The sequence below is a fragment of the Oncorhynchus keta genome, unplaced genomic scaffold (genome assembly GCF_023373465.1).
Source record: "Oncorhynchus keta strain PuntledgeMale-10-30-2019 unplaced genomic scaffold, Oket_V2 Un_scaffold_18035_pilon_pilon, whole genome shotgun sequence".
NCBI classification, from domain to species: Eukaryota; Metazoa; Chordata; class Actinopteri; order Salmoniformes; family Salmonidae; genus Oncorhynchus; species Oncorhynchus keta.
In genome coordinates this window covers 136,864-262,863 of record NW_026290832.1, presented here as the reverse complement: position 1 = coordinate 262,863, position 126,000 = coordinate 136,864, and the positions used below count along the sequence as shown (strand labels likewise).

Below are 126,000 nucleotides of genomic sequence, written 5' to 3'. Positions count from 1 at the left end.
TATACATCTATATGTGATATACATCTATATGTGATATACATCTATATGTGATATACATCTATATATGATATACATCTATATATGATATACATCTATATGTGATATACATCTATATGTGTGTAATATGTGATATACATCTATATGTGTGTAATATGTGATATACATCTATATGTGTGTAATATGTGATATACATCTATATGTGTGTAATATGTGATATACATCTATATGTGATATACATCTATATGTGATATACATCTATATGTGTGTAATATGTGATATACATCTATATGTGTGTAATATGTGATATACATCTATATGTGATATACATCTATATGTGATATACATCTATATATGATATACATCTATATATGATATACATCTATATGTGATATACATCTATATGTGTGTAATATGTGATATACATCTATATGTGATATACATCTATATATGATATACATCTATATATGATATACATCTATATGTGTGTAATATGTGATATACATCTATATGTGATATACATCTATATGTGATATACATCTATATGTGTGTAATATGTGATATACATCTATATGTGTGTAATATGTGATATACATCTATATATGATATACATCTATATATGATATACATCTATATGTGTGTAATATGTGATATACATCTATATGTGATATACATCTATATGTGTGTAATATGTGATATACATCTATATGTGTGTAATATGTGATATACATCTATATGTGATATACATCTATATGTGATATACATCTATATGTGTGTAATATGTGATATACATCTATATGTGATATACATCTATATGTGTAATATATGTGATATACATCTATATGTGATATAATATATGATATACATCTATATGTGATATACATCTATATATGATATACATCTATATGTGATATACATCTATATGTGATATATATACATCTATATGTGATATACATCTATATGTGATATACATCTATATGTGATATACATCTATATACATCTAATATGTGATATACATCTATATGTGTGTAATATGTGATATACATCTATATGTGATATACATCTATATGTGATATACATCTATATGTGTGTAATATGTGATATACATCTATATGTGATATACATCTATATCTATATGTGTATAATATAGTGATATACATCTATATGTGTGTAATATGTGATATACATCTATAGGTGATATACATCTATATGTGTATACATCTATATGTAATATGTGATATACATCTATATGTGTATACATCTATATGATATACATCTATATGTGTGTAATATGTGATATACATCTATATGTGATATACATCTATATGTGTGTAATATGTGATATACATCTATATGTGATATACATCTATATGTGATATACATCTATATGTGATATACATCTATATGTGATATACATCTATATGTGATATACATCTATATGTGATATAATCTATATGTGATATACATCTATATGTGATATACATATGTGATATACATCTATATGTGTATAATATATGTGATATACATCTATATGTGATATACATCTATATGTGTATACATCTATAGTGATATACATCTATATGTGATATACATCTATATGTGTGTAATATGTGATATACATCTATATGTGATATACATCTATATGTGATATACATCTATATGTGATATACATATGTGATATACATCTATATGTGATATACATCTATATGTGTGTAATATGTGATATACATCTATATGTGATATACATCTATATGTGTGTAATATGTGATATACATCTATATGTGTGTAATATGTGATATACATCTATATGTGATATACATCTATATGTGTGTAATATGTGATATACATCTATATGTGATATACATCTATATGTGATATACATCTATATGTGTGTAATATGTGATATACATCTATATGTGATATACATCTATATATGATATACATCTATATGTGATATACATCTATATATGATATACATCTATATATGATATACATCTATATGTGATATACATCTATATATGATATACATCTATATATGATATACATCTATATGTGTGTAATATGTGATATACATCTATATGTGATATACATCTATATGTGTGTAATATGTGATATACATCTATATGTGTGTAATATGTGATATACATCTATATATGATATACATCTATATGTGTGTAATATGTGATATACATCTATATGTGTGTAATATATGATATACATCTATATGTGTGTAATATATGATATACATCTATATGTGTGTAATATATGATATACATCTATATGTGTGTAATATATGATATACATCTATATGTGTGTAATATATGATATACATCTATATATGATATACATCTATATGTGTGTAATATATGATATACATCTATATATGATATACATCTATATATGATATACATCTATATATGATATACATCTATATATGATATACATCTATATATGATATACATCTATATATGATATACATCTATATATGATATACATCTATATATGATATACATCTATATATGATATACATCTATATGTGTGTAATATATGATATACATCTATATATGATATACATCTATATATGATATACATCTATATATGATATACATCTATATATGATATACATCTATATATGATATACATCTATATATGATATACATCTATATATGATATACATCTATATATGATATACATCTATATGTGTGTAATATATGATATACATCTATATATGATATACATCTATATGTGTGTAATATATGATATACATCTATATATGATATACATCTATATGTGTGTAATATGTGATATACATCTATATGTGATATACATCTATATATGATATACATCTATATATGATATACATCTATATGTGTGTAATATGTGATATACATCTATATGTGTGTAATATGTGATATACATCTATATGTGATATACATCTATATGTGATATACATCTATATGTGATATACATCTATATGTGATATACATCTATATGTGATATACATCTATATGTGATATACATCTATATGTGATATACATCTATATGTGTGTAATATGTGATATACATCTATATGTGTGTAATATGTGATATACATCTATATGTGTGTAATATGTGATATACATCTATATGTGTATAATATATGTGATATACATCTATAGGTGATATACATCTATATGTGATATACATCTATATGTGATATAATATGTGATATACATCTATATGTGATATAATCTATGTGATATACATCTATATGTGTATAATATGTGATATACATCTATATGTGATATACATCTATATGTGTGTAATATGTGATATACATCTATATGTGTGTACATCTATATGTGATATACATCTATATGTGATATACATCTATATGTGTGTAATATGTGATATACATCTATATGTGTGTAATATGTGATATACATCTATATGTGATATACATCTATATGTGATATACATCTATATGTGTGTAATATGTGATATACATCTATATGTGTGTAATATGTGATATACATCTATATGTGATATACATCTATATGTGTGTAATATGTGATATACATCTATATGTGATATACATCTATATGTGATATACATCTATATGTGTGTAATATGTGATATACATCTATATGTGTGTAATATGTGATATACATCTATATGTGATATACATCTATATGTGATATACATCTATATGTGATATACATCTATATGTGATATACATCTATATGATATACATCTATATGTGTGTAATCTATGTGATATACATCTATATGTGATATACATCTATATGTGTATAATATGTGATATACATCTATATGTGATATACATCTATATGTGATATACATCTATATGTGATATACATCTATATGTGATATACATCTATATGTGTGTAATATGTGATATACATCTATATGTGATATACATCTATATGTGTGTAATATGTGATATACATCTATATGTGTGTAATATGTGATATACATCTATATGTGATATACATCTATATGTGTGTAATATGTGATATACATCTATATGTGTGTAATATGTGATATACATCTATATGTGATATACATCTATATGTGTGTAATATGTGATATACATCTATATGTGATATACATCTATATGTGATATACATCTATATGTGATATACATCTATATGTGATATACATCTATATGTGTGTAATATGTGATATACATCTATATGTGATATACATCTATATGTGTGTAATATGTGATATACATCTATATGTGTGTAATATGTGATATACATCTATATGTGATATACATCTATATGTGATATACATCTATATGTGTGTAATATGTGATATACATCTATATGTGATATACATCTATATGTGTGTAATATGTGATATACATCTATATGTGTGTAATATGTGATATACATCTATATGTGATATACATCTATATGTGATATACATCTATATGTGATATACATCTATATGTGATATACATCTATATGTGTGTAATATGTGATATACATCTATATGTGTGTAATATGTGATATACATCTATATGTGATATACATCTATATGTGTGTAATATGTGATATACATCTATATGTGATATACATCTATATGTGTGTAATATGTGATATACATCTATATGTGTGTAATATGTGATATACATCTATATGTGATATACATCTATATGTGTGTAATATGTGATATACATCTATATGTGTGTAATATGTGATATACATCTATATGTGATATACATCTATATGTGTGTATATGTGATATACATCTATATGTGATATACATCTATATGTGATGTAATATGTGATATACATCTATATGTGATATACATCTATATGTGATATGTGATATACATCTATATGTGATATACATCTATATGTGATATACATCTATATGTGTGTAATATGTGATATACATCTATATGTGATATACATCTATATGTGTGTAATATGTGATATACATCTATATGTGTGTAATATGTGATATACATCTATATGTGATATACATCTATATGTGATATACATCTATATGTGTGTAATATGTGATATACATCTATATGTGTGTAATATGTGATATACATCTATATGTGATATACATCTATATGTGATATACATCTATATGTGTGTAATATGTGATATACATCTATATGTGTGTAATATGTGATATACATCTATATGTGTGTAATATGTGATATACATCTATATGTGTGTAATATGTGATATACATCTATATGTGATATACATCTATATGTGATATACATCTATATGTGATATACATCTATATGTGATATACATCTATATGTGATATAATATAGTGATATACATCTATATGTGATATACATCTATATGTGATATACATATGTGATATACATCTATATGTGATATAATATATGTGATATACATCTATATGTGTATACATCTATATGTGATATACATCTATATGTGATATACATCTATATGTGTAATATGTGATATACATCTATATGTGATATAATCTATATGTGATATACATCTATATGTGATATACATCTATATGTGATATACATCTATATGTGATATACATCTATATGTGATATACATCTATATGTGTGTAATATATATATGATATACATCTATATGTGTGTAATATGTGATATACATCTATATGTGATATACATCTATATGTGTATAATATATGATATACATCTATATGTGATATACATCTATATGTGATATAATATATGATATACATCTATATGTGATATACATCTATATGTGATATACATCTATATGTGATATACATCTATATGTGATATACATCTATATGTGATATACATCTATATGTGATATACATCTATATGTGTGTAATATGTGATATACATCTATATGTGATATACATCTATATGTGATATACATCTATATGTGATATACATCTATATGTGATATACATCTATATGTGATATACATCTATATGTGATATACATCTATATGTGATATACATCTATATGTGATATACATCTATATGTGATATACATCTATATGTGTGTAATATGTGATATACATCTATATGTGTGTAATATGTGATATACATCTATATGTGATATACATCTATATGTGATATACATCTATATGTGTGTAATATGTGATATACATCTATATGTGTGTAATATGTGATATACATCTATATGTGATATACATCTATATGTGATATACATCTATATGTGTGTAATATGTGATATACATCTATATGTGTGTAATATGTGATATACATCTATATGTGATATACATCTATATGTGATATACATCTATATGTGTGTAATATGTAATATACATCTATATGTGATACACATCTATATATGATATACATCTATATGTGATATACATCTATATGTGATATACATCTATATGTGATATACATCTATATGTGTGTAATATGTGATATACATCTATATGTGTGTAATATGTGATATACATCTATATGTGTGTAATATGTGATATACATCTATATGTGTGTAATATGTGATATACATCTATATGTGTGTAATATGTGATATACATCTATATGTGATACACATCTATATATGATATACATCTATATGTGATATACATCTATATGTGATACACATCTATATATGATATACATCTATATGTGATATACATCTATATGTGTGTAATATGTGATATACATCTATATGTGTGTAATATGTGATATACATCTATATGTGATATACATCTATATGTGATATACATCTATATGTGTGTAATATGTGATATACATCTATATGTGTGTAATATGTGATATACATCTATATGTGTGTAATATGTGATATACATCTATATGTGATATACATCTATATGTGATATACATCTATATGTGTGTAATATGTGATATACATCTATATGTGTGTAATATGTGATATACATCTATATGTGATATACATCTATATGTGTGTAATATGTGATATACATCTATATGTGTGTAATATGTGATATACATCTATATGTGATATACATCTATATGTGATATACATCTATATGTGTGTAATATGTGATATACATCTATATGTGTGTAATATGTGATATACATCTATATATGATATACATCTATATATGATATACATCTATATGTGATATACATCTATATGTGATATACATCTATATATGATATACATCTATATGTGATATACATCTATATATGATATACATCTATATGTGATATACATCTATATGTGATATACATCTATATGTGATATACATCTATATGTGTGTAATATGTGATATACATCTATATGTGTGTAATATGTGATATACATCTATATGTGATATACATCTATATGTGATATACATCTATATGTGATATACATCTATATGTGTGTAATATGTGATATACATCTATATGTGATATACATCTATATGTGATATACATCTATAGGTGATATACATCTATATGTGATATACATCTATATATGATATACATCTATATGTGATATACATCTATATGTGATATACATCTATATGTGTGTAATATGTGATATACATCTATATGTGTGTAATATGTGATATACATCTATATGTGTGTAATATGTGATATACATCTATATGTGATATACATCTATATGTGATATACATCTATATGTGATATACATCTATATGTGATATACATCTATATGTGTGTAATATGTGATATACATCTATATGTGTGTAATATGTGATATACATCTATATGTGTGTAATATGTGATATACATCTATATGTGATATACATCTATATGTGTGTACGTATGTGATATACATCTATATGTGTGATATACATCTATATGTGATATACATCTATATGTGATATACATATATGTGATATACATCTATATGTGATATACATCTATATGTGATATACATCTATATGTGATATACATCTATATGTGATATACATCTATATGTGATATACATCTATATGTGTGTAATATGTGATATACATCTATATGTGATATACATCTATATGTGTGTAATATGTGATATACATCTATATGTGATATACATCTATATGTGATATACATCTATATGTGATATAATATATGTGATATACATCTATATGTGATATACATCTATAGGTGATATACATCTATATGTGATATACATCTATATGTGTGTAATATGTGATATACATCTATATGTGTGTAATATGTGATATACATCTATATGTGATATACATCTATATGTGTGTAATATGTGATATACATCTATATGTGATATACATCTATATGTGTGTAATATGTGATATACATCTATATGTGATATACGTATGTATATGTGTGTAAACATGTCTTCACTATTATTCTACAATGTCGAAAACTGTCAAAAAAAAAAAAAAAAAACAGAAATGAGTAGGTGTATTCAAACTTAAGACAGGTACTGTATATATGTTTAAATGTATATATGTTTCAATGTATATATGTATATAGGTTTAAATGTATATATGTATATAGGTTTAAATGTATATATGTATATAGGTTTAAATGTATATATGTATATAGGTTTAAATGTATATATGTTTAAATGTATATATGTTTAAATGTATATATGTTTAAATGTATATATGTTTAAATGTTTATATGTTTAAATGTTTATATGTTTAAATATATATATGTTTAAATGTATATATGTATGTATGTATGTATGTATGTATGTATGTATGTATGTATGTGTATGTATGTATGTATGTGTGTGTGTGTGTGTGTGTGTGTGTGTGTGTGTGTGTGTGTGTGTGTGTGTGTGCATGCATGCATGCATGCATGCATGTGTGTGTGTGTGTGTATGTATGTATGTATGTATGTATGTATGTATGTATGTATGTATGTATGTATGTATGTATGTATGCAATGTATGTATGTATGCAATGTATGTATGTATGTATGTATGTATGTATGTATGTATGTATGTATGTATGTATGTATGTATGTATGTATGTATGTATGTATGTATGTATGTAAACATGTTTTATTGAAAACAAGTGAACAGCTTCATATAACCCTAAACTGGATCATTAAGAGGCCTGGCTTGGGCTGATATTTTATTAATTACTTTCTCAACTAGCTGTTAGATACAAATGGAAAATACACATCAACAATCCTTCCTCCAAAGGACCATTCGATGGATTAAGTTTTGTGAAAATCCCCCAAATAATATTTCATATGGAATCACTAAAGACTATTAGGTTACTGTGTAACAGCAGATACGAGTCTCTCAGAAAGGACAGAACAAATACATCCAGGTTGCTCCCTCAGACAGACAGACAGACAGACAGACAGACAGACAGACAGACAGACAGACAGACAGACAGACAGACAGACAGAATGAGCTGTCAATGACAGACAGACAGACAGACAGACAGGCAGGCAGACAGACAGACAGACAGACAGACAGACAGACAGACAGACAGACAGACAGACAGACAGACAGACAGACAGACAGGCAGGCAGGCAGACAGACAGACAGACAGACAGACAGACAGACAGAATGACAGACAGACAGACAGACAGACAGACAGACAGACAGACAGACAGACAGACAGACAGACAGACAGAATGAGCTGTCAATGACAGACAGACAGACAGACAGACAGACAGACAGACAGACAGACAGACAGAATGAGCTGTCAATGACAGACAGACAGACAGACAGACAGACAGACATACAGACAGACAGACAGACAGACAGACAGACAGAATGAGCTGTCAATGACAGAGACAGACAGACAGACAGACAGACAGACAGACAGACAGACAGACAGACAGAATGAGCCGTCAATGACAGACAGACAGACAGACAGACAGACAGACAGACAGAATGAGCTGTCAATGACAGACAGACAGACAGACAGACAGACAGACAGACAGAATGAGCTGTCAATGACAGACAGACAGACAGACAGACAGACAGACAGACAGACAGACAGACAGACAGACAGAATGAGCCGTCAATGACAGACAGACAGACAGACAGACAGACAGACAGACAGACAGACAGACAGAATGAGCTGTCAATGACAGACAGACAGACAGACAGACAGATAGACAGACAGACAGACAGAATGAGCCGTCAATGACAGACAGACAGACAGACAGACAGACAGACAGACAGACAGACAGACAGACAGACAGACAGACAGACAGACAGACAGACAGACAGAGAGTTGTATGGTGCCAAGTTATTAGTGGAATGTCTAGAGCCAGACAAAATGAATACCAGTATTCAGCAGTGTGTGATGCTCATCCATCATTCAGACCCAGAGTACATTTCCCAAATCTTTAATCCAACTAAAATAAGGATTTGAAACTGGGAAATCTCCTTAACCTGCCACAGAGAAAGAGACTGACATCTAGCGTGTCAATGGCACCCTACCTCTGTAGTGCACTACTACACCAGGGACATATAATGTAGACTACTACTGACCAGGGACAGAGTGCACTACTATTGACCAGGGACATATAATGTAGTACACTACTACTGACCAGGGACAGATAATGAGTACAGACTACTGACCAGGGACATACAATGAGTACACTACTACTGACCAGGGACATATAATGAGTGCACTACAGACCAGGGACATATAATGTAGTGCACTACTGGTGACCAGGGACATATAATTAGTGGACTGTACTGACCAGGGACATATAATGAGTACACTACTACTGACCAGGGACATATAATGTAGTACACTACTATTGCCCAGGGCCATGATGCACTACTATCCAGGGACATATAATGTAGTACAGACCAGGGACATATAATGAGTACATACTTGACCAGGGACATATATGTTTACTACTGACCAGGGACATATAATGTAGTGCACTACTATTGACCAGGGACATATAATGTAGTACACTACTATTGACCAGGGACATATAATGTAGTACACTACTATTGCCCAGGGCCATATAATGTAGTACACTACTATTGACCAGGGACATATAATGTAGTACACTACTATTGACCAGGGACATATAATGTAGTAAAGATTGACTGGGACATATAATGTAGTACACTACTATTGCCCAGGGCCATGTAGCACACTACTACTGACCAGGGACATATAATGTAGTGCACTACTACTGACCAGGGACATATAATGTAGTGCACTACTATTGACCAGGGACATATAATGTAGTACACTACTACTGACCAGGGACATATAATGTAGTGCACTACTATTGCCCAGGGCCATATAATGTAGTACACTACTATTGACCAGGGACATATAATGTAGTACACTACTACTGACCAGGGACATATAATGTAGTGCACTACTACTGACCAGGGCCACACGGCAGCGTAGCCTAGTGGTTAGAGCGTTGGACTAACAACCAGAAGGTTGCGAGTTCAAACCCCTGAGCTGACAAGGTACAAATCTGTCGTTCTGCCCCTGAACAGGCAGTTAACCCATTGTTCCTAGGCCGTCATTGAAAATAAGAATGTGTTCTTAACTGACTTGCCTGGTTAAATAAAGGTAAAAATAAATAAATAAATATATAATGTAATACACTACTACTCACCTGAGAATTATCTACCAATGTGGATGACAGGGAGGAGTGGAGAACAGGCACCATTTTAATCACGGAAAACAGTGTTGAAAAGACCATAGTATGCATTCATTTCAAAACTTCTAATAACCTATGTGGTTGTTAAGTTGATAAAGCTCACATCTGTTCTCCGGTATTCAGAATTAATCAGATACATTTTGAACAGACTGCCATGCAGAACGTGAGTGACAGTCAGATCTCATGTTGAACAGACTGCCATGCAGAACGTGGAGTGACAGTCAGATCTCATTTTGAACACTGCATTTTCAGATCTCATGTTGAACAGACTGCCATGCAAACGTGGAGTGACAGTCAGATCTCATTTTGAACAGACTGCCATGCAGAACGTGGAGTGACAGTCAGATCACATTTTGAACAGACTGCCATGCAGAACGTGGAGTGACAGTCAGATCAATTTTGAACAGACTGCCATGCAGAACTGGAGTGACAGTCAGATCACATTTTGAACAGACTGCCATGCAGAATGGAGTGACAGTCAGATCTCATTTTGAACAGACTGCCATGCAGAACGTGGAGTGATCATTTTTGAACAGACTGCTCATGTTCTCATTTTGAACAGACTGCCATGCAGAACGTGGAGTGACAGTCAGATCACATTTTGAACAGACTGCCATGCAGAACGTGGAGTGACAGTCAGATCTCATGTTGAACAGACTGCCATGCAGAACGTGGAGTGACAGTCAGATCTCATTTTGAACAGACTGCCATGCAGAACGTGGAGTGACAGTCAGATCTCATTTTGAACAGACTGCCATGCAGAACGTGGAGTGACAGTCAGATCTCATTTTGAACAGACTGCCATGCAGAACGTGGAGTGACAGTCAGATCACATTTTGAACAGACTGCCATGCAGAACGTGGAGTCAGATCTCATTTTGAACAGACTGCCATGCAGAACGTGGAGTGACAGTCAGATCTCATGTTGAACAGACTGCCATGCATTTCTCATGAACAGACTGCCATGCAGAACGTGGAGTGACAGTCAGATCTCATTTTGAACAGACTGCCATGCAGAACGTGGAGTGACAGTCAGATCACATTTGAACAGACTGCCATGCAGAACGTGGAGTGACAGTCAGATCTCATTTTGAACAGACTGCCATGCAGAACGTGGAGTCAGATCTCATTTTGAACAGACTGCCATGCAGAACGTGGAGTGACAGTCAGATCTCATTTTGAACAGACTGCCATGCAGAACGTGGAGTGACAGTCAGATCCATTTGAACAGACTGCCATGCAGAACGTGGAGTGACAGTCAGATCTCATTTTGAACAGACTGCCATGCAGAACGTGGAGTGACAGTCAGATCTCATTTTGAACAGACTGCCATGCAGAACGTGGAGTGACAGTCAGATCTCATTTTGAACAGACTGCCATGCAGAACGTGGAGTGACAGTCAGATCACATTTTGAACAGACTGCCATGCAGAACGTGGAGTCAGATCTCATTTTGAACAGACTGCCATGCAGAACGTGGAGTGACAGTCAGATCACATTTTGAACAGACTGCCATGCAGAACGTGGAGTGACAGTCAGATCACATTTTGAACAGACTGCCATGCAGAACAGTCAGATCTCATTTTGAACAGACTGCCACAGAACGTCAGTCAGTTTTCACAACTTCTAAGCAATAAATTCTCCCTCCTCCTGTCAAAATGTGACTCTAGGTCTCACTCCCAGCCGACCTGACAATGGTAAGGTAGAAGCTGTTGCTAACAGACAGTCTATTCTCTGATTAGAGGCAAGACAGGCTCCCTCCCTCGTAAACCAAATTGCCCTTAAACATAGTGGAATGTTACAAACCGCAGACTGTTGAAACCTGTAAACAAAGAACGACTCAATGAAAGCTTCACCCTATTCAAATCTAGTCATGCACACTCTGCACGTTTCCTGCAATGCCAATGAGTGGGAATGGGGTCATATTTTGTCTATCTGTGCTCTCTTGCACAGACAGACAACACATTCAGCTGGGGGAGGGGCCTAAAACTAGGTATTCAGATTCAGTTTTGACACAGGCCATCTGATCAGCTCCTCCGAACATCATTCCTCCATCTTTATAGCCGTGTATTTAAGGAGCTGCTGCAGGACTTCTAAGATCATTTCTGACTACGAAGACAAGCAGATCTGTCCTCTCCTGTAACTCACAGTTGTCACCTCAACCTGTAATCCATGTAACTTTTATGAAGACTGTTGAACACAGGAAAGAATGGCAGCTATATGAAATAAAATCACTTTTTATGTTTTTATTGTCAATGGACCAAATCTGTCACCTTCATTTTTTTTATTTTTTTATTTTTTATTTTTTATTTCACCTTTATTTAACCAGGTAGGCTAGTTGAGAACACCTTTATTTAACCAGGTAGGCTAGTTGAGAACACATTTATTTAACCAGGTAGGCTAGTTGAGAACACCTTTATTTAACCAGGTAGGCTAGTTGAGAACACCTTTATTTAACCAGGTAGGCTAGTTGAGAACACCTTTAGGTAGGCTAGTTGAGAACACCTTTATTTAACCAGGTAGGCTAGTTGAGAACACCTTTATTTAACCAGGTAGGCTAGTTGAGAACACCTTTATTTAACCAGGTAGGCTAGTTGAGAACACCTTTATTTAACCAGGTAGGCTAGTTGAGAACACCTTTATTGAACCAGGTAGGCAAGTTGAGAACACCTTTAAACCAGGTAGGCCAGTTGAGAACACCTTTATTTAACCAGGTAGGCAAGTTGAGAACACCTTTATTTAACCAGGTAGGCAAGTTGAGAACACCTTTATTGAACCAGGTAGGCCAGTTGAGAACACCTTTATTTAACCAGGTAGGCCGGTTGAGAACACCTTTATTGAACCAGGTAGGCTAGTTGAGAACACCTTTATTTAACCAGGTAGGCTAGTTGAGAACACCTTTATTTAACCAGGTAGGCCAGTTGAGAACACCTTTATTTAACCAAGTAGGCTAGTTGAGAACACCTTTATTTAACCAGATAGGCTAGTTGAGAACACCTTTATTTAACCAGATAGGCTAGTTGAGAACACCTTTATTTAACCAGATAGGCTAGTTGAGAACACCTTTATTTAACCAGATAGGCTAGTTGAGAACACCTTTATTTAACCAGATAGGCTAGTTGAGAACACCTTTATTTAACCAGGTAGGCTAGTTGAGAACACCTTTATTTAACCAGGTAGGCTAGTTGAGAACACCTTTATTTAACCAGGTAGGCTAGTTGAGAACAAGTTCTCATTTACAACTGCGACCTGGCCAATATAAAGCAAAGCAGTTCGACACAAACAACGACACAGAGTTACACATGGAGTAAAACAAACATACAGTCAATAATACAGTATAAACAAGTCTATATACAATGTGAGCAAATTATCATGAACTAGATTATCAGGAAAAAGCAAATCCAGAACAAAAACAGAAAATAGAGAATTGATTCCATACCGGCAACTTAAAATATTGGATAGCATTTAATACCAGTGGTTCAATTTCCACATTAGTCTGATTGATTTTAATTAAATAAGATGAGAGCAAGATTAGCTAACTGGCAGATGACAACAGTCCTTTATAATAGTCACCAACACAGTCTACCACTACTACCTTATAGTAACCTAGAACACAGTCTACCACTACTACCTTATAGTAACCTAGAACACAGTCTATCACTACTACCTTATAGTAACCCAGAACACAGTCTACCACTACTACCTTATAGTAACCTAGAACACAGTCTACCACTACTACCTTATAGTAACCTAGAACACAGTCTACCACTACTACCTTATAGTAACCCAGAACACAGTCTATCACTACTACCTTATAGTAACCTAGAACACAGTCTATCACTACTACCTTATAGTAACCCAGAACACAGTCTACCACTACTACCTTATAGTAACCTAGAACACAGTCGACCACTACTAACTTATAGTAACCCAGAACACAGTCTATCACTACTACCTTATAGTAACCCAGAACACAGTCTATCACTACTACCTTATAGTAACCTAGAACACAGTCTACCACTACTACCTTATAGTAACCCAGAACACAGTCTATCACTACTACCTTATAGTAACCCAGAACACAGTCTATCACTACTACCTTATAGTAACCCAGAACACAGTCTATCACTACTACCTTATAGTAACCCAGAACACAGTCTATCACTACTACCTTATAGTAACCCAGAACACAGTCTACCACTACTACCTTATAGTAACCTAGAACACAGTCGACCACTACTACCTTATAGTAACCCAGAACACAGTCTATCACTACTACCTTATAGTAACCCAGAACACAGTCTATCACTACTACCTTATAGTAACCTAGAACACAGTCTACCACTACTACCTTATAGTAACCCAGAACACAGTCTACCACTACTACCTTATAGTAACCTAGAACACAGTCTACCACTACTACCTTATAGTAACCTAGAACACAGTCTATCACTACTACCTTATAGTAACCCAGAACACAGTCTACCACTACTACCTTATAGTAACCCAGAACACAGTCTATCACTACTACCTTATAGTAACCCAGAACACAGTCTATCACTACTACCTTATAGTAACCCAGAACACAGTCTATCACTACTACCTTATAGTAACCCAGAACACAGTCTACCACTACTACCTTATAGTAACCCAGAACACAGTCTATCACTACTACCTTATAGTAACCCAGAACACAGTCTATCACTACTACCTTATAGTAACCCAGAACACAGTCTACCACTACTACCTTATAGTAACCCAGAACACAGTCCACTACCTTATAGTAACCCAGAACACAGTCCACTAGAAGAGGACTTCCAAGGTAATGGCATACCTTTGTGTAATCCTTGCAATCCTTTCAATAATATTCCACTCATGGTTTTCATTAGAATGGCTGAATGAGGCCTGCCTGGGGGTAGATTGCATGTGTTGGACCCATTCCCACTTGTGTGTGTTTGTTTGGCCAGGCAGAGCAGTCAGAGTCCGAAGTCAACGTATTCTATATCACTTGTGCTTCAAAGACAACAGGCATTTATGAGGAGAGCCCTTTAACCCTGGGGTGAAAGCCTGTATTCTGGTCTGTGCATGTCAAAAGGCTGCGACCACAGGGGGAACAAAAGGTTTTACAGGCTCTTTGGAGATCCTTTACTTCTGCCAACAGAGTCTTGTCGTGATTCATCAAGAAGCCATTTGGGTAATTCCAAAGAATTCCAGCATTTGGCTTTACATGTGTACAGTATGTTACCTTCTCCTTACAACATGGCATAATGTTACAACATTCTATAACTTAAGATCAATTAGACCTATAGAGCAGAAACAACTCAAACGTTCTCCAACATTCTATAATTTACAGGCTTAAGATCAATTAGACCTATAGAGCAGAAACAACTCCAACCATCTCCAACATTCTATAATTTACAGGCTTAAGATCAATTAGACCTATAGAGCAGAAACAACTCCAACCATCTCCAACATTCTATAATTTACAGGCTTAAGATCAATTAGACCTATAGAGCAGAAACAACTCCAACCATCTCCAACATTCTATAATTTACAGGCTTAAGATCAATTAGACCTATAGAGCAGAAACAACTCTAACGTTCTCCAACATTCTATAATTTACAGGCTTAAGATCAATTAGACCTATAGAGCAGAAACAACTCAACCATCTCCAACATTCTATAATTTACAGGCTTAAGATCAATTAGACCTATAGAGCAGAAACAACTCCAACCATCTCAACATTCTATAATTTACAGGCTTAAGATCAATTAGACCTATAGAGCAGAAACAACTCCAACCATCTCCAACATTCTATAATTTACAGGCTTAAGATCAATTAGACCTATAGAGCAGAAACAACTCCAACCATCTCCAACATTCTATAATTTACAGGCTTAAGATCAATTAGACCTATAGAGCAGAAACAACTCCAACCATCTCCAACATTCTATAATTTACAGGCTTAAGATCAATTAGACCTATAGAGCAGAAACAACTCCAACCATCTCCAACATTCTATAATTTACAGGCTTAAGATCAATTAGACCTATAGAGCAGAAACAACTCTAACGTTCTCCAACATTCTATAATTTACAGGCTTAAGATCAATTAGACCTATAGAGCAGAAACAACTCCAACCATCTCCAACATTCTATAATTTACAGGCTTAAGATCAATTAGACCTATAGAACAGAAACAACTCCAACCATCTCCAACATTCTATAATTTACAGGCTTAAGATCAATTAGACCTATAGAGCAGAAACAACTCCAACCATCTCCAACATTCTATAATTTACAGGCTTAAGATCAATTAGACCTATAGAGCAGAAACAACTCCAACCATCTCCAAGATTCTATAATTTACAGGCTTAAGATCAATTAGACCTATAGAGCAGAAACAACTCAAACGTTCTCCAACATTCTATAATTTACAGGCTTAAGATCAATTAGACCTATAGAGCAGAAACAACTCAGAACACAGTTCTCAACATTCTATAATTTACAGGCTTAAGATCAATTAGACCTATAGAGCAGAAACAACTCCAACCATCTCCAACATTCTATAATTTACAGGCTTAAGATCAATTAGACCTATAGAGCAGAAACAACTCCAACCATCTCCAACATTCTATAATTTACAGGCTTAAGATCAATTAGACCTATAGAGCAGAAACAACTCCAACCATCTCCAACATTCTATAATTTACAGGCTTAAGATCACTACTACCTATATAGTAACCCAATTAGACCTATAGAGCAGAAACAACTCCAACCATCTCCAACATTCTATAATTTACAGGCTTAAGATCAATTAGACCTATAGAGCAGAAACAACTCAAACGTTCTCCAACATTCTATAATTTACAGGCTTAAGATCAATTAGACCTATAGAGCAGAAACAACTCCAACCATCTCAACATTCTATAATTTACAGGCTTAAGATCAATTAGACCTATAGAGCAGAAACAACTCCAACCATCTCCAACATTCTATAATTTACAGGCTTAAGATCAATTAGACCTATAGAGCAGAAACAACTCAAACGTTCTCCAACATTCTATAATTTACAGGCTTAAGATCAATTAGACCTATAGAGCAGAAACAACTCCAACCATCTCCAACATTCTATAATTTACAGGCTTAAGATCAATTAGACCTATAGAGCAGAAACAACTCAAACGTTCTCCAACATTCTATAATTTACAGGCTTAAGATCAATTAGACCTATAGAGCAGAAACAACTCCAACCATCTCCAACATTCTATAATTTACAGGCTTAAGATCAATTAGACCTATAGAGCAGAAACAACTCCAACCATCTCCAACATTCTATAATTTACAGGCTTAAGATCAATTAGACCTATAGAGCAGAAACAACTCCAACCATCTCCAACATTCTATAATTTACAGGCTTAAGATCAATTAGACCTATAGAGCAGAAACAACTCCAACGTTCTCCAACATTCTATAATTTACAGGCTTAAGATCAATTAGACCTATAGAGCAGAAACAACTCCAACCATCTCCAACATTCTATAATTTACAGGCTTAAGATCAATTAGACCTATAGAACCAGAAACAACTCAAACGTTCTCCAACATTCTATAATTTACAGGCTTAAGATCAATTAGACCTATAGAGCAGAAACAACTCCAACCATCTCCAACATTCTATAATTTACAGGCTTAAGATCAATTAGACCTATAGAGCAGAAACAACTCCAACCATCTCCAACATTCTATAATTTACAGGCTTAAGATCAATTAGACCTATAGAGCAGAAACAACTCCAACCATCTCCAACATTCTATAATTTACAGGCTTAAGATCAATTAGACCTATAGAGCAGAAACAACTCTAACGTTCTCCAACATTCTATAATTTACAGGCTTAAGATCAATTAGACCTATAGAGCAGAAACAACTCAAACGTTCTCCAACATTCTATAATTTACAGGCTTAAGATCAATTAGACCTATAGAGCAGAAACAACTCCAACCATCTCCAACATTCTATAATTTACAGGCTTAAGATCAATTAGACCTATAGAGCAGAAACAACTCCAACCATCTCCAACATTCTATAATTTACAGGCTTAAGATCAATTAGACCTATAGAGCAGAAACAACTCCAACCATCTCCAACATTCTATAATTTACAGGCTTAAGATCAATTAGACCTATAGAGCAGAAACAACTCCAACCATCTCCAACATTCTATAATTTACAGGCTTAAGATCAAGAAGCCATTAGACCTATAGAGCAGAAACAACTCCAACCATCTCCAACATTCTATAATTTACAGGCTTAAGATCAATTAGACCTATAGAGCAAAAACAACTCAACCATCTCCAACATTCTATAATTTACAGGCTTAAGATCAATTAGACCTATAGAGCAGAAACAACTCCAACCATCTCCAACATTCTATAATTTACAGGCTTAAGATCAATTAGACCTATAGAGCAGAAACAACTCCAACCATCTCCAACATTCTATAATTTACAGGCTTAAGATCAATTAGACCTATAGAGCAAAAAGAACTCCAACGTTCTCCAACATTCCTTCATACAATAAAAAGAACAAGGACCCTTGATGTGCAATTTAGTGATTTTTTTTCAATTTTTCACTCCCCTTCATTGAGCAGCTTGAAACGCTGTCTCCGGCAGAGTGAATCCCTCGCTCCCCAGAGAACCATTTAATCCCGATCTTCTCTACAAGCACAGGGATCATCTCAATGTACATCAGACAGGGCCGCTTGATCAAAGTAGTAAATCAGTCAGTCTCACACGTCACAAGGCCCAGCCTACACAGGCAGAGATCTGAAGAGATGAACATGGGTATGATATTAGGACCCTGGGCCTGCATCCCACAACCTACTGTCTTCCTGTCCTGCCAAGATGGCTGGGGTTCAGATCAGAAACATCATCTAATTCTGAAACAAATATACACAACTACATGTATACTACAACAGCATGAATACTACTACAACAACATGTATACTACAACAGCATGAATACTACTACATGAATACTACAACATGAATACTACAACATGAATACTACAACAACATGAATACTACAACAACATGTATACTACAACAGCATGAATACTAAAACATGAATACAACAACATGAATACTACAACATGAATACAACAACATGAATACAACAACAACAGCATGAATACTACAACAACATGAATACTACAACAACATGAATACTACAACAACATGAATATAACAACATGAATACAACAACAACAGCATGAATACTACAACAACATGAATACAACAACATGAATACAACAACAACAGCATGTATACTACAACAACATGAATACTACAACAGCATGAATACTACAACAACATGAATACTACAACAACATGAATACAACAACATGAATACAACAACAACAACATGAATACTACAACAACATGAATACAACAACATGAATACTACAACAACATGAATACTACAACATGAATACTACAACAACATGTATACTACAACAGCATGAATACTACAACAACATGAATACTACAACAGCATGAATACTACAACAGCATGAATACTACAACAACATGAATACAACAACAACATGAATACTACAACATGAATACAACAACAACATGAATACTACAACATGAATACTACAACAACATGAATACTACAACATGAATACTACAACAACATGAATACTACAACATGAATACTACAACATGAATACTACAACAACATGAATACTACAACATGAATACTACAACAACATGAATACTACAACATGAATACTACAACAACATGAATACTACAACAACATGAATACTACAACAACATGAATACTACAACATGAATACTACAACATGAATACTACAACAACATGAATACTACAACAACATGAATACTACAACAACATGAATACTACAACAACATGAATACTACAACAACATGAATACTACAACAACATGAATACTACAACATGAATACTACAACAACATGAATACTACAACAACATGAATACAACAACATGAATACTACAACAACAATGAATACTACAACAACATGAATACTACAACATGAATACTACAACAACATGAATACTACAACAACATGTATACTACAACAACATGAATACTACAACATGAATACTACAACAACATGAATACTACAACATGAATACTACAACAACATGAATACTACAACATGAATACTACAACAACATGAATACTACAACATGAATACTACAACAACATGAATACTACAACATGAATACTACAACATGAATACTACAACATGAATACTACAACATGAATACTACAACAACATGAATACTACAACAGCATGTATACTACAACAACATGAATACTACAACAACATGAATACTACAACATGAATACTACAACATGAATACTACAACAACATGAATACTACAACAACATGAATACAACAACAACATGAATACTACAACAACATGAATACTACAACATGAATACTACTACAACAGCATGAATACTACTACAACAGCATGAATACTACTACAACAGCATGAATACTACTACAACAACATGAATACTACAACAACATGAATACTACAACATGAATACTACAACAACAACATGAATACTACAACAACAACATGAATACTACAACAACAACATGAATACTACAACAACAACATGAATACTACAACAACATGAATACTACAACAACATGAATACTACAACAACATGAATACTACAACAACATGAATACTACAACAGCATGAATACTACAACAACATGAATACTACAACAACATGAATACTACAACAACATGAATACTACAACAACATGAATACTACAACAACATGAATACTACAACAACATGAATACTACAACAACATGAATACTACAACAACATGAATACTACAACAACATGAATACTACAACATGAATACTACAACAACATGAATACTACAACATGAATACTACAACATGAATACTACAACAACATGAATACTACAACAACATGAATACTACAACAACATGAATACTACAACATGAATACTACAACAACATGAATACTACAACAACATGAATACTACAACATGAATACTACAACAACATGAATACTACAACATGAATACTACAACATGAATACTACAACATGAATACTACAACAACATGAATACTACAACAACATGAATACTACAACATGAATACTACAACATGAATACTACAACATGAATACTACAACAACATGAATACTACAACAACATGAATACTACAACAACATGAATACTACAACATGAATACTACAACATGAATACTACAACATGAATACTACAACAACATGAATACTACAACAACATGAATACAACAACAACATGAATACTACAACAACATGAATACTACAACATGAATACTACAACATGAATACTACAACATGAATACTACAACAACATGAATACTACAACAACATGAATACAACAACAACATGAATACTACAACAGCATGAATACTACAACAACATGAATACTACAACATGAATACTACAACATGAATACAACATGAATACTACAACATGAATACTACTACAACATGAATACAACAACATGAATACTACAACAACATGAATACTACTACAACATGAATACAACAACATGAATACTACAACAACATGTATACTACAACATGTATACTACAACATGAATACTACAACATGAATACTACAACAACATGTATACTACAACATGAATACTACAACATGAATACTACAACAACATGAATACTACAACAACATGAATACTACAACATGAATACTACAACAACATGAATACTACAACAACATGAATACTACAACAACATGAATACTACAACATGAATACTACAACAACATGAATACTACAACATGAATACTACAACATGAATACTACAACAACATGAATACTACAACAACATGAATACTACAACATGAATACTACAACATGAATACTACAACAACATGAATACTACTACAACAACATGAATACTACTACAACAACATGAATACTACAACATGAATACTACAACTACATGTATACTACAACAGCATGAATACTACAACAGCATGAATACTACAACAACAACATGTATACTACAACAGCATGAATACTACTACAACAACATGAATACTACAACATGAATACTACAACACGAATACTACAACATGAATATTACAACATGACTACAACAACATGTATACTACAACAACATGAATACTACAACAACACGAATACTACAACATGAATACTACAACATGAATACTACAACATGAATACTACAACAACATGAATACTACAACAACACGAATACTACAACATGAATACTACAACATGACTACAACAACATGTATACTACAACAACATGAATACTACAACATGAATACTACAACATGAATACTACAAACATGAATACTAAACAACATGAATACTACAACAACATGAATACTACAACATGAATACAACAACAACATGAATACAACTACAACATGAATACTACAACATGAATACTACAACAACATGAATACTACAACATGAATACTACAACATGAATACTACAACAACATGAATACTACAACATGAATACTACAACATGAATACTACAACATGAATACTACAACATGAATACTACAACAACATGAATACTACAACATGAATACTACAACATGAATACTACAACATGAATACTACAACATGAATACTACAACAACATGAATACTACAACAACATGAATACTACAACATGAATACTACAACATGAATACTACAACATGAATACTACAACATGTATACTACAACAACATGAATACTACAACATGAATACTACAACAACATGAATACTACAACATGAATACTACAACACGGAATACTACAACAACATGAATACTACAACATCAATACTACAACAACATGAATACTACAACAACATGAATACTACAACAACATGAATACTACAACAACATGAATACTACAACAACATGAATACTACAACAACATGAATACTACAACATGAATACTACAACAACTACAACATGTGTACCATAGTTCAAATGAAGGACACTGAGGACACTATACCATAGTTCTGCTAAAGGACACTGAGGACACTATGAATAGTTCTACTAAAGGACACTGAGGACACTATACCATAGTTCTACTAAAGGACACTGAGGACACTATACCATAGTTCAACTAAAGGACACTGAGAACACTGTATCATAGTTCTACTAAATGACACTGAGGAAACTATACCATAGTTCTACTAAAGGACACTGAGGACACTTTACCATAGTTCTACTAAAGGACACTGTACCATAGATCTACTAAATGACACTGAGGACACTATACCATAGTTCTACTAAAGGACACTGAGGACACTTTACCATAGTTCTACTAAAGGACACTGAGGACACTCACTATACCATAGTTCTACTAAAGGACACTGTACCATAGATCTACTAAATGACACTGAGGACACTATACCATAGTTCTACTAAAGGACACTGAGGACACTATACCATAGTTCTACTAAAGGACACTGAGGACACTTTACCATAGTTCTACTAAAGGACACTGAGGACACTTTACCATAGTTCTACAGAAGGACACTGTACCATTGTTCTACTAAAGGACACTGAGGACACTATACCATAGTTCTACAGAAGGACACCGAGGACACTGTACCATAGTTCTACTAAAAGACACTGTACCATAGTTCTACTAAAGGACACTACCATAGTTCTACTGAAGGACACTGAGGACACTGTACCACAGTTATATTAAAGGACACTAAGGACACTATACCATAGTTCTACTAAAGGACAATGTACCATAGTTCTACTAAAGTCAACCATTTTAGCTCTGTTCTTTCCCCCACAGAAAACACCCACCATCCATCGCTAAATGGAATTTTTCGATCCATAATGTAAACGTACAGGGCATTACAGTTTCAGTTAGCAGGAAGAGAGCAGTGCCCCTGACTGTAGCTGGAAGCCCTTTGCATAATGGATCAATGTCTTGGGCTCTGAGCCACATACACAAACAGGATTAGCTTCATACCAACACAACGCTACACCCACACACACAAATGCAGGCATGCACACACACACACGCACACACACATGCACACGTCATTAACATGTTACGGCAATGTTCTTAAACTTGACCCATGCTCCTTGCCATTGATTTGCAAAGCAGTGGTGTGATGTCATAGGTTTATTCATACTAGCTTTAACATTAAATATGTACATCTGAACAAGCAGTGAAAGCCTCATAGAAGACTAGTCACACACAGTCAAACAACACTGCTCACTGCTTTACATTGACTTCTATCCATCCATCCACCATACATCCATCCACCATACATCCATCCATCCATCCATCCCCACATCCATCCATCCCCACATCCATCCACCATACATCCATCCATCCCCACATCCATCCATCCATCCCCACATCCATCCATCCACCATACATCCATCCATCCCCACATCCATCCATCCATCCCCACATCCATCCATCCACCATACATCCATCCATCCATCCACCATACATCCATCCATCCATCCCCACATCCATCCATCCACCATACATCCATCCATCCATCCCCACATCCATCCATCCCCACATCCATCCACCATACATCCATCCATCCCCACATCCATCCATCCATCCCCACATCCATCCATCCACCATACATCCATCCATCCCCACATCCATCCATCCATCCCCACATCCATCCATCCACCATACATCCATCCATCCATCCACCATACATCCATCCATCCATCCCCACATCCATCCATCCACCATACATCCATCCACCATACATCCATCCATCCATCCCCACATCCATCCATCCCCACATCCATCCATCCACCATACATCCATCCACCATACATCCATCCATCCATCCATCCATCCATCCCCACATCCATCCATCCATCCCCACATCCATCCATCCATCCATCCATCCATCCATCCATCCCCACATCCATCCATCCATCCCCACATCCATCCATCCATCCCCACATCCATCCATCCAATCATCCCCACATCCATCCATCCCCACAACCATCCATCCATCCATCCATCCATCCATCCCCACATCCATCCATCCATCCATCCATCCCCACATCCATCCATCCATCCATCCATCCATCCCCACATCCATCCATCCACCATACATCCATCCATCCATCCCCACATCCATCCATCCATCCCCACATCCATCCATCCATCCCCACATCCATCCATCCATCCCCACATCCATCCATCCATCCCCACATCCATCCATCCCCACATCCATCCATCCGTCCATCCATCCCCACATCCATCCATCCCCACATCCATCCATCCGTCCCCACATCCATCCATCCATCCCCACATCCATCCATCCACCATACATCCATCCATCCATCCCCACATCCATCCATCCCCACATCCATCCATCCATCCCCACATCCATCCATCCCCACATCCATCCATCCCCACATCCATCCATCCCCACATCCATCCATCCATCCCCACATCCATCCATCCATCCCCACATCCATCCATCCATCCCCACATCCATCCATCCCCACATCCATCCATCCCCACATCCATCCATCCACCATTGATCCATCCCCACATCCATCCATCCATCCGTCCCATTTCCCACCATCCACCCATCCATCCATATCCCACCCATCCACCCATCCATCCATCCATCCCCACATCCATCCATCCCCACATCCATCCATCCCCACATCCATCCATCCCCACATCCATCCATCCCCACATCCATCCATCCATCCCCACATCCATCCATCCCCACATCCATCCATCCCCACATCCATCCATCCCCACATCCATCCATCCCCACATCCATCCATCCACCATTGATCCATCCCCACATCCATCCATCCATCCGTCCCATTTCCCACCATCCACCCATCCATCCATATCCGACCCATCCACCCATCCATCCATATCCCATCCATCCACCCATCCATCCATCCATTTCCCACCATCCAACCATCCACCCATCCACCCATATCCCACCCATTTCCCACCATCCACCCATCCATCCATCCATCCACCCATCCATATCCCGCCCATTTCCCACCATCCACCCATCCATCCATCCACCCATCCATCCATCCATCCATCCATCCACCCATCCATATCCCACCCATTTCCATCCATCCACCCATCCACCCATCCATCCATCCATATCCCACCCATTTCCCACCATCCACCATCCACCCATCCACCCATCCATCCATCCATCCATCCACCCATCCATCCATATCCCACCCATCCACCCATCCATCCATATCCCACCATCCACCCATCCACCCATCCATCCATATCCCATCCATCCATCCATCCATATCCCACCATCCACCCATCCACCCATCCATCCATATACCATCCATCCATTTCCCACCGTCCACCCATCCATCCATCCATCCCACCATCCACCCATCCATCCATATCCCACCCATCCACCCATCCATCCATATCCCACCATCCACCCATCCACCCATCCATCCATATCCCATCCATCCATCCATCCATATCCCACCATCCACCCATCCACCCATCCATCCATATACCATCCATCCATATCCCACCATCCACCCATCCACCCATCCATCCATATCCCACCCATCCACCCATCCATCCATTTCCCACCATCCATCCATATCCCATCCATATCCCACCCATTTCCCACCATCCACCCATCGACCATCCTTCCATATCCCACCCATCCACCCATCCATCCATTTCCCACCATCCATCCATATCCCATCCATTTCCCACCATCCATCCATATCCCATCCATTTCCCACCATCCATATCCCATCCATTTCCACCCATCCACCCATCCATCCATATCCCACCCATATCCCACCATCCACCCATCCACCCATATGCCACCCATCCACCCATCCATCCATATCCCACCCATATCCCACCATCCACCCATCCACCCATATGCCACCCATCCACCCATCCATCCATATCCCACCATCCATCCATATCCCACCCATTTCCCATCCACCCATCCACCCATTTCCCACCATCCATCCATATCCCACCCATTTCCCACCATCCACCCATCCACCCATCCATCCATCCCCACATCCATCCATCCACCATTGATCCATCCCCACATCCATCCATCCATCCATATCCCACCATCCACCCATCCATCCATATCCCATCCATATCCCACCCATTTCCCACCATCCATCCATCCACCCATCCATCCATATCCCATCCATATCCCACCCATTTCCCACCATCCACCCTTCCACCCATCCATCCATCCACCCATCCATCCATATCCCATCCATATCCCACCCATTTCCCACCATCCATCCATCCACCCATCCATCCATATCCCATCCATATCCCACCCATTTCCCACCATCCACCCTTCCACCCATCCATCCATCCACCCATCCATCCATATCCCATCCATTTCCCACCATCCATCCATCCACCCATCCATCCATATCCCATCCAAATCCCACCCATTTCCCACCATCCATCCATCCACCCATCCATCCATATCCCATCCATATCCCACCCATTTCCCACCATCCACCCTTCCACCCATCCATCCATCCACCCATCCATCCATACCCCATCCATATCCCACCCATTTCCCACCATCCATCCATCCACCCATCCATCCATATCCCATCCATATCCCACCCATTTCCCACCATCCACCCATCCATCCACCCATCCACCCATCCATCCATATCCCACCATCCACCCATCCATCCATATCCCATCCATCCATTTCCCACCATCCACCCATCCATCCATATCCCACCCATCCACCCATCCACCCATCCATCCATCCACCCATCCACCCATCCATCCATCCACCCATCCACCCATCCATCCATATCCCACCCATTTCCCACCATCCACCCATCCATCCATCCATCCATCCACCCATCCATCCATATCCCACCATCCACCCATCCATCCATTTCCCACCATCCACCCATCCATCCATCCACCCATCCACCCATCCACCCATCCACCCATCCACCCATCCATCCATATCCCACCCATTTCCCACCATCCACCCATCCACCCATCCACCCATCCATCCGTCCATCCATCCATCCACCCATCCATCCATATCCCACCCATCCACCCATCCATCCATATCCCATCCACCCATCCATCCATTTCCCACCATCCATCCATATCCCATCCATCCATCCATCCATATCCCACCATCCACCCATCCATCCATCCATTTCCCACCATCCACCCATCCATCCATCCATCCACCCATCCACCCATCCATCCATATCCCACCCATCCACCCATCCATCCATTTCCCACCATCCATCCATATCCCATCCATATCCCACCCATTTCCCACCATCCACCCATCCACCATCCATCCATATCCCACCCATATCCCACCCATCCATCCATCCATTTCCCACCATCCACCCATCCATCCATATCCCACCCATTTCCCACCATCCATCCATATCCCATCCATATCCCACCCATTTCCCACCATCCATCCACCCATCCATCCATATCCCATCCATATCCCACCATCCATCCATATCCCATCCATATCCCACCCATTTCCCACCATCCACCCACCCATCCTTCCATATCCCACCCATTTCCCACCATCCACCCATCCATCCACCCATCCTTCCATATCCCACCCATTTCCCACCATCCACCCATCCATCCACCCATCCATTTCCCACCATCCACCCATCCATCCACCCATCCATTTCCCACCATCCACCCATCCATCCACCCATCCATTTCCCACCCATCCACCCATCCATCCATTTCCCACCATCCACCCATCCATCCATTTCCCATCCATCCACCCATCCATCCATTTCCCACCCATCCACCCATCCATCCATTTCCCACCATCCACCCATCCATCCACCCATCCATCCATTTCCCACCATCCACCCATCCATCCACCCATCCACCCATCCATCCATTTCCCACCCATCCACCCATCCATCCATTTCCCACCATCCACCCATCCATCCACCCATCCACCCATCCACCCATATCCCATCCAGAAATCCCCTTTTTTCAACAGGATAAATCCTGACCTGTAAATACATCACTTCCCAAGAGCATGAGGCGATGGTCATAACGGATCAGTATTGTTTTCAGTAAGTGGTTTCCTCTGGTCGGTAGTTTGACTATGGCAGAGGAGCTCTCAGCCATGCTTTGTATCCCACATTGCACCCTATTCCCTATATAGTTTGACTAGGGCCCTGGAATAGGGCACTTGGGTTTTGACATGACCCATAGGGCTCTGGTCAAAAGTAGTGGACGATGCACAACAGTACATAGGGAATAGGGGCCATTTGAAACAGGAAGAACAGGTTCTAAGGTATGATGCTGAAAACAGTTGTAGGGTTGTGGGCGGGGCATGTTGGCGGCTTAATATCCATATAATTCATCAAATTGCTTGCTTTAATCCAGGGTTTACGGACACAGCAAACTCTGCTTTCGCAAACACACTGCAGCTTTATAGGAGAATACTGCGTAGTGTTTATGACCTCTATATCCACATAGAGAAACAAGTCTATAGGACATGATGGTTTACCCATTGAATGGTCATTTCTTTTCACAATCAAAGTTCCCACAGTCAAAAAAATAAACAGGCACTTAATTGGTTAGACATCTTTCAATGTTCAATCACTCACCAGTGCATTATAATGAAAGAATACTTCAAAATGAGTTGAGAATGATAATGTCTTCACTATGTGTAATTACTGTGTAATCATTCATTTTCTGGTGGATCCTTCAGACCAGATGTGGAAACATCAAGCCAAGTAGAATCTGCTATAGATATTGAGTTCAGATGGTGTCTAAGTAGGAGGCTGACATTCTGTTCAGATGGTGTCTAAGTAGGATCTGCTACAGCTATTCTGTTCAGATGGTATCTAAGTAGGATCTGCAATAGCTATTCCATTCAAATAAGTAGGATTTGCTGCCATTCTATTCAGATGGTGTCTAGGTGGGATCTGCTATAGCTATTCCATTCAGATGGTGTCTAAGTAGGATCTGCTATAGCTATTCCATTCAGATGGTGTCTAAGTAGGATCTGCAATAGCTATTCCATTCAGATGGTGTCTAAGTAGGATCTGCAATAGCTATTCCATTCAGATGGTGTCTAAGTAGGATCTGTAATAGCTATTCCATTCAGATGGTGTCTAAGTAGGATCTGCTATAGATATTGAATTCAGATGGTGTCTAAGTAGGATCTGCAATAGCTATTCCATTCAGATGGTGTCTAAGTAGGATCTGCAATAGCTATTCCATTCAAATAAGTAGGATTTGCTGCCATTCTATTCAGATGGTGTCTAGGTGGGATCTGCTATAGCTATTCCATTCAGATGGTGTCTAAGTAGGATCTGCAATAGCTATTCCATTCAGATGGTGTCTAAGTAGGATCTGCAATAGCTATTCCATTCAAATAAGTAGGATTTGCTGCCATTCTATTCAGATGGTGTCTAGGTGGGATCTGCTATAGCTATTCCATTCAGATGGTGTCTAAGTAGGATCTGCAATAGCTATTCCATTCAAATAAGTAGGATTTGCTGCCATTCTATTCAGATGGTGTCTAGGTGGGATCTGCTATAGCTATTCCATTCAGATGGTATCTAAGTAGGATCTGCTATAGCTATTCCATTCAAATAAGTAGGATTTGCTGCCATTCTATTCAGATGGTGTCTAGGTGGGATCTGCTATAGCTATTCCATTCAGATGGTGTCTAAGTAGGATCTGCTATAGCTATTCTGTTCAGAGGGTGTCTAAGTAGATTATGCTGCCATTTCATTCAGATGGTGTCTAAGTAGGAACTGCTGCTATTCCATTCAGATGGTGTCTAAGTAGGATCTGCTATAGCTACTCCGTTCAGATAAGTAGGATTTGCTGCTATTCCATTCAGATGGTGTCTAAGTAGGATCTGCTGCTATTCCATTCAGATGGTGTCTAAGTAGGATCTGCTGCTATTCCATTCAGATGGTGTCTAAGTAGGATCTGCTGCTATTCCATTCAGATGGTGTCTAAGTAGGATCTGCTGCTATTCCATGCAGATGGTGTCTAAGTAGAAGTAGGTTCATGTTGATAACCCAACGGTTATTGAACACAACACACAAAGAAACCTCCCGTTGTGTTTGGTAGGCTATGTAACTACCTGGGAGGGTTCGTGCTGTGTGATCACCTGAGATAATAAGAACTGCGTGTCGTCATGATGTTGTATGGACATGTTTATGACGGTCGGAGCCTTTAACAGCGCTATCGCCATCTGCCTGTTATCACCGTCACTTCACTTCATGTAGCCAACTGACACGGAATTATTCAACAACCAAATCCATCCGACATCTATTTGGAAAATAACCTTTTCTTTGGATTGCAAATATGTGAACGGATTTTTTTCTAGGCTACTAACAATAATATGTATTTGTTGGCATGCTGATTTAAACCCCCTTTATGCTAAATATTCATTGAAAAGAATACAACTATCCATCGAGAAAACATTATACCGTTAAAATCAAGAATGTTAATTGTATTTCAAGTGCTTACCTTGTATATTGACAGCCAGAAGGACTATCCAAACAGTCGCCAACATCGCCATGGCGCTTCCAACTCTCCGGACCTCTGATAGCTTCCCCTGAGTGGATAGAATACGTTCAGTCCAGATGATTTAGACCAGGCATGCAACTCGAGCGCAAATTCCAGTCCGTCCGTTGGTTGGGAATACGCCGTTACACTGAGACCCGAAGTCGTTGTGGAACTACTTTCAAACTAATGAATTAATGCGAGCCGACTTGACTGACTAGTTATCCCTACGTTCAGTAGCTCTGAACTACGCTGCTCGAAACGGCGAACCGTAGACTGATGATGAGTAGATCTCCCGCGAGCTGGAAAGATATCCACCGCGCAATTTACGCACAACCGAACAACCGAGACGATACGTTCTTATCGGAGTTAGGTGACTGAACGGGGGAAAATAAATCGTCCAAATAGAGGTTTATATTGTGGTGAAATCAGGCAGCAGGCTATGCTCAGTCTACCTTGAATCCCGTGTTTCACCCAGTGCTGCAGTTCGCCACTGCCTACCCCCCCTCTAGTATTTTGGAATAGAGGCGAGGGGGCGGGAGGTGCTCGACGTCTCAATGACAAGTTCCAGAAAATACAACGGATAGTTGTTCTGAATTATTTGCGTCCTTAGCTGCAGATGATATCCAATAGAGGGCAGTTCTGCAACGATCTTCTTTACTTGTTTTGAACGAAACAATAGCCGAAGTTCCCTCTTTCTCCCGGCAATGGAATCAGGAGATATAGTTCTTTTTTTCTCCCTCAGTTGACTCAGTAGAAAGAGCTGACTTTTATCCGGTAGTTCATTCGATCAATACTTGTCATTAAATAACCAAAGCTCTTTTCATGAAATAGCCTGCAATCCCGGTATGCGGATTTTCCCACAAAGACGCCACAACCTGAACTGGCACAATGTATCTGACAAGCTCTGAGCACAGATCCAAATCGGTGACGTTAGACGAGGAGGGGCTAGGACTGTCATGAAAACGTTTCAGGCAGCAACAGTCAGAAGTAGACTACTTTAGCACCAAACTAAAAAAGTTAACCTATTAGCACGTATATGTAGGCCTATTTCTATATCTCAGTATCTTATTTCCTATTTCTATATCTCAGTATCTTATTTCCTATTTCTATATCTCAGTATCTTATTTCCTATTTCTATATCTCAGTATCTAATTTCCTATTTCTATATCTCAGTATCTTATTTCCTATTTCTATATCTCAGTATCTTATTTCCTATTTCTATATCTCAGTATCTTATTTCCTATTTCTATATCTCAGTATCTTATTTCCTATTTCTATATCTCAGTATCTAATTTCCTATTTCTATATCTCAGTATCTAATTTCCTATTTCTATATCTCAGTATCTTATTTCCTATTTCTATATCTCAGTATCTAATTTCCTATTTCTATATCTCAGTATCTTATTTCCTATTTCTATATCTCAGTATCTTATTTCCTATTTCTATATCTCAGTATCTTATTTCCTATTTCTATATCTCAGTATCTTATTTCCTATTTCTATATCTCAGTATCTAATTTCCTATTTCTATATCTTGGTATCCTATTTCCTTTATCTCAGTATCTAATTTCCTATTTCTATATCCGGGTATCTTATTTCCCATTTCTATATCTTGGTATCCTATTTCCTTTATCTCAGTATCTAATTTCCTATTTCTATATCCGGGTATCTTATTTCCTATTTCTATATCTCAGTATATTATTTAATATTTCTATATCTCAGTATACTATTTAATATTTCTATATCTCAGTATCTCATTTCCTATTTTTATATCTCAGTATCTTATTTCCTATTTTTATATCTCAGTATATTATTTAATATTTCTATATCTCAGTATCTAATTTCCTATTTCTATATCCAGGTATCTTATTTCCTATTTCTATATCTCAGTATATTATTTAATATTTCTATATCTCAGTATACTATTTAATATTTCTATATCTCAGTATCTTATTTCCTATTTCTATATCTCAGTATCTTATTTCCTATTTCTATATCTCAGTATCTTATTTCCTATTTCTATATCTCAGTATCTTATTTCCTATTTCTATATCTCAGTATCTAATTTCCTATTTCTATATCTCAGTATCTAATTTCCTATTTCTATATCTCAGTATCTTATTTCCTATTTCTATATCTCAGTATCTAATTTCCTATTTCTATATCTCAGTATCTTATTTCCTATTTCTATATCTCAGTATCTTATTTCCTATTTCTATATCTCAGTATCTTATTTCCTATTTCTATATCTCAGTATATTATTTAATATTTCTATATCTCAGTATCTAATTTCCTATTTCTATATCCAGGTATCTTATTTCCTATTTCTATATCTCAGTATCTTATTTCCTATTTCTATATCTCAGTATCTAATTTCCTATTTCTATATCTTGGTATCCTATTTCCTTTATCTCAGTATCTAATTTCCTATTTCTATATCCGGGTATCTTATTTCCTATTTCTATATCTCAGTATATTATTTAATATTTCTATATCTCAGTATACTATTTAATATTTCTATATCTCAGTATCTCATTTCCTATTTTTATATCTCAGTATCTTATTTCCTATTTTTATATCTCAGTATATTATTTAATATTTCTATATCTCAGTAGCTAATTTCCTATTTCTATATCCAGGTATCTTATTTCCTATTTCTATATCCAGGTATATTATTTAATATTTCTATATCTCAGTATCTCATTTCCAAATTTTTATATCTCAGTATCTTATTTCCTATTTCTATATCTCAGTATATTATTTAATATTTCTATATCTCAGTATCTAATTTCCTATTTCTATATCCAGGTATCTTATTTCCTATTTCTATATCTCAGTATCTTATTTCCTATTTCTATATCTCAGTATCTAATTTCCTATTTCTATATCTTGGTATCCTATTTCCTTTATCTCAGTATCTAATTTCCTGTTTCTATATCCGGGTATCTTATTTCCCATTTCTATATCTTGGTATCCTATTTCCTTTATCTCAGTATCTAATTTCCTATTTCTATATCCGGGTATCTTATTTCCTATTTCTATATCTCAGTATATTATTTAATATTTCTATATCTCAGTATACTATTTAATATTTCTATATCTCAGTATCTCATTTCCTATTTTTATATCTCAGTATCTTATTTCCTATTTTTATATCTCAGTATATTATTTAATATTTCTATATCTCAGTATCTAATTTCCTATTTCTATATCTCAGGTATCTTATTTCCTATTTCTATATCTCAGTATATTATTTAATATTTCTATATCTCAGTATACTATTTAATATTTCTATATCTCAGTATCTTATTTCCTATTTCTATATCTCAGTATCTTATTTCCTATTTCTATATCTCAGTATCTTATTTCCTATTTCTATATCTCAGTATATTATTTAATATTTCTATATCTCAGTATCTAATTTCCTATTTCTATATCCAGGTATCTTATTTCCTATTTCTATATCCAGGTATATTATTTAATATTTTCTATATCTCAGTATCTCATTTCCTATTTTTATATCTCAGTATCTTATTTCCTATTTTTATATCTCAGTATATTATTTAATATTTCTATATCTCAGTATCTAATTTCCTATTTCTATATCTCAGTATCTTATTTCCTATTTCTATATCTCAGTATATTATTTAATATTTCTATATCTCAGTATACTATTTCCTATTTCTATATCTCAGTATCTTATTTCCTATTTCTATATCTCAGTATCTTATTTCCTATTTCTATATCTCAGTATCTAATTTCCTATTTCTATATCTCAGTATCTTATTTCCTATTTCTATATCTCAGTATCTTATTTCCTATTTCTATATCTCAGTATCTTATTTCCTATTTCTATATCTCAGTATCTTATTTCCTATTTCTATATCTCAGTATCTAATTTCCTATTTCTATATCTCAGTATCTCCTTTATATCTCAGTATCTAATTTCCTATTTCTATATCCGGGTATCTTATTTCCCATTTCTATATCTTGGTATCCTATTTCTATATCTCAGTATCTAATTTCCTATTTCTATATCCAGGTATCTTATTTCCTATTTCTATATCTCAGTATATTATTTAATATTTCTATATCTCAGTATACTATTTAATATTTCTATATCTCAGTATCTCATTTCCTATTTTTATATCTCAGTATCTTATTTCCTATTTTTATATCTCAGTATATTATTTAATATTTCTATATCTCAGTAGCTAATTTCCTATTTCTATATCCAGGTATCTTATTTCCTATTTCTATATCTCAGTATATTATTTAATATTTCTATATCTCAGTATCTCATTTCCAAATTTTTATATCTCAGTATCTTATTTCCTATTTCTATATCTCAGTATATTATTTAATATTTCTATATCTCAGTATCTAATTTCCTATTTCTATATCCAGGTATCTTATTTCCTATTTCTATATCTCAGTATATTATTTAATATTTCTATATCTCAGTATACTATTTAATATTTCTATATCTCAGTATCTCATTTCCTATTTTTATATCTCAGTATCTTATTTCCTATTTCTATATCTCAGTATATTATTTAATATTTCTATATCTCAGTATCTAATTTCCTATTTCTATATCCAGGTATCTTATTTCCTATTTCTATATCCAGGTATATTATTTAATATTTCTATATCTCAGTATCTCATTTCCTATTTTTATATCTCAGTATCTTATTTCCTATTTTTATATCTCAGTATATTATTTAATATTTCTATATCTCAGTATCTAATTTCCTATTTCTATATCCAGGTATCTTATTTCCTATTTCTATATCTCAGTATATTATTTAATATTTCTATATCTCAGTATACTATTTAATATTTCTATATCTCAGTATCTTATTTCCTATTTCTATATCTCAGTATCTTATTTCCTATTTCTATATCTCAGTATCTTATTTCCTATTTCTATATCTCAGTATCTTATTTCCTATTTCTATATCTCAGTATCTAATTTCCTATTTCTATATCTCAGTATCTAATTTCCTATTTCTATATCTCAGTATCTTATTTCCTATTTCTATATCTCAGTATCTAATTTCCTATTTCTATATCTCAGTATCTTATTTCCTATTTCTATATCTCAGTATCTTATTTCCTATTTCTATATCTCAGTATCTTATTTCCTATTTCTATATCTCAGTATCTTATTTCCTATTTCTATATCTCAGTATCTTATTTCCTATTTCTATATCTTGGTATCTAATATTTCCTATTTATTTCCTATTTCTATCTCAGTATCTTATTTCCTATTTCTATATCTCAGTATCTTATTTCCTATTTCTATATCTTGGTATCCTATTTCCTTTTCTATCTCAGTATCTAATTTCCTATTTCTATATCCAGGTATCTTATTTCCTATTTCTATATCTCAGTATATTATTTAATATTTCTATATCTCAGTATACTATTTAATATTTCTATATCTCAGTATCTCATTTCCTATTTTTATATCTCAGTATCTTATTTCCTATTTTTATATCTCAGTATATTATTTAATATTTCTATATCTCAGTAGCTAATTTCCTATTTCTATATCCAGGTATCTTATTTCCTATTTCTATATCCAGGTATATTATTTAATATTTCTATATCTCAGTATCTCATTTCCAAATTTTTATATCTCAGTATCTTATTTCCTATTTCTATATCTCAGTATATTATTTAATATTTCTATATCTCAGTATCTAATTTCCTATTTCTATATCCAGGTATCTTATTTCCTATTTCTATATCTCAGTATATTATTTAATATTTCTATATCTCAGTATACTATTTAATATTTCTATATCTCAGTATCTCATTTCCTATTTTTATATCTCAGTATCTTATTTCCTATTTCTATATCTCAGTATATTATTTAATATTTCTATATCTCAGTATCTAATTTCCTATTTCTATATCCAGGTATCTTATTTCCTATTTCTATATCTCAGTATATTATTTAATATTTCTATATCTCAGTATCTAATTTCCTATTTCTATATCTCAGTATCTATTTCCTATTTCTATATCTCAGTATCTAATTTCCTATTTCTATATCTCAGTATCTATATTTCCTATTTCTATATCATTTCTATTTCTATATCTCAGTATCTTATTTCCTATTTTTATATCTCAGTATCTTATTTCTATTTCTATATCTCAGTATCTATATTTCTAATTTCCTATTTCTATATCCAGGTATCTTATTTCCTATTTCTATATCTATATTATTTAATATTTCTATATCTCAGTATCTCATTTTTAATATTTCTATATCTCAGTATATTATTTAATATTTCTATATCTCAGTATCTCATTTCCTATTTTTATATCTCAGTATCTTATTTCCTATTTCTATATCTCAGTATCTTATTTAATATTTCTATATCTCAGTATCTAATTTCCTATTTCTATATCCAGGTATCTTATTTCCTATTCTATCTCATCTAATTTCATTTCTATATCCAGTATATTATTTAATATTATCTATATCTCAGTATATATCTCTATTTCCTATTTCTATATCTCAGTATCTTATTTCCTATTTCTATATCTCAGTATATTTCCTATTTCTATATCTCAGTATCTTATTTCCTATTTCTATATCTCAGTATATTATTTAATATTTCTATATCTCAGTATCTAATTTCCTATTTCTATATCTCAGGTATCTTATTTCCTATTTCTATATCTCAGTATATTATTTAATATTTCTATATCTCAGTATCTATTTAATATTTCTATATCTCAGTATCTCATTTCCTATTTTATATATCTTATTTCATTTCTATATCTCAGTATCTTATTTCCTATTTCTATATCTCATTTAATTTCAAATGGCATATATTATTTAATATTTCTATATCTCAGTATCTAATTTCCTATTTCTATATCCAGGTATCTTATTTCCTATTTCTATATCCAGGTATATTTCCTATTTAATATTTCCTATATCTCAGTATCTCATTTCCTATTTTTATATCTCAGTATATTATTTAATATTTCTATATCTCAGTATCTCATTTCCTATTTTTATATCTCAGTATCTTATTTCCTATTTCTATATCTATAAACCGTGTCTATATCTTGACTGATGTGATATTTCTATATCTCAAACGCTGATGTGATTGCAAAACATGACATTCTGTCTGAAAATGTATGAATAATAAATAAATAAAAAACACAGTGTGTTTATTATGTGGATAATTGTAGCTACCTCGATACCTTTCAGTTTTGACACAACCACTACCTGAACCTTCCCAGAGCAGGGCAGAGTGGAACAAACAAACTATTTACCTATTCCATGACATGCAGGTACATTCTAAGTAGTTATCAACATAGAAACAATTATCTTATTATTATTATCTTTATTATTATTATTATTATTGATGTGTACTTCCTACTGTAGTTTGAACATTTAATTGTCAAATGGCATAATTAATAAAGTTAACTTACCGGAGCAACAAACAAATGTTTGGCGGACAAACAAAAACATGACTGATGTGACGATGCCTAAAAACATGACTGATGTGATGATGCCTAAAAACATGACTGATGTGACGATGCCTAAAAACATGACTGATGTGACGATGCCTAAAAACATGACTGATGTGACGATGCCTAAAAACAAGACTGATGTGACGATGCCTAAAAACATGACTGATGTGACGATGCCTAAAAACATGACTGATGTGACGATGCCTAAAAACATGACTGATGTGACGATGTCTAAAAACATGACTGATGTGACGATGCCTAAAAACATGACTGATGTGACGATGCCTAAAAACATGACTGATGTGATGATGATGTCTAAAAACATGACTGATGTGATGATGCCTAAAAACATGACTGATGTGATGATGCCTAAAAACATGACTGATGTGATGATGCCTAAAAACATGACTGATGTGATGATGCCTAAAAACATGACTGATGTGATGATGCTGACTGATGTGATGATGCCTAAAAACATGACTGATGTGATGATGCCTAAAAACATGACTGATGTGACGATGCCTAAAAACATGACTGATGTGACGATGCCTAAAAACATGACTGATGTGACGATGCCTAAAAACATGACTGATGTGATGATGCCTAAAAACATGACTGATGTGATGATGCCTAAAAACATGACTGATGTGATGATGCCTAAAAACATGACTGATGTGATGATGCCTAAAAACATGACTGATGTGACGATGCCTAAAAACATGACTGATGTGATGATGCCTAAAAACATGACTGATGTGATGATGCCTAAAAACATGACTGATGTGAAAAACATGATGCCTAAAAACATGACTGATGTGATGATGCCTAAAAACATGACTGATGTGATGATGCCTAAAAACATGACTGATGTGATGATGCCTAAAAACATGACTGATGTGATGATGCCTAAAAACATGACTGATGTGATGATGTCTAAAAACATGACTGATGTGATGATGTCTAAAAACATGACTGATGTGATGATGCCTAAAAACATGACTGATGTGATGATGCCTAAAAACATGACTGATGTGATGATGCCTAAAAACATGACTGATGTGACGATGCCTAAAAACATGACTGATGTGACGATGCCTAAAAACATGACTGATGTGATGATGCCTAAAAACATGACTGATGTGATGATGCCTAAAAACATGACTGATGTGATGATGCCTAAAAACATGACTGATGTGACGATGCCTAAAAACATGACTGATGTGATGATGCCTAAAAACATGACTGACTGATGTGATGATGCCTAAAAACATGACTGATGTGATGATGCCTAAAAATGTGAAGATGCATAAAAACATGACTGATGTGATGATGCCTAAAAACATGACTGATGTGACGATGCCTAAAAACATGACTGATGTGATCGATGCCTAAAAACATGACTGATGTGATGATGCCTAAAAACATGACTGATGTGATGATGCCTAAAAACATGACTGATGTGATGATGTCTAAAAACATGACTGATGTGACGATGCCTAAAAACATGACTGATGTGATGATGCCTAAAAACATGACTGTACTGATGTGACGATGCCTAAAAACATGACTGATGTGACGATGCCTAAAAACATGACTGATGTGATGATGCCTAAAAACATGACTGATGTGATGATGCCTAAAAACATGACTGATGTGAAGATGCCTAAAAACATGACTGATGTGATGATGTCTAAAAACATGACTGATGTGACGATGCCTAAAAACATGACTGATGTGATCGATGCCTAAAAACATGACTGATGTGATGATGCCTAAAAACATGACTGTACTGATGTGATGATGCCTAAAAACATGACTGATGTGATGATGCCTAAAAACATGACTGATGTGATGATGCCTAAAAACATGACTGTACTGATGTGAAGATGCCTAAAAACATGACTGATGTGATGATGTCTAAAAACATGACTGATGTGATGATGCCTAAAAACATGACTGATGTGACGATGCCTAAAAACATGACTGATGTGATGATGCCTAAAAACATGACTGTACTGATGTGAAGATGCCTAAAAACATGACTGATGTGATGATGTCTAAAAACATGACTGATGTGATGATGTCTAAAAACATGACTGATGTGACGATGCCTAAAAACATGACTGATGTGATGATGCCTAAAAACATGACTGATGTGATGATGCCTAAAAACATGACTGATGTGATGATGCCTAAAAACATGACTGATGTGATGATGCCTAAAAACATGACTGATGTGACGATGCCTAAAAACATGACTGATGTGACGATGCCTAAAAAAACATGACTGATGTGATGATGCCTAAAAACATGACTGATGTGATGATGCCTAAAAACATGACTGATGTGACGATGCCTAAAAACATGACTGATGTGATGATGTCTAAAAACATGACTGTACTGATGACTGATGATGTCTAAAAACATGACTGTACTGATGTGACGATGCCTAAAAACATGACTGATGTGATGATGTCTAAAAACATGACTGATGTGACGATGCCTAAAAACATGACTGTATGTGATGATGTCTAAAAACATGACTGATGTGATGATGCCTAAAAACATGACTGATGTGACGATGCCTAAAAACATGACTGATGTGATGATGTCTAAAAACATGACTGATGTGATGATGTCTAAAAACATGACTGATGTGATGATGTCTAAAAACATGACTGATGTGATGATGCCTAAAAACATGACTGATGTGACGATGCCTAAAAACATGACTGTACTGATGTGATGATGCCTAAAAACATGACTGATGTGACGATGCCTAAAAACATGACTGATGTGATGATGCCTAAAAACATGACTGATGTGACGATGCCTAAAAACATGACTGATGTGATGATGTCTAAAAACATGACTGATGTGATGATGCCTAAAAACATGACTGATGTGATGATGCCTAAAAACATGACTGATGTGATGATGCCTAAAAACATGACTGATGTGACGATGCCTAAAAACATGACTGTACTGATGTGATGATGTCTAAAAACATGACTGATGTGATGATGTCTAAAAACATGACTGATGTGATGATGCCTAAAAACATGACTGATGTGATGATGCCTAAAAACATGACTGATGTGATGATGCCTAAAAACATGACTGATGTGACGATGCCTAAAAACATGACTGATGTGATGATGTCTAAAAACATGACTGATGTGACGATGCCTAAAAACATGACTGATGTGATGATGCCTAAAAACATGACTGATGTGACGATGCCTAAAAACATGACTGATGTGATGATGTCTAAAAACATGACTGATGTGATGATGCCTAAAAACATGACTGATGTGTGTATGATGCCTAAAAACATGACTGATGTGATGATGCCTAAAAACATGACTGATGTGATGATGCCTAAAAACATGACTGATGTGACGATGCCTAAAAACATGACTGATGTGATGATGCCTAAAAACATGACTGTACTGATGTGACGATGCCTAAAAACATGACTGATGTGATGATGCCTAAAAACATGACTGATGTGATGATGTCTAAAAACATGACTGATGTGACGATGCCTAAAAACATGACTGTACTGATGATGATGCCTAAAAACATGACTGATGTGACGATGCCTAAAAACATGACTGATGTGACGATGCCTAAAAACATGACTGATGTGACGATGCCTAAAAACATGACTGATGTGATGATGCCTAAAAACATGACTGATGTGATGATGCCTAAAAACATGACTGATGTGACGATGCCTAAAAACATGACTGATGTGACGATGCCTAAAAACATGACTGTACTGATGTGACGATGTCTAAAAACATGACTGATGTGATGATGCCTAAAAACATGACTGATGTGACGATGCCTAAAAACATGACTGTACTGATGTGATGATGCCTAAAAACATGACTGATGTGACGATGCCTAAAAACATGACTGATGTGACGATGCCTAAAAACATGACTGATGTGACGATGCCTAAAAACATGACTGATGTGATGATGCCTAAAAACATGACTGATGTGATGATGCCTAAAAACATGACTGATGTGATGATGCCTAAAAACATGACTGTACTGATGTGATGATGCCTAAAAACATGACTGATGTGACGATGCCTAAAAACATGACTGATGTGATGATGCCTAAAAACATGACTGATGTGACGATGCCTAAAAACATGACTGATGTGATGATGCCTAAAAACATGACTGATGTGATGATGTCTAAAAACATGACTGATGTGATGATGCCTAAAAACATGACTGATGTGATGATGCCTAAAAACATGACTGATGTGATGATGCCTAAAAACATGACTGATGTGATGATGTCTAAAAACATGACTGATGTGACGATGCCTAAAAACATGACTGATGTGATGATGCCTAAAAACATGACTGATGTGATGATGCCTAAAAACATGACTGTACTGATGTGACGATGCCTAAAAACATGACTGATGTGACGATGCCTAAAAACATGACTGATGTGATGATGCCTAAAAACATGACTGATGTGATGATGCCTAAAAACATGACTGATGTGACGATGCCTAAAAACATGACTGATGTGACGATGCCTAAAAACATGACTGATGTGACGATGCCTAAAAACATGACTGATGTGACGATGCCTAAAAACATGACTGATGTGACGATGCCTAAAAACATGACTGATGTGATGATGCCTAAAAACATGACTGATGTGACGATGCCTAAAAACATGACTGATGTGATGATGCCTAAAAACATGACTGATGTGACGATGCCTAAAAACATGACTGATGATGTGATGATGCCTAAAAATGACATGACTGATGTGATGATGCCTAAAAACATGACTGATGTGACGATGCCTAAAAACATGACTGATGTGATGATGCCTAAAAACATGACTGATGTGACGATGCCTAAAAACATGACTGTACTGATGTGACGATGCCTAAAAACATGACTGATGTGACGATGCCTAAAAACATGACTGATGTGATGATGCCTAAAAACATGACTGATGTGATGATGCCTAAAAACATGACTGATGTGATGATGCCTAAAAACATGACTGATGTGATGATGCCTAAAAACATGACTGATGTGACTGCCCTAAAAACATGACTGATGTGATGATGCCTAAAAACATGACTGTATGACTGTGATGTGACGATGCCTAAAAACATGACTGATGTGACGATGCCTAAAAACATGACTGATGTGACGATGCCTAAAAACATGACTGATGTGATGATGTCCTAAAAACATGACTGATGTGATGATGCCTAAAAACATGACTGATGTGACGATGCCTAAAAACATGACTGATGTGATGATGCCTAAAAACATGACTGATGTGACGATGCCTAAAAACACATGACTGATGTGATGATGCCTAAAAACATGACTGATGTGACTGCCTAAAAACATGACTGATGTGATGATGCCTAAAAACATGACTGATGTGACGATGCCTAAAAACATGACTGATGTGATGATGTCTAAAAACATGACTGATGTGACGATGCCTAAAAACATGACTGACTGATGTGATGATGCCTAAAAACATGACTGATGTGATGTGATGATGATCTAAAAACATGACTGATGTGATGATGCCTAAAAACATGACTGATGTGATGATGCCTAAAAACATGACTGATGTGATGATGCCTAAAAACATGACTGATGTGACGATGCCTAAAAACATGACTGACTGATGACTGATGTGACGATGCCTAAAAACATGACTGATGTGATGATGCCTAAAAACATGACTGATGTGACGATGCCTAAAAACATGACTGATGTGACGATGCCTAAAAACATGACTGATGTGACGATGCCTAAAAACATGACTGATGTGACGATGCCTAAAAACAAGACTGATGTGACGATGTCTAAAAACATGACTGATGTGATGATGCCTAAAAACATGACTGATGTGACGATGCCTAAAAACATGACTGATGTGATGATGCCTAAAAACATGACTGATGTGACGATGCCTAAAAACATGACTGTACTGATGTGATGATGTCTAAAAACATGACTGATGTGACGATGCCTAAAAACATGACTGTACTGATGTGATGATGCCTAAAAACATGACTGATGTGATGATGCCTAAAAACATGACTGATGTGATGATGCCTAAAAACATGACTGATGTGACGATGCCTAAAAACATGACTGATGTGATGATGCCTAAAAACATGACTGATGTGACGATGCCTAAAAACATGACTGATGTGACGATGCTAAAAACATGACTGATGTGATGATGCCTAAAAACATGACTGATGTGACGATGCCTAAAAACATGACTGTACTGATGTGATGATGCCTAAAAACATGACTGATGTGACGATGCCTAAAAACATGACTGATGTGACGATGCCTAAAAACATGACTGATGTGACGATGCCTAAAAACATGACTGTACTGATGTGATGATGCCTAAAAACATGACTGATGTGACGATGCCTAAAAACATGACTGATGTGTGATGATGCCTAAAAACATGACTGATGTGATGATGCCTAAAAACATGACTGATGTGATGATGCCTAAAAACATGACTGATGTGATGATGCCTAAAAACATGACTGATGTGACGATGCCTAAAAACATGACTGATGTGATGATGCCTAAAAACATGACTGATGTGACGATGCCTAAAAACATGACTGTACTGATGTGATGATGCCTAAAAACATGACTGATGTGATGATGCCTAAAAACATGACTGATGTGACCTAAAAACATGATGAAAAACATGACTGATGTGACGATGCCTAAAAACATGACTGATGTGATGATGCCTAAAAACATGACTGATGTGACGATGCCTAAAAACATGACTGATGTGATGATGTCTAAAAACATGACTGACTGATGATGATGATGTCTAAAAACATGACTGATGTGATGATGCCTAAAAACATGACTGATGTGATGATGCCTAAAAACATGACTGATGTGATGATGCCTAAAAACATGACTGATGTGATGATGCCTAAAAACATGACTGATGTGATGATGCCTAAAAACATGACTGATGTGACGATGCCTAAAAACATGACTGATGTGATGATGCCTAAAAACATGACTGATGTGATGATGCCTAAAAACATGACTGATGTGACGATGCCTAAAAACATGACTGTACTGATGATGTGACGATGCCTAAAAACATGACTGATGACTGACGATGCCTAAAAACATGACTGATGTGACGATGCCTAAAAACATGACTGATGATGTGATGATGCCTAAAAACATGACTGATGTGACGATGCCTAAAAACATGACTGATGTGATGTGACGATGCCTAAAAACATGACTGTACTGATGTGACGATGCCTAAAAACATGACTGATGTGATGATGCCTAAAAACATGACTGATGTGACGATGCCTAAAAACATGACTGTACTGATGTGATGATGCCTAAAAACATGACTGATGTGATGATGCCTAAAAACATGACTGACTGATGTGATGATGCCTAAAAACATGACTGATGTGATGATGCCTAAAAACATGACTGATGTGACGATGCCTAAAAACAAGACTGATGTGATGATGTCTAAAAACATGACTGATGTGACGATGCCTAAAAACATGACTGATGTGACGATGTCTAAAAACATGACTGATGTGATGATGTCTAAAAACATGACTGATGTGATGATGCCTAAAAACATGACTGATGTGATGATGTCTAAAAACATGACTGTACTGATGTGATGATGTCTAAAAACATGACTGATGTGACGATGCCTAAAAACATGACTGATGTGATGATGCCTAAAAACATGACTGATGTGACGATGCCTAAAAACATGACTGATGTGATGATGTCTAAAAACATGACTGATGTGATGATGTCTAAAAACATGACTGATGTGACGATGCCTAAAAACATGACTGATGTGATGATGTCTAAAAACATGACTGTACTGATGTGATGATGTCTAAAAACATGACTGATGTGATGATGCCTAAAAACATGACTGATGTGACGATGCCTAAAAACATGACTGATGTGACGATGCCTAAAAACATGACTGATGTGACGATGCCTAAAAACATGACTGATGTGATGATGTCTAAAAACATGACTGATGTGATGATGTCTAAAAACATGACTGATGTGACGATGTCTAAAAACATGACTGATGTGACGATGCCTAAAAACATGACTGATGTGACGATGCCTAAAAACATGACTGATGTGATGATGCCTAAAAACATGACTGATGTGACGATGCCTAAAAACATGACTGATGATGACGATGCCTAAAAACATGACTGATGTGATGATGTCTAAAAACATGACTGATGTGATGATGCCTAAAAACATGACTGATGTGACGATGCCTAAAAACATGACTGATGTGACGATGCCTAAAAACATGACTGATGTGATGATGCCTAAAAACATGACTGATGTGATGATGCCTAAAAACATGACTGATGTGACGATGTCTAAAAACATGACTGATGTGATGATGTCTAAAAACATGACTGATGTGACGATGCCTAAAAACAAGACTGATGTGATGATGCCTAAAAACATGACTGTACTGATGTGATGATGCCTAAAAACATGACTGATGTGACGATGCCTAAAAACATGACTGATGTGATGATGTCTAAAAACATGACTGATGTGATGATGCCTAAAAACATGACTGATGTGACGATGTCTAAAAACATGACTGATGTGACGATGTCTAAAAACATGACTGATGTGATGATGCCTAAAAACATGACTGTACTGATGTGATGATGCCTAAAAACATGACTGATGTGACGATGCCTAAAAACATGACTGATGTGATGATGTCTAAAAACATGACTGATGTGACGATGCCTAAAAACATGACTGATGTGATGATGCCTAAAAACAAGACTGATGTGATGATGCCTAAAAACATGACTGTACTGATGTGATGATGCCTAAAAACATGACTGATGTGACGATGTCTAAAAACATGACTGATGTGATGATGCCTAAAAACATGACTGATATGACGATGTCTAAAAACATGACTGTACTGATGTGATGATGTCTAAAAACATGACTGATGTGATGATGCCTAAAAACATGACTGATGTGACGATGCCTAAAAACATGACTGATGTGATGATGTCTAAAAACATGACTGATGTGACGATGCCTAAAAACATGACTGATGTGATGATGCCTAAAAACATGACTGATGTGACGATGCCTAAAAACATGACTGATGTGACGATGCCTAAAAACATGACTGATGTGACGATGCCTAAAAACATGACTGTACTGATGTGATGATGTCTAAAAACATGACTGATGTGATGATGCCTAAAAACATGACTGATGTGATGATGCCTAAAAACATGACTGATGTGATGATGTCTAAAAACATGACTGATGTGACGATGCCTAAAAACATGACTGATGTGACGATGCCTAAAAACATGACTGATGTGACGATGCCTAAAAACATGACTGATGTGACGATGCCTAAAAACATGACTGATGTGACGATGCCTAAAAACATGACTGATGTGATGATGCCTAAAAACATGACTGATGTGATGATGTCTAAAAACATGACTGATGTGACGATGCCTAAAAACATGACTGATGTGACGATGCCTAAAAACATGACTGATGTGACGATGCCTAAAAACATGACTGATGTGACGATGCCTAAAAACATGACTGATGTGACGATGCCTAAAAACATGACTGATGAGATGATGCCTAAAAACATGACTGATGTGATGATGTCTAAAAACATGACTGATGTGACGATGCCTAAAAACATGACTGATGTGACGATGCCTAAAAACATGACTGATGTGACGATGCCTAAAAACATGACTGATGTGATGATGCCTAAAAACATGACTGATGTGATGATGTCTAAAAACATGACTGATGTGACGATGCCTAAAAACATGACTGATGTGACGATGCCTAAAAACATGACTGTACTGATGTGATGATGTCTAAAAACATGACTGATGTGACGATGCCTAAAAACATGACTGTACTGATGTGATGATGCCTAAAAACATGACTGATGTGATGATGCCTAAAAACATGACTGATGTGATGATGCCTAAAAACATGACTGATGTGACGATGCCTAAAAACATGACTGATGTGATGATGCCTAAAAACATGACTGATGTGACGATGCCTAAAAACATGACTGATGTGATGATGTCTAAAAACATGACTGTACTGATGTGATGATGTCTAAAAACATGACTGATGTGATGATGCCTAAAAACATGACTGATGTGACGATGCCTAAAAACATGACTGATGTGATGATGCCTAAAAACATGACTGATGTGACGATGCCTAAAAACATGACTGATGTGATGATGCCTAAAAACATGACTGTACTGATGTGATGATGCCTAAAAACATGACTGATGATGACGATGCCTAAAAACATGACTGATGTGATGATGTCTAAAAACATGACTGATGTGATGATGCCTAAAAACATGACTGATGTGACGATGCCTAAAAACATGACTGATGTGATGATGTCTAAAAACATGACTGATGTGATGATGCCTAAAAACATGACTGATGTGACGATGCCTAAAAACATGACTGATGTGATGATGCCTAAAAACATGACTGATGTGATGATGCCTAAAAACATGACTGATGTGATGATGCCTAAAAACATGACTGATGTGACGATGCCTAAAAACATGACTGATGTGATGATGCCTAAAAACATGACTGATGTGACGATGCCTAAAAACATGACTGATGTGATGATGCCTAAAAACATGACTGTACTGATGTGACGATGCCTAAAAACATGACTGTACTGATGTGATGATGCCTAAAAACATGACTGATGTGATGATGCCTAAAAACATGACTGATGTGATGATGCCTAAAAACATGACTGATGTGATGATGCCTAAAAACATGACTGATGTGATGATGCCTAAAAACATGACTGATGTGACGATGCCTAAAAACATGACTGATGTGACGATGCCTAAAAACATGACTGATGTGATGATGCCTAAAAACATGACTGATGATGATGATGCCTAAAAACATGACTGATGTGATGATGCCTAAAAACATGACTGATGTGACGATGCCTAAAAACATGACTGATGTGACGATGCCTAAAAACATGACTGATGATGACGATGCCTAAAAACATGACTGATGTGACGATGCCTAAAAACATGACTGATGTGACGATGCCTAAAAACATGACTGATGTGATGATGCCTAAAAACATGACTGATGTGACGATGCCTAAAAACATGACTGATGTGACGATGCCTAAAAACATGACTGTACTGATGTGATGATGCCTAAAAACATGACTGATGTGATGATGCCTAAAAACATGACTGATGTGATGATGCCTAAAAACATGACTGATGTGACGATGCCTAAAAACATGACTGATGTGATGATGCCTAAAAACATGACTGTACTGATGTGATGATGCCTAAAAACATGACTGTACTGATGTGATGATGTCTAAAAACATGACTGATGTGATGATGCCTAAAAACATGACTGATGTGACGATGCCTAAAAACATGACTGATGTGACGATGCCTAAAAACATGACTGATGTGATGATGCCTAAAAACATGACTGATGTGACGATGCCTAAAAACATGACTGATGTGACGATGCCTAAAAACATGACTGATGTGATGATGTCTAAAAACATGACTGATGTGATGATGCCTAAAAACATGACTGTACTGATGTGACGATGCCTAAAAACATGACTGATGTGATGATGCCTAAAAACATGACTGTACTGATGACTGATGATGCCTAAAAACATGACTGATGTGACGATGCCTAAAAACATGACTGATGTGACGATGCCTAAAAACATGACTGATGTGATGATGCCTAAAAACATGACTGTACTGATGTGACGATGCCTAAAAACATGACTGATGTGATGATGCCTAAAAACATGACTGTACTGATGTGATGATGCCTAAAAACATGACTGATGTGACGATGCCTAAAAACATGACTGATGTGACGATGCCTAAAAACATGACTGATGTGATGATGCCTAAAAACATGACTGATGTGATGATGCCTAAAAACATGACTGATGTGACGATGCCTAAAAACATGACTGATGTGATGATGCCTAAAAACATGACTGTACTGATGTGACGATGCCTAAAAACATGACTGATGTGACGATGCCTAAAAACATGACTGATGTGATGATGCCTAAAAACATGACTGTACTGATGTGATGATGCCTAAAAACATGACTGATGTGACGATGCCTAAAAACATGACTGATGTGATGATGCCTAAAAACATGACTGATGTGACGATGCCTAAAAACATGACTGATGATGATGTCTAAAAACATGACTGTACTGATGTGATGATGTCTAAAAACATGACTGATGTGATGATGCCTAAAAACATGACTGATGTGACGATGCCTAAAAACATGACTGATGTGACGATGCCTAAAAACATGACTGTACTGATGTGACGATGCCTAAAAACATGACTGTCTCTTCTGTTTCCGGTATTGATCAACAAACCCGATGACCTCTCTACATAACTCAGAATTCATGAACGAAATGTGTTTTTAATTGTAGAATAACAAGACTGGTTCTTAAGTGCAGGTCAGATAATTTGATCACAGACTCTGAGACCAGATCTGTGACAAAGACAAGTTACCCAAGTCACAGTGTGTAGGGTTTCTTCAACACGGGAACAAACGGCACAATTAATAGTAGCCTATATTCAGTACATTCCTGTGGTGTAATATTGTTTGTTTTGTATGCTGTGAAACATAAAGGTCTCACCTTCCCTGTACCAAAATAGACTTAACCCTGACACTGCTGAACGATTAGATGAGGAGTCAAGGTGAAATACTTCCCTCTTGTGGACAACACCTCCTTGGATGATTGAGGATCTTCCATCAGGAGATTTCCACTTGTCATGCCAGTCTCTCAATTCGCACATGTCAGCTAACCTGGCCAGGTAAAGTAGTCTAGCCAGCTATCTAATCCTTATAGCCTAATCGACCACATTAACTAAACTGGGCATGTGCTCAGGGCTCATTTACCGCACAGGCATGAAAGGTCCCCAACCCCCCAAAAATATATAGATTCATATTTGGTTGGGTCCCCCAATATAGCATATGAACACTTAACAGGAAATGTCAAAATGTGTAGAATAGCATAACATTAGCTTTAAAACTACAAAATGTGCTCTCATCCTCCTGTCAAAATGTGTAGAATAGCGTAAAATTAGCTTTAAACTGCAAAATGTGCTCTCATCCTGTCAAAATGTGTAGAATAGCGTAAAATTAGCTTTAAACTGCAAAATGTGCTCTCATCCTCCTGTCAAAATGTGTAGAATAGCATAAAATTAGCTTTAAAACTACAAAATGTGCTCTCATCCTCCTGTCAAAATGTGTAGAATAGCATAAAATTAGCTTTAAAACTACAAAATGTGCTCTCATCCTCCTGGCAAAATGTGTAGAATAGCATAAAATTAGCTTTAAAACTACAAAATGTGCTCTCATCCTCCTGGCAAAATGTGTAGAATAGCATGAGATGGGCAATAAAACATTTTTCTCTGTGGCTCATGGAAAAATGTGTTATTCCAGCCCTGGCTCAGGGGCCCTGACTTCCAGGGGGCCCCAATTGATTTTATTAGTCACTCTAACACAGATATCATATAAACATGGTCTTATGGTCAGTCATAAGTCACAGCAAAATGTGTAGAATTGCAGGAAATTAGCTTTAAAACTACAACACTTACTCTGCCCCTTGGCAAAATGGGAATAATTGTAAGATTTTTACTATGACACTGCAAAAACAATAATCCACTGTGAACAGGAGGGGCAGTAAAATGTTTTGCCCGTGACCAAATCTCACTTTGGGCCTGTCATGCTAAGTAATGTTCCCCGGTCAAATAGCGTCCTTCTCTCCGTCACAATGGGATTCCATAAACTATTAGTGCCCGTTGCTATATCAACGGTGTGATGACCTAATGATTCGAATTTTGGAGATCATTACAGACTAAATGATGTTCTTTTCATCATCGCTGTGCAAACAAGGCTGATTTCCACGACACTTTCACTGTTTAAACAACTTTTCTTTAGCTAATAAAATGAAAGCATTAATTTGAACTACTTGTGGGTACCTTGTTAACATAGTGACGTGAAATCCATGTCTTAAACATTGCTACGTTTCGGAAATGGCAAAGGAAACAGGAAACGTGTCATCTGCTTGACACAGTTACTTACCTTACAGAACAGGAAGTCAGCTAATTTCCACTCCATTCATATGCAAATCCGTTTGATTCATACACTGAAGAGTCTGGCTGCCATGTTGTTATTTAAACCTGGCCTTCCCTTATCTACACTGAAATATTATCATTTCAGGGATCCTCTATTATTCATTCTCGCAAGCTCACTACCGTACACTACCGGTCAAAAGTTTTACAACACCTACTCATTCCTGGGTTTTTCTTTATTTTTAACTATTTTCTACATTGTAGAAAAATAGTGAAGACATCCAAACTATGAAATAACACACATGGAATCATGTAGCAACAAAAAACAAGTGTTAAACAAATCTAAATATATTTTACAATTGAGATTCTTTAAAGTAGCCACCCTTTGCCTTGATGACAGCTTTGCACACTCTTGGCATTCTCTCAACAAGCTTCATGAGGTAGTCAGCTAGAATGCATTTCAATTAATAAGTGTGCCTTGTTAAACGTTAATTTGTGGAATTTCTTTCCTTCTTAATGCAATTGAGCCAATCAGTTGTGTTGTGACAAGGTAGGGGTGGTATACAGAAGACAGCCCTATTTGGTAAAAGACCCAGTCCATATTATGGCAAGAACAGCTCAAATAGGCAGAGAAACAACAGTTCATCATTACTTTAAGACAAGGTCAGTCAATATGGACATTTCAAAAACGTTGAAAGTTTCTTCAATTGCAGTTGCAAAAACCATCAAGCGCTATGATGAAACCGTCTCTCATGAGGACCGCAACAGGAAAGGAAGACCCAGAGTTACCTCTGCTGCAGAGAATAAGTTCATTATAGTTACCAGCCCCAGAAATTGCAACCCAAATAAATGCTTCACAGAGTTCAAGTAACAGACACATCTCAACATCAACTGTTCAGAGGAGACTGCATGAATCAGGCCATCATGGTCAAATTGCTGCAAAGAAACCCCTACTAAAGGACACCAATAATAAGAAGAGACTTGCTTGTGCCAAGAAACACAAGCAATGGACATTAGACCGGTGGATTTTTGGTTCCAACCGCAGCATCTTTGTGAGACGTGGTGTGGGTGAACAGATGATCTCTGCATGTGTATTTCCCACCGTGAAGCATGGAGGAGGAGGTGTGATGGTGTGAGGGGTCCTTTGCTCTTGACACTGTCTGTGATTTATTTAGAATTCAGGGCACACTTAACCAGCATGGCTACCACAGCATTCTGCAGCGATACGCCATCCCATCTGGTTTGGGCTTGGTGGGATAATCACTTGTTTTTCAACAGGACAATGACCCAAAACACCTCCAGGCTGTTTAATGGCTATTTTACCAAGAAGGAGAGTGATTGAGTGTTGCATCAGATGACCTGCCCACCACAATCCCCCGACCTCAACTTAATTGAGATGGTTTGGGATGAGTCGGACCGCAGAGTGAAGGAAATACAGCCAACAAGTGCTCAGCATATGTGGGAACTCCTTCAAGACAGTTGGAAAAGCATTCCAGGTGAAGCTGGTTGAGAGAATACCAAGAGTGTGCAAAGCTGTCATCAAGGCAAAGGGTGGCTATTTGAGGTAAATATATATATGTATTTGAATGTGTTTAACAGTTTTTTGGTTACTACATGAGTCCATATGTGTTATTTCATAGTTCTGATGTCCTCACTAATATTCTATGTAGAAAATTGTAAAAATAAAGAAAAACCCTGGAATTAGTAGGTGTTCTAAAAGTTTTGACAGGAAGTGTATATCTATTTTAGGTCCTAGGATACAACAATGAATAATGTGGAACCCCTAGGTCCTGGAGAACAGGAGCAGAGGTAAAGGGAACAGGGTTGGAGACAGAGGTGGAAACAAGCAATCACACAGGTTACACTTTACCTGGTCAAAAACCTCCACGTGTGTTGTTTTCGAAGGCGTTCTTTCCCCACATCACCTGGGGTTTCAGTCATCTGAAAGTACATTATACGCAAATAGCAATGCAAACATCAACACTAATAGACAAATAAAACTAATAGACAACAACACTAATAGACAAATAAAACTAATAGACAACACCACTAATAGACAACAACACTAATAGACAACAACACTAATAGACAACACAACTAATAGACAACAACACTAATAGACAACAACACTAATAGACAACAACACTAATAGACAACAACACTAATAGACAACAACAACACTAATAGACAACAACACTAATAGACAACAACACTAATAGACAACAACACTAATAGACAACAACACTAATAGACAAACAACAACACTAATAGACAACAACACTAATAGACAACAACACTAATAGACAAGAACACCAATAGACAACAACAACACGAACAGACAAACAACAACACTAATAGACAACAACACTAATAGACAACAACACTAATAGACAAACAACAACACTAATAGACAACAACAACAATGATAGACAAACACCAACATTAATAGACAAACAACACTAATAGACAACAACACTAATAGACAACAACAACAACAACAACACTAATAGACAAACAACAACAAATATACAACACCACTAATAGACAACTACACTAATAGAAAACAACACCAATAGACAACAACAACACTAATAGACAACAACACTAATAGACAACAACACTAATAGACAACAACACTAATAGACAACAACACTAATAGACAACAACACTAATAGACAACAACACTAATAGACAACAACACTAATAGACAACAACACTAATAGACAAACAACAACACTAATAGACAACAACACTAATAAACAACAACACTAATAGACAAAAAAACACTAATAGACAAACAATAACACTAATAGACAACAACACTAATAAACAACAACACTAATAGACAACAACAGCACTAATAGACAAACAACAAAATGAATAGACAACAACACTAATAGATAAACAACAACACTAAAAGACAACAACACTAATAGACAACAACACTAATAGACAACAACACTAAGACAAGAACACGAATAGACAACAACAACACTAATAGACAACAACAACACTAATAGACAACAACAATAATAGACAACAACAATAATAGACAACAACACTAATAGACAACAACAACACTAATAGACAAACAACAACACTAATAGACAACAACAACACTAATAGACAACAACACTAATTGACAAACAACAACACTAATAGACAACAACAACACCAATAGACAACAACAACACTAATAGACAACAACAACACTAATAGACAACAACAATAATAGACAACAACAACACTAATAGACAACAACACTAATAGACAACAACACTAATAGACAAACAACAACACTAATAGACAACAACACTAATAGACACAACACTAATAGACAACAACATTAATAGACAAACAGCAACACTAATAGACAAACAACACTAATAGACAACAACAACACTAATAGACAACAACACTAATAGACAACAACACTAATAGACAAACAGCAGCACTAATAGACAACAACACCACTAATAGACAACAACACTAATAGACAACAACACTAATAGACAAAAACACTAATAGACAACAACACTAATAGACAACAACATTAATAGACAAACAACAACACTAATAGACAAACAACACTAATAGATAACAACAACACTAATAGACAACAACACTAATAGATAAACAACAACACTAATAGATAACAACACTAATAGACAACAACACTAATAGACAGACAACAACACTAATAGACAGACAACACTAATAGACAACAACACTAAAAGACAACAACACTAATAGACAACAACACTAATAGACAACAACAACACTAATAGACAAACAGCACTAATAGACAACAACAACACTAATAGACAAACAGCACTAATAGACAACAACAACACTAATAGACAACAACAACACTAATAGACAAACAGCACTAATAGACAACAACAACACTAATAGACAACAACACTAATAGACAACAACAATAATAGACAACAACAACACTAATAGACAACAACAACACTAATAGACAAACAGCACTAATAGACAACAACAACACTAATAGACAACAACACTAATAGATAAACAACAACAGTAAAAGACAACAACACTTATAGACAACAACACTAATAGACAAACAGCAGCACTAATAGACAACAACACCACTAATATACAACAACACTAATAGACAACAACACTAATAGACAAGAACACAAATAGACAAACAACAACACTAATAGACAGACAACACTAATAGACAGACAACAACACTAATAGACAGACAACACTAATAGATAAACAACAACACTAATAGACAACAACACTAATAGACAACAACACTAATAGACAACAACACTAATAGACAAACAACAACACTAATAGACAACAACACTAATAGACAAACAACAACACTAATAGACAACAACACTAATAGACAGACAACAACACTAATAGACAGACAACAACACTAATAGACAAACAACACTAATAGACAAACAACAACACTAATAGACAACAACTCTAATAGACAAACAACACTAATAGACAACACCACTAATAGACAACAACAACACTAATAGACAAACAACAGCACTAATAGACAACAACAACACTAATAGACAACAACAACACTAATAGACAACAACACTAATAGACAACAACACTAATAGACAACAACAACACTAATAGACAACAACACTAATAGACAAACAACAACACTAATAGACAAACAACAACACTAATAGACAACAACACTAATAGACAACAACACTAATAGACAACAACACTAATAGACAACAACACTAATAGACAACAACACTAATAGACAACAACACTAATAGACAACAACACTAATAGACAACAACACTAATAGACAACAACACTAATAGACAACAACACTAATAGACAACAACAACACTAATAGACAAACAACAACACTAATAGACAACAACACTAATAGACAACAACACTAATAGACAACAACACTAATAGACAACAACACTAATAGACAACAACAACACTAATAGACAACAACACTAATAGACAAACAACAACACTAATAGACAAACAACAACACTAATAGACAACAACACTAATAGACAACAACACTAATAGACAACAACACTAATAGACAACAACACTAATAGACAACAACAACACTAATAGACAAACAACAGCACTAATAGACAACAACACTAATAGACAACAACACTAATAGACAAACAACAACAATAATAGACAACAACACTAATAGACAACAACATTAATAGACAACAACACTAATAGACAACAACACTAATAGACAGACAACAACAGTAAAAGACAACAACACTAATAGACAACAACACTAATAGACAAACAACAGCAATAATAGACAAACAACACTAATAGACAAGAACACGAATAGACAAACAGCAGCACTAATAGACAACAACACCACTAATAGACAACAACACCACTAATAGACAACAACACTAATAGACAAGAACACTAATAGACAAGAACACTAATAGACAACAACACTAATAGACAAACAACAACACTAATAGACAACAACAACACTAATAGACAACAACACTAATAGATAAACAACAACACTAAAAGACAACAACACTAATAGACAACAACACTAATAGACAGACAACAACACTAAAAGACAACAACACTAATAGACAACAACACTAATAGACAGACAACAACACTAAAAGACAACAACACTAATAGACAACAACACTAATAGACAACAACACTAATAGACAAACAACACTAATAGACAACAACAACACTAATAGACAACAGCACTAATAGATAAACAACAACACTAAAAGACAACAACACTAATAGACAAGAACACTAATAGATAACAACAACAATAATAGACAACAACACTAATAGATAACAACACTAATAGATAACAACACTAATAGACAACAACACTAATAGACAGACAACAACACTAATAGACAGACAACACTAATAGACAACAACACTAAAAGACAACAACACTAATAGACAACAACACTAATAGATAAACAACAACAGTAAAAGACAACTACACTAATAGACAACAACACTAATAGACAAACAACAGCACTAATAGACAACAACAACACTAATAGACAACAACACTAATAGATAAACAACAACACTAAAAGACAACAACACTAATAGACAACAACACTAATAGACAGACAACACTAATAGACAACAACACTAAAAGACAACAACACTAATAGACAACAACACTAATAGATAAACAACAACACTAAAAGACAACAACACTAATAGACAACAACACTAATAGACAAACAACAACACTAATAGACAACAACACTAATAGACAACAACACTAATAGATAAACAACAACACTAATAGACAACAACACTAATAGACAAACAACAACACTAATAGACAACAACACTAATAGACAACAACACTAATAGACAAACAACAACACTAATAGACAACAACTCTAATAGACAAACAACACTAATAGACCTACAACAACACTAATAGACAAACAACAGCACTAATAGACAACAACAACACTAATAGACAACAACACTAATAGACAACAACAACACTAATAGACAACAGCACTAATAGACAACAACAACACTAATAGACAACAACACTAATAGACAAACAACAACACTAATAGACAAACAACAACACTAATAGACAACAACAACACTAATAGACAAACAACAGCACTAATAGACAACAACACTAATAGACAAACAACAACACTAATAGACAAACAACAACACTAATAGACAACAACACTAATAGACAACAACACTAATAGACAACAACACTAATAGACAACAAAACTAATAGACAACAACACTAATAGACAACAACACTAATAGACAACAACACTAATAGACAACAACACTAATAGACAACAACAACACTAATAGACAAACAACAACACTAATAGACAACAACACTAATAGACAACAACACTAATAGACAACAACACTAATAGACAACAACACTAATAGACAACAACAACACTAATAGACAACAACACTAATAGACAACAACACTAATAGACAACAACACTAATAGACAACAACACTAATAGACAACAACAACACTAATAGACAAACAACAGCACTAATAGACAACAACACTAATAGACAACAACACTAATAGACAAACAACAACACTAATAGACAACAACACGAATAGACAACAACATTAATAGACGACAACACTAATAGACAACAACACTAATAGACAACAACACTAATAGACAACAACACTAATAGACAAGAACACTCATAGACAACAACACTAATAGACAACAACACTAATAGACAACAACAACACTAATAGACACAACATTAATAGACAACAACACTAATCGACAACAACACTAATAGACAACAACACTAATAGACAAAAACACTAGTAGACAACAACACTAATAGACAAACAACAACACTAATAGACAACAACACTAATAAACAACAACACTAATAGACAACAAAACACTAATAGACAACAACACTAATAGACAACATCACTAATCGACAACAACACTAATAGACAACAACAACACTAATAGAAAAGCAACACTAATAGACAACAACAACACTAATAGACAAACAATAACACTAATAGACAACAACACTAATAGACAAACAACAACACTAATAGACAACAACATTAATAGACAACAACAACACTAATAGACAACAACATTAATAGATAACAACAACACTAATAGACAACAACACTAATAGATAAACAACAACAGTAAAAGACAACAACACTTATAGACAACAACACTAATAGACAAACAGCAGCACTAATAGACAACAACACCACTAATATACAACAACACTAATAGACAACAACACTAATAGATAACACCACTAATAGACAAACAACAACACGAATAGACAAGAACACGAATAGACAGACAACAACACTAATAGACAGACAACACTAATAGATAAACAACAACACTAAAAGACAACAACACTAATAGACAACAACACTAATAGACAACAACACTAATAGACAAACAACAACACTAATAGATAAACAACAACACTAAAAGACAACAACACTAATAGACAACAACACTAATAGACAGACAACAACACTAATAGACAACAACACTAATAGACAACAACACTAATAGACAAACAACAACACTAATAGACAACAACTCTAATAGACAAACAACAACACTAATAGACAGACAACAACACTAATAGACAAACAACAGCACTAATAGACAACAACAACACTAATAGACAACAACACTAATAGACAACAACAACACTAATAGACAACACCACTAATAGACAACAACAACACTAATAGACAACAACACTAATAGACAAACAACAACACTAATAGACAACAACAACAACACTAATAGACAAACAACAACACTAATAGACAAACAACAACACTAATAGACAACAACACTAATAGACAAACAACAACACTAATAGACAAACAACAACACTAATAGACAACAACACTAATAGACAACAACACTAATAGACAAACAACAACACTAATAGACAACAACACTAATAGACAACAACACTAATAGACACAACACTAATAGACAACAACACTAATAGACAACAACACTAATAGACAACAACACTAATAGACAAACAACAACACTAATAGACAACAACTCTAATAGACAAACAACACTAATAGACAACAACTCTAATAGACAAACACCACTAATAGACAACAACAACACTAATAGACAACAACTCTAATAGACAAACAACACTAATAGACAACACCACTAATAGACAACAACAACACTAATAGACAAACAACAGCACTAATAGACAACAACACTAATAGACAACAACAGCACTAATAGACAACAACACTAATAGACAACAACACTAATAGACAAACAACAACAACACTAATAGACAACAACACTAATAGACAACAACACTAATAGATAACAACACTAATAGACAACAACACTCATAGATAACAACACTAATAGACAACAACACTAATAGACAACAACACTAATAGACAAACAACAACACTAATAGACACAACATTAATAGATGACAACACTAGTAGACAACAACACTAATAGACAAACAACAACACTAATAGACAACAACAACACTAATAGACAACAAAAACACTAATAGACAACAACACTAATAGACAACAACAACACTAATAGACAACAACAACACTAATAGAAAAGCAACACTAATCGACAACAACACTAATAGACAAACAACAACACTAATAGACAACAACATTAATAGACAACAACAACACTAATAGACAACAACATTAATAGACAACAACAACACTAATAGACAAACAACAACACTAAGTCAACCACACATTTGAAAGACTATCGTATATGTAATAATTGTTTATACAGCTGCATTTTTTACCTCAGTCAACAGCTGCGGCTCCGTCCGTACTCGGCCTGGATGCTGCTGTTGTGTGCAAAGAGAATTACCTTCAGGTTGATCTCCCATCCTTCCTGATACCAATGAAGGGACTTGACCATGGCAGTCTTGAGGGTCTGGTTGGTCCATTCACCAAACCTGGAGGAGGGGATATCTATTGACAATGTAAAATATTGAAAAATGTCTGATTTTGTACCATAGAAAAAACAAATTGTAAAAAATACATAAAACAAACCATTGGTGACAGAATATAAAGCATAACATCCGCGTTCCAGTGTTCATGACCTAATAATTAATTCAAGATGACCTCCAAAGAACCTTGAAGATGGTCCCCCATGGCCGTGGAGGTGGCCTTGCTAGTCTCATTGGTCCCCCATCGCCATGGAGGTGGCCTTGCTAGTCTCATTGGTCCCCCATCGCCGTGGAGGTGGCCTTGCTAGTCTCATTGGTCCCCCATCGCCGTGGAGGTGGCCTTGCTAGTCTCATTGGTCCCCCATGGCCGTGGAGGTGGCCTTGCTAGTCTCATTGGTCCCCCATGGCCGTGGAGGTGGCCTTGCTAGTCTCATTGGTCCCCCATCGCCTTGCTACTCTCATTGGTCCCCCATGGCCGTGGAGGTGGCCTTGCTAGTCTCATTGGTCCCCCATGGCCGTGGAGGTGGCCTTGCTACTCTCATTGGTCCCCCATGGCCGTGGAGGTGGCCTTGCTAGTCTCATTGGTCCCCCATGGCCGTGGAGGTGGCCTTGCTACTCTCATTGGTCCCCCATGGCCGTGGAGGTGGCCTTGTTAGTCTCATTGGTCCCCCATCGCCGTGGAGGTGGCCTTGCTAGTCTCATTGGTGCCCCATCGCCATGGAGGTGGCCTTGCTACTCTCATTGGTCCCCCATCGCCGTGGAGGTGGCCTTGCTAGTCTCATTGGTCCCCCATGGCCGTGGAGGTGGCCTTGCTACTCTCATTGGTCCCCCATGGCCGTGGAGGTGGCCTTGCTAGTCTCATTGGTCCCCCATCGCCTTGCTACTCTCATTGGTCCCCTATGGCCGTGGAGGTGGCCTTGCTAGTCTCATTGGTCCCCCATGGCCGTGGAGGTGGCCTTGCTAGTCTCATTGGTCCCCCATGGCCGTTGAGTGGCCCTACTCTCATTGGTCCCCATGGCCGTGGAGGTGGCCTTGCTACTCTCATTGGTCCCCCATGGCCGTGGAGGTGGCCTTGCTACTCTCATTGGTCCCCCATGGCCGTGGAGGTGGCCTTGCTAGTCTCATTGGTCCCCCATCGCCGTGGAGGTGGCCTTGCTAGTCTCATTGGTCCCCCATCGCCGTGGAGGTGGCCTTGCTAGTCTCATTGGTCCCCCATCGCCGTGGAGGTGGCCTTGCTAGTCTCATTGGTCCCCCATCGCCGTGGAGGTGGCCTTGCTAGTCTCATTGGTCCCCCATGGCCGTGGAGGTGGCCTTGCTACTCTCATTGGTCCCCCATCGCCGTGGAGGTGGCCTTGCTAGTCTCATTGGTCCCCCATCGCCGTGGAGGTGGCCTTGCTAGTCTCATTGGTCCCCCATCGCCGTGGAGATGGCCTTGCTATCTCATTGGTCCCCCATGGCCGTGGAGGTGGCCTTGCTAGTCTCATTGGTCCCCCATGGCCGTGGAGGTGGCCTTGCTAGTCTCATTGGTCCCCCATGGCCGTGGAGGTGGCCTTGCTAGTCTCATTGGTCCCCCATCGCCGTGGAGGTGGCCTTGCTAGTCTCATTGGTCCCCCATCGCCGTGGAGGTGGCCTTGCTAGTCTCATTGGTCCCCCATCGCCGTGGAGGTGGCCTTGCTAGTCTCATTGGTCCCCCATGGCCGTGGAGGTGGCCTTGCTAGTCTCATTGGTCCCCCATGGCCGTGGAGGTGGCCTTGCTACTCTCATTGGTCCCCCATGGCCGTGGAGGTGGCCTTGCTAGTCTCATTGGTCCCCCATGGCCGTGGAGGTGGCCTTGCTAGTCTCATTGGTCCCCCATGGCCGTGGAGGTGGCCTTGCTAGTCTCATTGGTCCCCCATGGCCGTGGAGGTGGCCTTGCTAGTCTCATTGGTCCCCCATGGCCGTGGAGGTGGCCTTGCTAGTCTCATTGGTCCCCCATGGCCGTGGAGGTGGCCTTGCTAGTCTCATTGGTCCCCCATGGCCGTGGAGGTGGCCTTGCTAGTCTCATTGGTCCCCCATGGCTGTGGAGGTGGCCTTGCTAGTCTCTTTGGTCCCCCATGGCCGTGGAGGTGGCCTTGCTAGTCTCTTTGGTCCCCATCGCCATGGAGGTGGCCTTGCTAGTCTCTTTGGTCCCCCATCGCCGTGGAGGTGGCCTTGCTAGTCTCTTTGGTCCCCCATCGCCGTGGAGGTGGCCTTGCTAGTCTCTTTGGTCCCCCATCGCCGTGGAGGTGGCCTTGCTAGTCTCTTTGGTCCCCCATGGCCGTGGAGGTGGCCTTGCTAGTCTCTTTGGTCCCCCATCGCCGTGGAGGTGGCCTTGCTAGTCTCTTTGGTCCCCCATCGCCGTGGAGGTGGCCTTGCTAGTCTCTTTGGTCCCCCATGGCCGTGGAGGTGGCCTTGCTAGTCTCTTTGGTCCCCCATCGCCGTGGAGGTGGCCTTGCTAGTCTCTTTGGTCCCCCATGGCCGTGGAGGTGGCCTTGCTACTCTCATTGGTCCCCCATGGCCGTGGAGGTGGCCTTGCTAGTCTCATTGGTCCCCCATCGCCTTGCTACTCTCATTGGTCCCCCATGGCCGTGGAGGTGGCCTTGCTACTCTCATTGGTCCCCCATGGCCGTGGAGGTGGCCTTGCTACTCTCATGGTCCCCCATCGCCATGGAGGTGGCCTTGCTACTCTCATTGGTCCCCCATCGCCGTGGAGGTGGCCTTGCTAGTCTCATTGGTCCCCCATCGCCGTGGAGGTGGCCTTGCTAGTCTCATTGGTCCCCCATCGCCGTGGAGGTGGCCTTGCTAGTCTCATTGGTCCCCCATCGCCGTGGAGGTGGCCTTGCTACTCTCATTGGTCCCCCATGGCCGTGGAGGTGGCCTTGCTACTCTCATTGGTCCCCCATCGCCGTGGAGGTGGCCTTGCTACTCTCATTGGTCCCCCATGGCCGTGGAGGTGGCCTTGCTACTCTCATTGGTCCCCCATGGCCGTGGAGGTGGCCTTGCTACTCTCATTGGTCCCCCATGGCCGTGGAGGTGGCCTTGCTACTCTCATCCTTGATGGGAATCATGAGAAACGAAAATCTGTTTTTGGTTCCAAGCACCCTTTGTAATGGGTTTACAGAAGGGAGTTAAGCACATACTCTTCCTGTACTGACATTTGGGTATTGCCTCCACCCACTTGGTAATGTGATCGGTCGCCGTCAGACACCAGCTCTTGCCATTCCTAGTGGAGGGTCCAACGAGGTCCAGCCCTAACATTTAAAGTGGTCCAATGAGGTCCACCCCTAACATTTAAAGTGGTCCAATGAGGTCCAGCCCTAACATTTAAAGTGGTCCAATGAGGTCCACCCCTAACATTTAAAGTGGTCCAATGAGGTCCAGCCCTAACATTTAAAGTGTTAGAGAGAAGATGACTTTATTCTGACCTGTATCTGTGTCACACAGTCTGCAGATTTTCATATTTGTAAGGATACTGACGCACACACACACACACACACACACACACACACACACACACACACACACACTATAATGTTGAGCTCCGCTGTGGTCAAATACAGCAACCATTACAGAACTTATCGGGGCATAATTTGCATTGGGACACTTACAGATCATGTGCTTTGGTGAAAACAACTTTGATGGACTTGGACTCTGGTACCACAGTCCTCGCCCCCTCAGACTTCTGGCTGGTTCTTTTGGACTATGTTACCACAGTCTTGACCCTCTCAGACTTCTGGCAGGCTAGACAGGACTCTGGTACCACAGTCCTCGCCCTCTCAGACTTCTGGCTGGTTCTTTTGGACTTTGGTACCAGAGTCCTCACCCTCTCAGACTTCTGGCTGGTTCTTTTGGACTATGTTACCACAGTCTTGACCCTCTCAGACTTCTGGCAGGCTAGACAGGACTCTGGTACCACAGTCCTCGCCCTCTCAGACTTCTGGCTGGTTCTTTTGGACTTTGGTACCAGAGTCCTCACCCTCTCAGACTTCTGGCAGGCTCTTTTGGACTCTGGTACCACAGTCTTGACCCTCTCAGACTTCTGGCAGGCTCTTTTGGACTCTGGTACCACAGTCTTGACCCTCTCAGACTTCTGGCTGGTTCTTTTGGACTCTGGTACCACAGTCCTCACCCTCTCAGACTTCTGGCAGGCTCTTTTGGACTCTGGTACCACAGTCTTGACCCTCTCAGACTTCTGGCTGGTTCTTTTGGACTATGGTGTCACAGTCCTCACCCTCTCAGATTTCTGGCTGGCTCTTTTGGACTATGGTGTCACAGTCTTGACCCTCTCAGACTTCTGGCAGGCTCTTTTGGACTTTGGTACCAGAGTCCTCGCCCTCTCAGGCTTCTGGCTGGTTCTTTTGGACTATGGTGTCACAGTCTTGACCCTCTCAGACTTCTGGCAGGCGAGACAGGACTCTGGTACCACAGTCTTCACCCTCTCAGACTTCTGGCAGGCTAGACAGGACTCTGGTACCACAGTCTTCACCCTCTCAGACTTCTGGCAGGCTAGACAGGGTACTGAACTTTAAGCACAACGTGACACATTGAAACATTGTGTGCTCTCTGATATGACATTCATTGAAATCATAAGCATTTCAGATATAATAGAATGATTCATAAACAAAAAGGTTATTTCACTTGGCCAGCTGTCCACCTCCTTGACAATTCCCCATCAGAAGAAGCGTAGGTTGATTTTGGCAATCATTCACTTCACTCCAAAATGGCCAGCATGCATCTCCGTCAGCACAGCCTCCTTCTCTTTAGTAAAAATCACCCTCCTGTTTGGCTGGCCATCCTTCCCCCATAGTAAGATACGATTGCCAAACAAGTTGGAAGAGAAGAGTTGTTTAAATATTCAAGTCTAAGTATATTTGCACTGCTGTCTTTCTGTCTCTGTTCCTCTCTCCATCTCTCTCTCTGTCTGTCTTCCACTCCCTTCCCACATCTCGCTCCCTCTCTCACTTTCATCATTCAATCAAATGTATTTATAAAGTCCTTTTTACATCAGCCGATGTCACAAAGTGCTATACAGAAACCCAGCCTAAAAACCCCAAACAGCAAGCAATGCAGATGTAGAAGCACGGTGGCTAAGAAAAACTCCCTAGAAAGGCCGGAACCTAGGAAGAAACCTAGAGAGGAACCAGGCTATGAGGGGTGGCCAGTCCTCTTCTGGCTGTGCCTGGTGGAGATTATAACAGAACATCGCCAAGATGTTCAAACGTTTATAGATGACCAGCAGGTTCAAATAATAATAATCATAGTTGGTGTCGAGGGTGAAACAGGTCAGCACCTCAAGAGTAAATGTCAGTTAGCTTTTTATAGCAGGTCATTCAGAGTTAGAGACAACAGGTGCGGTAGAGAGAGTCAAAAACAGCAGGTCCAGGACAGGTAGCACGTCCGGTGATCAGGTCAGGGTTCCATAGCCGCAGGCAGAACAGTTGAAACTGGAGCAGCAGCACAACCAGGTGGACTCGGGACAGCAAAGATTCATCAGGCCAGGAAGTCTTGAGGCATGGTCCCAGGGCTCAGGTCCTCTGAGAGAAAGAAAGAGAGAAAGAGAGAATTAGAGAGAGCATACTTAAATTAACACAGGAGAAATACTACAGATATAACAGACTGATCCCAGCCCCCCGACACATAAACTACTGCAGCATAAATACTGGAGGCAGAGACAGGAGGGGTCGGGAGACACTGGCCTCATCCGACAATACCCCCGGACAGGGCCAACTAGGCAGGATATAACCCCACCCACTTTGCCAAAGCACAACCCCAGACCAGACTATAGAGCCAGACTATAGAGCCATGAGGGACTACAACTGACCAGACTATAGAGCCATGAGGGAGTACTACTGACCAGACTATAGAGCCATGAGGGACTACTACTGACCAGACTATAGAGCCATGAGGGACTACTACTGACCAGACTATAGAGCCATGAGGGACTACTACTGACCAGACTATAGAGCCATGAGGGACTACTACTGACCAGACTATAGAGCCATGAGGGACTACTACTGACCAGACTATAGAGCCATGAGGGACTACTACTGACCAGACTATAGAGCCATGAGGGACTACTACTGACCAGACTATAGAGCCATGAGGGACTACTACTGACCAGCCAGACTATAGAGCCATGAGGGACTACTACTGACCAGACTATAGAGCCATGAGGGACTACTACTGACCAGACTATAGAGCCATGAGGGACTACTACTGACCAGACTATAGAGCCAGACTATAGAGCCATGAGGGACTACAACTGACCAGACTATAGAGCCACGAGGGACTACTACTGACCAGACTATAGAGCCATGAGGTACTACTACTGACCAGACTATAGAGCCATGAGGAACTACTACTGACCAGACTATAGAGCCATGAGGAACTACTACTGACCAGACTATAGAGCCATGAGGAACTACTACTGACCAGACTATAGAGCCATGAGGAACTACTACTGACCAGACTATAGTGACATGAGGAACTACTACTGACCAGACTATAGTGCCATGAGGGACTACTACTGACCAGACTATAGAGCCAGACTATAGAGCCATGAGGAACTACTACTGACCAGACTATAGACCCATGAGGAACTACTACTGACCAGACTATAGAGCCATGAGGAACTACTACTGACCAGACTATAGAGCCATGAGGGAGTACTACTGACCAGACTATAGAGCCATGAGGGAGTACTACTGACCAGACTATAGAACCATGAGGAACTACTACTGACCAGACTATAGAGCCATGAGGAACTACTACTGACCAGACTATAGAGCCATGAGGAACGACTACTGACCAGACTATAGAGCCAGACTATAGAGCCATGAGGGACTACTACTGACCAGACTATAGAGCCATGAGGAACTACTACTGACCAGACTATAGAGCCATGAGGAACTACTACTGACCAGACTATAGAGCCATGAGGAACGACTACTGACCAGACTATAGAGCCATGAGGGACTACAACTGACCAGACTATAGAGCCATGAGGAACGACTACTGACCAGACTATAGAGCCAGACTATAGAGCCATGAGGGACTACTACTGACCAGACTATAGAACCATGAGGAACTACTACTGACCAGACTATAGTGCCATGAGGAACTACTACTGACCAGACTATAGTGCCATGAGGGACTACTACTGACCAGACTATAGAGCCAGACTATAGAGCCATGAGGGAGTACTACTGACCAGACTATAGAGCCATGAGGGAGTACTACTGACCAGACTATAGAGCCATGAGGAACTACTACTGACCAGACTATAGAGCCATGAGGAACTACTACTGACCAGACTATAGAGCCATGAGGGACTACTACTGACCAGACTATAGAGCCAGACTATAGAGCCATGAGGAACGACTACTGACCAGACTATAGAGCCATGAGGCACTACTACTGACCAGACTATAGAGCCATGAGGAACGACTACTGACCAGACTATAGAGCCAGACTATAGAGCCATGAGGAACGACTACTGACCAGACTATAGAGCCATGAGGGAGTACTACTGACCAGACTATAGAGCCATGAGGGAGTACTACTGACCAGACTATAGAGCCATGAGGAACTACTACTGACCAGACTATAGAGCCATGAGGAACTACTACTGACCAGACTATAGAGCCATGAGGAACTACTACTGACCAGACTATAGAGCCATGAGGAACTACTACTGACCAGACTATAGAGCCATGAGGGACTACTACTGACCAGACTATAGAGCCAGACTATAGAGCCATGAGGGAGTACTACTGACCAGACTATAGAGCCATGAGGGACTACTACTGACCAGACTATAGAGCCATGAGGTACTACTACTGACCAGACTATAGAGCCATGAGGAACTACTACTGACCAGACTATAGAGCCATGAGGAACTACTACTGACCAGACTATAGTGACATGAGGAACTACTACTGACCAGACTATAGTGCCATGAGGGACTACTACTGACCAGACTATAGAGCCAGACTATAGAGCCATGAGGTACTACTACTGACCAGACTATAGAGCCATGAGGAACGACTACTGACCAGACTATAGAGCCATGAGGACTACTACTGACCAGACTATAGAGCCATGAGGGACTACTACTGACCAGACTATAGAGCCATGAGGAACGACTACTGACCAGACTATAGAGCCATGAGGGACTACTACTGACCAGACTATAGAGCCATGAGGGACTACTACTGACCAGACTATAGAGCCATGAGGAACTACTACTGACCAGACTATAGAGCCATGAGGGACTACTACTGACCAGACTATAGTGACATGAGGAACTACTACTGACCAGACTATAGAGCCATGAGGGACTACTACTGACCAGACTATAGAGCCATGAGGAACTACTACTGACCAGACTATAGAGCCATGAGGGACGACTACTGACCAGACTATAGAACCATGAGGAACTACTACTGCTGCTGTCTTTTGGGACATTCCTCAAGTCCGTGACATTACATTAGACTATAGAGTCATGACCCTGGAGAAAGGTAGAGTAATAGACTATAGAGTCAGGACCCTGGATAAAGGTAGAGTAGTAGACTATAGAGTCAGGACCCTGGATAAAGGTAGAGTAGTAGACTATAGAGTCAGGACCCTGGATAAAGGTAGAGTAATAGACTATAGAGTCAGGACCCTGGATAAAGGTAGAGTAGTAGACTATAGAGTCAGGACCCTGGATAAAGGTAGAGTAATAGACTATAGAGTCAGGACCCTGGATAAAGGTAGAGTAATAGACTATAGAGTCAGGACCCTGGATAAAGGTAGAGTAGTAGACTATAGAGTCAGGACCCTGGATAAAGGTAGAGTAGTAGACTATAGAGTCAGGACCCTGGATAAAGGTAGAGTAATAGACTATAGAGTCAGGACCCTGGATAAAGGTAGAGTAGTAGACTATAGAGTCAGGACCCTGGATAAAGGTAGAGTAGTAGACTATAGAGTCAGGACCCTGGATAAAGGTAGAGTAGTAGACTATAGAGTCAGGACCCTGGATAAAGGTAGAGTAGTAGACTATAGAGTCAGGACCCTGGATAAAGGTAGAGTAGTAGACTATAGAGTCAGGACCCTGGATAAAGGTAGAGTAATAGACTATAGAGTCAGGACCCTGGATAAAGGTAGAGTAGTAGACTATAGAGTCAGGACCCTGGATAAAGGTAGAGTAGTAGACTATAGAGTCAGGACCCTGGATAAAGGTAGAGTAATAGACTATAGAGTCAGGACCCTGGATAAAGGTAGAGTAGTAGACTATAGAGTCAGGACCCTGGATAAAGGTAGAGTAGTAGACTATAGAGTCAGGACCCTGGATAAAGGTAGAGTAGTAGACTATAGAGTCAGGACCCTGGATAAAGGTAGAGTAATAGACTATAGAGTCAGGACCCTGGATAAAGGTACAGTAGTAGACTATAGAGTCAGGACCCTGGATAAAGGTAGAGTAGTAGACTATAGAGTCAGGACCCTGGATAAAGGTAGAGTAATAGACTATAGAGTCAGGACCCTGGATAAAGGTAGAGTAGTAGACTATAGAGTCAGGACCCTGGATAAAGGTAGAGTAGTAGACTATAGAGTCAGGACCCTGGATAAAGGTAGAGTAGTAGACTATAGAGTCAGGACCCTGGATAAAGGTAGAGTAGTAGACTATAGAGTCAGGACCCTGGATAAAGGTAGAGTAGTAGACTATAGAGTCAGGACCCTAAAGTCTCCAACTTCAGCGATTTTTGTAATTTGTTCCAGTCACAGGCAGCAGAGAACTGGAAGGAAAGGCGGCCAAATGAGGTGACCAGTGAGATATATAGAGAACAGGGTTCGATTTGAGATGCAGAGGTTATCGAATTGGTTTGGAGAGTCATGTAAAGTAAGATTAGAGACAATAGAGATGATGAATTATGTTTATTATTATAATTATGTAATGTAACAATGACATGTATCAGCCAGCTCCTCGGAGGAGGAAGCGGAGGACCAGCGAATTTCATAGAGATAAAAATAGTAAACAATTAAACATTGCCAAGAGTTTGCAAAGCTGTCATTAAGGCAAAATGGTGGCTACATTGAAGAATGTCAAATATAAATAAACCTTTTGATTTGTTTAACACTTTTTTGGTTTTCACATTATTCCATATGTGTTATTTCATAGTGTTGATGTCTTCACTATTATTCTACAATGTAGAAAATAGTACAAATAAAGAAAAACCCTGGAATGAATAGGTGTGTCCACACGTTGGACTGGTGGAGTATGTGTTATGGCTCTCGCTCTCTCTCTCCACTTATTTTTCATGCAGACATGCTGTGCATAAAACACTCTGTGGATCTTGTGGAGAATATTATGTTTTTTTATGACTGTGAACGACATATTAATTGCCTAAAAGTTCCAATGAGCGTTTGCTTTTGGAGGGAATAAATCTTACAGGAAATACTAAGTAGATGAATGAATTTTTCAACTGGCCTGGATCCTGGTCAACAGTAGAGTACTATGTTCAACGGGCCTGGATCCTGTTCAACAGTAGAGTACTATGTTCACCTGGCCTGGATCCTGGTCAACAGTAGAGTACTATGTTCACCTGGACTGGATCCTGGTCAACAGTAGAGTACTATGTTCACCTGGCCTGGATCCTGTTCAACAGTAGAGTACTATGTTCACCTGGCCTGGATACTGGTCAACAGTAGAGTACTATGTTCACCTGGCCTGGATACTGGTCAACAGTAGAGTACTATGTTCACCTGGCCTGGATACTGGTCAACAGTAGAGTACTATGTTCACCTGGCCTGGGTCCTGGTCAACAGTAGAGTACTATGTTCACCTGGCCTGGATCCTGGTCAACAGTAGAGTACTATGTTCACCTGGCCTGGATCCTGGTCAACAGTAGAGTACTATGTTCACCTGGCCTGGATCCTGGTCAACAGTAGAGTACTATGTTCACCTGGCCTGGATCCTGGTCAACAGTAGAGTACTATGTTCAACGGGCCTGGATCCTGGTCAACAGTAGAGTACTATGTTCACCTGGCCTGGGTCCTGGTCAACAGTAGAGTACTATGTTCAATGGGCCTGGATCCTGTTCAACAGTAGAGTACTATGTTCACCTGGACTGGATCCTGGTCAAGAGTAGAGTACTATGTTCAACGGGCCTGGATCCTGGTCAACAGTAGAGTACTATGTTCACCTGGCCTGGATCCTGGTCAACAGTAGAGTACTATGTTCACCTGGCCTGGATCCTGTTCAACAGTAGAGTACTATGTTCAACTGGCCTGGATCCCGGTCAACAGTAGAGTACTATGGTCAACTGGCCTGGATCCTGGTCAACAGTAGAGTACTATGTTCACCTGGCCTGGATCCTGGTCAACAGTAGAGTACTATGTTCACCTGGACTGGATCCTGGTCAACAGTAGAGTACTATGTTCACCTGGCCTGGATCCTGTTCAACAGTAGAGTACTATGTTCACCTGGCCTGGATCCTGGTCAACAGTAGAGTACTATGTTCACCTGGCCTGGATCCTGGTCAACAGTAGAGTACTATGTTCACCTGGCCTGGGTCCTGGTCAACAGTAGAGTACTATGTTCACCTGGCCTGGATCCTGGTCAACAGTAGAGTACTATGTTCACCTGGCCTGGATCCTGGTCAACAGTAGAGTACTATGTTCACCTGGCCTGGATCCTCGTCAACAGTAGAGTACTATGTTCAATGGGCCTGGATCCTGTTCAACAGTAGAGTACTATGTTCACCTGGACTGGATCCTGGTCAAGAGTAGAGTACTATGTTCAACGGGCCTGGATCCTGGTCAACAGTAGAGTACAATGTTCACCTGGCCTGGATCCTCGTCAACAGTAGAGTACTATGTTCACCTGGCCTGGATCCTGTTCAACAGTAGAGTACTATGTTCAACTGGCCTGGATCCTGGTCAACAGTAGAGTACTATGTTCACCTGGCCTGGATCCTGGTCAACAGTAGAGTACTATGTTCACCTGGACTGGATCCTGGTCAACAGTAGAGTACTATGTTCACCTGGCCTGGATCCTGTTCAACAGTAGAGTACTATGTTCACCTGGACTGGATCCTGGTCAACAGTAGAGTACTATGTTCAACTGGCCTGGATCCTGGTCAACAGTAGAGTACTATGGTCAACTGGCCTGGATCCTGGTCAACAGTAGAGTACTATGTTCACCTGGCCTGGATCCTGGTCAACAGTAGAGTACTATGTTCACCTGGCCTGGATCCTGTTCAACAGTAGAGTACTATGTTCACCTGGCCTGGATCCTGTTCAACAGTAGAGTACTATGTTCACCTGGCCTGGATCCTGGTCAACAGTAGAGTACTATGTTCACCTGGCCTGGGTCCTGGTCAACAGTAGAGTACTATATTCACCTGGCCTGGATCCTGGTCAACAGTAGAGTACTATGTTCACCTGGCCTGGATCCTGGTCAACAGTAGAGTACTATGTTCACCTGGCCTGGATCCTGGTCAACAGTAGAGTACTATGTTCACCTGGCCTGGATCCTGGTCAACAGTAGAGTACTATGTTCAACTGGCCTGGATCCTGGTCAACAGTAGAGTACTATGTTCACCTGGCCTGGATCCTGGTCATCAGTAGAGTACTATGTTCAACGGGCCTGGATCCTGGTCAACAGTAGAGTACTATGTTCACCTGGCCTGGATCCTGGTCAACAGTAGAGTACTATGTTCAACGGGCCTGGATCTTGGTCAACAGTAGAGTACGATGTTCACCTGGCCTGGGTCCTGGTCAACAGTAGAGTACTATGTTCAACGGGCCTGGATCCTGGTCAACAGTAGAGTACTATGTTCAACTGGCCTGGATCCTGGTCAACAGTAGAGTACTATGTTCACCTGGCCTGGATCCTGGTCAACAGTAGAGTACTATGTTCAACTGGCCTGGATCCTGGTCAACAGTAGAGCACTATGTTCACCTGGCCTGGATCCTGGTCAACAGTAGAGTACTATGTTCACCTGGCCTGGATCCTGTTCAACAGTAGAGTACTATGTTCATCTGGCCTGGATCCTGTTCAACAGTAGAGTACTATGTTCATCTGGCCTGGATCCTGTTCAACAGTAGAGTACTATGTTCAACTGGCCTGGATCCTGTTGAACAGTAGAGTACTATGTTCAACTGGCCTGGATCCTGTTCAACAGTAGAGTACTATGTTCAACTGGCCTGGATCCTGGTCAACAGTAGAGTACTATGTTCAACTGGCCTGGATCCTGTTCAACAGTAGAGTACTATGTTCAACTGGCCTGGATCCTGTTCAACAGTAGAGTACTATGTTCAACTGGCCTGGATCCTGTTCAACAGTAGAGTACTATGTTCACCTGGCCTGGATCCTGGTCAACAGTAGAGTACTATGTTCACCTGGCCTGGATCCTGGTCAACAGTAGAGTACTATGTTCACCTGGCCTGGGTCCTGGTCAACAGTAGAGTACTATGTTCACCTGGCCTGGATCCTGGTCAACAGTAGAGTACTATGTTCACCTGGCCTGGATCCTGGTCAACAGTAGAGTACTATGTTCACCTGGCCTGGATCCTGGTCAACAGTAGAGTACTATGTTCACCTGGCCTGGATCCTGGTCAACAGTAGAGTACTATGTTCACCTGGCCTGGATCCTGGTCATCAGTAGAGTACTATGTTCAACGGGCCTGGATCCTGGTCAACAGTAGAGTACTATGTTCACCTGGCCTGGATCCTGGTCAACAGTAGAGTACTATGTTCAACGGGCCTGGATCCTGGTCAACAGTAGAGTACTATGTTCACCTGGCCTGGATCCTGGTCAACAGTAGAGTACTATGTTCAACGGGCCTGGATCCTGGTCAACAGTAGAGCACGATGTTCACCTGGCCTGGGTCCTGGTCAACAGTAGAGTACTATGTTCAACGGGCCTGGATCCTGGTCAACAGTAGAGTACTATGTTCAACTGGCCTGGATCCTGGTCAACAGTAGAGTACTATGTTCACCTGGCCTGGATCCTGGTCAACAGTAGAGTACTATGTTCAACTGGCCTGGATCCTGGTCAACAGTAGAGCACTATGTTCACCTGGCCTGGATCCTGGTCAACAGTAGAGTACTATGTTCACCTGGCCTGGATCCTGTTCAACAGTAGAGTACTATGTTCAACAGGCCTGGATCCTGTTCAACAGTAGAGTACTATGTTCATCTGGCCTGGATCCTGTTCAACAGTAGAGTACTATGTTCAACGGGCCTGGATCCTGTTGAACAGTAGAGTACTATGTTCAACTGGCCTGGATCCTGTTCAACAGTAGAGTACTATGTTCAACTGGCCTGGATCCTGGTCAACAGTAGAGTACTATGTTCAACTGGCCTGGATCCTGGTCAACAGTAGAGTACTATGTTCAACTGGCCTGGATCCTGTTCAACAGTAGAGTACTATGTTCAACTGGCCTGGATCCTGTTCAACAGTAGAGTACTATGTTCACCTGGCCTGGATCCTGGTCAACAGTAGAGTACTATGTTCAACTGGCCTGGATCCTGGTCAACAGTAGAGTACTATGTTCAACTGGCCTGGATCCTGGTCAACAGTAGAGTACCATGTTCAACTGGCGTGGATCCTGTTCAACAGTAGAGTACTATGTTCAACTGGCCTGGATCCTGTTCAACAGTAGAGTACTATGTTCGCCTGGCCTGGATCCTGGTCAACAGTAGAGCACTATGGTCAACTGGCCTGGATCCTGGTCAACAGTAGAGTACTATGTTCAATGGGCCTGGATCCTGGTCAACTGGCCTGGATCTTGGTCAACAGTAGAGTACTATGTTCAACTGGCCTGGATCCTGGTCAACAGTAGAGTACTATGTTCAATGGGCCTGGATCCTGGTCAACTGGCCTGGATCTTGGTCAACAGTAGAGTACTATGTTCAACTGGCCTGGATCCTGGTCAACAGTAGAGCACTATGGTCAACTGGCCTGGATCCTGGTCAACAGTAGAGTACTATGTTCAATGGGCCTGGATCCTGGTCAACTGGCCTGGATCTTGGTCAACAGTAGAGTACTATGTTCAACTGGCCTGGATCCTGGTCAACAGTAGAGTACTATGTTCAACGGGCCTGGATCCTGGTCAACAGTAGAGTACTATGTTCAACGGGCCTGGATCCTGGTCAACTGGCCTGGATCCTGGTCAACAGTAGAGTACTATGTTCAACGGGCCTGGATCCTGGTCAACAGTAGAGTACTATGTTCAATGGGCCTGGATCCTGGTCAACTGGCCTGGATCTTGGTCAACAGTAGAGTACTATGTTCAACTGGCCTGGATCCTGGTCAACAGTAGAGCACTATGGTCAACTGGCCTGGATCCTGGTCAACAGTAGAGTACTATGTTCAATGGGCCTGGATCCTGGTCAACTGGCCTGGATCTTGGTCAACAGTAGAGTACTATGTTCAACTGGCCTGGATCCTGGTCAACAGTAGAGTACTATGTTCAACTGGCCTGGATCCTGGTCAACAGTAGAGTACTATGTTCAATGGGCCTGGATCCTGGTCAACTGGCCTGGATCTTGGTCAACAGTCGAGTACTATGTTCAACTGGTCTGGATCCTGGTCAACAGTAGAGTACTATGTTCAACGGGCCTGGATCCTGGTCAACTGGCCTCGATCCTGGTCAACTGGCCTGAACCCTGGTCAACAGTCGAGTACTATGTTCAACGGGCCTGGATCCTGGTCAACTGGCCTGGACCCTGGTCAACAGTCGAGTACTATGTTCAACTGACCTGGATCCTGGTCAACTGGCCTCGATCCTGGTCAACACTAGAGTACTATGTTCAACTGGCCTGGATCCTGGTCAACAGTAGAGTACTATGGTCAACTGACCTGGATCCTGGTCAACTGGCCTCGATCCTGGTCAACTGGCCTGGACCCTGGTCAACAGTAGAGTACTATGGTCAACTAGCCTGGATCCTGGTCAACGGGCCTGGATCCTGGTCAACAGTAGAGTACTATGTTCAACTGGCCTGGATCCTGGTCAACAGTAGAGTACTATGGTCAACTGACCTGTATCCTGGTCAACGGGCCTGGATCCTGGTCAACACTAGAGTACTATGTTCAACGGGTCTGGATCCTAGTCAACAGTAGAGTGCTATGTTCAACTGGCCTGGATCCTGGTCAACAGTAGAGTACTATGTTCAATGGGCCTGGATCCTGGCCAACAGTAGAGTACTATGTTCAATGGGCCTGGATCCTGGTCAACTGGCCTGGATCTTGGTCAACAGTAGAGTACTATGTTCACCTGGCCTGGATCCTGGTCAACAGTAGAGTACTATGTTAAACTGGCCTGGATCCTGGTCAACAGTAGAGTACTATGTTCACCTGGCCTGGATCCTGGTCATCAGTAGAGTACTATGTTCAACGGGCCTGGATCCTGGTCAACAGTAGAGTACTATGTTCAACGGGCCTGGGTCCTGGTCAACAGTAGAGTACTATGTTCAACGGGCCTGGATCCTGGTCAACAGTAGAGTACTATGTTCAACTGGCCTGGATCCTGGTCAACAGTAGAGTACTATGTTCACCTGGCCTGGATCCTGGTCAACAGTAGAGTACTATGTTCAACTGGCCTGGATCCTGGTCAACAGTAGAGCACTATGTTCACCTGGCCTGGATCCTGTTCAACAGTAGAGTACTATGTTCACCTGGCCTGGATCCTGTTCAACAGTAGAGTACTATGTTCAACAGGCCTGGATCCTGTTCAACAGTAGAGTACTATGTTCAACGGGCCTGGATCCTGTTGAACAGTAGAGTACTATGTTCAACTGGCCTGGATCCTGTTCAACAGTAGAGTACTATGTTCAACTGGCCTGGATCCTGGTCAACAGTAGAGTACTATGTTCAACTGGCCTGGATCCTGGTCAACAGTAGAGTACTATGTTCAACTGGCCTGGATCCTGTTCAACAGTAGAGTACTATGTTCAACTGGCCTGGATCCTGTTCAACAGTAGAGTACTATGTTCACCTGGCCTGGATCCTGGTCAACAGTAGAGTACTATGTTCAACTGGCCTGGATCCTGGTCAACAGTAGAGTACCATGTTCAACTGGCGTGGATCCTGTTCAACAGTAGAGTACTATGTTCAACTGGCCTGGATCCTGTTCAACAGTAGAGTACTATGTTCGCCTGGCCTGGATCCTGGTCAACAGTAGAGCACTATGGTCAACTGGCCTGGATCCTGGTCAACAGTAGAGTACTATGTTCAATGGGCCTGGATCCTGGTCAACTGGCCTGGATCTTGGTCAACAGTAGAGTACTATGTTCAACTGGCCTGGATCCTGGTCAACAGTAGAGTACTATGTTCAATGGGCCTGGATCCTGGTCAACTGGCCTGGATCTTGGTCAACAGTAGAGTACTATGTTCAACTGGCCTGGATCCTGGTCAACAGTAGAGCACTATGGTCAACTGGCCTGGATCCTGGTCAACAGTAGAGTACTATGTTCAATGGGCCTGGATCCTGGTCAACTGGCCTGGATCTTGGTCAACAGTAGAGTACTATGTTCAACTGGCCTGGATCCTGGTCAACAGTAGAGTACTATGTTCAACTGGCCTGGATCCTGGTCAACAGTAGAGTACTATGTTCAATGGGCCTGGATCCTGGTCAACTGGCCTGGATCTTGGTCAACAGTCGAGTACTATGTTCAACTGGTCTGGATCCTGGTCAACAGTAGAGTACTATGTTCAACGGGCCTGGATCCTGGTCAACTGGCCTCGATCCTGGTCAACTGGCCTGAACCCTGGTCAACAGTCGAGTACTATGTTCAACGGGCCTGGATCCTGGTCAACTGGCATGGACCCTGGTCAACAGTCGAGTACTATGTTCAACTGACCTGGATCCTGGTCAACTGGCCTCGATCCTGGTCAACACTAGAGTACTATGTTCAACTGGCCTGGATCCTGGTCAACAGTAGAGTACTATGGTCAACTGACCTGGATCCTGGTCAACTGGCCTCGATCCTGGTCAACTGGCCTGGACCCTGGTCAACAGTAGAGTACTATGGTCAACTAGCCTGGATCCTGGTCAACGGGCCTGGATCCTGGTCAACAGTAGAGTACTATGTTCAACTGGCCTGGATCCTGGTCAACAGTAGAGTACTATGGTCAACTGACCTGTATCCTGGTCAACGGGCCTGGATCCTGGTCAACACTAGAGTACTATGTTCAACGGGTCTGGATCCTAGTCAACAGTAGAGTGCTATGTTCAACTGGCCTGGATCCTGGTCAACAGTAGAGTACTATGTTCAATGGGCCTGGATCCTGGCCAACAGTAGAGTACTATGTTCAATGGGCCTGGATCCTGGTCAACTGGCCTGGATCTTGGTCAACAGTAGAGTACTATGTTCAACTGGCCTGGATCCTGGTCAACAGTAGAGTACTATGTTCAACTGGCCTGGATCCTGGTCAACTGGCCTGGATCTTGGTCAACAGTAGAGTACTATGTTCAACTGGCCTGGATCCTGGTCAACAGTAGAGCACTATGGTCAACTGGCCCGGATCCTGGTCAACAGTAGAGTACTATGTTCAATGGGCCTGGATCCTGGTCAACTGGCCTGGATCTTGGTCAAAAGTAGAGTACTATGTTCAACTGGCCTGGATCCTGGTCAACAGTAGAGTACTATGTTCAACGGGCCTGGATCCTGGTCAACAGTAGAGTACTATGTTCAACGGGCCTGGATCCTGGTCAACTGGCCTGGATCCTGGTCAACAGTAGAGTGCTATGTTCAACTGGCCTGGATCCTGGTCAACAGTAGAGTACTATGTTCAATGGGCCTGGATCCTGGCCAACAGTAGAGTACTATGTTCAACGGGCCTGGATCCTGGTCAACTGGCCTGGATCCTGATCAACAGTAGAGTACTATGTTCAACGGGCCTGGATCCTGGTCAACAGTAGAGTACTATGTTCAATGGGCCTGGATCCTGGTCAACTGGCCTGGATCTTGGTCAACAGTAGAGTACTATGTTCAACTGGCCTGGATCCTGGTCAACAGTAGAGCACTATGGTCAACTGGCCTGGATCCTGGTCAACAGTAGAGTACTATGTTCAATGGGCCTGGATCCTGGTCAACTGGCCTGGATCTTGGTCAACAGTAGAGTACTATGTTCAACTGGCCTGGATCCTGGTCAACAGTAGAGTACTATGTTCAACTGGCCTGGATCCTGGTCAACAGTAGAGTACTATGTTCAACGGGCCTGGATCCTGGTCAACTGGCCTGGATCCTGGTCAACAGTCGAGTACTATGTTCAACTGGTCTGGATCCTGGTCAACAGTAGAGTACTATGTTCAACGGGCCTGGATCCTGGTCAACTGGCCTGGATCCTGGTCAACTGGCCTGAACCCTGGTCAACAGTCGAGTACTATGTTCAACGGGCCTGGATCCTGGTCAACTGGCCTGGACCCTGGTCAACAGTCGAGTACTATGTTCAACTGACCTGGATCCTGGTCAACTGGCCTCGATCCTGGTCAACACTAGAGTACTATGTTCAACTGGTCTGGATCCTGGTCAACAGTAGAGTACTATGGTCAACTGACCTGGATCCTGGTCAACTGGCCTCGATCCTGGTCAACTGGCCTGGACCCTGGTCAACAGTAGAGTACTATGGTCAACTAGCCTGGATCCTGGTCAACGGGCCTGGATCCTGGTCAACAGTAGAGTACTATGTTCAACTGGCCTGGATCCTGGTCAACAGTAGAGTACTATGGTCAACTGACCTGTATCCTGGTCAACGGGCCTGGATCCTGGTCAACACTAGAGTACTATGTTCAACGGGCCTGGATCCTAGTCAACAGTAGAGTGCTATGTTCAACTGGCCTGGATCCTGGTCAACAGTAGAGTACTATGTTCAACGGGCCTGGATCCTGGTCAACTGGCCTGGATCCTGGTCAACAGTAGAGTACTATGTTCAACGGGCCTGGATCCTGGTCAACAGTAGAGTACTATGTTCACCTGGCCTGGATCCTGGTCAACAGTAGAGTACTATGTTCAACTGGCCTGGATCCTGGTCAACAGTAGAGTACTATGTTCAACTGGCCTGGATCCTGTTCAACAGTAGAGTACTATGTTCACCTGGCCTGGATCCTGTTCAACAGTAGAGTACTAAGTTCAACGGGCCTGGATCCTGTTCAACAGTAGAGTACTATGTTCAACGGGCCTGGATCCTGTTCAACAGTAGAGTACTATGTTCAACGGGCCTGGATCCTGTTCAACAGTAGAGTACTATGTTCACCTGGCCTGGATCCTGTTCAACAGTAGAGTACTATGTTCAACGGGCCTGGATCCTGTTCAACAGTAGAGTACTATGTTCACCTGGCCGGGATCCTGGTCAACAGTAGAGTACTATGTTCACCTGGCCTGGATCCTGGTCAACAGTAGAGTACTATGTTCACCTGGCCTGGATCCTGGTCAACAGTAGAGTACTATGTTCACCTGGCCTGGATCCTGGTCAACAGTAGAGTACTATGTTCACCTGGCCTGGATCCTGGTCAACAGTAGAGTACTATGTTCACCTGGCCTGGATCCTGGTCAACAGTAGAGTACTATGTTCACCTGGCCTGGATCCTGTTCAACAGTAGAGTACTATGTTCACCTGGCCTGGATCCTGGTCAACAGTAGAGTACTATGTTCACCTGGCCTGGATCCTGGTCAACAGTAGAGTACTATGTTCACCTGGCCTGGATCCTGGTCAACAGTAGAGTACTATGTCCACCTGGCCTGGGTCCTGGTCAACAGTAGAGTACTATGTTCAACTGGCCTGGATCCTGGTCAACAGTAGAGTACTATGTTCACCTGGCCTGGATCCTGGTCAACTGGCCTGGATCCTGGTCAACAGTAGAGTACTATGTTCACCTGGCCTGGATCCTGGTCAACAGTAGAGTACTATGTTCACCTGGCCTGGATCCTGGTCAACAGTAGAGTACTATGTTCACCTGGCCTGGATCCTGGTCAACAGTAGAGTACTATGTTCACCTGGCCTGGATCCTGGTCAACGGGCCTGGATCCTGGTCAACGGGCCTGTATCCTGGTCAACAGTAGAGTACTATGTTCACCTGGCCTGGATCCTGGTCAACAGTAGAGTACTATGTTCACCTGGCCTGGGTCCTGGTCAACAGTAGAGTACTATGTTCACCTGGCCTGGATCCTGGTCAACAGTAGAGTACTATGTTCACCTGGCCTGGGTCCTGGTCAACAGTAGAGTACTATGTTCACCTGGCCTGGATCCTGGTCAACAGTAGAGTACTATGTTCACCTGGCCTGGATCCTGGTCAACTGGCCTGGATCCTGGTCAACAGTAGAGTACTATGTTCACCTGGCCTGGATCCTGGTCAACAGTAGAGTACTATGTTCACCTGGCCTGGATCCTGGTCAACAGTAGAGTACTATGTTCAACTGGCCTGGATCCTGTTCAACAGTAGAGTACTATGTTCAACTGTCCTGGATCCTGGTCAACAGTAGAGTACTATGTTCAACTGGCCTGGATCCTGGTCAACAGTAGAGTACTATGTTCAACTGGCCTGGATCCTGTTCAACAGCAGAGTACTATGTTCATCTGGCCTGGATCCTGGTCAACAGTAGAGTACTATGTTCAACTGGCCTGGATCCTGGTCAACAGTAGAGTACCATGTTCAACTGGCCTGGATCCTGTTCAACAGTAGCGTACTATGTTCAACTGGCCTGGATCCTGTTCAACAGTAGAGTACTATGTTCACCTGGCCTGGATCCTGGTCAACAGTAGAGTACTATGTTCAACTGGCCTGGATCCTGGTCAACAGTAGAGCACTATGGTCAACTGGCCTGGATCCTGGTCAACAGTAGAGTACTATGTTCAATGGGCCTTGATCCTGGTCAACTGGCCTGGATCTTGGTCAACAGTAGAGTACTATGTTCAACTGGCCTGGATCCTGGTCAACAGTAGAGTACTATGTTCAATGGGCCTGGATCCTGGTCAACTGGCCTGGATCTTGGTCAACAGTAGAGTACTATGTTCAACTGGCCTGGATCCTGGTCAACAGTAGAGCACTATGGTCAACTGGCCTGGATCCTGTTCAACAGTAGAGTACTATGTTCAATGGGCCTGGATCCTGGTCAACTGGCCTGGATCTTGGTCAACAGTAGAGTACTATGTTCAACTGGCCTGGATCCTGGTCAACAGTAGAGTACTATGTTCAACGGGCCTGGATCCTGGTCAACAGTAGAGTACTATGTTCAACGGGCCTGGATCCTGGTCAACTGGCCTGGATCCTGTTCAACAGTAGAGTACTATGTTCACCTGGCCTGGATCCTGGTCAACAGTAGAGTACTATGTTCAACTGGCCTGGATCCTGGTCAACAGTAGAGCACTATGGTCAACTGGCCTGGATCCTGGTCAACAGTAGAGTACTATGTTCAATGGGCCTGGATCCTGGTCAACTGGCCTGGATCTTGGTCAACAGTAGAGTACTATGTTCAACTGGCCTGGATCCTGGTCAACAGTAGAGTACTATGTTCAATGGGCCTGGATCCTGGTCAACTGGCCTGGATCTTGGTCAACAGTAGAGTACTATGTTCAACTGGCCTGGATCCTGGTCAACAGTAGAGCACTATGGTCAACTGGCCTGGATCCTGTTCAACAGTAGAGTACTATGTTCAATGGGCCTGGATCCTGGTCAACTGGCCTGGATCTTGGTCAACAGTAGAGTACTATGTTCAACTGGCCTGGATCCTGGTCAACAGTAGAGTACTATGTTCAACGGGCCTGGATCCTGGTCAACAGTAGAGTACTATGTTCAACGGGCCTGGATCCTGGTCAACTGGCCTGGATCCTGGTCAACAGTAGAGTGCTATGTTCAACTGGCCTGGATCCTGGTCAACAGTAGAGTACTATGTTCAATGGGCCTGGATCCTGGCCAACAGTAGAGTACTATGTTCAACGGGCCTGGATCCTGGTCAACTGGCCTGGATCCTGGTCAACAGTAGAGTACTATGTTCAACGGGCCTGGATCCTGGTCAACAGTAGAGTACTATGTTCAATGGGCCTGGATCCTGGTCAACTGGCCTGGATCTTGGTCAACAGTAGAGAACTATGTTCAACTGGCCTGGATCCTGGTCAACAGTAGAGCACTATGGTCAACTGGCCTGGATCCTGGTCAACAGTAGAGTACTATGTTCAACGGGCCTGGATCCTGGTCAACTGGCCTGGATCCTGGTCAACAGTCGAGTACTATGTTCAACTGGCCTGGATCCTGGTCAACAGTAGAGTACTGTGTTCAACGGGCCTGGATCCTGGTCAACTGGCCTCGATCCTGGTTACTGGCCTGAACCCTGGTCAACAGTCGAGTACTATGTTCAACGGGCCTGGATCCTGGTCAACTGGCCTGGACCCTGGTCAACAGTCGAGTACTATGTTCAACTGACCTGGATCCTGGTCAACTGGCCTCGATCCTGGTCAACACTAGAGTACTATGTTCAACTGGCCTGGATCCTGGTCAACAGTAGAGTACTATGGTCAACTGACCTGGATCCTGGTCAACTGGCCTCGATCCTGGTCAACTGGCCTGGACCCTGGTCAACAGTAGAGTACTATGGTCAACTAGCCTGGATCCTGGTCAACGGGCCTGGGTCCTGGTCAACAGTAGAGTACTATGTTCACCTGGCCTGGGTCCTGGTCAACAGTAGAGTACTATGTTCAACTGGCCTGGATCCTGGTCAACAGTAGAGTACTATGTTCACCTGGCCTGGATCCTGGTCAACTGGCCTGGATCCTGGTCAACTGGCCTGGATCCTGGTCAACAGTAGAGTACTATGTTCACCTGGCCTGGATCCTGGTCAACAGTAGAGTACTATGTTCACCTGGCCTGGATCCTGGTCAACAGTAGAGTACTATGTTCACCTGGCCTGGATCCTGGTCAACAGTAGAGTACTATGTTCACCTGGCCTGGATCCTGGTCAACTGGCCTGGATCCTGGTCAACAGTAGAGTACTATGTTCACCTGGCCTGGATCCTGGTCAACAGTAGAGTACTATGTTCACCTGGCCTGGATCCTGGTCAACAGTAGAGTACTATGTTCAACTGGCCTGGATCCTGTTCAACAGTAGAGTACTATGTTCAACTGTCCTGGATCCTGGTCAACAGTAGAGTACTATGTTCAACTGGCCTGGATCCTGGTCAACAGTAGAGTACTATGTTCAACTGGCCTGGATCCTGTTCAACAGCAGAGTACTATGTTCATCTGGCCTGGATCCTGGTCAACAGTAGAGTACTATGTTCAACTGGCCTGGATCCTGGTCAACAGTAGAGTACCATGTTCAACTGGCCTGGATCCTGTTCAACAGTAGCGTACTATGTTCAACTGGCCTGGATCCTGTTCAACAGTAGAGTACTATGTTCACCTGGCCTGGATCCTGGTCAACAGTAGAGTACTATGTTCAACTGGCCTGGATCCTGGTCAACAGTAGAGCACTATGGTCAACTGGCCTGGATCCTGGTCAACAGTAGAGTACTATGTTCAATGGGCCTGGATCCTGGTCAACTGGCCTGGATCTTGGTCAACAGTAGAGTACTATGTTCAACTGGCCTGGATCCTGGTCAACAGTAGAGTACTATGTTCAATGGGCCTGGATCCTGGTCAACTGGCCTGGATCTTGGTCAACAGTAGAGTACTATGTTCAACTGGCCTGGATCCTGGTCAACAGTAGAGCACTATGGTCAACTGGCCTGGATCCTGTTCAACAGTAGAGTACTATGTTCAATGGGCCTGGATCCTGGTCAACTGGCCTGGATCTTGGTCAACAGTAGAGTACTATGTTCAACTGGCCTGGATCCTGGTCAACAGTAGAGTACTATGTTCAACGGGCCTGGATCCTGGTCAACAGTAGAGTACTATGTTCAACGGGCCTGGATCCTGGTCAACTGGCCTGGATCCTGTTCAACAGTAGAGTACTATGTTCACCTGGCCTGGATCCTGGTCAACAGTAGAGTACTATGTTCAACTGGCCTGGATCCTGGTCAACAGTAGAGCACTATGGTCAACTGGCCTGGATCCTGGTCAACAGTAGAGTACTATGTTCAATGGGCCTGGATCCTGGTCAACTGGCCTGGATCTTGGTCAACAGTAGAGTACTATGTTCAACTGGCCTGGATCCTGGTCAACAGTAGAGTACTATGTTCAATGGGCCTGGATCCTGGTCAACTGGCCTGGATCTTGGTCAACAGTAGAGTACTATGTTCAACTGGCCTGGATCCTGGTCAACAGTAGAGCACTATGGTCAACTGGCCTGGATCCTGTTCAACAGTAGAGTACTATGTTCAATGGGCCTGGATCCTGGTCAACTGGCCTGGATCTTGGTCAACAGTAGAGTACTATGTTCAACTGGCCTGGATCCTGGTCAACAGTAGAGTACTATGTTCAACGGGCCTGGATCCTGGTCAACAGTAGAGTACTATGTTCAACGGGCCTGGATCCTGGTCAACTGGCCTGGATCCTGGTCAACAGTAGAGTGCTATGTTCAACTGGCCTGGATCCTGGTCAACAGTAGAGTACTATGTTCAATGGGCCTGGATCCTGGCCAACAGTAGAGTACTATGTTCAACGGGCCTGGATCCTGGTCAACTGGCCTGGATCCTGGTCAACAGTAGAGTACTATGTTCAACGGGCCTGGATCCTGGTCAACAGTAGAGTACTATGTTCAATGGGCCTGGATCCTGGTCAACTGGCCTGGATCTTGGTCAACAGTAGAGAACTATGTTCAACTGGCCTGGATCCTGGTCAACAGTAGAGCACTATGGTCAACTGGCCTGGATCCTGGTCAACAGTAGAGTACTATGTTCAACGGGCCTGGATCCTGGTCAACTGGCCTGGATCCTGGTCAACAGTCGAGTACTATGTTCAACTGGCCTGGATCCTGGTCAACAGTAGAGTACTGTGTTCAACGGGCCTGGATCCTGGTCAACTGGCCTCGATCCTGGTTACTGGCCTGAACCCTGGTCAACAGTCGAGTACTATGTTCAACGGGCCTGGATCCTGGTCAACTGGCCTGGACCCTGGTCAACAGTCGAGTACTATGTTCAACTGACCTGGATCCTGGTCAACTGGCCTCGATCCTGGTCAACACTAGAGTACTATGTTCAACTGGCCTGGATCCTGGTCAACAGTAGAGTACTATGGTCAACTGACCTGGATCCTGGTCAACTGGCCTCGATCCTGGTCAACTGGCCTGGACCCTGGTCAACAGTAGAGTACTATGGTCAACTAGCCTGGATCCTGGTCAACGGGCCTGGGTCCTGGTCAACAGTAGAGTACTATGTTCACCTGGCCTGGGTCCTGGTCAACAGTAGAGTACTATGTTCACCTGGCCTGGATCCTGGTCAACAGTAGAGTACTATGTTCACCTGGCCTGGATCCTGGTCAACTGGCCTGGATCCTGGTCAACTGGCCTGGATCCTGGTCAACAGTAGAGTACTATGTTCACCTGGCCTGGATCCTGGTCAACAGTAGAGTACTATGTTCACCTGGCCTGGATCCTGGTCAACGGTAGAGCACTATGGTCAACTGGCCTGGATCCTGGTCAACAGTAGAGTACTATGTTCAACGGGCCTGGATCCTGGTCAACTGGCCTGGATCCTGGTCAACAGTACTATGTTCAACTGGCCTGGATCCTGGTCAACAGTAGAGTACTGTGTTCAACGGGCCTGGATCCTGGTCAACTGGCCTCGATCCTGGTTACTGGCCTGAACCCTGGTCAACAGTCGAGTACTATGTTCAACGGGCCTGGATCCTGGTCAACTGGCCTGGACCCTGGTCAACAGTCGAGTACTATGTTCAACTGACCTGGATCCTGGTCAACTGGCCTCGATCCTGGTCAACACTAGAGTACTATGTTCAACTGGCCTGGATCCTGGTCAACAGTAGAGTACTATGGTCAACTGACCTGGATCCTGGTCAACTGGCCTCGATCCTGGTCAACTGGCCTGGACCCTGGTCAACAGTAGAGTACTATGGTCAACTGGCCTGGATCCTGGTCAACGGGCCTGGGTCCTGGTCAACAGTAGAGTACTATGTTCACCTGGCCTGGGTCCTGGTCAACAGTAGAGTACTATGTTCACCTGGCCTGGATCCTGGTCAACAGTAGAGTACTATGTTCACCTGGCCTGGATCCTGGTCAACTGGCCTGGATCCTGGTCAACTGGCCTGGATCCTGGTCAACAGTAGAGTACTATGTTCACCTGGCCTGGATCCTGGTCAACAGTAGAGTACTATGTTCACCTGGCCTGGATCCTGGTCAACGGTAGAGTACTATGTTCAACTGGCCTGGATCCTGGTCAACAGTAGAGTACTATGGTCAACTGACCTGTATCCTGGTCAACGGGCCTGGATCCTGGTCAACACTAGAGTACTATGTTCAACGGGTCTGGATCCTAGTCAACAGTAGAGTGCTATGTTCAACTGGCCTGGATCCTGGTCAACAGTAGAGTACTATGTTCAATGGGCCTGGATCCTGGCCAACAGTAGAGTACTATGTTCAATGGGCCTGGATCCTGGTCAACTGGCCTGGATCTTGGTCAACAGTAGAGTACTATGTTCAACTGGCCTGGATCCTGGTCAACAGTAGAGTACTATGTTCAATGGGCCTGGATCCTGGTCAACTGGCCTGGATCTTGGTCAACAGTAGAGTACTATGTTCAACTGGCCTGGATCCTGGTCAACAGTAGAGCACTATGGTCAACTGGCCCGGATCCTGGTCAACAGTAGAGTACTATGTTCAATGGGCCTGGATCCTGGTCAACTGGCCTGGATCTTGGTCAAAAGTAGAGTACTATGTTCAACTGGCCTGGATCCTGGTCAACAGTAGAGTACTATGTTCAACGGGCCTGGATCCTGGTCAACAGTAGAGTACTATGTTCAACGGGCCTGGATCCTGGTCAACTGGCCTGGATCCTGGTCAACAGTAGAGTGCTATGTTCAACTGGCCTGGATCCTGGTCAACAGTAGAGTACTATGTTCAATGGCCTGGATCCTGGCCAACAGTAGAGTACTATGTTCAATGGGCCTGGATCCTGGTCAACTGGCCTGGATCTTGGTCAACAGTAGAGTACTATGTTCAACTGGCCTGGATCCTGGTCAACAGTAGAGTACTATGTTCAACTGGCCTGGATCCTGGTCAACAGTAGAGTACTATGTTCAACGGGCCTGGATCCTGGTCAACTGGCCTGGATCCTGGTCAACAGTCGAGTACTATGTTCAACTGGTCTGGATCCTGGTCAACAGTAGAGTACTATGTTCAACGGGCCTGGATCCTGGTCAACTGGCCTGGATCCTGGTCAACTGGCCTGAACCCTGGTCAACAGTCGAGTACTATGTTCAACGGGCCTGGATCCTGGTCAACTGGCCTGGACCCTGGTCAACAGTCGAGTACTATGTTCAACTGACCTGGATCCTGGTCAACTGGCCTCGATCCTGGTCAACACTAGAGTACTATGTTCAACTGGCCTGGATCCTGGTCAACAGTAGAGTACTATGGTCAACTGACCTGGATCCTGGTCAACTGGGAAGACGCTATCCAGGGCGGTACAGCCAACGGGTTTCTCCACGCATCGATCCTGGACAGAAACAAACATCTCTCTGGTAAGAAGAGTGGCGGGGGCGTATGCCTCATGACTAACGGGACATGGTGTGATGAAGGAAACATACAGGAACTCAAATCCTTCTGTTCACCTGATTTAGAATTCCTCACAATCAAATGTAGACCGCATTATCTTCCAAGAGAATTCTCTTCGATTATAATCACAGCCGTATATATCCCCCAAGCAGACACATCGATGGCTCTGAACGAACTTATTTAACTCTTTGCAAACTGGAAACCATTTATCCGGAGGCTGCATTCATTGTAGCTGGGGATTTTAACAAAGCCAATCTGAAAACAAGACTCCCTAAATTTTATCAGCATATCGATTGCGCAACCAGGGGTGGTAAAACCTGGTCATTGTTACTCTAACTTCCTGCGACGCATATAAGGCCCTGCCCCGCCCCCTTTCGGAAAAGCACCACGACTCCATTTTGCTGATCCCTGCAACAGGCAGAAATTAAAACAAGAGGCTCCCACGCTGAGGTCTGTCCAACGCTGGTCAGACCAAGCTGACTCTACACTCCAAGACTGCTTCCATCACGTGGACTGGGACATGTTTCATTGCGTCAGATGGGAATATTGACGAATACGCTGATGTGTCGAGTTCATTAGAACGTGCTCGAAGATGTCGTTCCCATAGCAACGATAAAAACATTCCCTAACCAGAAACCGTGGATTGATGGCAGCATTCGCGTGGAAACTGGTCAACAGCGAACCACTGCTTTTAATCAGGGCAAGGTGTCTGGCAACATGACTGAATACAAACAGTGCAGCTATTCCCTCCGCAAGGCTATTAAACAAGCTGTTCAGTACAGAGACAAAGTGGAATCTCAATTCAACGGCTCAGACACAAGAGGCATGTGGCAGGGTCTACAGTCAATCACGGACTACAAGATGAAATCCAGCCCAGTCACGGCCAGGATGTCTTGCTCCCAGGCAGACTAAATAACTTTTTTGCCCGCTTTGAGGACAATACAGTGCCACTGACACGGCCTGCAACGGAAACATGCGGTCTCTCCTTCACTGCAGCCGAGGTGAGTAAGACATTTAAACGTTCACCTGGCAAGGCTGCAGGCCCAGACGGCATCCCCAGCCGCGCCTCAGAGCATGCGTCAGACCAGCTGGCCGGTGTGTTTACGGACATATTCAATCAATCCCTATACCAGTCTGCTGTTCCCACATGCTTCAAGAGGGCCACCATTGTTCCTGTTCCCAAGAAAGCTAAGGTAACTGAGCTGACTACCGCCCCGTAGCACTCCTGTCATCATGAAGTGCTTTGAGAGACTAGTCAGTACCATATCACCTCCACCCTACCTGGCACCCTGGACCCACTCCAATTTGCTTACCGCCCAAATAGGTCCACAGACTATGCAATCTCAACCACACTGCACACTGCCCTAACCCACCTGGTCAAGAGGAATACCTATGTGAGAATGCTGTTCCTGGACTACAGCTCGGCATTCAACACCATAGTACCCTCCAAGCTCGTCATCAAGCTCGAGACCCTGGGTCTCGACCCCGCCCTGTGCAACTGGGTACTGGACTCCTGGTCAACCCAGGTGGTGAGGGTATGTTCAACATCTCCTCCCCCTGATCCTCAACACGGGGGCCCCACAAGGGTGTGTTCTGAGCCCTCTCCTGGACTCCCTGTTCACCAGTGCGTGGCCACGCACGCCTCCAACTCAATCATCAAGTTTGCGGACGACACAACAGTGGTAGGCTTGATTACCAACAACGACGAGACGGCCTACAGGGAGGAGGTGAGGGCCCTGGAGTGTGGTGTCAGGAAAATAACCTCACACTCAACGTCAACAAAACTAAGGAGATGATTGTGGACTTCAGGAAACAGCAGAGGGAACACCCCCTATCCACATCGATGGAACAGTAGTGGAGAGGGTAGCTAGTTTTAAGTTCCTCGGCATACACATCACAGACAAACTGAATTGGTCCTCACACTGACAGCGTGGTGAAGAGTAGCAGCGCCTATTCAACCTCAGGAGGCTGAAGAAATTCGGCTTGTCACCAAAAGCACTCACAAACTTCTACAGATGCACAATCTGGCATCCTGGCGGGCTGTATCACCGCCTGGTACGGCAACTGCTCCGCCTCAACCGTAAGGCTCTCAGAGGGTAGTGAGGACTGCACAACGCATCACCGGGGGCAAACTACCTGCCCTCCAGGACACCTACACCACCCGTTGTTACAGGAAGGCCATAAAGATCATCAAGGACATCAACCACCCGAACCACTATGTTCACCCCGCTATCATCCAGAAGGCGAGGTCAGTACAGGTGCATCAAAGCTGGGACCGAGAGACTGAAAACAGCTTCTATCTCAAGGCCATCAGACTGTTAAACAGCCACCACTAACAGTGTGAGTGGCTGCTGCCAACACACTGTCATTGACACTGACCCAACTCCAGCCATTTTAATAATGGGAATTGATGGGAATTATGTAAATATATCACTAGCCACTTTAAACAATGCTACCTTATATAATGTTACTTACCCTACATTATTCATCTCATATGCATATGTATATACTGTACTCTACATCATCGACTGCATCCTTATGTAACACATGTATCACTAGCCACTTTAACTATGCTGCCCTGGACTTGTTTACTTTGTCTACACACTCATCTCATATGTATATACTGTACTCATACCATCTACTGTATGCTGCTCTGTACCATCACTCATTCATATATCCTGGTACATATTCCTTATCCCCTTACACTGTGTATAAGACAGTAGTTTTGGAATTGTTAGTTAGATTACTTGTTGCACTGCATTGTCGGAACTAGAAGCACAAGCATTTCGCTACACTGCATTTAACATCTGCTAACCATGTGTATGTGACAAATAAAATTTGATTTGATTTGATTTGATTTGATTTGAACTGGCCTGGACCCTGGTCAACAGTAGAGTACTATGGTCAACTAGCCTGGATCCTGGTCAACGGGCCTGGATCCTGGTCAACAGTAGAGTACTATGTTCAACTGGCCTGGATCCTGGTCAACAGTAGAGTACTATGGTCAACTGACCTGTATCCTGGTCAACGGGCCTGGATCCTGGTCAACACTAGAGTACTATGTTCAACGGGCCTGGATCCTAGTCAACAGTAGAGTGCTATGTTCAACTGGCCTGGATCCTGGTCAACAGTAGAGTACTATGTTCAATCGGCCTGGATCCTGGCCAACAGTAGAGTACTATGTTCAACGGGCCTGGATCCTGGTCAACTGGCCTGGATCCTGGTCAACAGTAGAGTACTATGTTCAACGGGCCTGGATCCTGGTCAACTGGCCTGGATACTGGTCAACAGTAGAGTACTATGGTCAACTGGCCTGGATCCTGGTCAACAGTAGAGTACTATGTTCAACTGGCCTGGATCCTGTTCAACAGTAGAGTACTATGTTCAACTGGCCTGGATCCTGGTCAACAGTAGAGTACTATGTTCAACTGGCCTGGATCCTGGTCAACAGTAGAGTACTATGTTCAACGGGCCTGGATCCTGGTCAACTGGCCTGGATCCTGGTCAACAGTAGAGTGCTATGTTCAACTGGCCTGGATCCTGGTCAACAGTAGAGTACTATGTTCAATGGGCCTGGATCCTGGCCAACAGTGGAGTACTATGTTCAACGGGCCTGGATCCTGGTCAACTGGCCTGGATCCTGGTCAACAGTAGAGTACTATGTTCAACGGGCCTGGATCCTGGTCAACAGTAGAGTACTATGTTCAATGGGCCTGGATCCTGGTCAACTGGCCTGGATCTTGGTCAACAGTAGAGAACTATGTTCAACTGGCCTGGATCCTGGTCAACAGTAGAGCACTATGGTCAACTGGCCTGGATCCTGGTCAACAGTAGAGTACTATGTTCAACTGGCCTGGATCCTGGTCAACAGTAGAGTACTATGTTCAACTGGCCTGGATCCTGGTCAACAGTAGAGTACTATGTTCAACGGGCCTGGATCCTGGTCAACTGGCCTGGATCCTGGTCAACAGTCGAGTACTATGTTCAACTGGCCTGGATCCTGGTCAACAGTAGAGTACTGTGTTCAACGGGCCTGGATCCTGGTCAACTGGCCTCGATCCTGGTTACTGGCCTGAACCCTGGTCAACAGTCGAGTACTATGTTCAACGGGCCTGGATCCTGGTCAACTGGCCTGGACCCTGGTCAACAGTCGAGTACTATGTTCAACTGACCTGGATCCTGGTCAACTGGCCTCGATCCTGGTCAACACTAGAGTACTATGTTCAACTGGCCTGGATCCTGGTCAACAGTAGAGTACTATGGTCAACTGACCTGGATCCTGGTCAACTGGCCTCGATCCTGGTCAACTGGCCTGGACCCTGGTCAACAGTAGAGTACTATGATCAACTAGCCTGGATCCTGGTCAACGGGCCTGGGTCCTGGTCAACAGTAGAGTACTATGTTCACCTGGCCTGGGTCCTGGTCAACAGTAGAGTACTATGTTCACCTGGCCTGGATCCTGGTCAACAGTAGAGTACTATGTTCACCTGGCCTGGATCCTGGTCAACTGGCCTGGATCCTGGTCAACTGGCCTGGATCCTGGTCAACAGTAGAGTACTATGTTCACCTGGCCTGGATCCTGGTCAACAGTAGAGTACTATGTTCACCTGGCCTGGATCCTGGTCAACGGTAGAGTACTATGTTCAACTGGCCTGGATCCTGTTCAACAGTAGAGCACTATGTTCAACTGGCCTGGATCCTGGTCAACAGTAGAGTACTATGTTCAACTGGCCTGGATCCTGGTCAACAGTAGAGTACTATGTTCAACTGGCCTGGATCCTGTTCAACAGTAGAGTACTATGTTCGACTGGCCTGGATCCTGTTCAACAGTAGAGTACTATGTTCACCTGGCCTGGATCCTGGTCAACAGTAGAGTACTATGTTCAACTGGCCTGGATCCTGGTCAACAGTAGAGTACCATGTTCAACTGGCCTGGATCCTGTTCAACAGTAGAGTACTATGTTCAACTGGTCTGGATCCTGTTCAACAGTAGAGTACTATGTTCACCTGGCCTGGATCCTGGTCAACAGTAGAGCACTATGGTCAACTGGCCTGGATCCTGGTCAACAGTAGAGTACTATGTTCAATGGGCCTGGATCCTGGTCAACTGGCCTGGATCTTGGTCAACAGTAGAGTACTATGTTCAACTGGCCTGGATCCTGTTCAACAGTAGAGTACTATGTTCACCTGGCCTGGATCCTGGTCAACAGTAGAGTACTATGTTCAACTGGCCTGGATCCTGGTCAACAGTAGAGCACTATGGTCAACTGGCCTGGATCCTGGTCAACAGTAGAGTACTATGTTCAATGGGCTTGGATCCTGGTCAACTGGCCTGGATCTTGGTCAACAGTAGAGTACTATGTTCAACTGGCCTGGATCCTGGTCAACAGTAGAGTACTATGTTCAATGGGCCTGGATCCTGGTCAACTTTCCTGGATCTTGGTCAACAGTAGAGTACTATGTTCAACTGGCCTGGATCCTGGTCAACAGTAGAGCACTATGGTATACTGGCCTGGATCCTGGTCAACAGTAGAGTACTATGTTCAACGGGCCTGGATCCTGGTCAACAGTAGAGTACTATGTTCAACGGGCCTGGATCCTGGTCAACTGGACTGGATCCTGGTCAACAGTAGAGTGCTATGTTCAACTGGCCTGGATCCTGGTCAACAGTAGAGTACTATGTTCAATGGGCCTGGATCCTGGCCAACAGTAGAGTACTATGTTCAACGGGCCTGGATCCTGGTCAACTGGCCTGGATCCTGGTCACCAGTAGAGTACTATGTTCAACGGGCCTGGATCCTGGTCAACAGTAGAGTACTATGTTCAATGGGCCTGGATCCTGGTCAACTGGCCTGGATCTTGGTCAACAGTAGAGTACTATGTTCAACTGGCCTGGATCCTGGTCAACAGTAGAGCACTATGGTCAACTGGCCTGGATCCTGGTCAACAGTAGAGTACTATGTTCAATGGGCCTGGATCCTGGTCAACTGGCCTGGATCTTGGTCAACAGTAGAGTACTATGTTCAACTGGCCTGGATCCTGGTCAACAGTAGAGTACTATGTTCAACTGGCCTGGATCCTGGTCAACAGTAGAGTACTATGTTCAACAGGCCTGGATCCTGGTCAACTGGCCTGGATCCTGGTCAACAGTCGAGTACTATGTTCAACGGGCCTGGATCCTGGTCAACTGCCCTCGATCCTGGTCAACTGGCCTGAACCCTGGTCAACAGTCGAGTACTATGTTCAACGGGCCTGGATCCTGGTCAACTGGCCTGGATCCTGGTCAACAGTAGAGTACTATGTTCAACGGGCCTGGATCCTGGTCAACAGTAGAGTACTATGTTCAATGGGCCTGGATCCTGGTCAACTGGCCTGGATCTTGGTCAACAGTAGAGAACTATGTTCAACTGGCCTGGATCCTGGTCAACAGTAGAGCACTATGGTCAACTGGCCTGGATCCTGGTCAACAGTAGAGTACTATGTTCAATGGGCCTGGATCCTGGTCAACTGGCCTGGATCTTGGTCAACAGTAGAGTACTATGTTCAACTGGCCTGGATCCTGGTCAACAGTAGAGTACTATGTTCAACTGGCCTGGATCCTGGTCAACAGTAGAGTACTATGTTCAACGGGCCTGGATCCTGGTCAACTGGCCTGGATCCTGGTCAACAGTCGAGTACTATGTTCAACTGGCCTGGATCCTGGTCAACAGTAGAGTACTGTGTTCAACGGGCCTGGATCCTGGTCAACTGGCCTCGATCCTGGTTACTGGCCTGAACCCTGGTCAACAGTCGAGTACTATGTTCAACGGGCCTGGATCCTGGTCAACTGGCCTGGACCCTGGTCAACAGTCGAGTACTATGTTCAACTGACCTGGATCCTGGTCAACTGGCCTCGATCCTGGTCAACACTAGAGTACTATGTTCAACTGCCCTGGATCCTGGTCAACAGTAGAGTACTATGGTCAACTGGCCTCGATCCTGGTCAACTGGCCTCGATCCTGGTCAACTTGCCTGGACCCTGGTCAACAGTAGAGTACTATGGTCAACTAGCCTGGATCCTGGTCAACGGGCCTGGGTCCTGGTCAACAGTAGAGTACTATGTTCACCTGGCCTGGGTCCTGGTCAACAGTAGAGTACTATGTTCACCTGGCCTGGATCCTGGTCAACAGTAGAGTACTATGTTCACCTGGCCTGGATCCTGGTCAACAGTAGAGTACTATGTTCACCTGGCCTGGATCCTGGTCAACAGTAGAGTACTATGTTCACCTGGCCTGGATCCTGGTCAACGGTAGATTACTATGTTCAACTGGCCTGGATCCTGTTCAACAGTAGAGTACTATGTTCAACTGGCCTGGATCCTGGTCAACAGTAGAGTACTATGTTCAACTGGCCTGGATCCTGGTCAACAGTAGAGTACTATGTTCAACTGGCCTGGATCCTGTTCAACAGTAGAGTACTATGTTCACCTGGCCTGGATCCTGGTCAACAGTAGAGTACTATGTTCAACTGGCCTGGATCCTGGTCAACAGTAGAGTACCATGTTCAACTGGCCTGGATCCTGTTCAACAGTAGAGTACTATGTTCAACTGGCCTGGATCCTGTTCAACAGTAGAGTACTATGTTCACCTGGCCTGGATCCTGGTCAACAGTAGAGTACTATGTTCAACTGGCCTGGATCCTGTTCAACAGTAGAGTACTATGTTCAACTGGCCTGGATCCTGGTCAACAGTAGAGTACTATGTTCAACTGGCCTGGATCCTGGTCAACAGTAGAGTACTATGTTCAACTGGCCTGGATCCTGTTCAACAGTAGAGTACTATGTTCACCTGGCCTGGATCCTGGTCAACAGTAGAGTACTATGTTCAACTGGCCTGGATCCTGGTCAACAGTAGAGTACCATGTTCACCTGGCCTGGATCCTGGTCAACAGTAGAGCACTATGGTCAACTGGCCTGGATCCTGGTCAACAGTAGAGTACTATGTTCAATGGGCCTGGATCCTGGTCAACTGGCCTGGATCTTGGTCAACAGTAGAGTACTATGTTCAACTGGCCTGGATCCTGTTCAACAGTAGAGTACTATGTTCACCTGGCCTGGATCCTGGTCAACAGTAGAGTACTATGTTCAACTGGCCTGGATCCTGGTCAACAGTAGAGCACTATGGTCAACTGGCCTGGATCCTGGTCAACAGTAGAGTACTATGTTCAATGGGCTTGGATCCTGGTCAACTGGCCTGGATCTTGGTCAACAGTAGAGTACTATGTTCAACTGGCCTGGATCCTGGTCAACAGTAGAGTACTATGTTCAATGGGCCTGGATCCTGGTCAACTGGCCTGGATCTTGGTCAACAGTAGAGTACTATGTTCAACTGGCCTGGATCCTGGTCAACAGTAGAGCACTATGGTCAACTGGCCTGGATCCTGGTCAACAGTAGAGTACTATGTTCAACGGGCCTGGATCCTGGTCAACAGTAGAGTACTATGTTCAACGGGCCTGGATCCTGGTCAACTGGCCTGGATCCTGGTCAACAGTAGAGTGCTATGTTCAACTGGCCTGGATCCTGGTCAACAGTAGAGTACTATGTTCAATGGGCCTGGATCCTGGCCAACAGTAGAGTACTATGTTCAACGGGCCTGGATCCTGGTCAACTGGCCTGGATCCTGGTCAACAGTAGAGTACTATGTTCAACGGGCCTGGATCCTGGTCAACAGTAGAGTACTATGTTCAATGGGCCTGGATCCTGGTCAACTGGCCTGGATCTTGGTCAACAGTAGAGTACTATGTTCAACTGGCCTGGATCCTGGTCAACAGTAGAGCACTATGGTCAACTGGCCTGGATCCTGGTCAACAGTAGAGTACTATGTTCAATGGGCCTGGATCCTGGTCAACTGGCCTGGATCTTGGTCAACAGTAGAGTACTATGTTCAACTGGCCTGGATCCTGGTCAACAGTAGAGTACTATGTTCAACTGGCCTGGATCCTGGTCAACAGTAGAGTACTATGTTCAACAGGCCTGGATCCTGGTCAACTGGCCTGGATCCTGGTCAACAGTCGAGTACTATGTTCAACTGGTCTGGATCCTGGTCAACAGTAGAGTACTATGTTCAACGGGCCTGGATCCTGGTCAACTGCCCTCGATCCTGGTCAACTGGCCTGAACCCTGGTCAACAGTCGAGTACTATGTTCAACGGGCCTGGATCCTGGTCAACTGGCCTGGACCCTGGTCAACAGTCGAGTACTATATTCAACTGACCTGGATCCTGGTCAACTGGCCTCGATCCTGGTCAACACTAGAGTACTATGTTCAACTGGCCTTGATCCTGGTCAACAGTAGAGTACTATGGTCAACTGACCTGGATCCTGGTCAACTGGCCTCGATCCTGGTCAACTGGCCTGGACCCTGGTCAACAGTAGAGTACGATGGTCAACTAGCCTGGATCCTGGTCAACGGGCCTGGATCCTGGTCAACAGTAGAGTACTATGTTCAACTGGCCTGGATCCTGGTCAACTGGCCTGGTATCCTGGTCAACAGTCGACTATGTTCAACTGGCCTGGATCCTGGTCAACATTAGAGTACTATGTTCAACGGGCCTGGATCCTGGTCAACTGGCCTCGATCCTGGTTACTGGCCTGAACCCTGGTCAACAGTCGAGTACTATGTTCAACGGGCCTGGATCCTGGTCAACTGGCTATGTTCAATGGGCTGGACCCTGGTCAACAATCGAGTACTATGTTCAACTGACCTGGATCCTGGTCAACTGGCCTGGATCCTGGTCAACAGTAGAGTACTATGTTCAACTGGCCTGGATCCTGGTCAACAGTAGAGTACTATGGTCAACTGGCCTGGATCCTGGTCAACTGGTACTATGTTCTCGATCCTGGTCAACTGGCCTGGATCCTGGTCAACAGTAGAGTACTATGTTCAACTGGCCTGGATCCTGGTCAACAGGGCCTGGGTCCTGGTCAACAGTAGAGTACTATGTTCACTGGCCTGGGTCCTGGTCAACAGTAGAGTACTATGTTCACCTGGCCTGGATCCTGGTCAACAGTAGAGTACTATGTTCACCTGGCCTGGATCCTGGTCAACAGTAGAGTACTATGTTCAACTGGCCTGGATCCTGGTCAACAGTAGAGTACTATGTTCACCTGGCCTGGATCCTGGTCAACAGTAGAGTACTATGTTCAACTGGCCTGGATCCTGGTCAACAGTAGAGTACTATGTTCAACTGGCCTGGATCCTGGTCAACAGTAGAGTACTATGTTCAACTGGCCTGGATCCTGGTCAACAGTAGAGTACTATGTTCAACTGGCCTGGATCCTGTTCAACAGTAGAGTACTATGTTCACCTGGCCTGGATCCTGGTCAACAGTAGAGTACTATGTTCAACTGGCCTGGATCCTGGTCAACAGTAGAGTACTATGTTCAACTGGCCTGGATCCTGTTCAACAGTAGAGTACTATGTTCAACTGGCCTGGATCCTGTTCAACAGTAGAGTACTATGTTCACCTGGCCTGGATCCTGGTCAACGGTAGATTACTATGTTCAACTGGCCTGGATCCTGTTCAACAGTAGAGTACTATGTTCAACTGGCCTGGATCCTGGTCAACAGTAGAGTACTATGTTCAACTGGCCTGGATCCTGGTCAACAGTAGAGTACTATGTTCAACTGGCCTGGATCCTGTTCAACAGTAGAGTACTATGTTCAACTGGCCTGGATCCTGGTCAACAGTAGAGTACTATGTTCAACTGGCCTGGATCCTGGTCAACAGTAGAGTACTATGTTCAACTGGCCTGGATCCTGGTCAACAGTAGAGCACTATGGTCAACTGGCCTGGATCCTGGTCAACAGTAGAGTACTATGTTCAATGGGCCTGGATCCTGGTCAACTGGCCTGGATCTTGGTCAACAGTAGAGTACTATGTTCAACTGGCCTGGATCCTGGTCAACAGTAGAGTACTATGTTCAACTGGCCTGGATCCTGGTCAACAGTAGAGTACTATGTTCACCTGGCCTGGATCCTGGTCAACAGTAGAGTACTATGTTCAACTGGCCTGGATCCTGGTCAACTGGCCTGGAGTAGTACTATGTTCAATGGGCCTGGATCCTGGTCAACTGGCCTGGATCTGGTCAACAGTAGAGTACTATGTTCAACTGGCCTGGATCCTGGTCAACAGTAGAGTACTATGTTCAATGGGCCTGGATCCTGGTCAACTGGCCTGGATCTGGTCAACAGTAGAGTACTATGTTCAACTGGCCTGGATCCTGGTCAACAGTAGAGCACTATGGTCAACTGGCCTGGATCCTGGTCAACAGTAGAGTACTATGTTCAACGGGCCTGGATCCTGGTCAACAGTAGAGTACTATGTTCAACGGGCCTGGATCCTGGTCAACTGGCCTGGATCCTGGTCAACAGTAGAGTACTATGTTCAACTGGCCTGGATCCTGGTCAACAGTAGAGTACTATGTTCAATGGGCCTGGATCCTGGTCAACAGTAGAGTACTATGTTCAACGGGCCTGGATCCTGGTCAACTGGCCTGGATCCTGGTCAACAGTAGAGTACTATGTTCAACGGGCCTGGATCCTGGTCAACAGTAGAGTACTATGTTCAATGGGCCTGGATCCTGGTCAACTGGCCTGGATCTTGGTCAACAGTAGAGTACTATGTTCAACTGGCCTGGATCCTGGTCAACAGTAGAGCACTATGGTCAACTGGCCTGGATCCTGGTCAACAGTAGAGTACTATGTTCAATGGGCCTGGATCCTGGTCAACTGGCCTGGATCTTGGTCAACAGTAGAGTACTATGTTCAACTGGCCTGGATCCTGGTCAACAGTAGAGTACTATGTTCAACTGGCCTGGATCCTGGTCAACAGTAGAGTACTATGTTCAACGGGCCTGGATCCTGGTCAACTGGCCTGGATCCTGGTCAACAGTCGAGTACTATGTTCAACTGGCCTGGATCCTGGTCAACAGTAGAGTACTATGTTCAACGGGCCTGGATCCTGGTCAACTGGCCTCGATCCTGGTCAACTGGCCTGAACCCTGGTCAACAGTCGAGTATTATGTTCAACGGGCCTGGATCCTGGTCAACTGGCCTGGACCCTGGTCAACAGTCGAGTACTATGTTCAACTGACCTGGATCCTGGTCAACTGGCCTCGATCCTGGTCAACACTAGAGTACTATGTTCAACTGGCCTGGATCCTGGTCAACAGTAGAGTACTATGGTCAACTGACCTGGATCCTGGTCAACTGGCCTCGATCCTGGTCAACTGGCCTGGACCCTGGTCAACAGTAGAGTACTATGGTCAACTAGCCTGGATCCTGGTCAACGGGCCTGGATCCTGGTCAACAGTAGAGTACTATGTTCAACTGGCCTGGATCCTGGTCAACAGTAGAGTACTATGGTCAACTGACCTGTATCCTGGTCAACGGGCCTGGATCCTGGTCAACACTAGAGTACTATGTTCAACGGGCCTGGATCCTAGTCAACAGTAGAGTACTATGTTCAACGGGCCTGGATCCTGGTCAACTGGCCTGGATACTGGTCAACAGTAGAGTGCTATGTTCAACTGGCCTGGATCCTGGTCAACAGTAGAGTACTATGTTCAATGGGCCTGGATCCTGGCCAACAGTAGAGTACTATGTTCAACGGGCCTGGATCCTGGTCAACTGGCCTGGATCCTGGTCAACAGTAGAGTACTATGTTCAACGGGCCTGGATCCTGGTCAACAGTAGAGTACTATGTTCAACTGGCCTGGATTCTGGTCAACAGTAGAGTACTATGTTCAACTGGCCTGGATCCTGGTCAACAGTAGAGTACTATGTTCAATGGGCCTGGATCCTGGCCAACAGTAGAGTACTATGTTCAACGGGCCTGGATCCTGGTCAACTGGCCTGGATCCTGGTCAACAGTAGAGTACTATGTTCAACGGGCCTGGATCCTGGTCAACAGTAGAGTACTATGTTCACCTGGCCTGGATTCTGGTCAACAGTAGAGTACTATGTTCAACTGGCCTGGATCCTGGTCAACAGTAGAGTACTATGTTCACCTGGCCTGGATCCTGGTCAACAGTAGAGTACATGTTCAACTGGCCTGGATCCTGGTCAACAGTAGAGTACTATGTTCAACTGGCCTGGATCCTGGTCAACAGTAGAGTACTATGTTCAACTGGCCTGGATCCTGGTCATAGAGTACTATGGTCAACTGGCCTGGATCCTGGTCAACAGTAGAGTACTATGTTCAACTGGCCTGGATCCTGGTCAACTGGCCTGGATCCTGGTCAGTAGAGTACTATGTTCAACTGGCCTGGATCCTGGTCAACAGTAGAGTACTATGTTCAACTGGGCCTGGATCCTGGTCAACAGTAGAGTACTATGTTCCTGGTCAACTGGCCTGGATCCTGGTCAACAGTAGAGTACTATGTTCAACTGGCCTGGATCCTGGTCAACTGGCCTGGATCCTGGTCAACAGTAGAGTACTATGTTCAACTGGCCTGGATCCTGGTCAACAGTAGAGTACTATGGTCAACTGGGCCTGGATCCTGGTCAACAGTAGAGTACTGGTTCAACTGGCCTGGATCCTGGTCAACAGTCTGGTCAACTGGCCTGGATCCTGGTCAACAGTAGAGTACTATGTTCAACGGGCCTGGATCCTGGTCAACAGTAGAGTACTATGTTCAACTGGGCCTGGATCCTGGTCAACTGGCCTGGATCTGGTCAACAGTAGAGTACTATGTTCAACTGGCCTGGATCCTGGTCAACAGTAGAGCACTATGGTCAACTGGCCTGGATCCTGGTCAACAGTAGAGTACTATGTTCAATGGGCCTGGATCCTGGTCAACTGGCCTGGATCTTGGTCAACAGTAGAGTACTATGTTCAACTGGCCTGGATCCTGGTCAACAGTAGAGTACTATGTTCAACTGGCCTGGATCCTGGTCAACAGTAGAGTACTATGTTCAACGGGCCTGGATCCTGGTCAACTGGCCTGGATCCTGGTCAACAGTAGAGTACTATGTTCAACTGGCCTGGATCCTGGTCAACAGTAGAGTACTATGTTCAACGGGCCTGGATCCTGGTCAACTGGCCTGGATCCTGGTCAACTGGCCTGAACCCTGGTCAACAGTCGAGTACTATGTTCAACGGGCCTGGATCCTGGTCAACTGGCCTGGACCCTGGACAACAGTCGAGTACTATGTTCAACTGACCTGGATCCTGGTCAACTGGCCTCGATCCTGGTCAACACTAGAGTACTATGTTCAACTGGCCTTGATCCTGGTCAACAGTAGAGTACTATGGTCAACTGACCTGGATCCTGGTCAACTGGCCTCGATCCTGGTCAACTGGCCTGGACCCTGGTCAACAGTAGAGTACGATGGTCAACTAGCCTGGATCCTGGTCAACGGGCCTGGATCCTGGTCAACAGTAGAGTACTATGTTCAACTGGCCTGGATCCTGGTCAACAGTAGAGTACTATGGTCAACTGACCTGTATCCTGGTCAACGGGCCTGGATCCTGGTCAACACTAGAGTACTATGTTCAACGGGCCTGGATCCTAGTCAACAGTAGAGTACTATGTTCAACGGGCCTGGATCCTGGTCAACTGGCCTGGATCCTGGTCAACAGTAGAGTACTATGTTCAACTGGCCTGGATCCTGGTCAACAGTAGAGTACTATGTTCAACTGGGCCTGGATCCTGGCCAACAGTAGAGTACTATGTTCAACTGGCCTGGATCTGGTCAACTGGCCTGGATCCTGGTCAACAGTAGAGTACTATGTTCAACTGGCCTGGATCCTGGTCAACAGTAGAGTACTATGTTCAACTGGCCTGGATCCTGTTCAACTGGCCTGGATCCTGGTCAACAGTAGAGTACTATGTTCAACTGGCCTGGATCCTGGTCAACAGTAGAGCACTATGGTCAACTGGCCTGGATCCTGGTCAACAGTAGAGTACTATGTTCAACTGGCCTGGATCCTGGTCAACTGGCCTGGATCCTGGTCAACAGTAGAGTACTATGTTCAACTGGCCTGGATCCTGGTCAACAGTAGAGTACTATGTTCAACAGGCCTGGATCCTGGCCAACAGTAGATCCTGTACTATGTTCTGGCCTGGATCCTGTTCAACAGACTGGCCTGGATCCTGGTCAACAGTAGAGTACTATGTTCAATGGGCCTGGATCCTGGTCAACTGGCCTGGATCCTGGTCAACAGTACTATGTTCAACTGGCCTGGATCCTGGTCAACAGTAGAGTACTATGTTCAATGGGCCTGGATCCTGGTCAACTGGCCTGGATCCTGGTCAACAGTAGAGTACTATGGGCCTGGATCCTGGTCAACAGTAGAGTACTATGTTCAACTGGGCCTGGATCCTGGTCAACAGTAGAGTACTATGTTCAATGGGCCTGGATCCTGGTCAACTGGCCTGGATCCTGGTCAACTGGCCTGAGTACTATGGTCAACAGTGGAGTACTATGTTCAACTGGCCTGGATCCTGGTCAACAGTAGAGTACTGTGTTCAACTGGCCTGGATCCTGGTCAACAGTAGAGTACTATGGCAACTGGCCTGGATCCTGGTCAACAGTAGAGTACTATGTTCAACTGGCCTGGATCCTGGTCAACAGTAGAGTACTATGTTCAACTGGCCTGGAGCCTAGAGTACTATGTTCAACTGGCCTGGATCCTGGTCAACAGTAGAGTACTGTGTTCAACTGGCCTGGATCCTGGTCAACAGTAGAGTACTATGTTCAACTGGCCTGGATCCTGGTCAACAGTAGAGTACTATGTTCAACTGGCCTGGATCCTGGTCAACAGTAGAGTACTATGTTCAACTGGCCTGGATCCTGGTCAACAGTAGAGTACTATGTTCAACTGGCCTGGATCCTGGTCAACAGTAGGTACTATGTTCAACTGGCCTGGATCCTGGTGGATCAACAGTAGAGTACTATGTTCAACTGGCCTGGATCCTGGTCAACAGTAGAGTACTATGTTCAACTGGCCTGGATCCTGGTCAACAGTAGAGTACTATGTTCAACTGGCCTGGATCCTGGTCAACAGTAGAGTACTATGTTCAACTGGCCTGGATCCTGGTCAACAGTAGAGTACTATGTTCAATGGCCTGGCCTGGATCCTGGTCAACAGTAGAGTACTATGTTCAACTGGCCTGGATCCTGGTCAACAGTAGAGTACTATGTTCAACTGGCCTGGTCATCCTGGTCAACAGTAGAGTACTATGTTCAACTGGCCTGGATCCTGGTAGAGTACAAACTGGCCTGGATCCTGGTCAACAGTAGAGTACTATGTTCAACTGGCCTGGATCCTGGTCAACAGTAGAGTACTATGTTCAACTGGCCTGGATCCTGGTCAACAGTAGAGCCTATGTTCAACTGGCCTGGATCCTGGTCAACAGTAGAGTACTATGTTCAATGGGCCTGGATCCTGGTCAACTGGCCTGGATCCTGGTCAACAGTAGAGTACTATGTTCAACTGGCCTGGATCCTGGTCAACAGTAGAGTACTATGTTCAACTGGCCTGGATCCTGGTCAACAGTAGAGTACTATGTTCAACTGGCCTGGATCCTGGTCAACAGTAGAGTACTATGTTCAACTGGCCTGGATCCTGGTCAACAGTAGAGTACTATGTTCAACTGGCCTGGATCCTGGTCAACAGTAGAGTACTGTGTTCAATGGGCCTGGATCCTGGTCAACTGGCCTGGATCCTGGTCAACAGTAGAGTACTATGTTCAACTGGGCCTGGATCCTGGTCAACGGGCCTGGATCCTGGTCAACTGGTACTATGTTCAACCTGGATCCTGGTCAACAGTAGAGTACTATGTTCAACGGGCCTGGATCCTGGTCAACTGGCCTGGATCCTGGTCAACAGTAGAGTACTATGTTCAACTGGCCTGGATCCTGGTCAACAGTGGGATCCTGGTCAACTGGCCTGGATCCTGGTCAACAGTAGAGTACTATGTTCAACTGGCCTGGATCCTGGTCAACAGTAGAGTACTATGGTCAACTGGCCTGGTCCTGGTCAACAGTAGAGTACTATGTTCAATGGGCCTGGATCCTGGTCAACTGGCCTGGATCTTGGTCAACAGTAGAGTACTATGTTCAACTGGCCTGGATCCTGGTCAACAGTAGAGTAACTGGCCTATGTTCAACAGGCCTGGATCCTGGCCTGGACCCTGGACAACAGTAGAGTACTATGTTCAACTGGCCTGGATCCTGGTCAACAGTAGAGTACTATGTTCAACTGGGCCTGGATTCTGGTCAACTGGCCTGGATCCTGGTCAACAGTAGAGTACTATGTTCAACTGGCCTGGATCCTGGTCAACTGGCCTGGATCCTGGTCAACAGTAGAGTACTATGTTCAACGGGCCTGGATCCTGGTCAACAGTAGAGTACTATGTTCAACTGGGCCTGGATCCTGGTCAACAGTGAGTACTATGTCAACTGGCCTGGATCCTGGTCAACAGTAGAGTACTATGTTCAACTGCCTGGATCCTGGTCAACTGGCCTGGATCCTGGTCAACAGTAGAGTACTATGTTCAACGGGCCTGGATCCTGGCCAACAGTAGAGTGGATATGGTCAACTGGCCTGGATCCTGGTCAACAGTAGAGTACTATGTTCAACTGGGCCTGGATCCTGGTCAACTGGCCTGGATCCTGGTCAACAGTAGAGTACTATGTTCAACTGGGCCTGGATCCTGGTCAACAGTAGAACTGTACTATGTTCAACTGGCCTGGATCCTGGTCAACAGTAGGCCTGGACTGGTTCAACTGGCCTGGATCTGGTCAACTGGCCTGGATCCTGGTCAACAGTAGAGTACTATGTTCAACTGGGCCTGGATCCTGGTCAACAGTAGAGTACTATGTTCAACTGGCCTGGATCCTGGTCAACAGTAGAGTACTATGTTCAACTGGCCTGGATCCTGGTCAACAGTAGAGTACTATGTTCAACTGGGCCTGGTCAACTGGCCTTCTATGTTCAACTGGCCTGGATCCTGGTCAACAGTAGAGTACTATGTTCAACTGGCCTGGATCCTGGCCTGGATCCTGGTCAACAGTAGAGTACTATGTTCAACTGGCCTGGATCCTGGTCAACAGTAGAGTACTATGTTCAACTGGCCTGGATCCTGGTCAACAGTAGAGTACTATGTTCAACTGGCCTGGACTGGCCTGGTAGATCCTGGTCAACAGGCCTGGAGTACTATGTTCAATGGTCAACCTGGATCCTGGTCAACTGGCCTGGATCCTGGTCAACAGTAGAGTACTATGTTCAACTGGCCTGGATCCTGGTCAACAGTAGAGTACTATGTTCAACTGGCCTGCCTGGATCAACAGTAGAGTACTATGTTCAACTGGCCTGGATCCTGGTCAACAGTAGAGTACTATGTTCAACTGGGCCTGGATCCTGGTCAACAGTAGACTATGGTCAACTGGCCTGGATCCTGGTCAACAGTAGAGTACTATGTTCAATGGGCCTGGATCCTGGTCAACTGGCCTGGATCCTGGTCAACAGTAGAGTACTATGTTCAACGGGCCTGGATCCTGGTCAACAGTAGAGTACTATGTTCAACTGGCCTGGATCCTGGTCAACAGTAGAGCACTATGGTCAACTGGCCTGGATCCTGGTCAGAGTACAACTGGCCTGATCCTGGTCAACAGTCTGAGTACTATGTTCAACGGGCCTGGATCCTGGTCAACTGGCCTGGACCCTGGACAACAGTCGAGTACTATGTTCAACTGGCCTGGATCCTGGTCAACTGGCCTCGATCCTGGTCAACACTGGTCAGTACTATGTTCAACTGGCCTGGATCCTGGTCAACAGTAGAGTACTATGGTCAACTGGCCTGGATCCTGGTCAACTGGATCCTGGTCAACTGGCCTGGACCCTGGTCAACAGTAGAGTACTATGGTCAACTAGCCTGGATCCTGGTCAACTGGCCTGGATCCTGGTCAACAGTAGAGTACTATGTTCAACTGGCCTGGATCCTGGTCAACAGTAGAGTACTATGGTAACTGACCTGTTATCCTGGTCAACGACCTGGATCCTGGTCAACACTAGAGTACTATGTTCAACTGGCCTGGATCCTTGTTGGGGGAACTGGCCTGGAGAGGTACTATACCCTTCAACTGGGCCTGGATCCTGGTATTCCTGGTCAACTGGCCTGGGGTCCTGGTCAGGTGTCTACTATGTTCAATGGCCTGGATCCTGGTCAACAGTAGGGAGTACTATGTTCAACCATTGGCCTGGATCCTGGTCAACTGGCCTGGATCCTGGTCAACAGTAGAGTACTATGTTCAACTGGCCTGGATCCTCAACAGTAGAGTACTATGTTCAACTGGCCTGGATCCTGGTCAACAGTAGAGTACTATGTTCAATGGGCCTGGATCCTGGTCAACATCCTGGTCACTGGCTGCCGTTCTGGATCCTGGTCAACAGGCGAGTACCATGGTCAATGGGCCTGGATCCTGGTCAATGTTCTGGGCCTGGATCCTGGTCAACAGTAGAGTACTATGTGGCCTGGATCCTGGTCAACTGGGCCTGGATCCTGGTCAACAGTAGAGTACTATGTTCAACGGGCCTGGATGGTCAACTGGCCTGGATCCTGGTCAACAGTAGAGTACTATGTTCAATGGGCTGGGTCAACTGGATGACAACAGTAGAGTACTATGGCCTTCAACTGGGCCTGGATCCTGGTCAACTGGCCTCGATCCTGGTCAACTGGCCTGAACCCTGGTCAACAGTCTTGATGTTATGTTCAACGGGCCTGGATCCTGGTCAACTGGCCTGGACCTGGTTCTTACAGTCAACAGAGGACTATGTTCAACTGGACCTGGCCTGGATCCTGGTCAACTGGCCTGGATCCTGGTCAACAGAGGTACTATGTTCAACTGGCCTGGATCCTGGTCAACAGTAGAGTACTATGGTCAACTGACCTGGATCCTGGTCAACTGTACTATGTTCAACTGGCCGATCCTGGTCAACTGGCCTGGATCCTGGTCAACAGTAGAGTACTATGTTCAACTAGCCTGGATCCTGGTCAACGGGCCTGGATCCTGGTCAACAGTAGAGTACTATGTTCAACGGGCCTGGATCCTGGTCAACAGTAGAGTACTATGTTCAACTGGACCTGGATCCTGGTCAACTGGCCTGGATCCTGGTCAACAGTAGAGTACTATGTTCAATGGGCCTGGATCCTGGCCAACAGTAGAGTACTATGTTCAACGGGCCTGGATCCTGGTCAACTGGCCTGGATCCTGGTCAACAGTAGAGTACTATGTTCAACGGGCCTGGATCCTGGTCAACAGTAGAGTACTATGTTCAACTGGCCTGGATCCTGTTCGACTGGCCTGGATCCTGGTCAACAGTAGAGTACTATGTTCAACTGGCCTGGATCCTGGTCAACAGTAGAGCACTATGGTCAACTGGCCTGGATCCTGGTCAACAGTAGAGTACTATGTTCAATGGGCCTGGATCCTGGTCAACTGGCCTGGATCTTGGTCAAAAGTAGAGTACTATGTTCAACTGGCCTGGATCCTGGTCAACAGTAGAGTAGTATGTTCAACAGGCCTGGATCCTGGCCAACAGTAGAGTACTATGTTCAACGGGCCTGGATCCTGTTCAACAGTAGAGTACTATGTTCAATGGGCCTGGATTCTGGTCAACTGGCCTGGATCCTGGTCAACAGTAGAGTACTATGGTCAACTGGCCTGGATCCTGGTCAACAGTAGAGTACTATGTTCAATGGGCCTGGATTCTGGTCAACTGGCCTGGATCCTGTTCTACAGTAGAGTACAATGTTCAATGGGCCTGGATCCTGGTCAACTGGCCTGGATCCTGGTCAACAGTAGAGTACTATGTTCAACGGGCCTGGATCCTGTTCAACAGTAGAGTACTATGTTCAACTGGCCTGGATCCTGGTCAACAGTAGAGTACTATGTTCAACTGGGCCTGGAACTCCTGGTCCTGGTCAGTAGAGTACTATGTTCAATGGGCTGGATGGTCAACTGGTCAACCTGTATCCTGGTCAACAGTAGAGTACTATGTTCAACTGGCCTGGATCCTGGTCAACTGGCCTGGATCCTGGTCAACAGTAGAGTATTGTGTTCAATGGGCCTGGATCCTGGTCAACAGTAGAGTACTGTGTTCAATGGGCCTGGATCCTGGTCAACTGGCCTGGATCCTGGTCAACAGTAGAGTACTATGGTCAATGGGCCTGGATCCTGGTCAACTGGCCTGGATCCTGGTCAACAGTAGAGTACTGTGTTCAATGGGCCTGGATCCTGGTCAACTGGCCTGGATCCTGGTCAACAGTAGAGTACAATGTTCAATGGGCCTGGATCCTGGTCTACTATGGGTCAACTGGCCTGGATCCTGGTCAACAGTAGAACAGTACTATGTTCAACGGGCCTGGATCCTGTTCAACAGTAGAGTACTATGTTCAACTGGCCTGGATCCTGGTCAACAGTAGAGTACTATGTTCAACTGGCCTGGATCCTGGTCAACTGGCCTGGATCCTGGTCAACAGTAGAGTACTATGTTCAACTGGGCCTGGATCCTGGTCAACAGTAGAGTACTATGGTCAACTGGCCTGGATCCTGGTCAACAGTAGAGTACTATGTTCAACTGGCCTGGATCCTGGTCAACTGGCCTGGATCCTGGTCAACAGTAGAGTACTATGTTCAACGGGCCTGGATCCTGGTCAACAGTAGAGTACTATGTTCAACTGGGCCTGGATCCTGGTCAACTGGCCTGGATCCTGGTCACTATGTACTATGTTCAATGGGCCTGGATCCTGGTCAACAGTGGATACTATGGTCAACAGTAGAGTACTGTGTTCAACTGGGCCTGGATCCTGGTCAACTGGCCTGGATCCTGGTCAACAGTAGAGTACTATGTTCAATGGGCCTGGATCCTGGTCAACTGGCCTGGATCCTGGTCAACAGTAGAGTACTATGTTCAACTGGGCCTGGATCCTGGTCAACAGTAGAGTACTATGTTCTGGACGCAGCTCTTCATCAATAATATGTTGCAATGGGCCTGGATCCTGGTACTATGGTCAACTGGCCTGGATCCTGGTCAACAGTAGAGTACTATGTTCAACAGCCTGGATCCTTATCTAACAAGTGGGTCTGAGTACTATGTAATCCTGGTCTAACAAATGTCATCCTGCAAACTTTTAATGTACAAAAATATTACCTGGATCCTGAGATGCCAACAGTCCAGTACAGTTCAACTGGGCCTGGATCCTGATTTTCAACTGGCCTGGATTGGTCAACAGGTAGAGTACATGTTAAAATGTGGATCCTGTTCAACAGTAGAGTACTATGTTCAATGGGCCTGGATCCTGGCCTGGATCCTGGTCTATTCAGTAGAGTACTATGTTCAATGGGCCTGGATCCTGGTCAACTGGCCTGGATCCTGGGTCAACAGTAGAGTACTATGTTCAACGGGCCTGGATCCTGGCCTGATCTATGTTGGCCTGGATCAACAGTAGAGTACTATTATTGATTAAATCAAATGACCTTGTATTGGTCAACTGGTGAAGTGTTCTGGTATCCTGGATCCTGGTCAACAGTAGAGTACTATGTTCAACTGGCCTGGATCCAGGGCATTGGTCAACTGGTGCCTGGATCCTGAAATAGTAGGTAACTATGGAAACTGAAAAGTATCTGGCCTGGATCCTGGTCAACCAGGTAACAGTAGTACTATGTTCAACTATGGATCAGTAGTACTATGGTCACTGGCCTGTATCCTGGTCAACTATGTAACTGGCCTGGAGTAACCTGGAAGATAATGGGCCTGGTCTAACCAGTAGAGTACTGTGAACTTCAATGGGCCTGGTTCCTGGTCAACTGGCCTGGATCCTGGTCAACAGTAGAGTACTATGGTCAATGGGCCTGGATCCTGGTCAACTGGCCTGGATCCTGGTCAACAGTAGAGTACTGTGTTCAATGGGCCTGGATCCTGGTCAACTGGCCTGGATCCTGGTCAACAGTAGAGTACTGTTTTCAATGGGCCTGGATCCTGGTCAACTGGCCTGGATCCTGGTCAACTGGCCTGGATCCTGGTCAACAGTAGAGTACTATGCCATTCTGGACGCAGCTCTTCATCAATAATGTTGCATCAGATGAGACTGTTGATTTAATGATATTATGGTAGACTGTAGAGTGTACAACTACAGTCCTACTGTTTGATCTAGTGAATTCACAGCCATGATTGCCTTATCTAACAAGTGTTAGGTCTGAGTTTGTAATCTGAACTACACAAATGTCATGCAAACTTTTAATGTACAAAAATATTACCCAGATTGAGATGCCAACTCATCCAGCCACAGCTACTCCAGACTTTAGCCTCAGGGCCTGATTTTCAATTCCTTTATTTCAAAGGAACACATCATTAAAATGTTTAGCAGTAAAAAAACACATGCCTTCCTACTGGCAGCCATTAACTTCTATTCTATTTCATAATTGATTAACCATCTAGTGCAGAGACCTTGTGTTATTATAATAATAACTTACTGAAGAGTAGAGGGAGGGACAATAACTGTTTGATCTGCATCGCAAATCAAATTAGATTTTATTATTCAAATCAAATGTTATTGTTCACATACACATATTTATTAATGGTGAAGTGAAATGTTGGTAATGATGGAGAACGGGTGATAGCAACCTATTCCCTATGTAGTGCACCACTATCCACAGGGCATTGGTCAAAGGTAGGTGCACTATGTAGGAAATAGTAGCAGTAACAGGAAAGAAAAAAGTATCTAACCAGGAAGTATCAGGAACTATAATCAGCAGTATCTAACCAGGAAGTATCAGGAACTATAATCAGCAGTATCTAACCAGGTAGTAACAGGAACTATAATCAGCAGTATCTAACCAGGCAGTAACAGGAACTATAATCAACAGTATCTAACCAGGAAGTAACAGGAACTATAATCAGCAGTATCTAATCAGGTAGTAACAGGAACTATAATCAGCAGTATCTAACCAGGAAGTAACAGGAACTATAATCAGCAGTATCTAACCAGGTAGTAACAGGAACTATAATCAGCAGTATCTAACCAGGAAGTAACAGGAACTATAATCAGCAGTATCTAACCAGGTAGTAACAGGAACTATAATCAGCAGTATCTAACCAGGCAGTAACAGGAACTATAATCAGCAGTATCTAACCAGGTAGTAACAGGAACTATAATCAGCAGTATCTAACCAGGAAGTATCAGGAACTATAATCAGCAGTATCTAACCAGGCAGTAACAGGAACTATAATCAGCAGTATCTAATCAGGTAGTAACAGGAACTATAATCAGCAGTATCTAACCAGGAAGTAACAGGAACTATAATCAGCAGTATCTAACCAGGAAGTAACAGGAACTATAATCAGCAGTATCTAACCAGGCAGTATGAGAGAAAATAGTGAATCTTCACAAGACACTTTTTCCCACCATGCATTGCACAGCGCCGGCTCTGGATCCACATTCCGGAGCTGATGAGACAGGGTGCCACACAGTCTCTCATGAGATCTGCCACACACACACACACACACACACACACACACACACACACACACACACACACACACACACACACACACACACACACACACACACACACACACACACACACACACACACACACACACACACACACACACACACACACACACACACACAGTGGATTAGACAAGGTGCCGCAGAGGTCTTGCTGGATGTGATGTGCTGGGACTCTATTGTGGACTTGAGTGCCCTTGAGCACTGTTATGTAGCCATAGTTCCACTTACTGTGCATCATAGATCTCCACGATCCAGGAATCATTCAGCGTTTAAGTTCAATGATCTAATGTAATGGTGAAATGCTTAATAATTACAAATTACACTGTTATAAATGTCAATCAATGAAAGGAAAGAAAGGTTGTGTTTCATGATCTGTAAAAACTCCAAGCATTCACTAATGAATTATGTACAACTCATTAACTTGGCTGTAAACATGTTTTGACTCAACTCGTGTATTATATTGTATGTAGGCTACCTGTTCTGCATCTGTTCCAATATGTAAAATCGCCTCGGATGAAAGGGTAGACTACCAGCAGTAATGTAGTCCTAGTTCTCTCTGTACACGGTTGTGATAATCCATTAGTTCTCTCTGTATCCTGTTGTGATAATCCATTAGTTCTCTCTGTATCCTGTTGTGATAATCCATTAGTTCTCTCTGTATCCTGTTGTGATAATCCACTAGTTCTCTCTGTATCCTGTTGTGATAATCCATTAGTTCTCTCTGTATCCTGTTGTGATAATCCATTAGTTCTCTCTGTATCCTGTTGTGATAATCCATTAGTTCTCTATGTATCCTGTTGTGATAATCCATTAGTTCTCTCTGTATCCTGTTGTGATAATCCACTAGTTCTCTCTGTATCCTGTTGTGATAATCCATTAGTTCTCTCTGTATCCTGTTGTGATAATCCATTAGTTCTCTCTGTATCCTGTTGTGATAATCCATTAGTTCTCTCTGTATCCTGTTGTGATAATCCACTAGTTCTCTATGTATCCTGTTGTGATAATCCATTAGTTCTCTCTGTATCCTGTTGTGATAATCCATTAGTTCTCTCTGTATCCTGTTGTGATAATCCACTAGTTCTCTCTGTATCCTGTTGTGATAATCCACTAGTTCTCTCTGTATCCTGTTGTGATAATCCATTAGTTCTCTCTGTATCCTGTTGTGATAATCCATTAGTTCTCTCTGTATCCTGTTGTGATAATCCATTAGTTCTCTCTGTATCCTGTTGTGATAATCCATTAGTTCTCTATGTATCCTGTTGTGATAATCCATTAGTTCTCTCTGTATCCTGTTGTGATAATCCACTAGTTCTCTCTGTATCCTGTTGTGATAATCCATTAGTTCTCTCTGTATCCTGTTGTGATAATCCACTAGTTCTCTCTGTATCCTGTTGTGATAATCCATTAGTTCTCTCTGTATCCTGTTGTGATAATCCATTAGTTCTCTCTGTATCCTGTTGTGATAATCCATTAGTTCTCTATGTATCCTGTTGTGATAATCCACTAGTTCTCTCTGTATCCTGTTGTGATAATCCATTAGTTCTCTATGTATCCTGTTGTGATAATCCATTAGTTCTCTCTGTATCCTGTTGTGATAATCCATTAGTTCTCTCTGTATCCTGTTGTGATAATCCATTAGTTCTCTATGTATCCTGTTGTGATAATCCATTAGTTCTCTCTGTATCCTGTTGTGATAATCCACTAGTTCTCTCTGTATCCTGTTGTGATAATCCATTAGTTCTCTCTGTATCCTGTTGTGATAATCCATTAGTTCTCTATGTATCCTGTTGTGATAATCCATTAGTTCTCTCTGTATCCTGTTGTGATAATCCATTAGTTCTCTCTGTATCCTGTTGTGATAATCCATTAGTTCTCTCTGTATCCTGTTGTGATAATCCACTAGTTCTCTCTGTATCCTGTTGTGATAATCCATTAGTTCTCTCTGTATCCTGTTGTGATAATCCACTAGTTCTCTCTGTATCCTGTTGTGATAATCCACTAGTTCTCTCTGTATCCTGTTGTGATAATCCATTAGTTCTCTCTGTATCCTGTTGTGATAATCCATTAGTTCTCTCTGTATCCTGTTGTGATAATCCATTAGTTCTCTCTGTATCCTGTTGTGATAATCCACTAGTTATCTCTGTATCCTGTTGTGATAATCCATTAGTTCTCTCTGTATCCTGTTGTGATAATCCACTAGTTCTCTCTGTATCCTGTTGTGATAATCCATTAGTTCTCTCTGTATCCTGTTGTGATAATCCACTAGTTCTCTCTGTATCCTGTTGTGATAATCCATTAGTTCTCTCTGTATCCTGTTGTGATAATCCACTAGTTCTCTCTGTATCCTGTTGTGATAATCCATTAGTTCTCTCTGTATCCTGTTGTGATAATCCACTAGTTCTCTATGTATCCTGTTGTGATAATCCATTAGTTCTCTCTGTATCCTGTTGTGATAACAATGGGCTACAGAACAGATCAAATATGAAGTGAATGTGATCCATGTGTGTTTTGTTAGCATGAATAATCCTGTTGAAATCATGTAATCAATCAGTCATCCTGTTGTGATAATCAATTAATCCTGTTGTGATAATCCACTAGTTCTCAGAGCCTCATAATCCATACCCTGTATAGATAATGTCACTCTGTATCCTGTTGTGATAATCAACTCAGAGCTCACCTGTATCCTGTTGTAGATAATGTCACCCCTCCTACTCAGAGCTCACCATATCCCTGTTGTGATAATGTCACCCCTCCAACTCAGAGCTCACCACACCCTGTATAGATAATGTCACCCCTCCAGCTCAGAGCTCACCATGTTGTATAGATAATGTCACCCCTCCAACTCAGAGCTCACCATACCCTGTATAGATAATGTCACCCCTCCAACTCAGAGCTCACCATACCCTGTATAGATAATGTCACCCCTCCAGCTCAGAGCTCACCATACCCTGTATAGATAATGTCACCCCTCCAGCTCAGAGCTCACCATACCCTGTATAGATAATGTCACCCCTCCAGCTCAGAGCTCACCATACCCTGTATAGATAATGTCACCCCTCCAGCTCAGAGCTCACCATACCCTGTATAGATAATGTCACCCCTCCAACTCAGAGCTCACCATACCCTGTATAGATAATGTCACCCTCCAACTCAGAGCTCACCATACCCTGTATAGATAATGTCACCCCTCCAACTCAGAGCTCACCATACCCTGTATAGATAATGTCACCCCTCCAACTCAGAGCTCACCATACCCTGTATAGATAATGTCACCCCTCCAACTCAGAGCTCACCATACCCTGTATAGATAATGTCACCCCTCCAGCTCAGAGCTCACCATACCCTGTATAGATAATGTCACCCCTCCAACTCAGAGCTCACCATACCCTGTATAGATAATGTCACCCCTCCAGCTCAGAGCTCACCATACCCTGTATAGATAATGTCACCCCTCCAACTCAGAGCTCACCATACCCTGTATAGATAATGTCACCCCTCCAACTCAGAGCTCACCATACCCTGTATAGATAATGTCACCCCTCCAGCTCAGAGCTCACCATACCCTGTATAGATAATGTCACCCCTCCAGCTCAGAGCTCACCATACCCTGTATAGATAATGTCACCCTCCAACTCAGAGCTCACCATACCCTGTATAGATAATGTCACCCCTCCAACTCAGAGCTCACCATACCCTGTATAGATAATGTCACCCCTCCAACTCAGAGCTCACCATACCCTGTATAGATAATGTCACCCCTCCAACTCAGAGCTCACCATACCCTGCATAGATAATGTCACCCTCCAACTCAGAGCTCACCATACCCTGTATAGATAATGTCACCCCTCCAGCTCAGAGCTCACCATACCCTGTATAGATAATGTCACCCCTCCAACTCAGAGCTCACCATACCCTATATAGATAATGTCACCCCTCCAGCTCAGAGCTCACCATACCCTGTATAGATAATGTCACCCCTCCAACTCAGAGCTCACCATACCCTGTATAGATAATGTCACCCCTCCAGCTTAGAGCTCACCATACCCTGTATAGATAATGTCACCCCTCCAACTCAGAGCTCACCATACCCTGTATAGATAATGTCACCCCTCCAACTCAGAGCTCACCATACCCTGTATAGATAATGTCACCCTCCAACTCAGAGCTCACCATACCCTGTATAGATAATGTCACCCCTCCAACTCAGAGCTCACCATACCCTGTATAGATAATGTCACCCCTCCAACTCAGAGCTCACCATACCCTGTATAGATAATGTCAACCCTCCAACTCAGAGCTCACCATACCCTGTATAGATAATGTCACCCCTCCAGCTCAGAGCTCACCATACCCTGTATAGATAATGTCACCCCTCCAGCTCAGAGCTCACCATACCCTGTGTAGATAATGTCACCCCTCCAGCTCAGAGCTCACCATACCCTGTATAGATAATGTCACCCCTCCAACTCAGAGCTCACCATACCCTGTATAGATAATGTCACCCCTCCAGCTCAGAGCTCACCATACCCTGTATAGATAATGTCACCCCTCCAACTCAGAGCTCACCATACCCTGTATAGATAATGTCACCCCTCCAACTCAGAGCTCACCATACCCTGTATAGATAATGTCACCCCTCCAACTCAGAGCTCACCATACCCTGTATAGATAATGTCACCCCTCCAACTCAGAGCTCACCATACCCTGCATAGATAATGTCACCCCTCCAACTCAGAGCTCACCATACCCTGTATAGATAATGTCACCCCTCCAGCTCAGAGCTCACCATACCCTGTATAGATAATGTCACCCCTCCAACTCAGAGCTCACCATTCCCTGTATAGATAATGTCACCCCTCCAGCTCAGAGCTCACCATACCCTGTATAGATAATGTCACCCTCCAACTCAGAGCTCACCATACCCTGTATAGATAATGTCACCCCTCCAGCTTAGAGCTCACCATACCCTGTATAGATAATGTCACCCCTCCAACTCAGAGCTCACCATACCCTGTATAGATAATGTCACCCCTCCAGCTCAGAGCTCACCATACCCTGTATAGATAATGTCACCCCTCCAGCTCAGAGCTCACCATACCCTGTATAGATAATGTCACCCCTCCAACTCAGAGCTCACCATACCCTGTATAGATAATGTCACCCCTCCAACTCAGAGCTCACCATACCCTGTATAGATAATGTCAACCCTCCAGCTCAGAGCTCACCATACCCTGTATAGATAATGTCACCCCTCCAGCTCAGAGCTCACCATACCCTGTATAGATAATGTCACCCCTCCAGCTCAGAGCTCACCATACCCTGTATAGATAATGTCACCCCTCCAGCTCAGAGCTCACCATACCCTGTATAGATAATGTCACCCCTCCAACTCAGAGCTCACCATACCCTGTATAGATAATGTCACCCCTCCAGCTCAGTGCTCACCATACCCTGTATAGATAATGTCACCCCTCCAACTCAGTGCTCACCATACCCTGTATAGATAATGTCACCCCTCCAGCTCAGTGCTCACCATACCCTGTATAGATAATGTCACCCCTCCAGCTCAGTGCTCACCATACCCTGTATAGATAATGTCACCCCTCCAACTCAGAGCTCACCATACCCTGTATAGATAATGTCACCCCTCCAGCTCAGAGCTCACCATACCCTGTATAGATAATGTCACCCCTCCAGCTCAGAGCTCACCATACCCTGTATAGATAATGTCACCCCTCCAACTCAGAGCTCACCATACCCTGTATAGATAATGTCACCCCTCCAGCTCAGAGCTCACCATACCCTGTATAGATAATGTCACCCCTCCAGCTCAGAGCTCACCATACCCTGTGTAGATAATGTCACCCCTCCAGCTCAGAGCTCACCATACCCTGTATAGATAATGTCACCCCTCCAACTCAGAGCTCACCATACCCTGTATAGATAATGTCACCCCTCCAGCTCAGTGCTCACCATACCCTGTATAGATAATGTCACCCCTCCAACTCAGTGCTCACCATACCCTGTATAGATAATGTCACCCCTCCAGCTCAGTGCTCACCATACCCTGTATAGATAATGTCACCCCTCCAGCTCAGTGCTCACCATACCCTGTATAGATAATGTCACCCCTCCAACTCAGAGCTCACCATACCCTGTATAGATAATGTCACCCCTCCAGCTCAGAGCTCACCATACCCTGTATAGATAATGTCACCCCTCCAGCTCAGAGCTCACCATACCCTGTATAGATAATGTCACCCCTCCAACTCAGAGCTCACCATACCCTGTATAGATAATGTCACCCCTCCAGCTCAGAGCTCACCATACCCTGTATAGATAATGTCACCCCTCCAACTCAGAGCTCACCATACCCTGTATAGATAATGTCACCCCTCCAACTCAGAGCTCACCATACCCTGTATAGATAATGTCACCCCTCCAACTCAGAGCTCACCATACCCTGTATAGATAATGTCACCCCTCCAACTCAGAGCTCACCATACCCTACTTATTCTACCCTCAATAAAACCCATTTTACTTAGCGAGGACTACCTCTGAAGTCAAAGTGCTGAGAGAGGCAGAATGAAGTGAATCTACAGAGCTGAGCTGGTGGATTGCTGCAGGAGAAGGATTATATCAGTAGATCTTTAATTTAAAAAGCTCAGCCTTCAAATGCTCGCTGAGAGCTGAGAGAGCTGGACGAGAGTGACCAAGTCAGCCATTGAATGGGTGGGCAGCGTCAAGAGGACCCATCACTGGACAGACCGCAACCCTGTTCACTATATAGTGCTCTATGATTAGGGTTCTGTTTTGGACGCAACCCAGGAGAAATCACCTCCAAGTCTGGAGGATGCTGGCCAGGGGAGGATGCTGGCCAGGGGAGGATGCTGGCCAGGGGAGGATGCTGGCCAGGGGAGGATGTTACTATTCTGCAGGTACTTGGTTGAGGCTTTATGCAGATTACATCCCAAGTAGAAAGGATTTATAGGGTTTGTATTGGATATATTTTGTGATTTGATTGTAGTAACTTGAGGTCTTTGTCCTCTCTATTTGAAGCATGTTGTGTGTAATAACATCAGAGAGGGAACTGTCACTTAGCAGCATAATGCACAGTTCACCACTTGGCCTTTAAAATAGAAAAACAGACTAAAACAGTCTAGGAAAGAAAACACAAAGCTAAACTTTGACCAATTTGATAGAGATGCTGTTTATGTCCCAAACTGTACCCTATACCCTATATAGTATATTACATTTGACCAGATGCCATGGCCTTATATCGTGACTAGGGTGCCATTTGGGACTCACAGACTGTCTTGGCATTACAGACAGAGGCCTTATTCCGTGGCATTATAGACAGAGGGCTTCTTCCTTGTCATGACAGACAGAGGCCTTCTTCCTTGGCATTACAGACAGAGGACTTCTTCCTTGGCATTACAGACAGAGGACTTCTTCCTTGGCATTACAGACAGAGGCCTTCTTCCTTGGCATTACAGACAGAGGACTTCTTCCTTGGCATGACAGACAGAGGCCTTCTTCCTTGGCATTACAGACAGAGGCCTTCTTCCTTCAGTGGGTTCAGTCTGATGTAACATTTCCTCCATTAGGTATTTGCCTGGCTGCCCCTAGACTAAGGCTACGCTACGCGGATGTCAGTTTCTTCTCTGCAATGAGAAAGTGAAGACATTCGGGCCGTCTGATTGGTCCAGGAACCGATGGGTTGTGCCAGAGCCAGAACACTGGTTTAAGTGGTGGTTAGAAAATGTGTCATTGGGCTTTTAGACTGAAGTCTGTAACAAACGACAGAGCAGCGGATAGAATTTAGTGTGAGTTGCTAGGCTAGCAAAAATTCTGCTACGCTCTATTCTTAAAGTCACAGAATCACTGCAAAATCAATCCCCTTTAATGCTTGTGTGAGGGGAAACATTTGCTTTTCAATTAGATGTCCACCAAGCCTCACAGCAGAAAATATACCTCAGAGCTGCTGCACAGTGTCACTGGCACTGCAATAATGAGCTGGCTGGTTAATGTGCCTATGGATCCCCATGCGGAACGAACGGGAGCGCGGTCCGTCTGGCTGCCGCAGGATTGTGGGCTAGTTCTAACACAGGCTGCTTCTACTGATAAGGTGCAATCTGATGGGCTCAAGGTACAGACACATAACAGTGGTCTTAAAAGACAACCCAGTTAATCCTCAGTTGAATAAATGGAAGTCCTCGATAAACGGAGAGAGCAGC

General features: G+C 42.0%; 1 protein-coding gene across 1 annotated transcript; it reads right to left on the bottom strand.

Moving 5' to 3' along the window:
* Positions 1 to 14,391: 14,391 nt before the first annotated feature.
* On the bottom strand, positions 14,392 to 65,620 carry LOC127927837 (uncharacterized). The gene is made up of 4 exons (XM_052514548.1): positions 65,536 to 65,620; positions 64,454 to 64,557; positions 16,094 to 16,417; positions 14,392 to 15,733 (listed from the first exon to the last, which is right to left on the bottom strand). The coding sequence occupies exons 1-4, from the start codon at positions 65,618 to 65,620 to the stop codon at positions 15,098 to 15,100; spliced, it is 1,149 nt and encodes a 382-aa protein (XP_052370508.1). The 3' UTR covers positions 14,392 to 15,097.
* Positions 65,621 to 126,000: the final 60,380 nt, after the last annotated feature.

Coding starts and splice junctions, on each gene's coding strand:
- LOC127927837 (XM_052514548.1), bottom strand. CDS start 65,620: ATGAGAGTAGCAAGGCCACCTCCACGGCCATGGGGGACCAATGAGAGT. Junction 16,418..64,453: donor GATGGGAGATCAACCTGAAG/GTAATTCTCTTT, acceptor TATTATTGAAAG/GATTGCAAGGATTACACAAA. Junction 15,734..16,093: donor GTGTTCTGGGTTACTATAAG/GTAGTAGTGATA, acceptor GGTTACTATAAG/GTAGTAGTGATAGACTGTGT.